The 121896-nt window shown below is 38.1% G+C and overlaps 2 protein-coding genes across 9 annotated transcripts; one reads left to right on the top strand and one right to left on the bottom strand.

The window, feature by feature from the left end:
* The first annotated feature begins 7101 nt into the window (after positions 1 to 7101).
* Positions 7102 to 71312, top strand: DNM1L (dynamin 1 like). 8 transcript variants are annotated; one of them, XM_079936394.1, is made up of 21 exons: positions 7114 to 7286; positions 37038 to 37185; positions 40959 to 40997; positions 42467 to 42513; positions 42922 to 42993; positions 44237 to 44323; positions 50081 to 50243; positions 52655 to 52775; positions 54165 to 54296; positions 55224 to 55430; positions 58940 to 59060; positions 59291 to 59446; positions 59694 to 59783; positions 61167 to 61259; positions 63949 to 64005; positions 64678 to 64755; positions 65052 to 65084; positions 67221 to 67397; positions 67556 to 67665; positions 67794 to 67953; positions 68247 to 68383. In XM_079936394.1, the coding sequence occupies exons 1-21, from the start codon at positions 7185 to 7187 to the stop codon at positions 68301 to 68303; spliced, it is 2250 nt and encodes a 749-aa protein (XP_079792520.1). In that variant the 5' UTR covers positions 7114 to 7184; the 3' UTR covers positions 68304 to 68383. The 8 variants fall into 8 exon arrangements, with proteins under 8 accessions (XP_079792519.1, XP_079792520.1, XP_079792524.1 ...); XM_079936398.1 differs by lacking the exon at positions 64678 to 64755 and having other exon boundaries at positions 68247 to 71312; XM_079936396.1 differs by lacking the exon at positions 40959 to 40997 and having other exon boundaries at positions 68247 to 71311.
* Positions 71313 to 71328: 16 nt separating this feature from the next.
* Positions 71329 to 80670, bottom strand: YARS2 (tyrosyl-tRNA synthetase 2). Its single transcript, XM_079936401.1, has 5 exons — positions 79076 to 80670; positions 78060 to 78227; positions 72580 to 72735; positions 72099 to 72269; positions 71329 to 71494 (listed from the first exon to the last, which is right to left on the bottom strand). The coding sequence occupies exons 1-5, from the start codon at positions 79855 to 79857 to the stop codon at positions 71335 to 71337; spliced, it is 1437 nt and encodes a 478-aa protein (XP_079792527.1). The 5' UTR covers positions 79858 to 80670; the 3' UTR covers positions 71329 to 71334.
* Positions 80671 to 121896: the final 41226 nt, after the last annotated feature.

Here is a 121896-nt window from a genome sequence, read left to right as displayed (position 1 = left end):
TACTCATCGTTTAATCTAGGAAGCCCAGGCTAGGTTCATCTCCTATGTGCTGACTTCCATATTAATTCTGGTTACTTGATGATTTTCTTCTTGAGAGGAAAGAATGAGAAGGGAATAGATTTGAGGAGTTTTGAGGAATGCCAATGAATGTGTTTTGATCACCTTTCTATCTTTAGTATTTAATATAGTAATTAATTCTTTTGTTTTCATTTTTGTTCTGTTTGCTTTTGTTTTTGCCAGTGGTGTGAACAGAGGCACACATTTAAGACTGCTGTAGGGATTTGGATGTATATAATTTTCTACCTTTGCATTAGTTTACTAGTACTGCTAATGCTGCTTAAAAACTTACTTTTGTTTTGGTAGTAGGTCACATCTTTAGTAGTTATGTTACTATTCCTATTTCATAGATTGAAGTTGGGAGTAAGGTCACAGCTTCTTAAAGAGGATAATTAATTCAGAACTTCTTCCCTCATGTTATACTAAGTCTAAAACAACACTTCGTAGTTCCTGACTAGCCCAGATGAAGTATATTTAATATGCAAAACATTTATTCATTCATTCATTCATACATACATTTATCCATTTAGTCAAACATTCAGTAACTGAAGAGGAATGAGAATAAATAAAAGCCATCAGAAAGAAACAAAAAGTCAACTGTTGGATAAACCTTTATACATATTATATATAATATACTTAGTACTTTATGATATGCTGCCTTATTCACTAATTTTACTGTGTCATTGATGTGTAAGTCTTATCATCCATCACAACTGTATAGCATTTCTAGAAAACTGGTTCTTTTTTGTTGTTGTTGTTGTTTTTTGCGGTACGCGGGCCTCTCACTGTTGTGGCCTCTCCCGTTGCGGAGCACAGGCTCCAGACGCGCAGGCTCAGCGGTCACGGCTCATGGGCCTAGCCACTCCGCGGCATGTGGGATCTTCCCAGACCAGGGCACGAACCCGTGTTCCCTGCATCAGCAGGCGGACTGTCAACAACTGCGCCACCAGGGAAGCCCCAAAACTGGTTCTTAAAACTCAAAATGACTCATGCTGCCCACTACTGGTTAGATGGACTGGTTGGGAATTAGAAAGGAGAGATGTTCAAAGTCTCTCCTAGGCCTGGCTGCTGAAGGAAGAAATCCTGAATAGGTGTCCCTTCTGTTTATACCACAGTGTACCAGTGAGCCTTTGGATATGCAAAGGCAGCTAACCAAGGGCTGAAAAGCTATATTTCTCTTCGTCATAAAGTGTGGGCTCTGAGCTGGTATAGGGGAGATGAAAAGGAATCCTGAAAAACAGAGGAGAAAGGAGGTTTGAAGAGTTTCTAAGAATGCCAAACAACATTTTGGGAACCTGAAGTGCACATGTAAAAGAGGCTAATGAGAAATTCCCAGAGACAGGGTAGGTGAAGTATTTAAGAACAGGGATGACTAACATGTACTATTTTGTTGTTGGCATTATTGTGATGTAAAATCACTCTATTATCTCAAACAGTTAGTAAAATATGCCACATGTTTTGGGGGTGGGAGGATTAAAGGAAGGGCTAAGTTCCACTGGTGTGTGGGTGTGGAGTAAAGGGAAGAAAACAGTATAGGAAGAAGAAACAAGACTTTACTATTAATTGTGTTGTCACACTGCCCTCTAACGGGCTGTCAGTATCTTGCCAGATTCAACTGCTGGCTTCTGAACCACCTGACTCCGCCATCTGCCGACAGTTTCCCCGCACTTGTTGACAAAGTTTGTCTTAAGCTTGAGGCCTGGGGAATAGCGCAAATTGATTAAAGCTGCTTACCTTATTGTCTTTGCAAAATATGGACAGTTTCCAAAATATGACAAAGAGGCTTCCCCATCAGAGTTGTGTATTTTATATTAACATTAGATCTGCACATTCCACTATGATTTGAAGGCACTAATGATGGCAGCTTTGCTACGATTGATGATCAAAATGTTGGCATAAAATGATATTGGATGCTTATGCTATTAAGAATAGTTTGGGGGTTCCCTGGTGGCGCAGTGGTTGAGAGTCCGCCTGCCGATGCAGGGGACGCGGGTTCTTGCCCCGGTCCGGGAGGATCCCACATGCCGCGGAGCGGCTGGGCCCGTGAGCCATGGCCACTGAGCCTGCGCGTCCGGAGCCTGTGCTCCGCGACGGGAGAGGCCACAGCAGTGAGAGGCCCACGTACCGCAAAAAAAAAAAAAAAAAAAAAATAGTTTGAATGATATTTTGCAAGAACTATTAAAATAATTTCCAGTTATTAATTTAATTCAAAATAAACTCTCTCATTAGGGATTTTATAAGTTAGAGCAAAGCCAGCTTGCTCCCTAGCAAAGTAACTTGGCAGCTATCATGATGAGGAGTCCTATGCCAGGCCAGCTTCATTATGCTTTTGTTGGGTTTGACTGCAAATCCTAATTGCAATTGTACCTATTCAGAGCTGGTTAAATCCTTGCTATTCCAGCTTTTCCAAGTGAAAGAAAAGGAAACTCCAAGTCCACTAGAGTGGTACTATGTAACAAGCATCAGACTAGGTTGTAGAGATAACTAGCTACATAAGACACCACTACTACCTTCAGTGAGCTCAGTGTTGGCTAAGGGGGAAAGGCATGTTACTGTCATGTCCACAGTACCCCCTCCCTTTAGCAAATAGAGTGTCTGGCTAAGATCCATAGGCCTAATGGTACTTGATGAATATGTGTTGAATAAATGAGGGAATGAATGAACAAACATATGTGTATAGGTTAAGAGTTTGCCAAATAGCCTGTTTTGATCCCAGCTCTGCCACATACTAGCTATGTAAACGTACTACTTTACTTAAACCCCTTGAGCCTTAGTTTCTACATCATAAAATGCTTAGCACAGTGCCTCACATACAGCAAGTACTCAATAAATAATAGTTTAATAATATCGTGTGAAAAGGGCAACAAGGAAAAGAGGGAGTGATTAACTATGGAGATTAGAATCTAAGATTATGTACTATATATGTACATTTAGAAGTACGGAACAATTGTTGGATTTGGGGAATTTTTTTATGCTGAATGAGGATTCTACTTTATTCTCTAAAACCAAGTGGTAGGAAAAATGATCTCTGGAGTCAGTGACTCACATACTTACAGTTCCATAACCAGAGAGAGAGAAAATTACCTGGCTAACTCAAGTTAAAAAATTCTCAGAGAAGGCCCTCTCTGGGTCAGGTCAAAGGCCCTATTTGGGTCAGGTCCATCCCTAGACCAATCATCTTAACGTGGTGTGGCAGGCAGAATAATGGCCCCTCAGACATGTCCATGCCCTAATCCCTGGAACCTGTGAATTTTACATGGCAAAAGATAGGATTTGTAGATAGGACTAAAGGTACAGACCTTGCTATGGGGAGATTGTCCTGGGTTATCCAGGTGGGACAATCTAATCATGAGTCCTTAAAAAGCAGAGAACCTATCTTTGCTGTGGTTAGAGAGACATTTGATGACCAGAAGAAGGGTCAGGGTCAAAGAGATGTGACATTGTTAGCTTTGAAGATGTCGGTAGGGGGTCAAGAGCTAGGAAGGTGAGAGGTCTGAAATCTGGAAAGGGCAAGGGTATTGACTCTTCCATAGAGGCTCCAGAGAGGAATGCAACCCTGATGATACTATGATTTTAGCCCAGTGAGATCCATGTTGGACTTCTGACCTACAGAGATGTAAGATAATACATTTTTGTTGTTTTAAGCCACGAAGTTTGTGGTAATTTGTTAAAACAACAATAGGAAACTCCTATGCCAGGGAAATAGGGTGGAAACTTAGTGTCAGTTCCTCCCCAGATTCCCTCAACCTCATCTGCCCTGAGGAAGCTTGCTCAGTGAGATCTCCCAACAGCCTCACCCACTGCCCACCCTCCTCATTCACAAGAATACAGGGGTTTGAGATAATGAGGTAGATGATGCAGAGAGAAGCAGAGATAAAAGGTAGAGAGTTCTGATGCTAACTGAGCCCCTAGTTCCAGTTATTTTTTGAGGCCAAGGCCACGTCAGCACTATGGTTATACAAGTTAGTTAATTCCTCTTTTTGAGTTAAATTAGTTAGTTTGAGTTAAATTTCTGTGACTTGAAACTAAACTGTCTTTCCTAAATCATAAACCTAAAGTGAGGGAGGGATGGCTGAAGGAGAAGAATTTTTTAAAAAGCCTTTGGAGGGATTTCCCTGGTGGCACAGTGGATAAGACTCTGTGCTCCCAATGGAGGGGACTCAGGTTCAATCCCTGGTCACGGAACTAGACCCCACATGCATGCCGCAACTAAGAGTTCACATACCACAACTAAGGAGCCCGCGTGCCACAACTAAGACCCAGTGCAACCAAACAAATAAAAAGACTTTGGAGACAGAATCTGATAACAGCTTAACGTGATTTCATAGCAACCCACTCAAAAACACATTATTCTACTTTAGATGAGGAAAGACCTACTAATTGGCTAAGTGGCTTTCCCACAAGCAAGAGTGTTCTGAAATTAAAATGTGAAAATCCAAATAGGTTTGCTTTGTTTGCTTCCAATGAAACACATTGCACTTAGTGTGTCCTGCCTTATGTTAAAAAAAGTCATCAAATTAGAGACACTCTTCTTCAAGGCATCGCCGCTTCCTGTTTCTGCAGCCTCAAACACTTTTCTTTCCTCTGTGAGTGATGAACTCAATGCTCTAGAGTCTAGACAAGTACTGGACAATCCTGCTTTAACCTAAGTGATGGTGGGGGTGACAGGAGGACTTTTGAGCACTGGCCATTTGATCATTCTTCCTTCTCCTAAAAAAAGAGAATTAAAAAGCAGTCTCTATTGTTCCTAAGGCATGTTAATACAAGGCTTTTTATGTTCCATCCCAACAGATATTTTATAATTTAAATGGAAATATATAATGCCATCCAAAATTCATGACATTTCGCTTTTTGAAATATATGTATGCTTGCTCTTTAAACGTTGCCATTAGCAAATTAAAAAAAGACTATGTCCTTTGGTGCCACAAATAAAGGAAAAGCAGTTGCATTGTTGTTGCCCCAGGGCACCTTGCCCCTATGAAGCAGTTACTGGTTATGCCCATGGAGCTTCACTGTGAACCCACCCTCTCCTTTTGTCTGCCTTTTCTTCTTGGAAGGAATATAGACTGCTCAGAGAAAAAGAAGAGAACAAAAGTTCCAGCAATGGAGGGCTGAGAAACAAAGTGGGTAACACCTGACTGTTATATAATATTATCTTTGGTAGAAAATAAAAGGACTTGGAATAAATCTCTTTGGTCTGCTTTCTGTTTTTGGAGTTCTGAAGTTCTTGTCTCATTTTTGTCTCTGAAATTAAAACAAACAAACAAAAGAATTAGAGAGAATGAAATGTTCATAAAACTTGATGCCAAAACACCACTAGTGGACCTTCAGGTCTTAGCTTAGATGACATTTAAATCATTTGTTCAAAAGTATTTATTGAGGGACTCCCCTGGTGGCTCAGTGGTTAGGAATCCACCTGCCAATGCAGGGGACACAGATTCAATCCCTGGTCCGGGAAGATCTCACATGCCACAGAGAAGCTAAGCCCATGTGCCACAACTACTGAGCCCACGTGCCACAACTACTGAAGTCCGCACACCTAGAACCCGTGCTCCGCAACAAGAGAAGCCACCGCAATGAGAAGCCCGCACACTGCAATGAAGAGTAGCCCCCACTCACCACAACTAGAGAAAGCCCGTGCACAGCAACAAAGACCCAACACAGTCAAAAATAAATAAATAAAATAAATAAATTAAAAAAAAAGTATTTATTGAGTGTCTATCATGTGTTCTGTTGAACAAATCAAGCATATTCCCCAGGGCCACTGTGTATGGCTGTGCAGGTTAATGGTACCCAGTGAAGTTGTGCAGGGCACAACTTCCACTACTGGAGGTAGTCCTCACTCTCAAGGAGATTATATCTAGTGACTTCTAGGAAGTCTTGCTTGAACTTTCACTCCCCTCTCAGACTAGAAAAAGCACTCCATAATAAACCCAGTCATAGCACTTTATCCATTTGTCTATAATGGTGTCATCCTCTGTTAGATTGTAAGCTCAGAGGGTACTGAGGTTGGGACTATCTTGTTTGTCCCTTTCCAGGGGCTAGGGATGCATCAGTGAATTAAACAGTCAAAAAATCCCTGGCATCTAGGAGCTGATAATCTAGAAGAGAGAGAGAGTAAACAAGTTCAGTATATAGCATGTTAGATGGAGATACACACTATGGAAAAAAATCAAGTAGGGAAGGGGTCTTTCTCCTCTCTTACTCTGGATCTTTGCTCAGATGTCACCTTTTTTTATTTTGAGAGAGGAAACCTTTGGAGGTTCACAGTAGAGGAGAGATACTATCTGTCTAAAAAGAAAAACATTTAGGAATAGAACAGTAAGCACACTTAGCAAACAACTAGTAAGGCAGTTATCAGCTCTCCACTTTGCCAGGAATCAGGTCACAGTGAATAAAGACTTATATAGAATATAGAGAATGAGGGCCCAGCCTTTCCCCTCTAAAACTCTGACACTTTCAGATTCTTTCTAAACACATTTTTAACAAATATCCTGGAGAACCCTCGTGTTCTAACCTGAGCTGGTTTTGCATTGTTGCAAAACAGCACCTCACATCTTTTAGTATCAGCCTACAGACCTTTCGTACGTGGCTAGGGTGTCTGAGGCTATGGAGCTCTTCTTTAAGCCTTTCTAACCCACCCACCCTACTTGAAAAAGTGTCCTTATCAGGAAATGACGTCCTGGATACCAAGAGACTCCGTTATACTTAACACATATCCGGAATTTTCACACTGGTTTTGCCTCGAGGATAGGCATAAATGTACCTCTTCCTTCCGACTCTCTGGGCTTCGCTCCCTAATCTTTAAACAGGAGCCAAGGAAGCATCCTCGCCCCAAGAACCCCTCTCTCCTCATAGGCCACTCGCCCGCGCCGCGCAGCCTTCTGGAAGCTGTAGGTCCCAGAGGTCCTCCGCGTCAGAACTACAACTCCCGGCAGCTTTTGTTTCCCCACACCTCCCTCTTGGCGCATGGCCTGTCGGGAGGGGGCAGGTAGCGGGGGGGCGGAGTCCAATGGGTGCTGGCTCCCGAGGAGAGGGCGGAGGAGAGGAGGAAGGAGGCGGGCTCTGGGCCGCGGCCCCATTCATTGCCGCGGCCGGCCGGGCGGGGGTTCGGTATTTTCCGAGTTATGGAGGCGCTAATTCCTGTAATCAACAAGCTCCAGGACGTATTCAACACGGTGGGCGCCGACATCATCCAGTTGCCTCAGATCGTGGTGGTGGGAACGCAGGTGAGAGACGAGGGTGGCTTCCGCCCAGGCCAGAGCCCGGGGCGCGGGCCTGGACGGGACTGCGGCAGCGCTTGCTCCCGGACTGGCCGTCGCGGCCTGTGGAAGGAGGGCGCTGTTGCGCCTGGGCGCCCGGGGCTGCGTTCCACTGGGGCTTGGAGTCCAGGGCCCGGCCCGGAGGCGAGGGGCGGAGCCGGCGCGGCGGTCCGGCGGGTCCCGGGGGCGGGACGGACGGGCGGGCGGGCCTAACTGGAGTCCGTCGGGACCGGGCGCGGCTTCGCTCGCGGGCCGCTGCTTCCAAGGGCGCCTGGGGGACGCGCGGGGCACTTGGGGCCGCACTGCGGGGCGGGTAGCCCCTTCTTGATTGGTTTCAGGGCAGCGGGGTGTTTTGTTTCCCTCGTTGCCTTGCTCAGGGGCTGCGGAGTCAGTTTTGGAACTGCGGAGTCGGGGCCGAGAAGGCCGCTACTGTGTGCACCTGAGTGTTTTCCTGCAGTGTAATCCAGGTTTCGAGAACGCCGGAGCAGTTAAAAACAAAAAAAAAAAAAACCAAACCAACTTGTACTTGGAGTTTGTGAGTGTTAGGAGGGGTATCCAATTTTTCTGCGTAGGCTGTGGTTTTTGTCGTCCATCTAAATTGGGCATCAAGGGTCTCTGATCCTTTCATGTTGGCATTTCTTATATATAACACATTTTTATATGCGGAAATATTGAAGAAATAAATGTTATTTCTAGAAGTGACAGAGAAGTGTAAGTTTCATTTTTTCTGCCTGCTGCTTTTCTTGGTTGAAGAGTAATCAACCATAGGCCTTTTTTTTACTAGAGTTCAGAGAAACGCATTTTAGAGATTACTTAGTATATTGATTTTAGGTGCTTTCCTTTTTTAATGATGTTTTTTGTTGGAAAGGGGACGGTTTCCTCACTTTCCACGAGGTTCATCGCTACATCTTGCTACAAAATTGATGTGTAGGGTGTAACTATTTGGAGAGGGAACTTAATGTTAAAAGTATAATAGAGTATGTCCAGACACTGGAAACCTTGGAAACCATAGATATCCTAAGGTGGGCGGGAGGGACTTTTCAATAGTTAAAGCAATAGAAATTATTTCAGAAACACATTTCCTTTGTTGGCCATGGGATTGGTATAGATTCTGCCCAATCCTCCCTTAATATTTGTAATGACTAGAGACTCTGGATCATCAACATAATAAATTATGAGAAATATACTTTTTTGGTATATTTTGTTTACTGTTGTGTTCCTATTCCTAGCTCTTGGAACAGTCTGGGGTATGTAGGAGATGCTCCATAAATACTTTGAATGAGTTACTAGATAGTATTTTTAAAACACTGGGGCTTTTATCATCAAAACCGATCTGTTTTTGTAAGTAAAATTAGAGATGATATAAATTAAATCTTCTTGGGTAGTAATTTGGAAGTGTTTCCTAGCTGTAGACCAGAAACTTTCCATATACTTTTAAGAGAGTCTCAATGCTTTTTAAGCATGAAGCAGTAAAAGAATCAGAGCTATAGTGTGTCAGTATAAATAGTTTAAAATCAAGAAGGTTTTTTCTTACATGAAATAGAATTTATTTCAGTGAGTACACCTGTTCGCAAAATTGGGGAGGGGACAGGGTAGAAAAGTAAAGATTTCACCATTGTGAAAACCATTAACATATGCCAGCAAAAACCATCCTAGTAATGATAATTATATGCCACTTTTGCATGTTGATGTTTGGAATTACTCTGAAGGGAAATATTCAGTTTTTAGACTTGATTTAATGAGGGTTATCTCCATTCGTGTCCTTATTAGCTGAAATTCAGTCCTTTATTATTCAGGTACAGAAGAAATAAGAATAGAAGCAATGTCTTTTCTCCCATAGTTTCCTCAATATGTTGGAAAAAAACCTCTTCTTGATTTGAATACAAGTACACCACTACTTTGTCATCTAGGCTAGTTAATGTTGTGTAACATGTATATATACAGCACCTCACATTCATATTTAATGGAGTAGTGTACAGTGAGTGAGTTCCAGATGTAGTAAATGTTCTGTACGTAGTTCAACTGGTAAATTTCTCAGTGGCAGTGATCATGTCTCTGTCTTACGCTTTACCTGTACTTTAAATAGCTACAGGTCGCATTTTTGGGAACTTTTTATAACAGTGATTCTCAAACTTGGGTGTATATAAGAATGACTTTGAAAATAAGTTTCCTGGACCCCATCCGCAAAGATTTTGATTTTATAAGTCTGGGGTGCTCCAGGCACCATAGCCAATTCTGATGCAGATGGTTCATAGATGTATATAGTATATTAGTGAGTCTTTGATTTTATAGCGCATGAAACTGGAAAAAGCAGGGAAGCCTAGTCTAAGGGCATACTGCTGTTAAGTAGTAGGTTGGTTTTGGTGGCATTCTTGCTCCAAAGTATCAACTTCCAGGCAACCTTTGCTGACCCCTAAATATTTTAAACTTTGATTTCTTAAATTGCCCAAGTAATACTGTTTTGGGGCCCAGAGAGTTGGAGTAGTTGAGGAGAGAGATGTTTACAGCTGTCGATCATTCACAGTTTTTATGATTTAGCTGAATAAATTGCTTTCCTTTTTCTCTAGCCAAGATCCTCTGTGTGGAAAGAACAGAAAATGGGGAGAGAGAAGGTTGATACTTTTAGACCTTGGTGTACTTTGCAGGTGGAGAAGGAGATAAGATTTCAATGACATTTGTGACTCAACTTGGGAAATTTAATCACTGTTTCTTAAGTTGAGAATTGGAAGGGGGAGCCCTCCAGGTATGTAATCCAAACCACAACCTAATATAGGAATCTCAATACAGATGACATTAACCTGAGACTCTGGCTCAGTGCTGCTAGTATTGTGCTTTTTTTTTTTTAATTTGTTTATTTATTTTATTTTTGGCTGCACTGGGTCTTTGTTGCTGTGCGCGGGCTTTTCTCTATTTGAGGTAAGTGGGGACTACTCTTCGTTGTGGTGCTTGGGCTTCTCATTGCGGTGGCTTCTCTTGTTGCAGAGCACAGGCTCTAGGCGTGCGGGCTCAGTAGTTGTGGCTTGCGGGCTCTAGAGCTCAGCCTCAGTAGTTGTGGCACACGGGCTTAGTTGCTCCATGGCATGTGGGATCTTCCCAGACTAGGGCTCGAACCTGTGTCCCCTGCATTGGCAGGCGGATTCTTAACCACTGGGCCACCAGGGAAGCCCTGTGCTTTTCACTTTGCCTTTTATTTTGGTAATTTCAGCACTCTACTTTCAGTAATTCAGACAAATACGGAAGGAAAAGGAATCTTGGATTTTAAATGACCAATCTGCAAACCAACTGTTCAAATTTAACATTTAAAAAATTAAAATATAATTCATATAACATAAACCCTAACATTATAAAGTGTTCAATTCAGTGGTTTTTAGTATATTCACAAGGTTATGCAACCATTGCCACTATCTTATTCCAGAGCGTTTTCATTACCCTAGAAAGAAACTCTGTATCCATTAGAAGTCACTCCCCATTTTATGCCCCCCCCGCCACCGCTCCTCTCGCCTGGCAACCACTGATTTCTGTCTCTATGGATTTGCCTATTCTGGACATTTCATATAAATGGAATCATACAATATGTGGCCTTTTGTGTCTGGCTACTTTTGCTCTGTTTTTTAGGATCATCCATGTTGTGGCATGTATTAATACTTTATTACTTTTTATGGATGAATAATATTCCCTTGTATAGATATGCCACAGTTTGTTTATCCATTCATTAGTTGATGGACATTTGGGTTATTTCCACTTTTTAGCTATATTGAATGATGCTGTCATGAACATTCATTAACAAGTTTTTGTGTGAACATATGTTTTCAATTCTCTTGGATATGTATAGTTGACACTTGAGCAACATAGGTTTGAACTGCGCAGGTCCACTTACATGCAGATTTTTTTTTACATGCAGATACTACAGTACTACCAACTTATGAAGATTGTTTTCAATGAATACTGCACTACTACATGATCTGTGGTTGGTTGAATCTGTGGATGTGGAACTGTGGCTCCAGAGGGCCAACTGTATAATTATATGCAGATTTTTGACCACCCTGGAGTCAGTGCCTCTAACCACCTGTGCTGTTCAGGGGTCATCTGTACCTAGGAGTAGAATTGCTGGTTCATTTGGTAACTCTTATTTAACTTTTTAAAGAACTGCACACTTTTCCACAGTGGCTGCACCATTTTACAAACCTTTATCTGGTATATGAGGGTTTCAGTTTCTATACACCCTCACCAACTCTTGTTATTGTCTTTTTTAGAAAGTGCTAAATTATTCTGGAATTCTTTATTTAAAAAAAAGCCCCCCCATCCCCTCCTCCTGCATTCTGCAGCACTGTTATCTACATTTTATTAGCTCCTTCTGAAATCTTGCTCTGTCCTGCCTGATATGCCTACATTTGTCTTGTGTTTGTAGAGGTGATGGCTTCATTAAGTTTAGCAATTTGGTGCCAAATATTGATCTTAGTTTCATTCCTTCAGTGTTTTCTTGTGAGTACTCTTAAATAAACTTATGTTTTTCCCTTTCCTTTTCTTTTTTACTAGTTTTCTCTGTGTAGATCATGTGCTTCTTACTTAAAAAAAAATTTTTTTAAAGCATTGAAGTGAAACTGATATAACATAAAAATTAGTCATTTTAAAGGGTACAATTCCGTGGCATTTAGTACATTCATAATGTTGTGCAACCACCACCTCTTTCTAGGTCCAAAACATTTTCATCACCCCAAAAGAAAACTCTGTATCCATTAAGCAGTCATTTTGTAATTCTCCTTTCCCCCCCAGTCCCTGGCAACCACCAATCTTCTTTCCTTCTTTATAGATTTACCTATTCTGAATATTTTACAGAAACAGAATCATACAGTATGTGGCCATTTATGTTTGACTTCTTTCACTTAGTATAACATGGTTCATTCATATTGTAGCATGTATCAGTACTTCCTTTTAATTGCTGATTAATATTCTATTGTATATACATACCATGTTTTATCATTCATCTATTGATGGATATTTGGATTGTTTCTATATTTTGGTTGTTGTGAGTAGTGCTGCTGTGAATATTTGTGTACAAGTATTTGAATACCTCTTTTCAGTTCTTTCGGGTATATACCTACAAGTAAAATGCTGGGTCATATGGTAATTCTATGCTTAACTTTTTGAGGAACCACCAAACTTTTTCACAGTGGCTGTACCATTTTACATTCCCCCAGCAACATACTAGGGCTCCAGTTCTTTATATCCTTGTCAAAACTTGTCATTGTGTCTTTTATTATAGCTATCCTGATGAGAGTGTGAAGTGGTATCTTATTATGATTTTGATTTGTATTTCCCTAATGACTAATGATGTGAATACCTTTTTAGGTGCTTGTTGGGGTTATTTGTCTTCTAATTGTTGAGTTGTAAGAGTTTTTTATATATTTTGGATACCAGACCATTATCAGTATATGATTTGCACATATTTTCTCCCATTCTGTAGGTTGTCTTTTTACTTTCATGATCATGTCCTTTGATGCACAAAAGTTTTAAATTTTGATAAAGTCCAATTTATCTATTTTTTTCTTTTGTTGCTTGTGATTTTAGTATCATATCTAACACATTATCAAATCCAAGGTCATGAAAATTTATTATTATTTTGTGTTTTCTTCTAGTTTCAGCTCTTACATTTAGGGTTTTGATCCATTTTGAGTAAATTTTTGTCTTTGGTGTGAAGTAGGGGTTCACCTTCATTCTTTTCCAACTGCCTGTGCAGTTGATCCAGGACTATTTGTTGGAGACTATTCTTTCCCCCATTGAATGGTCTTGGCTCTATTGTTGAAAATCAGTTGACTATAGATGTATAGGTTTATTTCTGGACTCTCAGTTATTTTCCATTGGTCTATAGGTCTGTTATTATGCCAGTACCACGCATAGTTTTGATTATTGTAGCTTTGTAGTATATTTTGAAACCAGAAAGTATGAGTCTCCCAACTTTGTTCTTTTTTTTCAAGATTGTTTTTGCAGTTAGGAGTCCCCTGCCGTTCATTCCATAGCAGTTTTAGAATTGGTATTTCCATTTCTGCAAATGAGGTTGTTGGGATTTTGGTAGGGATTGTATTGAATCTGTACATTGCTTTGGGGAGTATTGCCATCTAAATATTAAATCAGATCTAGAATTCTAGGTTGATAGGTTTTTTTCTTTCCGATCTTTAAGTCATGCTATTGCCTCTGGCTTCCAAGATTTCTGGTGAGAAATCTATTGTGTTATTATTGGTCTTATTGAGGATCTCTTGTATTTGAATTGATTCTCTGCTTCTCCCTTGCTGCTTTCAGTGTTTGTGTTTGTCTTTTAACAGTTTGATTATTATTTGTCTCCATGTGGATCTCTTTGTGTTTATCCTGCATGGTGGAGTTGAGTTCTTTAATATGTAGATTCATGTCACTTTCCCCATGTTTTCCTGCTTTTATGGAAAAAGTGGGAATTTTTATGGATATTACTTTTGCTTTTCAGTTATCCAGATCTCACTCTTCTAATTTATTTTCCAGATAGAACTGAGCCTGTATTTTATAACCAAGAAAAAAATTCCTCCCTAAGGACTGTTAGGTCTCTAGCATTTTAGCAAGTTTCGATCCTGGATAATTGAAGTGGTTTAAATTTTAGATTTATATTTTGCCAATAGGTGGAGTGTTTGAGCTCTGCAGTAAAAACTTGTTAGTTTATTTATTTAAAATACCATTAAGTTAATATTTCTAAGGATACTCAGAAATATTTTATTTAAAATAAATAAGACAGGGACTTCCTGGTGGCACAGTGGTTAAGAATCCGCCTGCCAATACACACAAATTTTTAGCCCCTTAATATACAGGGGACATGGGTACGATCTCTGGTCTGGGAAGATCCCACATGCCACGGAGCAGCTAAGCCTGTGCACCACAACTACTGAGCCTGCGCTCTAGAGCCCGCGTGCCACAACTACTGAGCCCATGTGCCTAGAGCCTGTGCTCCACAATAAGAGAAGCCACCACAGTGAGAAGCCCACGCACCACACGAAGAGTAGCCCCTGCTCGCCGCAACTAGAGAAAACCCATGTGCAGCAGCAAAGACCCAAAGCAGCCAAAAATAAATAAATTAAATAAATTAAAAAAAAGACAAATATTAAAGAAACCGTAAATCTAAAACTACTTCAAAATAAAAAGTTAAAAAATTAAGAAATGTACATATTTATCTGTTATATTAATATCAAATAAATAATTGAGAGGTCTGCTTTATACAATGAAAAGTAAAAATTTAGAAGTGAAAAACTGAATCAGCCTTGGTTAATGTGGCATCCATGAATATTTACAATGATCCCATTTTCAATTGCATCAAAAGAATACAACTCCCTGCTCCCAGTTGATGTTAGGTATCACAAAGAACTAAAAATATGACAAAACATTAAGGCTCCATCTCAAAATATAAATTCAAAACACTATAAATCTCAGTACAGTGCAATATGGAAGAAACTAAAAGATGACACTGAAAGCATACACACAAACTTTTAGCCCCTAAATATACAGGATATTGAATTGATTTGGGGAGTATGTAGAGATGAAAAAAGCAGAAGACGTTGCAGTGCCAAGAGAGTCCTATTTTCAGAGCATGCTGGCTGTGACTTTTGCCACTTTGGAACTGCTGTAGCCACTCACCTTCCTGGAAAGAGTGCAGACATGGAGTGTTTAAATCACCAGGGAGAAACAAGCACTGATCTAAACAATTGTTGAAGAAACCTATGGCCATTTAGAATACTGAGGTGAAAATTGGGAGTGCACAGACATGTTTTGTTTGGTCGATGTGTGTTGACACATAAAATTTTTAAAGACTTGTGATATAATTGACATTATGTTAGTTTCAGTTGTATAACATAACGATTGACAAGTCTAAACATTGGGAAACAATCACCACAATAAGTCTAGAATGCCAATAAGTCTAGAGTACCAATAAGTCTAGTAGTCCATCACCACACATAGTTACAATTCTTTTATTTTAATATTTTTTTGGTTGCAGTGCGTGGGCTTCTCTCTAGTTGTGGCGTGCGGGTTTTCTCTCTCTAGTTGTGGTGCACAGGCTTTAGGGCACAAGGGCTGTATAGTTGTGGTGCGTGGGTTCCATAGTGTGTGAGCTCTGTAGTTTGTGGCACACAGGCTCTCTAGCTGAGATGTGTGAGCTCGGTAGTTGTGGCGTGTGGGCTTAGTTGACCTGTGGAATGTGGGATCTTAGTTCCCTGACCAGGGATCAAACCCGCATCCCCTGCGTTGGAAGGTGGATTCTTTACCCCTGGACCACCAGGGAAGTCCCAAAGTTCTTTTTCTTATGATGAGAACTATTAAGATTTACTCTCTTAGTAACTTTAAAATATACACCACAGTATTATTATCTCCAGTCACTATGCTATACATTACATCCCCAGGACTTACTTTATAATTGGAAGATTGTACCTTTTGGCCACTTTTACCCATTTCACCCACCCCCCATCTCTGGCAACCACCAGTCTGTTCTCTGTATTTATAAGTTTGTTTTTTTTGCTGTTTGTTTTGTTTTTGTTTTAGATTCCACATATAAATGAGATCATGTGGTATTTGCTTTTCTCTGACTTATTTTACTTAGCAAGGTCCATTTATGTTGTTGTAAATAGCAGGATTTCCTTCTTTTTTTATGGCTGAATGATATTCCTGTGTGTGTGTGTGTGTGTGTGTGTGTGATGTACACACCACATTTACTTTATTCATCCACTGGTGAACTTTTAGGTTATTTCCATTTCTTGGCTTTTTGAAATAATGCTGGAACGAACATAGGGATGCATATATCTTTTCAATTTAGTGTTTTTGTATCCTTCAAATAAATACCCAGAGGTGGAATTGCTGGATTATATGGTAGCTCTATTTTTAATTTTTAGAGGAACCTCCATACTGTTTTTTATAGTGGCTGCACCAATATACATTCCCACCAAAAGTGTATGAGGGTTTCCTTTCCTCCACATCCTCAGCAACACTTATTTCTTGTCTTTTTAGTAATAGCCATTATAACAGGTGTGAGGTGATATCTCATTGTGGCCTTGATTTGCATTTCCCGGGTGATTAGTGATGTTGAGCATCTTTTCATGCACCTGTTGGCCATTTGTATGTCTTCTTTGGAAAAATGGCTACTTGGGTCCTAAGTTCATTTTTATTTTAATTTTTATTTATTTATTTATTTTGGCTGTGTAGCTTGTGGGATCTTAAGTTCCCCGACCAGGGATCAAACCTGGGCCCTCGGCAGTGAAAGCCGGGAATTCTAACCACTGGACTACCAGGGAATTCCCTTAATTTCATTTTTAAATCCGGTTATTTGTATGTGTGTTGTTTTTTGTTTTTTGCTCTTTAGTTGTGTGAGTTCTTTGTATATTTTGTATGTTAGCCCCATATTGGATAAGTGGTTTGAAAATATTTTTTCCCACTCCATGGGTTGCTTTTTCACTTTGTTGATGGTTTTCTTTGCAGTGCAGAAGCTTTTTAGTTTGATGTACTCCCCCTTGTTTATTTTTACTTTAGTTGGCTTTGATTTGGTGTCAAATTCAAAAAATCATCACCCAAACCAATGTCAAGGAGCTTACAACGTATGTTTTTTTCTTCTAGGAGTTTTATATTTTCGGGGCTTATATTCAAGTTTTTAACGCATTTTCAGCTGACTTTTTTTTTTTTTTTTTTTTTGGTATAGTATAAGATAGTGGTCTAGGTCATGCTTTTGCATGTGGGCTGTCCAGTTTCCCAACACCATTTATTGAAGAGACTGTCCTTTCCCCATTTTATATTCTTGACCCCTTTGTTGTAAATTAATTGTCCGTATATGTGTAGGTTTATTTCTGAGCTCTCTGTTCCATTGGTTTATGTGTCTGTTTTTATGCCATTGCCATACTATTAGCTTTTTTTTTCTTGGCCGCGCCACGTGGCTTGTGGGATCTCAATTCCCTGACCAGGGATTGAACCTGGGCCATGGCAGTGAAAGCCCAGAATCCGAACCACTAGGCCACCAGGGAACTCCCAGATTATTATAGCTTTTTAACAGTTTGAAATCAGGAAGCATGATGCCTCTAGCTTTGTTCTTCATTCTCACGATTGCTTTGGCTATTTATTTATATATTTATGTGGTTCCATACAAATTTTAGGATTATTTGCTCTGTTTCTTTGAAAAATGCCATTGGAATTTTGATAGGAATTGTACTGAATTTGTAGATTGCTTTGGTTAATATGGACATTTTAACAATCTTTTTTTTTTTTTTGTGGTACGCGGGCCTCTCACTGTTGTGGCCTCTCCCATTGTGGAGCATAGGCTCCGGACACGCAGGCTCAGCGGCCATGGCTCACGGGCCCAGCTGCTCCACGACATGTGGGATCCTCCCAGACTGGGGCACGAACCCGTGTCCACTGCATCGGCAGGCGGACTCTCAACCACTGCGCCACCAGGGAAGCCCTAACAATCTTGATTCTTTCAATCCTTGAGCACAGAATATCTTTCCATTTATTTGTGTCTTCAATTTCTTTCATTAGTATTCTATAGTTGTCAGTGTACAGGTCTTGGTTAACCTTCTTGGTTAAATTTATTCTTAGGTATTTTATTCTTTTGATGCAATCTAAATGGGATCATTTTCTTAATTTCTCTTTCTGATAGTTTGTTATTACAGTATAGAAACACAACCTACTTTTGCATATTGATTTTCTATCCTACAACTTTACTAAATTCGTTGATTAGTTCTAACATTTTGTGGAGTCTTTAGGGTTTTCTACATATAATATCATGTCATCGACAAAAGTAGCAGTTTTACTTTTCCTTTCTGACTTAGATGCCTTTTCTTTTTCTTACCTAATGCTCTGGCTAGAACTTCCAATATTATGTTGAATAGAAGTGGCAGGAGTGGGTGCCCTTGTTTTTTTCTAATCTTAGAGGAAAAGCTTTCAGCTTTTCACCATTGAGTAGTTGTGGGCTTGTCATATGTGGCCTTTATCATGTTGAGGTATGTTCCCTCTTTTACTCACTTTGTTGAGAGTTTTTTTTTAAATCATGAATGGATGTTGAATTTTGTCAAATGAATTTCCTGCATCTATTAAGATAATCATCTGATTTTTTTTTTTTTTTTTTTTTTGCGGTACGCGGGCCTCTCACTGTTGCGGCCTCTCCCGTTGCGGAGCACAGGCTCCGGATGTGCAGGCTCAGTGGCCATGACTCACGGGCCCAGCTGCTCTACAGCATGTGGGATCTTCCTGCACCGGGGCACAAACCTGTGTCCCCTGAATTGGCAGGTGGACTCTCAACCACTGCGCCACCAGGGAAGCCCAATCATCTGATTTTTATCCTTCATTTTGCTTGTTTGTTTTTTTTGGCTGTGTTGGGTCTTCACTGCTGCATGTGGGCTTTCTCTAGTTGAGGCGAGTGGGGGCTACTCTTTATTGAGGTACATGGGCTTCTCATTGCAGTGGCTTTTCTTGTTGACGAGCACAGTCTCTAGGCACACGGGCTTCAGTTGTTGTGGCATGTGGGCTCAGTAGTTGTGGCTCACGGGCTCTAGAGCACAGGCTCAGTAGTTGTGGTGCACAGGCTTAGTTGCTCCATGGCATGTGGTATCTTCCCGGACAAGGGATCGAACCTGTGTCCCCTGCATTGGCAGGTGGATTCTTCACTGCACCACCAGGGAAGTCCCCTTCATTTTGTTAATGTGGTATATGACATTCATTTGCAGATGTTGAGTTATCCTTGCATCCCTGGAATAAATCCCACTCGATCATGGTGTGTGATCCTTTTAATGTATTGTTGAATTCAGTTTGCTATAATTTTGTTGAGAATTTTTGCATCTATGTTCGTGAGGGATATCGGCCTGTAATTTTCTTTTCTTGTAGTGTCCTTGTCTGGTTTTGATATCAGGGTAATGCTGGCCTTGTAAAATGAGTTTGGAATTGTTCCCTCCTTTTCTTTTTTGGAAGAGTTTGGGAAGGAGTGGTGTTAATTCTTCTTTGAGTGTTTGGATTCACTGGTGAAGTTGTCTGCTCCTAGACTTTTGTTTGTTGGGTGGTTTTAATTACTGATTCAGTCTCCTTGCCAGTAATTGGTATGTTTAGATTTTCTTTTTCTTCATGAATCAGCCTTGGTAGGTTGTATGATAGGAATTTGTCTATTTTGTCCAACTTTTTGGTGTATAATTTTTCATGCTAGTTTCTCATGATCTTTTCTATTTTTGTGGTATCCATTGTGATCTCTCTTTCATTTCTCATTTTACTTATTTGAGTCCTCTGTTTTCCTTGGTGAGTCTAGCTAAATGTATGTCCATGTTATCATTTTAAAGAACCAGCTCTTGGGCTTCCCTGGTGGTGCAGTGGTTGAGAGTCCGCCTGCCGATGCAGGGGACACGAGTTTGTGCCCCGGTCTGGGAGGATCCCACGTGCCGCAGAGGGACTGGGCCAGTGAGCCATGGCCGCTGAGCCTGCGCGTCTGGAGCAATGGGAGAGGCCACAACAGTGAGAGGCCCACATACCGGGAAAAAAAAAAGAACCAGCTCTTAGTTTCAGTGATCTTTTCTAATTGTTTTTTTTTTTTTAAGTCTCTATCTCATTATTATCTGATCTGATCTTTGATATATCCTTCCTTTACTACTAACTTTGGGCTTGCTTTGTTTGTTTTTTAATAGTTCCTGGAGGTGTAAAGTTAGTTTCTTTTTCTTTTCTTTTTTTTTTTTTTGCGGTACGCAGGCCTCTCACTGCTGTGGCCTCTCCTGCTGCAGAGCACAGGCTTTGGACGCGCAGGCTCAGCGGCCATGACTCATGGGCCCAGCCGCTCTGCAGCACACGGGATCCTCCTGGACTGGGGCACGAACCTGTGTCCCCTGCATTGGCAGGCAGATTCCCAACCACTGTGCCACCAGGGAAGACCTAAAGTTAGTTTCTTTATTTGAGATCTTTCTTGTTTCTACATGTAGACATTTATTGCTGTGAACTTCCCTCTAAAAACTACTTTTGCTGCATTCCATAAGTTCTGGTATGTAGTTTTTCTATTTTTATTTGTCTCAAGATATTTTTTGATTTCTGTTTTGACTTCTTTCATCCATTGGTTGTTCAGTAGCATATTGTTTAGTCCCGTGAATTTTCCAGTTTTCTTCTTATGATTGATTTCTAATTTCATACCATGATGGTTGGAAAAGGTGCTTTATACGATTTCAGTCTTCTTAAATTTATTAAGCCTTGTCCTGTGGCCTAACGTGTGATGTATCCTGAAGAATGTTCCATTTGTGCTTGAGAAGAATGAGTACTCTGTTGCTTTTGGGTGGAATGTTCTGTATATGTAAAGTCCATCTGGTCTAACATGTCATTTAAGGCCAATGTTGATTGATTTTCTATCTGTATGATCTATGAAGATCCCCTACTCTTATTGTATTGCTGTGTACTTTTCCTTACATGCCTATTAATATTTGCTTTATATATTTTGTGCTCCTATATTGCGTGCACAAATATTTGCAAATGTTATATCCTCTTGTTAGATTGACCCCTTTTTCATTACATAATTCCTTTTTTTCTCTTAATGGAGTCTTTGTTTTAAAGTCTATTTTGTCTGATGTAAGTATGGCCACCCCAGGTTTCTTTGGTTTCCATTTGAATGGGAATATCTTTTTCCATCCTTTCACTTTCAGTGTGTGTGTTTCCTTACATCTGAAGTGAGTCTCTTGTAGGCTGTGTAGAGATGGCTCTTGTATTTTTTTTTTTTAATCCTTTCAGGGTACTCTGTATCTTTTATTTAGAGAATTTAGCCCATTTACAGTTGCAGTAATTTTTGATAGGTATGTAAATGCTTATTGCCACTTCGTTAATTTTTTTCTGGCTGTTTTGTAATTCCTTTGTTTTTTTCTTCTCATTCTTTTTCTTTGTGATTTGATGATTTTCTGTAGTGATATTTTTAGATTCCTTTTCTTTATCTTTTACATTTCTACTATAGGTTTTTGGTTTGTGGTTACCATGAGGCTTACTTAAACCAGCCTTTATTTATAACAGTCTATTTTAAGTTGATAACATCAGTACAGTGCATTCTAAAGCTCTACATTTTACTCCCCTACCTTGCACATTTTGTTTTTGATGTTATAACTTACATCTTTCTAATCTTTTTTTTTACATCTTTCTAATCTTATGCATCTATTAATAAGTACTGCAGTTATAATTATTTTGACTACTTTTGTCTTTTACTCTTCATACTAGATTTATAAGTGATTAACCTACCATCTTTATGTTATATTATCCTGAATTTTACTAAATATTTATCTTATTTATGTATTTATTTATTTATTTACTTTTGGCTTTATTGGGTCTTTGTTTTTATGCGAGGGCTTTCTCTAGTTGTGGCAAGTGGGGGCCACTCTTCATCGCGGTGCGCGGGCCTCTCACTATCGCGGCCTCTCTTGTTGAGGAGCACAGGCTCCAGACGTGCAGGCTCAGTAATTGTGGCTCACGGGCCCAGTTTCTCCACGGCATGTGGGATCTTCCCAGACCAGGGCTCAAACCTGTGTCCCCTGCGTTGGCAGGCAGATTCTTAACCACTGCGCCACCAGAGAAGCCCTACATATTTATCTTTACTAGTGAAATTTATAGTTTAATGTTTCCCTGTTACTAATTAGCTCTCTTTCGTTTCAGCTTAAAGGAATCCCTTTAACATTTCCTGTAAGGCCAGTCTAGTGGTGATGAACTCCTTCAGCTTTTGCTTGTCTGGAAAACTCTTATGTCTCCTTCCATAGTGAAGGAAAACTTTTCTGGGTAGAGATTTCTTGGTTGGCAGTTTTTTTTCTTTCAGCACTTTGAATATGTCATGCCACTCATTCCCTTCTGGACTGCAAGGTTTCTATCCAAAAATCTGCTGATTGCTGATGATTTTAGGGGGGATTTTCCTTATACATAACAAGTTGTTTTTCTGCTGTTGCTTTTAAAGTTCTCTCCTTGTCTTTAACTTTTGACATTTTAATTATAAATGGTGTGGGTCTCTTTGGGTTCATCTTTTTTGGAACTCTCTGAACTTCCTGGATCTGAATGTTATTTTCCCTGGGTTAGGGACATTTTTAGCTGTTATTTCTTCAAATAAGTTTTCTACCCCTTTCTCTTTTTCTTCTTCTGAAACTCCTGTAATGTGAATGTTGGTCCACTTGATGTTGTCCTATAAGTCCCTTGAACTGTCTTTTTACTGCTGATTAGATGAGTTCCAGTGCCCTCTCTTCAAGTTCACTGATCCTTTGCTTCATGTAGTCTGCTGTTGAACCTCTGTTTGGTACTTTCTTGTATTTTCTTTCTGTTGAAAGTCTCTCTTTGGTCACTCATTTTTTTGAGCTTGTTTAGCATTTTTATGACTGTTAATTTGAACTTTATCAGATATATTATCTCCATTTCATTAAGGTTTTTTCCTGAAGTTTTACCTTGTTCTTTTGTTTGGAATGGATTCCTCTGTTTCTTTATTTTCCTTGACTCTCTGTGTTGGTTTGTATGCATTAGAATAAACAACCACCTCTCCAAGTCTTGTAGGTGTTGTGAGTTCCCTCGTAATTGTGGGTCACTACATTTGGGGTGAGGTTTATGGTGAGATTGTGTCTCCAGCCTGTTTCGATATGGGTTTTTGTCATTTGCCTGATATGTAGGAGTTGCTCAGCTAATTTTTTAGTTTCTTTCAGAGGGAATTGTTCCATTTCTAGCTGTAAATTCTGTGTGTCCATGGTAGGAGGTGAGTTCAGGATCCTCCTATGTTGCCATCTTGAACTGGAACTGATACACACAATATGTTTTAAAAAAAAAAGAGTTGCCAGTGTATAAAAATTGGTGGATTTAATGGAAAGGGCCAGGTTTCTGGTTTTTCCTTTAAAAAAATCAGAAAATCTGATAACACTACACCCACATTTACAATGGATTTGAAAAATGCCTGCTTTAGATGGGTCAGGCTGTATTTAGTTAGCCTTCCTTCCTTATCATAATATATGTGTTGCTCTTTTTTATAGTTTGAAGACAGCAATGAAATGTTAACATGTTTTCATGTTTCTATAAAAAGGGGAAAGTTAAAGACTACCTGGGAAATGTTCTTATATTTTTACTATTCCTGAGAGACAGTCTTTTATTTTGTGAGATGTGAGATCTTATATTTTTAATACGCAAACAGAATGTCAGAAGAATACAATCTGATGTCATTTTGACTGAAGTCTGAGTTGATTTACCCATTCAGGTTATCTGCTTTGTTTGTGGGGGCAGTTGAGTTTGTAACCCATGTTTGTTAGTTTACTAGGGCTGCCATAACAAAATACCACACAAGACTGGGTGGCACATAAACAACATGTGCACAGAAGCAACAGAAATTTATTTCCTTACAGTTCTGGAGACTAGAAGTCCAATATCAAGATGTAGGAAGGTTTGATTTCTTTTGAGGCCTCTCTCCTTGGCTTGCAGATGGCTGCCTTCTCTCTGTGTCCTTACATGCTCTTTCATCTGTGTGTCACATCCCTAATGTCTCTCTGTTGTCCCCAAATTTTCTTTTTTAGTAAGGACACCAGTCAGATTGGATTAGGGCCCACCCTAATCACCTTGTTTTAACTTAATCACCTATTTGAAGGTTGTATCCAAATATGGTCACATATTGGGGTATGAGGTACACCTTTTAAGGGGGTTAGAGCTTCAACATATGAGTTTTGGAGAGACGCAGTTCAGTACACAATAACACGTCTTCAAAAAAAACCTATATGTAGATACATAAAAACGTACAACTAACTGAAAATTAGTAGCCATAAAGGAGACTAAGGTAGATAATCACAGTAACAAAATGAGGTTAATACAGGATTTAGGAGAGAAATTTAAAAAGTATTTTTTGTTTATACCTATACTTTGTATTGTCATATTTAAGAAGAAAGAACAAAACGGCATAGCGGATGGGGGTGATGGGGAACAACAGTCACACTAACATTGTTGAAAACCTAATTTATGAAATAGAAAAACAACTTGAGGAATTCTATTAAAAGACAAATCAAAACCGTATGTTATGAAATTTATTAGAGATGAGAGACTTGATGGTGAGAGCTAAGAGAGCCAAAATCCTTTCATAGTTGATTGAGAAAGAACACTTGGATGGACAAAGAATAATCAAACAGTGAGCCAAAGTCCCCCACATCTTCAGATTTCAATTGCTGGGCACAAATATTGAAAGGATTGACATACCCTGGGTAAATTTCTGAAATCCAAACTTTTACAAAACCCCGGAATTCTCCAAGTGTCAAAATAGAAGGAAGGAGGAATAAAAGATTTCCTAAAAGGGAAAGAGAATCAGACTGGCATCAGACTTTCAATCTGCAACAGCAAATGTTAGATGCCATGGAGAAATATTTAAAATTTAGAGTTCTCAGAGGGATTCATTGTGATTATAAAATTCTGTATTCATCTATACTATAACCATTATTTAAATGCAGTGAAACATACTGAACAAGAGAGAACAGAAAAAAATTTTTTAAAAAATTCCTTCATTTCCCATCCAAGATATTGTGAAATAAAATTGAAATATTACCTGAATTGCTTCCAGATCTCTGTTGTAGCTTGAATATAGTACTTGGAACTTTCTAGCAGAGTTGGACACCTAAGCTAGTATAAATCACTTGTACAGAAGGCCAGGGTGGACAAAGGGACTGGTCCGTAACCTATATCCAAGCTGTGTGTGGCTATACCAGGTGTCTGCTTAGGGTATGGGAGGGTGGTGGAAATGGAGCTTCTTTAATTACCTCATCAATATGAAATCCCGTACCACATTTGAGGCATTAAAAATTATTTTGAAATATTGAAAACATCGAAAAGGTACAAAGGATAATATTAGGACACCATTGTATCTACTTCCCAGTTTAAGAAAAAAAATATTAACTATCTAGATGAATTTTCCTTCTTCCCACAGAGACATAACCAATTTCCTGAATTTAGTGTTTATCACGCCTATGCATTTCATTTTACATATAGTACATATGTAGATAACATAAGTAGTATATATTGTTTTACATGTTTTACACTTACCTGAAGTAAGTGACGTCAAATAGTACATATTCCTCTTCAGTGTTATTTTTACACAATCATACATGTGAGATTTATCCATACATACACATATATATTCCTAGTTTGCTCACTTATACTGCTGTAATCTAGTATATGAATATATCAAAATTTCTCCTCTCCTTGAATATTTGAGTGTTTGCCCTTGTTTGCTATAGCAGTTTTAGTAAACAACAGTGCTGGAAACATTCCTATGAATGCTTCATTGTACACGTTTGAGAATTTCTCTAAAGTATCAAGTAGTGGAATTACTAGACTGTAGGGTATATGTATTTTCATTTTTACTTGATATTCTTACTTGCTCCTCAGAATGTTTGTAACCATTTACATTCCCATGTACAGAGTGGAGTTTGTTTATTTGTTTATACCTATACTTTGTATTGTCACATTTTAAATTTATGGTATTTCATTGTCCTTTTTATTGCAGTTCCCCGATTACTAATAAGTTGGAGCAACTTATTTCTTGGCTCTTTGTGGTTCTGTTGTGAGTTTCTGTTCATATCTCTGCACATGATTTTCTATTATAGTATTCATCTTTTTCTTAATGGTTTGTAAGAGTCACTTTTACATTTTGGTTGCTAATTCTTTGTCAGTTACATGAGTCAGAAATATTTTCCCCCAATTATTGGGGCTTCCCTGGTGGTGCAGTGGTTGGGAATCCACCTGCCAATGCAGGCGACACGGGTTCGAACCCTGGTCTGGGAAGATCCCACATGCTGCAGAGCAACTAAGCCCGTGCACCACAACTACTGAGCCTGCGCTCTAGAGCCCACGAGCCACAACTACTGAGCCCACGTGCCACATCTACTGAAGCCTGCACACTCTAGAGCCCGTGCTCTAGAGAAGCCACTGCAATGAGAAGCCCGTGCACCACAACAGAGTAGCCCCTGCTCACTGCAACTAGAGAGAAAGCCCATGCACAGCAAGGAAGACCCAACGCAGCCAAAAAATAAATAAATAAATATTTTTAAAAAAGAAATATTTTCCCCCAATTATTTTGTATGAGTAAAATAAATTTTAATTTTGCAGTAGTTGAATTAACAATCTTTTCTTCTCTAGTTTGTACTTTCTATCTCAAAGTCATGAAAATATTCTTATGTTCTCTAATGTATAAAGTCATGATTTTTAACAGTTGTTTATAATTGTTCTGGAATTTGTGAAATGTATAGTTAACTGGTTTTTACCATGTCCATAGAGTTGTGCAACCATCACCATGATCTAATTATATATTGTATCATCCCCAAAGGAAAGCTTGTATCCATTAGCAGTCACTCCCTACTCTCCTCTGCCCCCAATGTTAGGCAGCCACTTAATCTACTTTCTTGCTTCTTCTGGACATTTCATGTAAACAGAATCAAATAATATGTGGTATTTTGTGACTGACTTCTTTCACATAGTATAATGTTCCATATTATAGCATGTATCAGTACTTTATTCCTTTTTATGACTGAATAATATTAAAAAACTTACATAAAGCTAAACATTAGTCTGAGTGGGTTAAATTTCTTTGTTGGGGATTCTGGGAAGATGACAGCAGTGGTAGAATAGTTTCCTAATCCTTGTATGACTTTCCCATAAAAACAGAACAAATAAAATAGGAAAACTCAAAATCCATGAAGAACATTTAGAAGAAAATTAGTTGAGCATGTTTCTCTCTACAAACACTCAAACACCAGTAGTTTGGGGATAGACCACTAACAGCTCCAAGACCTGTGTATTATTGTGTATGAAAGAAGACTAAGGAAGCAATGGAACTTCAAATGAATGTGAGAATTGAAAAATAGCCAAAAGGCAATCACTGGAAAGCCTGGAGGGCCAGTTTACGAATACCAGCTGAAACTAGGAGGAGTTTTGCACACACTGATAATGGGTGAGTGAAAGAGGTCTTTTGTAAACCCTTAAGGGACTGGAGGACCTTGAAACTTCTAAAACCAACCAAAGCTACCTTCCAGGACCAATCTGCACATGAGAAGGAATTGACATTACAATTAAACATCCCCTGAAGAATACAAAGAAAAGAGAAGGTCCAGATAAAAGTGGTAGAGAGGAACAGAATCAAGATATCTCAGAAAACAAAGAACTTTATTTCCAAACACTGTACAAAAACAAGAGGGAGTTTTAGAGTGAAGTTAGAATAGCTATTCTAGGCCAAAACTCCTTCTGAAACTTCAGGAAAATGAACTTCATTTAAATATCAGCAATATGAAATGATTGTTGTCAAAAGTTTACAAAGTATCTGAAGAAAAATGGGACTCTAAATAGCATTCCTATAGACAATGAAAGCACACCAGAAAGACGTCCACAAAACAGATGAAAACCATTAGATATTAAGACAAAAGGCAAGGCAAAAGACATTATAATCAGAATAAGGCATTTCAAAAAACAAAGTTTGCATAAGAAAAAATTTTTTTAAATGCTAGGTGGTAGAACTTTGTGAAATATTAGAATTGAAAGAAAATTTATTTTAGAAATGACAAATTAGAAGAAAAACACCAGGGCATATAAACATAACAGATAATACCTTTGAAAGAGAAAGATGTTGAAAAGGAGGAAGACATTTTTAAAGATGGGATAAAAAGGAGCTGTAAAAAGAATTTGATAGAAATTGACATATTGAAAACAGGCAAGGAAGATCCAACATATGTATAATAGGAATCCCCAAAGAAGAAAAAAATGATGGCAAGGGAGCAGAACAGATACGAAAACTTACAATTTAACTGAATTAAAAACAGACTTGGAACTCCATTTTGAAAGAGCTCAGCACATGCCTGAGAACATTGACACAGCAAGACCAACACTAAGACACAGTCTAGTAAAATTATTGAACTTTAAAGGAAAAATAAAAATTCTTCAGGCTTCTAAGCAAAATCAGGGAAGGAAAATCAGATTATTATATTTTTCAACAGTAAAAATTTATGAGAGAAGATCTGTTCTTATTATGAGAGAATTTATGAGAAAAGACACAATTTATTATGGAATTCCATATTTAAGATACTCAAGAAAGCACGAGCCCAATATTTTACATATAACCAAACTGTTTTTCAAGTACAAAAGTCACAAACTGTTATCAGTGTGCTAGAACTGAAGAATATTGTTCCCATTGGCTCTTCCTGAGGAATCTTCAGGAAGAGAATCAAAATGACTAGAGAGACATTAATATAAGGACTGACAGTACTATACATATACTTGTAGAACCAAGACTTAGTGGGGTTAAAAAAAGGAGGAAGTACAGTCTGTAAACAGATGAGAAGGAGAATAGAGGAATCATGTGCAAAATATTTAAAAAACTATTTTCAGTAATCATATTGGTGGTAGTAGTATTGGTATTATGATTTGGAGACTGTGTGTAATGTGAAATAAAAAGCAAATGAGTGTTTTCTTTTAATTTGGCCACAAACTTTGTCCTTGAGAACCAAGATTCTCAGTATAGAAGAAAGAAGATAGAGATGACTCATACTGAGAGATGTATGTGTGTGTGTAGGATGGATGGGCCAAATAACCCTCTTCCCCAGAAAACAAATCCAGCAAGAAGAAATTAACAGTATTAAAAATAAATAATTACAAAATGAAATCAATAAAATACAGATTTGACCAATAAAATCAATATAATAGTCAATTGGGAAATCTGGTCAGAAAAAAGAACATAAAGATAAAATATTAGAGGACCTAGAGACTGTCATATAGATTGAAGTAAGCCAGAAAGAGAAAAACAAATATCATATATTAATGCATATATGTGGAATCTATAAAAATGGTGAAGATGGGGCTTCCCTGGTGGCGCAGTGGTTGAGAGTCTGCCTGCTGATGCAGGGGACACGGGTTCGTGCCCCGGTCCGGGAAGATCCCACACGCCGCGGAGCGGCTGGGCCCGTGAGCCATGGCTGCTGAGCCTGCGCTTCCGGAGCCTGTGCTCCACAACAGGAGAGGCCACAACAGTGAGAGGCCTGCGTACAGGAAAAACAAAAACAAAAACAAACAAACAAAAAAATGGTGAAGATGAACCTATTTGCAAAGCCAAAATAGAGACATAGATGTAGAGAACAAACGTGTGGACACCAGGGGGAAAAGGGGTGGGTGGGTGGGATGACTTGGGAGATTGGAATTGACATATATATACGCCTAGGTATAAAATAACTAATAAGGACCTGCTGTATAGCATGGGGAACTCTACTCAGTGCTCTGTGGTGACCTAAATGGGAAGGAAATCCAAAAAGGAGGGGACATGTGTATACATATGGCTGGTTCACTTTGCTGTGCAGCAGGAGCTTGCACAACATTGTAAAGCAACTATACCCCAATTAAAAAAAATTTTTTTTAAATGGGGGAAAAAAGATAAATACTAGAAATAAAAGTGAACAATTTCTAAGAATATTATAAGTATTTATGCTTATAAATTTGAAAATCCATGAGAATTACTTGACTTTTCTGGATAGATTTTTAATCAAACACATAAAGAACAGGAAATTTCCGTGTTTTTTTTTAACATCTTTATTGGAGTATAATTGCTTTACAATGGTATGTTAGTTTCTGCTGTATAACAGTGAATCAGCTATATGTATACATATATCCCCATATCTCCGCCCTCTTGCGTCTCCCTCCCACTCTCCCTATCCCACCCCTCTAGGTGGTCACAAAGCACCTAGCTTACCCCTCCCCATCCCTGTGTCCTCAAGTCCATTCTCTACGTCTGCATCTTTATTCCTGTCTTGCCCCAGGTTCATCAGAACCCTTTTTTTTTTAGATTCCATATATGTGTTTTAGCATACAGTATTTTTCTCTTTCTGACTTACTTCACTCTGTATGACAGACTCTAGGTCCATCCACCTCACTACAAATAACTCAATTTCATTTCTTTTTATGGTTGAGTAATATTCCATTGTATATATGTGCCACATCTTCTTTATCCCTTCATCTGTCAATGGACACTTAAGTTGCTTCCATGTCCTGGCTATTGTAAATAGTGTTGTAATGAACATTGTGGTACAGGTCTCTTTTTTATTTTTATTTTTTAACACCTTTATTGGAGTATAATTGCTTTACAATGGTGTGTTAGTTTCTGCTTTATAACTAAGTGAATCAGCTATACATATACATATACCCCATATCTCCTCCCTCTTGTGTCTCCCTCCCACCCTCCCTATCCCACCCCTCTAGGAGGTCACAAAGCACGGAGCTGATCTCCCTGTGCTATGCAGCTGCTTCCCACTAGCTACGTCAGTGCCACTCTCTCACTTCGATCCAGCATACCCTTCCCCCTCCCTGTGCCCTCAAGTCCATTCTCTATGTCTGTGTCTTTATTCCTGCCCTGACCCTAGGTTCTTCAGAACCATTTTTTTTTTCTAGACTCCATATATATATGTGTTAGCATATGGTACTTGTTTTTCTCCTTCTGACTTACTTCACTCTTAGTCCATCTACCTCACTACAAATAACTCAATCTTGGATTCCTTTTATTTCTTTTTCTTCTCTGATTGCTGTGGCTAAAACTTCCAAAAGTATGTTGAATAATAGTGGTGAGAGTGGGCAACTGTGTCTTGTTCCTGATCTTATAGGAAATAGTTTCAGTTTTTCACCATTGAGGATGATGTTGGCTGTGGGTTTGTCATATATGGCCTTTATTATATTGAGGTAGGTTCCCTCTATGACTACTTTCTGGAGAGTATCATAAATGGGTGTTGAATTTTTTTGAAAGCTTTTTCTGCATCTATTGAGATGATCATATGGTTTTTATCCTTCAATTTGTTAATATGGTGTATTGCATTGATTGATTTGCATATATTGAAGAATCCTTGCATTCCTGGGGTAAACCCCATTTGATCATGGTGTGTGATTCTTTAAATGTGCTGTTGGATTCTGTTTGCTGGTGTTTTGTTGAGGATGTTTGCCTACATGTTCATCAGTGATATTGGCCTGTACTGTTCTTTTATTGTGACATCTTTGTCTGGTTTTGGTATCAGGGTGATGGTGGCCTCGTAGAAAGAGTTTGGGAGTGTTCCTTCCTCTGCAATTTTTTGGAAGAGTTTGAGAAGGATAGATGTTAGTTCTTCTCGAAATGTTTGATAGAATTCACCTGTGAAGCCATCAGGTCCTGGGCTTTTGTTTGTTGGAAGATTTTGAATCACAGTTTCAATTTCAGTGCTTGTGATTGGTCTGTTTATATTTTCTATTTCTTCCTGGTTCAGTCTCGGAAGGTTGTGCTTTGCTTTTTTTTTTTTTGAAGGTTGTGCTTTTCTAAGAATTTATCCATTTCTTCCAGGTTGTCCATTTTATTGGCATATAGTTGCTTGTAGTAATCTCTCATGATCCTTTGTATTTCTGTAGTGTCTGTTGTTGCTTCTCCATTTTCATTTCTAATTCTGTTGATTTGAGTCTTCTCCCTTTTCTTCTTGATGAGTCTGGCTAATGGTTGATCAATTTAGTTTATCTTCTCAAAGAACCAGCTTTTAGTTTTATTGATCTTTGCTATTATTTCCTTCATCTCTTTTTGATTTATTTCTGATCTAATCTTTATGATTTCTTTCCTTTTGCTAACTTTGGGGTTTTTTTTTGTTCTTTCTCTAATTGCTTTAGGTGTAAGATTAGGTGGTTTATTTGAGATTTTTCTTGTTTCTTGAGGTAGGATTGTATTGCTATAAACTTCCCTCTTAGAACTGCTTTTGCTGCATCCCATAGGTTTTGGGTCATGATGTTTTCATTGTCATTTGTTTCTAGGTATTTTTTGATTTCCTCTTTATTTCTTCAGTGCTCTCTTGGTTATTAAGTAGTGTATTGTTTAGCCTCCGTGTGTTTGTTTTTTTTTTTAAGTTTTTTTCCTGTAATTGATATCTAGTCTCAAAGCGTTGTTGTTGGAAAAGACACTTGATACGATTTCATTTTTCTTAAATTTACCAAGGCTTGATTTGTGACCCAACATATGATCTAGTCTGGAGAATGTTCCATGAGCACTTGAGAAGAAAGTGTATTCTGTTATTTTTGGATGGAATGTCCTATAAATATCAATTAAGTCCATCTTGTTTAATGTGTAATTTAAAGCTTGTGTTTCCTTATTTGTTTTCATTTTGGTTGATCTGTCCATTGGTGAAAGTGAAGTGTTAAAGTCCCCTACTATGATTGTGTTACTGTCTATTTCCCGTTTTGTGGCTGTTAGCATTTGCCTTATGTATCGAGGTGCTCCTATGTTGGGTGCATAAATATTTACAATTGTTATATCTTCTTCTTGGATTGATCCCTTGATCATTATGTAGTGTCCTTCTTTGTGTCTTGTAATAGTCTTTATTTTAAAGTGCATTTTGTCTGATATGAGAATTGCAACTCCAGCTTTCTTCTGATTTCCATTTGCATGAAATATCTTTTTCCATTCCCTCACTTTCAGTCTGTATATGTCTCTAGGTCTGAAGTGGGTCTCTTGTAGACAGCATATATACAGGTCTTGTTTTTGTATCTATTCAGCCAGTCTATGTCTTTGGGTTGGAACATTTAATCCGTTTACATTAAAGGTAATTATCGATATGTATGTTCCTATTACCATTTTCTTAATTGTTTTGGGTTTGTAATTGTAGGTCTTTTCCTTTTCTTGTGTTTCCTGCCTAGAGAAGTTCCTTTAGCATTTGTTGTAAAGCTGGTTTGGTGGTGCTGAATTCTCTTAAATTTTGCTTGTCTGTAAGGTTTTTAATTTCTCCGTGGAATCTGAATGAGATCCTTGCTGTGTAGAGTAATCTTGGTTGTAGGTTTTTCCCTTTCATCGCTTTAAATATGTCCTGCCACTCCCTTCTGGCTTGCAGAGTATCTGCTGAAAGATCAGCTGTTAACCTTATGGGGATTCCCTTGTATGTTATTTTTTGCTTTGCCCTTGCTGGTTTTAATATTTTTTCTTTGTACCTAATTTTTGATAGTTTGATTAATATGTGTCTTGGTGTGTTTCTCCTGGGATTTATCCTGTATGGAACTCTCTGTGCCTCCTAAACTTGATTGACTATTTCCTTTCCCATGTTAGGGAAGTTTTCAATTAAAATCCTTCAGATATTTTCTCAGACCCTTTCTTTTTCTCTTCTTCTTCTGGGACCCCTATAATTTGAATGTTGGTGCATTTAATGTTGTCCCAGAGGTCGCTGAGACTGTCCTTGATTCTTTTCATTCTTTTTTCTTTATTCTGCTCTGCGGTAGTTATTTCCACTATTTTATTTTCCTGGTCACTTATCTGTTCTTCTGCCTCAGTTATTCTGCTATTGATTCCTTCTAGAGAATTTTCAATTCCATTTATTGTGTTGTTCATCATTGTTTGTTTGCTCTTTAGTTCTTCTAGGTCCTTGTTAAAAGTTTCTTCTATTTTTTCCATTCTATTTCCAAGATTTTGGATATCTTTACCATTATTCTCTGAATTCTTTTTTAGGTATAGTGCCTATTTCCTCTTCCTTTGTTTGGTCTGCTGGGTTTTTACCTTGCTCCTTAATCTGCTCTGTGTTTCTTTGTCTTCTCATTTTGCTTAGCTTACTGTGCTTGTGGTCTCCTTATCGCAGGCTGCAGGTTCATAGTTCCTGTTGTTTTTGGTGTCTGCCTTCTTTGGGTGAGGTTGGTTTAGTGGCTTGTTTAGGCTTTCTGGTGGAGGGGACTGGTGCCTGTGTTCTGGTGGGTGGGGCTGGATCTTGTCTTTCTGCTGGGCAGGGCCGTGTCTGGTGATGTGTTTTGGGGTGTCTGTGAACTTAGTATGATATTAGGCAGCCTCTGTGCTAATGGGTGGGGTTGTGTTCTTGTCTTGGTAGTTGTTCGTCATGGGGCGTCCAGCATTGGAGCTTGCTGGCCTTTGGGTGGAGCTGGGTCTTTGTGTTGAGACAGAGATCTCTGGGAGAGCTCTCACAGATTGATATTGCACGGGGCTGGGTGGTCTCTGTTGGTCCAATGTCCTGAACTCGGTCTCCCACTTCGGAGGCTCAGGCCTGACACTAGGCTGGAGCACCAAGACCCTGTCAGCCACATGGCCAGGTACGTGGAGATTTTCTTGCCTTTTGGGAAGTCTGAGGTCCTCTGCCAGTGTTCAGTAGGTGTTCTGTAGGAGTTGTTCCACATGTAGATGTATTTTTTTTTTTTTTTTGTGGTATGCGGGCCTCTCACTGTTGTGGCCTCTCCCGTTGCGGAGCACAGGCTCCGGATGTGCAGGCTCAGTGGCCATGGCTCACGGGCCCAGCTGCTCCGCGGCATATGGGATCTTCCCGGACCAGGGAAGGAACCCGTGTCCCCTGAATCGGCAGGTGGACTCTCAACCACTGCACCACCAGGGAAGCCCTGTAGATGTATTATTATTATTTTTTTTATGCGATACGCGGGCCTGTCACTGCTGTGGCCTCTCCCGTTGAGGAGCACAGGCTCTGGACGCACAGGCCCAGCGGCCACAGCTCATGGGCCTAGCCGCTCCACGGCATGTGGGATCCTCCCAGACTGGGGCACGAACCCGTGTCCCCTGCATCGGCAGGCAGACTCTCAGCCACTGTGCCACCAGGGAAGTCCCTGTAGATGTATTTTTGATGTATCTGTGGGGCAGAAGCTGATCTCCATGTCTTACTCCTCTGCCATCTTGAAGGTCCCCATTGCGTGTTGTTTAAATTATTTTAGAATACAGAAAAGAAATGGGGGAAGCACCCATTTTACTTATGAGAGCGGCAAACCTGGACTCCAAAACGTAGCAAAACCGGATGTGCCACATAATCTTAAATTTGACACTCCTTATCCACTCAACATTAGTTTTCTCCATCATAGGGGACCTTTCTGGACAATAGGAATGTCCTCTGCCTATTGGGTTTGGAAATGGGGAGCCTTGGCAGGACTTAGAGAAAGGAGGAGACTAAAGTCTGGGTATTTATTCCCCTGGCTTACTTCCTATGTGTAGGTGCCTTTGGCTGGCTCTCTAAAAGTTCTCATCCATCTTTTGGAGCTTGTGAGTGATAAGAGCTGCTCTGTCATTACCAGCCCACGTTATTGCACTATCCCTTGTGATCCCCCTCTTCCAAAACTTTGTAAATAGTCCACTTGTAAATAAACTTTCCTTAAATTATTCTAACTTGAATGGGCCATCTGTTTCTTGTAGATCCTTTCTGATACAGTAGATGAGTTTAGGGTGTTTGCTTTTGTAGAAGTATGAAATTAGAAGATGTACTAGTTTTGACTAAGAAAAAATACAGTAAGGAAAACATTCTGTTACAGAAAAATATGAATTACAAAGTTGAAAAAATAGAAAATTTGTAAACATTTATGTATAATATAAAAATGCATAATAGAGACAAGTTTATATATTATTTGATTATGTACTGTTTATTAGTATTGTGTCTATGTTAAATTTCCTCACTGTGATCATTGTAGTGTGGTTATATAGTAGAATGCCCTTATTCTTAGAGATATGCCACTATATTTAGGGATGAAATGTCATGACATATTAACCTGCTCTCAAAAGGGACAGCAAAAGAAAAGATGTGTGTGTGTAAGAAGAGACATAAAGCAAATGTGTCAAAATACTAATAATTAGTTAAGGTATATGGTACTTTTGTTGCAGTATATGGGTATTCACTGTTAATATTCTTGCAACTCTTGTGGCTTTGAAATTTTCAAAATAAAAAGTTGGGGGAAAATATTCAAAACAACAAAAAATAAATACTTATATGGATAAAGATCTTTATAAACTAATAAGACACATAATACACCAGCATTTGAACAAGCAAATCACTGAAGGAGAAATACAAAAGGCCCTTAAACAAAGTGATACTAGGCTGAATAATAAAGAAATGCAAATTTAAATGAACTGTCAGTGTTTATCTATCAAAAAAAAGTAGCAAAGACTCAAAAAAGTGGTAATGCCCAATGCTGATGGGGATGCAGCAGATTGAACATAAAGCATAGCTTGGTGCCCCCCATCTTGTAGTGTGCAGTCTGGTAGTATCTGAATGCATAAAATCTGTATGCTCTTTAATCACAGCAATTTCATTTAATGAACTAAGTAAATCTAATGAGGTAATAGGATAAGTGAGTAAGGTTATATGTACAAAGTATGTTTATTGCAGCATTGTTAATAGTGGTAAAGACCATTTAAATGTCCATCAGTTGGGGTTTGGTTTTACATACAGAATACTATTTAACTATTAAGCACAGAAGTAAATATATTGATATGGAATGATATCCCTGATTGTTATATTAAAAATAAAAGTGGGTTAGAGAAAAATACACATAGTACTACTATCCCATTTAAAGTAAAATATCTACATATTCTGGGCATAATTTTATGTATACCAATATTATATAGGTTTTGAAAATACCTAATATTATATGGTTGAGAGTATCAGAAAAGGTAGGAAAATTATGGGGAATTGGGGCTTTCATATTGTCACTCTCTTTTGTTTTGAGTTATAAACTTTTATATATCCCATGAAATAATCATAGATATTGTTACCACATAACTAATTGATTTTGCACTAGGGTATATATTTTCTCTTTTTGTACTTTTTTATTTTAAAGAAATAAAGATCATATAATAGATAATAAACTTCATTTTAAACTTTCATTTTAAAAGACTTGGCAATAATTTTTTTTAAAGTAATTATATAGCATAGTCTTACTGAGTTACAAAAAAACCTGTTAAGAAACTCATTTTGCTCTTGTGTATTCCGTTTTCAGAGCAGTGGAAAGAGCTCAGTGCTAGAAAGCCTAGTGGGGAGGGACCTGCTTCCCAGAGGCACTGGTATTGTCACCCGGAGACCTCTCATTCTGCAGCTAGTCCATGTTTCACCCGAAGATAAACGAAAAACAACAGGAGAAGAAAATGGTAAATTTTAGAATTGGAATATAAATTATTTAAAAATTCTTCATTTTTGGTCCAATCTTCAAAAGATATGAGCTAATTAGAAATTAGTGGCTGTAGCAAAATCAGGAGTCTTGTGAAGAAAAGTGGTATGCGTCTTTTCTCATGTTAAAAAAGAGTAATTTTTGTTGTTTTTGAGGACCGTGAGTCAACTTGTTTGAAAAAGAACCTTTTTGGTAATTCAGTTTAGTAAACTGTTGTTAATGCTATTTAGTGGGGGATCTAGTGAGCTACTTGGTAAATGAGAATCAGTTATTTTTAAAAGTTTTTGTGTCTTTTGGAGTGTTTTAAACTTTTTTTCCTTGTGTTTAAAACAATGTTTTTGCTTTTTCACTTTGTTTTAGAATTTAAATATTTTCTTTTTTTTTGCCACGCCACGCGGCACACGGGATCTTAGTTCCCCGACCAGGGATCGAACCTGTGCCCCCTGTAGTGGAAGCACAGAGTCTTAACCACTGGACCACCAGGGAAGTCCCTAGAATTTAAATATTTTAGATTCTAGTTTAAATATTTACTTTTAAATAAAATTAAAATGATTTAGCTTTTCAGCATGACAATGTTATCTTACCTTCCCTTTTCTGGTCTTGCCATGTGTCTGCTAATTTTGAATCTTTGGCCCTTCAATCTAAGATGAATATTATTATTTATTTATTTATTTATTTATTTTGCAGTATGCGGGCCTCTCACTGTTGTGGCCTATCCTGTTGCGGAGCACAGGCTCTGGACGCGCAGGCTCAGCGGCCATGGCTCACGGGCCCGGCCGCTCCACGGTATGTGGGATCTTCCCGGACCGGGGCACAAACCCGTGTCCCCTGCATTGGCAAGTGGACTCTAAACCACTGCGCCACCAGGGAAGCCCTAAGATGAATATTATTTTTAGAAAGAGTTTTTTTTTAAAAAATTATTATTATTTTTGCCACTCCACGTAGCATGAGGTATCTTAGTTCCCCGACCGGGGATTGAACCTACGCTCCCTGCAGTGGAAGCATGGTGTCTTAACCACCAGACTGCCAGGGAAGTCCCTAATTATTATTATTTTTTTACTATCCTTCTCTTGCTAAGGCTTACCTATATAGCACATACTTTTTAGAGTCCTCCCTCACCCAAATAGTAAACGTGGAGTATCATGATAAGAAAATATGCACCATCCTTTATAGCAGTTCTTCTTTGGTTAAACTGAAAATATTTTAAGACACACTATCTTTTTTTTTGCGGTATGTGAGCCTCTCACTGTTGTGGCCTCTCCCGTTGCGGAGCACAGGCTCCGGACGCGCAGGCTCAATGGCCATGGCTCACGGGCCCAGCCGCTCCGCGGCATGTGGGATCTTCCTGGACCGGGGCACGAACCCGCGTCCCCTTCATCGGCAGGCGGACTCTCAACCACTGCACCACCAGGGAAGCCCTAAGACACACTATCTTTATTAGCATGTTTTAAATTGCCTATTAAATATGTATCCTCTATTAATCATACTTTTACATTAGTGAGGTTTGGAATATTTGATGAGAGTAATATGTTTAATCTTCAGTGTTTGGTTCACATTTTGTCTTATTTATAAAAGTCTATAAAATGTTCTAAGTATTAAATTGCATTTGCAGCAGAGTACCATGTTTGTTTCTCATTCTGCAGAGATCTGTTTTCAGTGAAGTTTCATTCTGTTTCTTATATTCTAATCTAAGATGGGATGATAATTTGATGCAATTGGAGTTACTTTAATTTCTGTATCTGATCTTTTCCTTTACTTATTATAGGAGCATTGTTGTGATAGTTTGATTTTTTTTTTTAAAGGGGAAAAAAAAAAGACCTGTCATGAGCATCTACAATGACTACAGAAAGTTAATCGCTAAAGCAAGTTAATGAAGTTGTAGATGTTAACATATAATGATATAATGATAAATATTTTTGGATAGACTGCCAGAGGATATGTAGGAGTCTTTTAATTATATTAGGTAGCTTCTTGGTATATTATTCATCGCTTTGCTTTTCTGTAATATTTCTTTATTATTGAAATTCTGAACCTTGAATTTAATCATTTTGGACTAATTTATGGTCCAGCTTCAAATGTATAGAATAACTCTTTAAAAATTTCATTCTCACTAACATCATCAATTTTACCAAATACCTTAAACTAAGACTTCAAGAAACTGTATGGTGTTAAGTCTGTTGCTTTTAACTCTTCATTTTCTTCAGTCACCTTGAAAAGGGCAGATGATATCCTGTCTCTCAGAAACTATTTGCAGATGTGGGCAGTGTTTCTGGAAGGGGTGTACATTTCAGCTATAGAAGTGTCAGTTCCTTGGTATCTCTTTGTTTGTATGTCCACTCTGTTTTGTTGATGTCTCTTCTTGGTGGTTGGTCAGTAAATCTGCATATCTTTACCTATATATATATATATATATTTTTTTTTTCCCCAAGCTTAGTGCTTATTTTTTATATTAAAAAACATAAAACCTCACTTCAAATGACAACTCAGCCACCCAGAACACAAAATAGATTTTGTAAATTTTGAGTACTAAATGTCATATATATTATTAATAACTAGAATAGTTCTTTAACTTCTCATCAGAGCCCATTTATCCTTAGGATAAACAGTTCTACCTTACCACAAATCATTCTACCCTAGAGGAAATTAGGAACAGTGAAGCAGGAGACAGCCAGAAGAGTATGAACTACCTGACAGCCTGGCAACCATACAGGAGAAAGGGGAGGAAAACATAAAGACAGGAGAACTTCAAAAAAAGAAAAAATCAGTGTCTAACCATTTTGTATAGGGATTTGTAGCCTCAAAGGGCTCTATTATGTAACAAAGGCATAAGTTACCATTAATAGGTAAGTTTAAGAGCAGTGAATTCTAACATGACATGGAGCAGTATAATCCATTTTAAATATAGGTCCATCAAAACTGGCTAAACTATTTAAGTATTACTATGTATAATTCAATTATCAGGAAAATTTATATAACATGAGATCCCTCATTCTGCCAACTACATAGGATAATTGAGGTGTCAATATATAGATTTATAGTATTTCTCATCTTGCCCCCCACTTCTGCCAATGTAAAAGAATTTTCTGATAAAATCTTATTAAAAACAAAAACTGTTTTCAAGTGAGATGGTGATTTAGTTTGAACTCTATGATTACCTTTTATATATTTATAAGAAATAAATTAAGTTTTCCTCAGATCTCCTTGTAGACTAAATCCAAAAGTAGCATGCTGACTAAATACCAAAATTGTTTCTGTGGTGTTCTGTTAAATTCAATATATATTTCAAAGAAAATAATCCCTTAGAAAGCTCAATTGGTAAATACGTTCATATTTACTTTAAAGGTTTTGAAAGATGTGTTTGATATGTTTTGTAGATTTTTTTCCACTAGGTAATTTATCTTTACCCATAGTTATCAGATGTCTAAGACAAATTTTTGAATAGTAAATTAATTTTAATCCACTTTGTTAGAATTAGAAACCAGAGGTGATATAATTAGGTGTAATGGAAAATAAAAAATAAATTATGGCACACTATATACTTCATTTGTGTCATTTAAAATATTATATAATCCCTCTAATTATAACTAATTGTAATGGAAGTTTTCTAGTTGTAAATTTGGAATAATTGAATGCATTTGAAATGGCATTTGAAATGTGTTCAGGTTTTTTGCACACTTGATTTTTTAGAAAGGTTTCAAATATTAGGGATAAGCACTAAACTTATCATTCTGTGCTGTTTCTCTTTAACTACAGACCCTGCTACATGGAAAAACTCAAGACACCTTTCTAAAGGTTTCCTTTATCCATTTGTTTTTGGCCCTTCTTTTCCTATTGTGCCTGCATGTGTGCTTTTGTACTCTTACAGGCTGTGTGCATTTTTTTTCTTCCATTTTTATTTGCCTATCCACATTGATTGATTGCAGGTCTTAGTGGTTCTTGTTACCTTTTGGCATTGCATCAGAATGCAGGCTTTTTTTGGTGGTGAATGTAATTTATTTTATTTTTATTTTTAAAAACATGCTTGTGAAGCCAGGCCTCTTCTGTATGATAAGGTAAATTAAGAACACCCCTTTGGTATATAGTACCTGCCTCTGAGTTCTATTCATCTAGATTACTCCAGTTCTCCAATGAGACTTCTTGGAAGAAGGTACTAAGCTTCAAGTAGGTGAGCATTTTACTTGCAAAAAGGATCCAGTTTCTTTACCTTTATCCCACCAAAGAAATTGATCCACCTTTTCCTCAGTAAATATTTATTTGAATATCTTACAGTCATTTTAATTTGATCTCAGGTGGCTGGTATGTGTTATTCATAAACTTAATCATTAAGACGTTTGAAACTCTGAATTTGGCAAAAACAGAATAGCTGTGCTTCGGGGAGGCAAAGTTAGTTTACCTTTCTACAATTAAGCATTTCTAGCTTTTCTGGGAAAATCAGAACAAAATTTGCTCTCCAAGTCTCAGATCACTCAAAACAGTACCTGCAGTGAATAATTTTTCCTTTTTTCAGCAAGTGCAAGAGGAGCAGACCTATTATTGGAAACTACTGGCGAGTAGCAACTCCATACAGGGCATATGCCAGGTTCCCCACACCCCATGCCATTTCATTTCTTACCTACCTTCAATTCCAAGGGAGAACATAATCTTGTTCCTGGGGGGGAAAAATCACGTTGAAAATGCATATAAATTATGGAATAGCTTCACACTACTGAGAGAGCTCTTTAAAGTAATGACAAATTGTGACTTTATGGGTTACCAACAAGAAACCAAATTAAAATAAAAACGACAAAACAGAATGAAAAGTTAGCTGTTTCATTCACATATTGCAAATTTTTATGAGTTACACGTAAATCTATTATATATGCTTTTTGCATTATTATTCAGTATGACTCATAAGTTTTCTTCTTTTAGCCATTAGCTTGAGTATTTTCATCAGATAAACTGCTTTTTATGTGTAAGATATTTAAAAACAAAGTATACATATTTTACTATAATATGAGGAGAGGTAAACAATTTTATTTGTTGAAATCTAGATTTCAAATAGTGGGAAGACCTGTGAGCAACTCTGAAATTAGTCGTTTCTGAAATACCTGGTACAATTCTTAAAATGTGAGAGTATAATTTAGCAGATCTTAAAATATACGTTAACTTGTAGTTAATGGCAAAATAGGAAAAAATAATATTGTACTGCCTTTTTGAATTCCTAAATAAAGATAAAAAGTAATTTCCATAGTTTCCAATAAATGGAGTTTTTCTTTTTCCAGGGGTTGAAGCAGAAGAATGGGGTAAATTTCTTCACACCAAAAATAAGGTAATTGTAGAAGAATATGGTGAAGAAGTAACATGTTGAAAACATTTTTTGGGGGTACAAGTAGTTGATAATTTAGTTTCTTATGATTGGCAATGTAGCATTGTTATCTTGAAGCAGCTGTTCCTTATAAAATAAATCTTAACATTTCTAACCATAGTAGTTTATTTGGAAAACATTTAAGTTGAGCCCTGTTCTCTCTGAGACTCTTAACTGTTGTGGGCTCAGGCAGCTTTGAAAAACTGATATAAACTATGACTCTTTGGCTCAGAAAAAATATATGTGTATATTAGAGTTTGTTTACTAATTCTCTGAAGCAGATCCATAGACATCCTTGAAATTTATCAAACCCTGCTTAAGAACTTTTAATCTTATTTTGAATACCGTGTTTTTTGTTTCAATAATTTTTAGCTTTACACAGATTTTGATGAAATTCGACAAGAAATTGAAAATGAAACAGAAAGGATTTCAGGAAATAATAAGGTAGGCATCTCTTTAGAGCTGGAAATTATATCCATTGATAAATATATCATCAAGAGTATTCTGGTCTTTGAAACTAATGGAGTATTTTCCCAAATATATAAAAACTTTATTTAATACCTTTTGTTTCTTAGAGTTTTTATATGCTATCAGATATTTCATTTAGGTGTTTATTCTTGATCTTGAGATTTATATATCACTTTATTATGTAACTTTTTAATTTAATAACTTCCTACAGTGTTATCTTTTTCTGCTGGATTGACTGTATTCTAATTTAAGAAGCAATATATAACTTACAAGATCCATGTATTTTGAAGAGCTCTTTTTCTTACCTGAGTAAGGCTAGATTTACTTATGAAAGCAAACGGGAAATTAAGGGGTTTTTTTTCAATGAAAATGAAAAGTAATGTTAACAGCTGAATTGTCTTCTCAGATTCTGAGAATTTAAATTAAATTAGGTGTCTAAGATACGATTAATTTTGACACGAGGCACTATCACTGACTCCCTTAAATGCTTCTGTTTTCTCTCTCTTCTTTCTTTATTCTTATTACTTTTCTATTCCCTTCTCTTTTGTTGTTACCTACATTCTTGTATGGGTACGTTTAATCCCACAAGTGGGCCTTAGCTAAGTATTAATATTAAAAAATACTTATTGAGTCCTTTTATCTGCCGGATGCTGTGCTGGAGAGGTTTTTCCTGACAAAAAGGCATTTTTGGAGCCATGTTAATTTCTTTATGCCTATTCAGGATATTTGTCTCTGTTTTAGTGATTGACTAAGCTTTGTTTATTATTGGTCTCTGGGCAGGTTACCTTTTAGTTACTGCTGCTGCCGCCATACTTCCCTGATTTGGATAACTTGTTACCTATGTCTCACTCCCTGAACTCAAGAACTTCATAAATTTGGATAGTGATACATTATTCTTTTGTTCAGCACTAAGTCTATTAAACATATTTAAGAAACGTTATCTGCTGAGAATCCAGAGAAAAGAATGTGAAATAATATAGGGGAAATAAATTATGTATATTAATAGTATAAGGTTGGATGGGATTATAACCTATGGCTAGCTGCCTTATTTCCTATATGTTTCATCGGGTTTTGATTGTTGAAATGTTTTAGAAATCATGGTTTATTTAATATTTAAAAGCATCTAATGTATAATACTTAAAATGAGGTTTACTTTAGCATTTTTATTCATTGAAGTTTTAATGTGATTTTAATATGATATTTTAAAACTTATTTTTAGGGAGTAAGCCCTGAACCAATTCATCTTAAGATTTTTTCACCCAATGTTGTCAATCTGACACTTGTGGATTTGCCAGGAATGACTAAGGTAAAGAATAGTTGTTACTCATTGTGGGTATGGTCATGTTTGTTTTCACTTGAACAAATGTAGTTTTTCCTTAACCTCATATAGATTAATCAGCTTTTTTTTTGCAACTACCTTGATCTATTAGCAGCATTTGACATAGTTGAGCCCTTCTTTCTCCTTGAAACACTTTCTTTACTCTGCTTCCAGGATACCACACTCTAGAGGATTATTTCTGATCTTACTGGTCACTCCTTCTCAGTCTCTTTTGCTGGTTTCTTGTCTTCCCAGTGTCTAAACAGTGAGTGCCCCAAAGCTAAGTTTTTGGACCTCTTGTCAAAGGGGTACACCTAACCTCTTGATGATTTTATCCAGTCTTATGACTTTAAATGAGTGTCTGTATGCTGACAACACTCAAATGTCTCCAGACTTGTATATTCATCTTGTATATCCACTGTCTACTTGACATACACACTTCAGATGTCTAATAGGCATTTCAAACTTGATGTGTCTAATACCAAATGCCTGATCTGTCCCTCAACCTGACTTGATCTTTCTACAGTCTCCTCCATCTTAGTAAATGGCAACTCTGTTCTGCCAGTTGCTTAGCCAAAAAGTTTGTAGTCATCCTTGATACTTCTTATCCTACACCCTACTTTCTCTGTCAGCAAATCCTCTAGCTCTCCTTACCTTTAAAATACAGGCATACCTTGGAGATATTGCAGGTTTGGTTCCAGACCACGACAATAAAGTGAATATTGCAATGAAGTGAATATCGCAATAAAGCAAATCACACAAATTTTTTGTTTATCCAGTGCATATAAAAGTTATGTTTACACTATACAGTCAACCCTTGAACAAGGGTTTGAACTGCATGGGTCCACTTATATGTGGATTTTTTTCAATAAATATATTGGAAAATTCTTCTGGAGATTTGTGACAATTTGAAAAAACTTGCAGACAACTGCATAGCCTAGAAATACTGAAAAAATTAATAAAAATTAACTTACAAATCTATTATAAAAAGTTAAAATTTATCAAAACCTATGCACACACAGACTGTACATGGTGCCGTTTGAAGCAGAAAGAAATGTAAACAAATGTAAAGATGCAGTATTTAATCATAACTGCGTAAGATGAACTGTAGTACATACTGTACTACTGTAATAATTTCATAGCCACCTTCTGTTGCTGTTGTGCTGAGCTCAAGTATTGTGAATAGCCTGTTAAAATGCCGTGTGATGCTAATCATCTCTGCTTGAGCAGTTCATCTCTCCAGTAAATCATGGTAAAAGGTGATCTCTGTGGTTCTTGCATATTTTTCATCATGTTTAGTGTAATACCGTAAACCTTGAATTAACACCATGAGACCCATATGAAGTGCCACTAGTGATGCTGGAAGTGCTCCCAAGAAGCAGTGAAAAGTCATGATGTTACAAGAAAAAGTTGAATTGCTTGATATGCACTGTAGATTGAGGTCTGCAGTTGCCCACCATTTCAAGATAAATGAATCCAACTTAAGAACCATTGTAAAAAAAAAGAAAAGGAAATTCATGAAGGCAGTGCTGCAGCTATGCCAGAAGGCATGAAAACCTTGCACTTTATGTGCAATGCCTTTATATCTTGTATTGAAATTTCAACTTTTATGTGTGTGCTGGATTGCTGTAGGAAAGGCATACCTATAGACTATAACGTTATTTGAGAAAAAGCAAAGTCAACATATGACAACTTAAAGCAAAAGGAAGGTGAAGGATCTAAAGCTGTATAATTTATTGCCAACAAAGGATAGTTTGATAATTTCAGAAAGAGGTTTGGCTTAAAAAATATCAAGGTAACAGGAGGCAGCAGACAAGTTCTCAGATGCTATTAAGAAAATCATTAAGGAGAAAGGATATCTGCCTGAACAGGTTTTTAATGCAGATGAAAGTGCCCTATTCTGGAAAAAAATGCCACAAAGGACATTTATTAGTAAGGAAGAGAAGCAGGCACAAGGATGTAAGGAAGGAAGGGATAGGCCAGCTCTACCGTTTTGTGCAAATGCAGTTGGGTTCATGATCAGGACTTCCCTTATCTATTAAGCTGCTAACCCCCAAGCCTTGAAGGCAAAAGAGTCAGCTGTCAGTCTTTTGGTTGCCCCAAAAGAAGGCCTGGACAAAGAGAACCCTTTTCCTGGACTGGTTCCATCAATGCTTTGTCCCTGAAGCAGGAAGTACCTTTCCAGTAAGGGACTGCCTTTTAAAGTTCTTTTGGTATTAGACAGTGCCCCTGGCCACAGGTGTTGAAGTGGTCTACTTGTCTCCAAACCCAATGTCCCTTATTCACCCTCTAAATCAGGGGGTCATATGGACCTTTAAGGCTTATTACACATGGAACTCTATGGAAATGATTGTCAATACTACGGAGGAGAACCCTGTTAGAGAGAACATCATGAAAGTCTGGGAGGATTACACTATTGAAGATGCTGTTATTGAAAAAGCCATGAAAGGCATTAAGTCTGAAATAATAAATTCCTGCTGGAGAAAGCTGTGTCCAGATGTTGTGTAAGACTTCAGGATTTATGACAGAGCCAATCAAGGAAATCATGAAAGAGACTGTGGACATGTCCAAAAAAAAGTGGGTGGGTGGGTGAAGGGTTTCAAGATATGAATCTTGTAGAAATTCAAGAGCTAAAGTAGACAGTGCATGGGAGGAATTAACAGAAGATGACTTGATGGAAATGAGTACTTCTGAAACAGTGCCAGATGATGAGGAAGAAGATGTAAAAGAAGCAGTGCCCGAAAACAAATTGACATTACACGATCTGTCAAAGAGTTCCAATTATTCAAGACTGATTTTGACTTGGTGGAAGAAGGATTGGCACCATATAGAAACATTTTTAGAGTGAAAAAACAAGAGTCAGACAGAAATCATGATGTATTTCTGTCAAGCTACACTGAGTGTGCCTGCCTCTCCTGCCTTCCCTTCTGCCTCCTCCACTTTTTCTGCCTCTATCACTCCTGACACAGCAAGACCAGATCCGCCTCTTCTTCCATCTACTTCACATGAACAACGATGAGGATGATCCACTTCCACTTATTGAATAGCAAATAATCATCATGCCATAGAGTTCTGTTGTATATGTGTGTGTCTTCTTGTGAAATCTAGTAACTGTATGGCAAGAACTGTATGAGAGGGCTTCCCTGGTGGCGCAGTAGTTAAGAATCCACCTGCCAATGCAGGGGACATGGGTTCGAGCCCTGGTCCGGGAAAATCCCACATGCCGTGGAGCAACTAAGCCCATGCGCCACAACTACTGAGACTGCACTCTAGAGCCTGCGAGCCACAACTACTGAGCCTGCGTGCCACAACTACTGAAGCCTGTGTGCCTAGAGCCCATGCTCCGCAACAAGAGAAGCGACCGCAATGAGAAGCCTGTGCACGGCAACGCAGAGTAGTCCCTGCTCGCCACAACAAAGACCCAATGCAGCCCAAAATAAATAAATTAAAAAAAAAAATTAGTTCCTTTAAAAAAAATTAAAAAAGAACTGTGTGAGATGTTTTCGTGTCTTTTGTCATCATTGCCTAAGTACTCATTATGTAGAACACCATGTACAAGACTTGTATTGAAATGGATAGCCTGTCTTTAGGTATAAGGTGAATGATATTTAATGTAAAATTAATAATGTGTTTTCTTACTGTTTTATAACTTTGCTTTCAAAGAATTATATTACCATGCAGTATGCCTTTCTTTTGTAATTGGAGAAACTGTGTATCAGCCTGTCATCACAGATAAGTGGTTTCCATACTGTATTATGAATATGACTTTAACACTGTATGCTATAAAAATTTTATAACGATTCACTCGTTAGTGTATAGGCTAGGCTACTGTGAAGCAATCATATCGATTACACTAGGCTACCATAAAGCAATCGTATTGCTGCTTCTTTGTTATCAATGTGTGAATTGTTATATATGTAAATAAATATGAATTTCTTTTTTACGTTATCTTTTCATTTTTGATATCTAGTGTCAGTAATAACATCTACAGTGTTTTGTTATCATATAAGACTATTGATGTTGGTACTGACAGAAGATTTATCTTGTAAACGGGTGACATAAAATATCGATAAATACAGTATTGTAAATGTATTTTCTCTTCCTTACGATTTTCTTATTAACATTTTCTTTAGCTTACTTATTGTAAGAATACAGTATATAGTACATATAACATATAAAATATGTGTTAATTGCCTGTTGTTGGTAAGGCTTCCACTCAACAGGAGGCTATTTGTAGTTAAATTTTGGGGAAGTCAAAAGCATATTTTCGACTACCTGAGGGGGTCAGTGCCCCAACACTGTTTTTCAAGGGTCAACTGTACTTTGGTCTGTTAGACGTGTAATAGCACTATGTAAAAAAGCGATGTACATACCTTAATTAAAAATACTTTATTGCTGAAAAATGCTAACCATTATCTGAATGTTCAGTGAGTCGTATGTCATCTTTCTGCTGGTGGAGGGTTTGAAATATTTCAAGAATTATTAAAATGTGATATAGAGACACAGAGCGAGCAAATGCTCTTGGAAAAATTAGTGCCAATAGACTTCCTTCTCACAGGGTTGGCACGAACCTTCAATTTGTAAAAAATGCAATATCTGCAAAGTGCAATAAAACAAGGTGTGCCTGTATATCTGGAACTCTGTCACGTCTTACAAACGCATAGCTACCATCCTGAGCTAGCCACTATCATCTCAGCTGGATTACCACCATAGTCTCCTAAGAGGTCTTCCTCATAATTTATTAACTAAGCAGCCAGAGTGATATTATTAAAGTGAAAATTAGATTGTGTCATTCCTTGGCTCAGAATCTTTGTAGTGGCTTCCCACTTCACTCAGAGTAAAAGCTTAAGTTCTTAAAGAGATCTAAAGTATCTACTTGATCTGTCTCTATTACTCTTCTAGCTCCTTCTGCTCCAGCCTTCTGCTATTTTGTTCACTTTACTGGAATGTTCTTCCCCCAGGTATCTTCTTGTACCTCTCCCTTATCTCTTTCAGTTTGTGGTCATTCTCTCAAATGTCATTATCTGGGTGAGGTCTCCCCTAATTACTCAATTTAAAAGCATAATCCCGTTTAAAATAATGATTTAAAAGTATAAGCTTTTTTTTCTTTAATATTTATTTATTTGGCTGCATCGGGTCTTAGTTGTGGCATGCAGGATCTGCTAGTTGCGGCCTGTGGGATCTAGTTCCCTGACCAGGGATCAAATCTGGGTCTCCTGCATTGGAAGCGCAGAGTCTTAGCCACTGGACCACCAGGGAAGTCCCTAAAAGTATAAGCTATAACTAAGTATTCCTTAGCCTCCTGTTCGCCTTTATTTTTTCCATAGCCCTACCACCACCTAGATACTATGTATATATGAGTTTATTATCTGCTTCTCATCACTAAAGCTCAGTGAAGGCAGGAATTTTGGTCTTTCTCTTATTCACTACTGTGATATAATCTGGTATGCAGAACAGTGCCTGAAATAAAGGTTGCCAATAAATACTTGCTAATTGAGTGAATGAATGAATTTGTCTCTAGGCAATTAATATTGACCAATCCTTAACATGGTAGACTTTTGATATTTGCAAGATTACATTTTGAGACTTTTACATATTACCAAATTCATATATACTGTAGTATATAATTTCATTTTAATTATCTGTAAATGGAGTAATACCTATATTCTTTGGATTAAATGGAGGAAAAAAAAAAGCAGAGTTGATTTTTATTACTAGTTCCTTGATCATCTCTTTTTGGTCCAGGTGCCTGTAGGTGATCAACCTAAGGATATTGAACTTCAAATCAGAGAGCTCATTCTTCGGTTCATCAGTAATCCAAATTCCATTATCCTCGCTGTCACTGCTGCTAATACGGATATGGCAACATCAGAGGCACTTAAAATTTCAAGGGAGGTAGATCCAGATGGTAAGGACAGATGTTAATTTTTAATGAGATACTTGGTTAACATGGTAAATCTACCCTCGAGAGGAGTTTTTATTTTTAAAAAGACTATCTCTAGCTATTTTAAAAATAATGCTTTTCTATTTTACTTATATTATCAACTAGAAATTTTGGTGGAAATGGATAAATTGCTGTACAGGCTAGGCAAAAATACTTCGCATGATGTCCATATTTGTAATGATTACCTAATGATTTTAAAATAAGAAGATGGCTTCGCAAAAAGTTTGTTTTGTATAAATAAAATGATTTAGGTTTTTGAATGGCTGATTTCTAAGAATAACTGTCATGGTAGATAATCATTGTAGACTATTATAGTATAGTAGGTAATTATGGTATCTACATTCTGCAGAGGTTCAAGGCAGAGGGGATTCTTCGAAATATAGTTCATGCTGTGAGTCAGTATATGATACCTGACTAATGCTGCAGTGTGCATCTTATATAAGATGCCAGACTGTAAGTTATTATTGCTGCTAATAAATGTATGCTTTGCTGTATACAGGAGCCATTTTTTTTTCATCTGAGTATTGAGGGTCTGTGGGCAGTGTCATGTTTCTTATTTCCTACTTTGAATAAAAATTTAAAATAAAAATTTGGTAGGAAATGTTAATGCTAAGACTGCTAATTAAAATTCCTATAAACGGCGTCATTTCTTAAAATTTTTTATTTCAAGTTTTTAAGAAACTTTTATTATATGAGTAATTAATGTTCATTTTAGATTAAAAGATAAACTATATCAAAATGTTTATCTAAATTTTACTTTTATTATATAAAGTAAACTGTTAGGCATTTTATATACATTAATTCTATTTTAAACTGACCCTTGAGCCATAAATATAATCGTACTTTTGATCTAGTGATCTTAATCTAGTAATATAGTATAAGGCAATAATCCAATCCAGTATTATTTATAAAAAATAAGAATCAATATATGGCCCACAGTAGGAATGATAAGATAATAATAGAATATGGAATCATTAAAAAGGATGATTTTATAGATTTGGACCAAAATACAAAAATGCTTCTAATTGAAAAATGCCATATGTAAAATTGGAAATTATGCAGAGCAGCTGGAACTCTCATACATTGCTGGTGGGAATGGTATAGCCACTTTGGGAAAAAGTTTCTCAGTTTCTTAAACAGTTAAATCTGTAATTCCACTCCTAGGTTATTTACCGATGTTAAATGAAAACCTATGTTCATATAAAGAACCTGTATGCAAATATCTATAGTAGCTTTATTCTTAATCTCCTAAAACTGAGAACAACACAGATGTTTCTCAAATGGGGAATGAATAACTAGACTATAGTGTGTCCATACTGTGGAATACTACTCAGCAATAAAAAGGAATGAACTATTGATACGTTCAACAAAATAGATGACTCTCACAAGCATTATGCCAAGTGAAAGAAGCCAGACTCAAAAGGCTATATATATGATTCCATTTATATAGCATTCTGGAAGAGACAAAACTAGGAATGGGATAGTACAAGGAAATTTTGGTGGGGGTTGGAGGGCAATGGAACTGTTTTGTTTTGAGGTAGTGGTGACATTGCATTTGTCAAAACTCATAGAACTGAAAAAAAGCCATTAACCAAGAGATGTTTAAACTCTCATCCCTGGATCCTGTCCACGCTGCCATGGTGAATAAATGCTGGCATTTTAGTGGCAATGAGAGGAGCCAGCGATTCATTGAGCACTGTATCCGGGCCTTCCCCACCTTCTGCCTGCTGGGGCCAGAGGGTTCCCCTGTGTCCTGGTCCCTGATGGACTAGACAGGAGAAGTGCAGTTGGGGGTCACCCTGCCTGAGTACCGGGGCCAGGGTCTCGTCTCCCATATGTTGTTTGTCCACACCCAGGCTCTGGACAAACTCGGCTTCCCTGTATATAACCATACAGAGCCAACAAAGTCATACAGAAAATTAGTCACAGTCTGCATCATATCCCATGCCCTGTGATTGGAACCAGTGGAACTGTGTACCTCTGTGAAGCAGCCCTGAACCCAAGACAGTGTTGGGTGGGCTGGTTATGTGGCAAGAGATGCCGAGGGGTGGGCAGAAAGAAAGAATAAATTGTAATGAAGAAAAAAAAAAAAAATTCACTCACTAGGCATGAGTGAATTTTAAACAAATTTTTTAAATGCTAATAAAAAAGTTAGCCCGAAGAGCTAATAAAAAATTATATGTGAAAAATTTTTTAAATTAAACATGATGATTAAAAGTAGTTTTTAAAAAGTATTTGTAAGCAAAGGTTAGAAAAACATTACCAAAATGATGTCAACGGTAATGTTAGGTGGGATTATAGATTAGGATTTTCCTTTATTAATACTTAATAGCTTAATTTAATGGGTCATTTCTTTTCTTTTTTGCATTTACCAGGTCGCAGAACCCTAGCTGTAATCACTAAACTTGATCTCATGGATGCGGGTACTGATGCCATGGATGTATTGATGGGAAGGGTTATACCAGTCAAACTGGGAATAATTGGAATAGTTAACAGGTTAGCAATCAAGAATGGGATAAGAATTGCAGCATTCTCATTTCAAAGCAAATCTGAATTTTTTGAATCAGTCTGAAATGTGATAGTGTCCCTACTTTTTCCCCTTTTACTATAATCTTGGTATTGTTAAAGAATTCATTGCTGTAAAGGAATAGATTCACTAAAGCCTCCTGTAGATATTTTTAAATAGAAAGTGTTTCTAAAGTAAGCAGTGCCACAAAATGGAAGAAAATTTAATGGCTAGGCTTAAAAAGTCCCTGTCTATTACATTATGTATGAGGAGGGCACTGGATAAAAAAACGTATTATTTAGTTTACACCAGTCAAGTGTTCTTAGGGTGGTAGTATTTTAATAGATCGATTTAACCCCTAGCATTAGTGATTCTACATAACTGCCAGGAAGTGACTTGGAGAAATTTTATTAAACGTATCCTAATTATAAGTAGGTGAAATAAAAAATTGTGGAAAGGAAACTAACTACAGTTGAGTGTCTACTTAAGTTTTAGATGCTCTACTGTGAAAAATGTTTAAGGGTATCTCTTTGAACCCTTACAACGTCCCTGTGAGATATGTATATTGGTCTGTTTTATAATCAGAAAACTTGTTATACATTTACCAAAGTCACATGGCTGGTGAAAGCAGAGCCAGATTCAAATGGAGATCTTAGTCCAAAGCCTTTATAAAATAGGAAGCACTGAAATTGTCATGAGATCTGGGTTCTACTCCTAGTTCATCTACAAACTAGATATAATGTGGGTTTAAATGGCTCCTAACATCTTTGGTCTCAGACCTTTTAAAATGAAAATGTTACTAAGTGATGTCTTTACAGTTGTCTGCTTCTAATCACATGTCCTTCTCCCTCACCCCTACTCTTTTTTTTAAAAATTCCTATTATCTCTTTTCATGCAAGCAGGTGGTATAAAACTATTTGTTGTATTTGTAGATGGCTACTCAATTTAGTTGCCTGTCCATGGATAAAATATACAGTTGATTAAGACACACATATATTTTCACCTGTTTATCCCTGTTACTTAAGAGTACTGCTTTTGACTGTAGTTAATGGTAATGGTAATAATGTAATGGTAATAATGAGGCCTAAATTATTCAGGCATTGCTTACTTAAAAGTCACACAGTTTGAATCTTGGCTGAACTACTTAATATGTGACTTTGGGTAAGTTATTTAATCTCCCTGGGCCTTAGTTACTTTGCTATAAAATGGGATAATACCTATTGCATAGACTGATTGTGAGAATTAACAATTCATGTCAGGCATTATAGACAGTGCCTCGTGCCATCATCATTATCATCATTATCATCATCCTCATTATCCAGAGTACTTAGTACCACAGTTGACTTTAGTTGAACAGTTTTGTTATTTTTCAACCTTAGGAGCCAGCTAGATATTAATAATAAGAAGAGTGTAACTGATTCAATCCGTGATGAATATGCTTTCCTTCAAAAGAAATACCCATCTCTGGCCAATAGAAATGGAACAAAGTATCTTGCCAGGACTTTAAACAGGTAACATTTTTTACCTTTTGGAAAATGAGATGTTTCTGGGTTGCCAATAGGTGTCTGAGACCTTTGATTATCAGTTCCTTACATTTTTATAGTGTCCTTGTCTGTAAAATTTCACTTTTTGTTTCTTGTATAGTAGGTTCTTATAATGTAGATATTTATTTTTATTGAGGTGGTTGGCATTAAATCATCGTGTAGTCTAGGAATGCTCAAGTGAATTTTAAAATACCTTAATCATGAAATTCTTGACAGTCATTTTACTTTTGATGATAGAACTAGATGGCAGATGACTTCATTTCCATTTTGTATTTCAGGAACTGAATTAAGATTTATAATTTTCACATAACCTATTCTTAATTTAGGATGTCTTCTGTTCCTATTCATAAAAAGAATGTAAACTATACACCTTGAATTCTGAGTATGCACTGATGGTAGAGGGATTAGAAGGCCTTTCTAAATAATTTATAAATGACTGAAGTAAAAGCTATTTTCTTTTACTTTTGGCTTATTCCCTAAATAAATTAAAGGCTGATGGATATGTATCTTAACAAGATTGATTTTCACTATGCTGAGTATCCATTGTAAAAGATAAGTCGGAAACCAAAATAATGTAGGTGGAATTGGATTGAGTAGCTTACATTCTTTGAGGTAACTGCAATAATATAAAAATTTTTTTAAAATTTATATTTGATTCTCTAGCAGTTGCTACAATTTGATGGGTTGAAGGCACATTTAAAAAGCATTTACTAAGATGGTTTCCTTCATGTCATTTTTTTCAGGCTACATATTTACCTTCTAGTCTAAGATTGCATTATTTCCTACCAGGGCAAATTGACAGGTTTCCCTATTATTTGCATTTTAAAATTTGACCTGCCTGGGTCTTCAAAATACACAATTACTTTAAAATTCTTCCTTTCTCACCTTTGTTAGGCTACTGATGCATCACATCAGAGATTGCTTGCCAGAGTTGAAAACAAGAATAAATGTTCTAGCTGCTCAATATCAGTCTCTTCTAAATAGCTATGGTGAACCTGTGGATGATAAAAGTGCTACTTTACTCCAGCTTATTACCAAATTTGCCACAGAATATTGTAATACTATTGAAGGAACTGCGAAATATATTGAAACTTCAGAGCTGTAAGTAAGAAATTTCTCTATGGATTTGGTTACCTGGATTGATAGGTTAGATAAAGATAAAAGATAAAGATCTTTAGTTACAGTGACTTAACTCTGAGATTATCTGATTGTAATTTATTATCTGTAAAACAGGAATATCATTTTGTAGAAATGATAATGTCTCATATGTATGTAAAATGCTTTATAAATTATGTAAAGCACGGTAAAATTTTCAGGGCTTTCTTTAAAACAAGACTTTAATTGATAAGCATTTATAAAATTTTCATAATTAAAATATGTTTGTTGTTTCTTTAATACACACAATATAATTGTTCATGAAAAAATACAAAAATGCATATAAGTAAGAAGAGTAAAACATAAGGACAAAATTGCTTTTAATTACATCATTAAGAAATAATCCCTGTTACTTTGGCATTAATCTAGACATTTTTCTATGCTTCTATAAAACATATAACTGCCTGTAATACACATCTTTAGAAATCAGATGCTATGGAATCATTTCTTTAAATCAACATGTCACAAACAACTAGTAGTAATTGTATATTTGTACTCTCAGTCTTAAGATTTACATAGTATTTTACTTTTTAGACATACACTCTTATTTGTTCAACCAGTCCCCTACTATTGATAGTTTGCTTTCAGTTATACACAAATATAAACAATGTTGTGATGGACTATCTTTGGGCCATGTATCCAAGTAAACCCTTAGGTTAAATTTCTAGAAGTGGAATTACTAGATGAAAGGGTATATGACATCCTCAAAGTCTCTTATTATTGCTATACTATTAGTAGATTGTATTTTTTAAAATAAATTTATTGATTTTATTTGTTTATTTTTGGCTATGTTGGGTCTTCATTGCTGCGTGCAGGCTTTCTCTAGTTATGGCGAGCGGGGGCTTCTCTTCATTGCAGTGTGTGGGCTTCTCATTGCCGTGGCTTCTCTTGTTGCAGAGTACGGGCTCTAGGTGCGTGGGCTTCAGTAGTTGTGGCTCACGAGCTCTAAAGTGCAGGCTCAGTAGTTGTGGTGCATGGGCTTAGTTGCTCCGCAGCATGTGGGATCTTCCCGGACCGGGGCTTGAACCCGTGTCCCCTGCATTGGCAGGCGGATTCTTAACGACTGCACTACGCGGGGAAGCCCGATTGTATTTTTTTTTGTTGTTTTGTTTTGTTTTTGTGTTTTTTTGCGGTACGCGGGCCTCTCTCTGTTGTGGCCTCTCCCGTTGCGGAGCACAGGCTTCGGACGCGCAGGCCCAGCGGCCATGGCTCATGGGCCTAGCCGCTCCGCGGCATGTGGGATCTTCCCAGACCGGAGCACGAACCCGTGTCCCCTGCATCGGCAGGCGGACTCTCAACCACTGCACCACCAGGGAAGCCCCGATTGTATTGTTTTACTACTAGCAATATAAAAGAATATCCATTTCTCTAAACTCTCACCTTTAAAAAAATCTTTTAATTTTGAAAAATAATTATAGACTTATAGGAAGTTGCAACTAAATGTACAGGGAGGTCCCATTCACCTTTCACCCCATCTCCCCCAGCGTTGACATCTTGCATATCTGTAGTACAGTAAAAAGCAAGAAAATGGACATTGGTGCAATCCACACAGCTTATTCAGATTTCTCCAATTATACACATACTTCATGTCTGTGTGTTTGTATGTATGTATATAAAGTTCTATGTACTTTCGTGTGACCCAGGTAGCCTTCTATGTGAGTTAATACTGTAGAATATTTAACAAACTAATTACTGAATGGTTTTAAATGTATGCATATTAAGGGAAGTAAAGATTACTAAGATAAACCTTTAAAGAGTTCAGTGGGTAAGGTAGGTCAGGGTAACACAAGGGTTGATTAGGTGGCAAAAGGAGTATAATTTTTAATTAAATACTTCTTATTAAATATAATACATAACCAGAAAAGTGCATATAACATATGGACAGTTTTATAAGTAGTTAATTAAGCAATATCTTTGTAATTACCTAATCAAACCTTATTAGAACATTGAAGAGAGACCACTTTCATTTCTTTCAAGGATTGGGAGAGCTCCATAATTAGGAATGCATTTGGGTTGGGTTCTGAATAGAATATGGGAAGGCAGTAAGTAGAAGGGTATTTTAGGCTTTGGAACAAAAAAGATTAACGCAGGGCGAATTTGGAGAATGGCATATACAATGATGGGATGTAACAGGAGGTAAGGCAGGAAAGGTGTCTAAGAACAAGACTGTGGAAAGTCTAGTATCTTCAGAATTTGAAGAACTTCCTACTATAAAAAAACAAAACACTTTTGGTCACAGGAGTAACCCATTTTAGAAAGATATTCTGGTCATTATGGAAACTATTTGGAGAAGGGAAAAGTTGGAGGCAGAGAGACCAGTTATTGGTAATTTTAACTATTTTAAAGTATAATACGTAGCACTAAGTATATTCACAGTATTGTACAACCATCAAATAGTATCTATTTACAAAATTTTTTATTACCCCAACAGAAACTTTGTATCCAAATAAGCAATATCTCTGTGTTCCCCTCTTCCCCCAGCCCATGGTAACCTCTGACTTACTTTCTGTCTATGAATTTCCTTGTTCTAGATATTTCATATAAGGAGAATCATACAATATTTGTCCGTTTGTGTCTGGCTTATTTCACTTAGCATAATGTTAGGCTGGTATCTTCTGCCTAGATCACTGTAAGAAAGTAGTGAATAGTGATGGTGAAAACAGAGAAGATGGGATGATTTGGGGAGATATAAATGTATTTGTAAATTTTCAACTAGACTTGAATGAAAAAAATAAAAGATAATAACCAGGGTTTCTAGTCATTAAGATAGGAAACACAAGGTGTCCAGTATGTAGGCCCAGAGATTTAATTTGTTTAAAGCAGGGATAGGCAAACTATATATAGCCCATTGACTAAGAATGACTTTTGCACTTTTAAGTGGTTGAAAAAAATTCAAAGAAGAATATTTTGTAATGCAAAAATTATATAAAATTCAAATTTTAGTGGGCATAAGTTTTATTGGAACATAGCTGTGCTTATTTGTTTACATACTGTCTGTAGTTGCTTTTGTGCTCAATGGCAGAATTGGCGAGTTGTGACAGAGTTGTGAAAAGTCTAAAGTATTTATTATCTGGCCTTTTACAGAAAAAGTTTGCTGATCTCCAGATTGTGAATAAATAGAAATAAGACATTGTTTCTTATCTTTAAGGAGCTCATAGTCTAGTTGAAGAAAACTAGGGCAGAGAAAAATGTTTAGTAGTTCTTAGATAACTGATGTTTTCTGAAAGAACAGTTACCCAGTGTGCATGTGCATATGTGAATGCCTTTTGTGAAATGACTCCTTTCCCCATTAAAAAAATTAGAGAAACTGGTTCATAATGGATTTGAGAACACATGGAAATGGTCTAAGTGTGATTGTTCATCTGAGACAGTCTTAAAGCTTACAGTGAGACTTCTAACTTGTAGCTTCCTCCCTTTTAGTAATACTAGAAGTCATATACTTCATTGCCTTTCAGATGCGGTGGTGCTAGAATATGTTATATTTTCCATGAGACTTTTGGGCGAACCTTAGAATCTGTTGACCCACTAGGTGGCCTTAACACTATTGACATTTTGACTGCCATTAGAAATGCAACTGTGAGTATGCTTAACTTTTAGAATTTTTTGAAATGAGGTTAAAGATTATTTTTTAATCCATATAACTCTTATTTTTTTAATGAATTGTACACTTTGTTATTTTGCTCTCATTCTTGAAATTACGAAGTGCTTTTTTATGAAAAATACCAAAAACGTGATTTATTTTAAACTTAAGGAAGAACCAAAATTATATGTGGCTATAATAAGAGCTCATAGTTTTATTTTTTTAGGGTCCTCGTCCTGCTTTGTTTGTGCCTGAAGTTTCATTTGAGTTGCTGGTCAAACGGCAAATCAAACGTCTGGAAGAGCCCAGCCTCCGTTGTGTGGAACTGGTTCATGAAGAAATGCAAAGGATCATTCAGCACTGTAGCAATTACAGTACACAGGTAATTGAGAAATGTAACAGGTTTCAGATTAAGTAGTAAAAGACATGAGGTGGTGGTTTCAAGGGGAAGGAGGAAATATAGAAGATGGGCTAAAAGTTAAAATGTAGTTCCCTTATCTAAAAGTGATTTGAAATAGTATAGTTAAATGTAGCTTCCAAATCTGATTCAGTCCAAATCTGATTCAGTACTTCAGAGATTATTTAATTTTCCTTTAAACAAAACAGACTGTTTCTTCCACCACATGTAGGAGTTGTTGCGGTTCCCTAAACTTCATGATGCCATAGTTGAAGTAGTGACTTGTCTTCTTCGTAAACGGTTGCCTGTTACAAATGAAATGGTGAGCTATTATTTCATAAATCATTGTAATCACTGTTAATAAGTTATTTTGTACAGCTTTATGAATTTAGGCATAATGATTCCCAGTGTATTGAAAAGAAAAAGAAGCAAGTTTGTCTTATTTCAAAGGAAACTTCAGTAATTCTGGTATAAAATGCATTTTTCTCCATATTTTAATCATTGTTAGCCTGCAGCCACAGATTTTCCTGAAAATGGAGTTATTGTTGAGGATTGTGAGTAGTTTTGCTTTATTATATAGCAGCACTGATTTAATGGAAAGTTAGTTTTATCTTTAGCCTCAGTAAACTGAGCCTTCATATAGCAAGCTCTTTTTTTTTTAACTCTGATGTACATCAGGGTAATTTGGCCATTTGTACAGTTTCCTTGTTTGATGACCTAATACCATAATATCATGGTTGCTATCCTTAAAAATAAAAATCCTGAAATTGGCAGAAATATGGAATAAGCATTTGAAATTGTCCGTATGCCTCTAATTGTTGGCTGGTTTCTTTTTTTCCTTTCTGGTCTCTAAAAGTGCATTTGGGTCTTTGGCTCCGGATGGTGAGCCCCAATGGACATTTACTTAAAGAGTACAAAACCATCCTTGGAAGTATAGAATGTAAGTGCTGCTGCTTAGTTGTTTCCCTAGCAAGCATAACCACCAGATTGAAATGAGTAAGAACATGGTTAGCCTGATCTCAGACTCTACCTACTGATATCAGAATCATTGGAATTTCATTTAAATAAATAATTTTCACTGGTTCTTGATCTTTTAGTGCTGTTCTGTTACCTAAGATTTGTAAGGACAGTGCAAATGAAGGAGTTTAATCTCTCTACAACGCTAGAGAAATTAATTTCAACTTTCCTTTTTGATTATTGTCCCAGTTGTCCCAATTGAACCACATATATTTAAACTAGGTGCTTCATAATTAAGGCTAATCAATCATTATCTCAGGTCGTTAAATGTATCCTTTACCCAAATAAAGTTAAAATCTTTAACTTACATCTGATTATGAAATGTTTTCTTATTGTTGAACCTGAACTTTTGACATGGAATAGTGGATGATCTAAGGTTTTAATAGCCAAGTTGCTTGGAAGTTAGATATGCATCAGGTAGATAACTTTTTTTTCCCTAACAAATACTTCTAACTACTTCAGTGTCAGAAATGCAATCTTAGATGCTAAAATATAGATAATTCAAAAGATAGAGCAAATTGTTATTTGGTATAAACTCTGTCAGTTGGAGTATAATTATCAAGTATTTATTTAGGCATCAGTTTCCTGTACTGTCTTTTAGAATTATCTGTTTAATAAGTTTATATGTTTCCTTAAGTAAAATTAGGTTGGCATATTTTGTATATAGCCTAATTTTATTTTTTTCTAGGTCCATAACTTAGTGGCAATTGAATTGGCTTATATCAACACAAAACATCCAGACTTTGCTGATGCTTGTGGGTTAATGAACAATAATATAGAGGTAAATACAATTCGAATTTGTCTTTTTTTTGAGAGAAAATCTGTTTTAGCTCAGTTATATCAAATTTACTGGGCAAGGAATAACTAACTATAAAACATATATGCACCATATTATTGTCTGTTATATGCTAAGAAGTATGCTGAGGGCATTACATTGTTTTCTTAAATTTAATTCTCAAAACCACCTGGAGGCATTGTTCTCATTTTCTGCTTGTGAAACTGTAACTCGGAAATGATCTGGGACTCATTGTTTTAGTGTTGAAGGACTGCCTGGCTCCATTTCAGTAACTATTGTTGCAGTTTATTAGACTGAAGTATGTAAAACAAAGTGGATTTTTTTTTGTTGTTGCTGTTGTTTTTCTGCGGTACGTGGGCCTCTCACCGCTGTGGCTACTCCCGTTGCGGAGCACAGGCTCCGGACGCGCAGGCTCAGCGGCCATGGCTCACGGGCCCAGCCGCTCCGCGGCATGTGGGATCTTCCCGGACCGGGGCATGAACCCGTGTCCCCTGCATCGGCAGGCGGACTCTCAACCACTGCGCCACCAGGGAAGCCCAAAGTGGATGTTTAAAATTGTTTTCATTTGACTCTGAAAGCTGTGAAGGAAACATTCCAAGAATTACCTAAATTATAGTAAATTTGGAAAGACAGTACTGTTTCACCATTACTGTGGTTCCTGCATTTCATGGATCCTTTTTTTTTTTTTCCATTTGAGGCTAACGTTGTAGGTTGCATAATAGCTCAGCTGGAGCGAAGGCTGGTGGATAGAGTGATTTATCTGGATGCAGTTTTTTCTCTGCCACTTTTATCCAAAACAGTAAAATTTTCTGCAATTCCATAGTCCAGTAAGACCTGAGTCCCTTCTGTATCAAATTTCCTCTTATGCATATGGGTGGGGAGAATATTGTAAACGTGGAATTTGGGAACTGGAAGGGACCCTGGGTTTAAACTGGAAGGGACCCTTTGGTTAAACAGATGAGGAACCTGAGATCCACAGATGATAACAGCTGTTACTTTAGTGCTTATTTTGCTGGGCATCTGCTCTGTAACAGGTACAGGGAACTGTTTTTTAGCTACATAGTTGAGGTGACTCCTACTGTCAGAAAAAATTCCAGGGAATTGCCATGGCCCAGGTTCAGTCTCTGGCTGGGGAACTAAGATCTTGCAAGCTGTGTGCCACGGCCAGAAAAAAGAAGAAAGAAAAAATTCCAAAATGCATATAAGTAAGGCACTTTAAAACACTCAGAAAGTGGACTAGATAATAGTTATTATGTTAAAAATTAGCATGCAGACACTATCTTAAGATAGGAGTTAGTTCTTGTAACATTGAAGCCTTCATGGAAAATTTGTGTCTGGAACAGTTTTTCTAATACTGACAAGGTCATTTATGATATGATTTCAGATCAGTAGTTTTCGTACAAATGAATGTCTCTGGTTTTAAGACTATGTGTCAAAGAACTTTATGCGGATATTCTCATTTAATCTTTATAGCAACCCTATGAGGGTAATGTTAATAGACTAGGAAACCGGGGGTTAAGAGTTGGTAACCCATACAGTTAACAAAGCAAGTAAGCCAGGTCTTCAGGGCCAGCTAAGGTCATAAATGGTTGGTAACAGACTAGGGTGAGAATTTCTAGTCTCTAGATTCCTTTGTGTCCTTCTTCAAAATGTATATTTAAATGCTAACTTTTTATTCTGAAGATTGTTAAAATCCATATATTTTTATTATCTATATTTTTTTATCACTGGATAAATGAAAAGTGGGTAAAATTTCTGTTAAAAAATTTTCTTACCCAGAAACATCATTGTGAAGCTTTGTTAATTTTACACCGTTTTGCAAGTTTGAGTGTTCATGAAATGCTTTCTGCTCAGGAGCATTTTGACTTCATTTAATGTAAATACTTTCCTACTGTATTTGATGCTGCCTGAAGAGCCACTATTGGCTCTTGAGAGAGCCACTATTAATACCTACATCTTTCTATATTTTCATAGTCTTGCACCTATCATGGTGCTTGACATACAGTAGGTGTTCAGTACCTATTAATTTGAATTTACAGTTGCTTTAGCTCAGTATCAGAATTACATTGCTAATATTAGCAGATTAGAAGAGTGGGCAGGTGATCAGTCTGTAAAATTAGCCAGGTTACAGAAAGGACTGTCAGTTTTCAACATTACATTTATTTCCTGGAGATAGTTAAGGATAAAACAGAACACTCTTATAGATATTTCTTATGGTTTTGTGTGTGAATTTAACACAAATGTGTGCAGGTTAGAATGATTTTTAAAGGTTTTGCTTACTTAATTTTTCTGTGATCTGTGTACTTCAAATTCTATATGGTATGCTGAAGGCTTATGTACACTTTGATATGGGAACAGTTTAAATCAGTGATTCTTAACTTGGTGGGAAAGGCAGAGATGATGTTGGTCCGCTTGAGAACCCCTGGTACAGGAAGCCAATGTTACTGACGTTGTATTATATCCCTCAGGTGTGTTGGGGCAGAAAAAAAGATTGAGAAGCATTGGGTTAAATGATTTGTTTGTTTTAAAATATAATTATGGCATGAGTCCGAACAGTGAGAGGATATACTGTAAGTTATTCACACTTTTCAATTAAGCTGAACATTTTTTTAAAGTAGGCTTACATCTCTGTGTTCTGATAATCATGAATCTTCTGCTTGGTTGTGATTTATAGGAACAAAGGAGAAACAGGCTTGCAAGAGAATTACCTTCAGCTGTATCACGAGACAAGGTAAAAAATGTTTTTAAAGCATATTCCCAATATGCAAAGATGGACTGGTAAGCCTCAGAATATTATTCAGTTCTAGGAGTAATTTTTTCTTCTTACTTTAATATTCCATTGGCACTATTTCATTGTTTGAGTAAAGGTACGCAAGTTTAAAAATAGGCTTTGAGTAATTTAAAGATAAAATATTTTGAATACATAGGAATAAATGCTTAAAGGTGGATTTTAAGTATCAAGGATTTAACAGAAATTCAATGACTTTATCAACTTTGTAAAATTAGTTGAAATGACTAATGACTTTATTATAACAAGGTTTTTTTGGAGAGGGAAGATGACATTATGTACATACCAGGTTTTAGTTACCTGTAATAGTTGCAGATATTAAAATTTTTGTGTAAAAATCTGTTACCTTGAATTCTTTACCAGAAAAGATTTTATCAACTTCCAAAAATCAAAATGAAGTTTTTGGATTTGGATTTTTCTTAGGAATTCATCTGAAGAAAGCCTTAAACAAAGGTGACAATAGTACAGGAAATAAGGCAAAATAAACATTAATTTTATGTCCCATTACTTTTGTTTTTCATGTTATGATACAGAGGGGAAAATTCATATTTACAGAATGTTTCTGAATGCATTTTTGGCATCCTTGATTTTTTTCCCTGCATTTTTTGCCTTTAGTCTTCTAAAGTTCCAAGTGCTTTGGCACCTGCCTCCCAGGAGCCCTCCCCTGCTGCTTCTGCTGAGGCTGATGGCAAGGTCTGTTCTGATTCTTAATCTAAGCCTGCATGCCTAGTTTGGTGCAACATAATCATCTGGAAACAAGACACGGAACAGCAGAATATTAATATGGGATATTGTGCTAAGGTCAAATTTTAGTCTAACAGAAATTTAAAATCATTTAACAATGTATACTTCATAAATTATGGTTGACATGCTTTTGCTTGCAATATAGACAATGCACACAGAAAAAAGAATTTAAAGAGGAAATTTTCAAGCCATTGGTATTTAAATTTTGCTTGTTAAACTGCATGTTTTAACGTATCTTTTAACAGTTAATTCAGGACAGCAGAAGAGAAACTAAAAATGTGAGTCTTGCTTCAGAATGAAAACGTTGGTACCTTTGGTTCTCACCAAAACACTGTCTTCAAAACCACTAAAGAACTTGTTTGTAACAGTGGCATCTATCTCTTGTTGTCTGTGTTATGTTTTTAATGTTTCTCTTATCTAACTAACTTCTAAGATGGTATTAATTCTAGTTTCAACATTGTTTTAAATAGTAACAACAGCCTTTCCCACTGTTTTCTATTACCTTCAAGAATAGTGTTGAATTTAATATTTTGGTAGGGAATTAAAATTCTGGAGATGGAAACTGTACTTTTGGACTTTTCCTCTTTAAAGGTTCTGAGATCTGTCCAGTGCTAATGGAGAATCCTCTAAGGCTTCTTTCTTATGCTTTCATTCAGTTTGCTCTTTTCACCCTAAATGTATTTAGTAGTTTAACATGTGCCTCAACAGCTTAAGCAAATTCAGAACAAACAGGGGGACTGTGAGAGTTTGAGACTGTTGCCAATTCTTGATAACCTTTAAAAAAATTAATCTGTAAGTTATTCAGATCCATTCTTATTTTTAGCTTTTTTTTTTTGCCATTTAGCTCCTTTCCTTACTTATTGTCCAGGTTTAAGATTCTGAACCTCAAATAAAACCTTATAAATGTCTTATCTTCTCTCAGTCCACTGTGCTAAGGTCTTAAGAGAACCATCTAAATCACTGCTTTTTATTTAACTCCTGGTATCACTCTGAATTTGCTCACTTTCCTTAAGATTTCATATGATCTATCATTCATGTATAGTTAACACGCATTTAAAAATACACTCATTTTAAAAGTAATGTATAAATATACTACTTGTATATTGATATACATTATCTTAACTACATTTTAGAGACAAATTTTGTCCAGTGTTTTGATTCAGAATGATACCCCAAACATTTTTTAACAATTGCTGTAACACTCCTCTGTTAAATTTATATAAGCCATTTTTATTTCTATCTATAATTCTGGATGCCATTTTATCTCCATTTTAGATTGTAAAACCTTAAAGAACATCTAAAAACATCTCTTAAATGTTGATGAATTACTGTTTTCCCCATTATCCTAAACATTTATTTTTCTTTTAGAAATCAAGACTAACAGATATCCTAAAAAAGAAGGTGCAAGAGCACTTGTGATTAATGGTAGCACTAGATTTTTTTCAGTAGATCCTTTCTCAAGTAAAGGATTTCTACTTTTATCCTATGGTATTGACTATTAGGAACATAAACTGATTTGAGAAATATATAAAGTCTTAAGTTTTGGAGAATGAGTTCATTGACCTTTCAGAGAGATCATAGTTCAACAGTGTTTAAAGTTACTTCGAAGAAATAATGTGAATAGCAGTTCTGGTTTTTCTTGTGCTTTTAATGAGCAGTCCTATTTTAAAGGGCAGCTTCTACATTTTCCACAATCTCTAATGTTAGAGGAGTTGGAGAAGAGGAAAAATTTTGAGAAGTTAGCAAATAATAAAAAAGGAATTTAAAATATACTGGCTGAGGCCTTGCAAACAGTTTACAACAGAACCTCTTATTTATTTATTTATAAACCACAGTGTTACTTCTGCCATTCTTTATTTTCTTTACAAATACACTTTTTTGGGGCTGTGTTGTGTCTTCGTTGCTGCGTGTGGGCTTTCTCTAGTTGCAGCGAGTGGGGGCTACTCTTCGTTGCAGTGCATGGCCTTCTCACTGCGGTGGCTTCTCTTTGTTGTGGAGCACAGGCTCTAGGCATCATGGGCTTCAGTAGTTGTGGCACGAGGTCTCAGTAGTTGTGGCTTGCGGGCTCTAGAGCTCAGGCTCAGTAGTTGTGGCGCACAGGCTTAGTTGCTTCGCAGCATGTGGGATCTTCCTGGACCAGGGCTCAAACCCGTGTCCCCTGCATTGGCAGGTGGATTCTTAACCATTGCACCACCAGGGAAGTCCGAACCTCTTATTTAGACAGCTCAGGGTTCCAGTTATACGTGCCACCCATCATGTCTTTCTGACCCTGCCATCTCTCTGAATAGATTAAACTCCAGGTGGTTACTGGATGTGTATTCTCCTTGACTGCTGTCAAAGGAAATTAAATTAACTTTGTTTAGTTAGTATCAGTTTGATATGGTTGGTATAGGTTTTGGAATATGTTTTTTCAGGTTGCATCTGGAGGTGGTGGGGTTGGAGATGGTGTTCAAGAACCAACAACAGGCAACTGGAGAGGAATGCTGAAAACTTCAAAAGCTGAGGAGTTACTAGCTGAGGAAAAATCAAAACCAATTCCAATTATGCCAGCCAGTCCACAAAAAGGCCATGCTGTGAATTTGCTGGATGTGGTAAGCTGCAGAATTTGCTTGAGGACAAATAACCAAATTACCAGGAAAACACTTTAAAAGACAAAAGGAACTGAAGTCTCAAAAACTTATTGAATGTTAAATGTTGTCATTTCAAAATGGCACAAAAGTAACTTTTTTCTCCCCCTCACCCCATTTAGCCAGTACCTGTTGCACGAAAACTATCTGCCCGTGAACAGCGAGACTGTGAAGTTATTGAAAGACTCATCAAATCTTATTTTCTTATTGTCAGAAAGAATATTCAAGACAGGTTAGTACTGTTATATAAATCAGACTAGAATACTGCGAGATGATTTCATAATCTGTTTTGAAAATACAAATATTTTAAAAAATTTACGTTTTTATTCTAAATAAAATGGATTATCTGATGTTTTGCAGTGTGCCAAAGGCAGTAATGCATTTTTTGGTTAATCATGTAAAAGATACTCTTCAGAGTGAGTTAGTAGGACAGCTGTATAAATCATCCTTATTGGATGATCTTCTGACTGAATCCGAGGACATGGCACAGCGCAGGAAAGAAGCAGCTGATATGCTGAAGGTAATTACTGTGAATTTTTTTGAATTTTCTTACTTTGGTTGTAGGTATAAACATTTATTGTTTAAAATGCATTCTGATCCTTGGAGATACATATATATAGTCTTTGTATGATGGCTAATCTTTTTTTCTTTTGGCACTTGATTAGATTCAAATTTCAGAGAAGACACTGGTTAGTATAAATCAACCACATATAAAGTGGAGAGGTTATCCCACATTAATTCAGATTCTTTCTTTGATATTCCTTGTTATTATAACTTAAGCATTTATAATTTTTATAATTTTCTTTAATGCAGGCATTACAAGGAGCCAGTCAAATTATTGCTGAAATCCGAGAGACTCATCTTTGGTGAAGAGAACTATGTAATACTGAGACTCACTGACTTGCTAGTTACTGCCTACTTGAGTAGAATTTTATTTATGAACTCCTGTGTATTGCAATGGTATGAATCTGCTCATGTGAAGACTGGCTATAAACTGAAAATTACACTCTGTATTGCAGAACGAATCACACATTTAATCCAAATAATAAATGGCTGTTTCTAAAATTTCCTAGTATATATAAAATACATCGTCTATCTTGTGACAGTTTCATCTGAACTTAAAAAGAACTGTTAATAATTCTAGTTGTACAAGCAGTTTGTCTGTGGATAAGATGACCTGTGTAATCTGCTAGTAGTCTTAAAGCTGCTGCCATAGCCCTTCAAGAAGAATGCACCAAGACACCATGTCATACGACTATAATGCATGCACTATTATTTAAACCGAACTGGCTTTGAAAGAGGTGGGTTGACAAGTTACTCAGTAGTCAGTCACTATTCCACCTGTTCTTTGATTTAGTTTTATTGAGCTTCTCTGAAACCTTTGATGTGTTTGTAAGAAAGCTGAACACACGAGAGGATCTGTAACATTGACAATGATGTGATGTGCATAATGTGTAGCTACAGTCCTTCCACTTCTGGATCCACATTCCCCTGGTGCGTTAAAAATTACAATATCATCTTTGATCTTACTTAAACCTGGAAGCATGAGTTATGTTTTCCTGCATTAAGAACATCTAGCCTTGATTATCTAGTAAGACTTGGTAATGACCATCTTTCCTTTTAGTTTTCAGAAGTCCTAATAAATTCCCCTTGGTTTTCAAATATAATAGTAATAATTCAGATACATTTTTAAATTGGAGCCCTCAGACCATGCTTCAAGATTCACTTGGAGGTGGGACTTAAAACCAAATACTGTGGTGATTTTAAGTGTATCTTCTTCCTATTAGTTGTTAATAGTTACTTTTGCTTCACACCAACAAAGTACATTAGAATAGAAAGTAATGGTGGGGCTTTATTATTTAAGGAAAAACATCCTGACACACACACATACTCTTAAAGGCTTTCAGGGGTTGGGAGTAAGGTTTAGAACATATATACATTTTACCAAAATTCCCCAGGTGATTCTTGATATGAATTACATTATAAGTTTTAAAATGATAAATTACATATTACAGATATTAAAGTCTATTTTTAAGTTACGACATTTATGAAGGACTATTGGCAGGAACATATGAATATGTCTGTTACTCTTGGCTAATGGCACCCATTTACTGTACTAAGACACAAGAGACTCAGCAACTGATCTCAAACATAAGAAAACAGATTCAGTCTGATAATGATATGGTACTACTTATACTTAGCAGTACCATCTTCATAGAATACATGCTTCCAGAATGTTTATTAGCATACTTTAAAATCACTCTGCCATTATTAAACCTCAGTTTTGAAATTATAGCCATCCATGATTTACTTATTTCAGATAGATCAGATGACTTCCATTCTAGTCTAGCTTTTTTAATTTGTAAGAGGGGAAGAAAACTTACAATGCACCTTTCTCTAGCAAATTTCAAATTGAAAACATTACCTGCTATGATAATGCACTTGCTAGTACTATACACCGTGTACAAAGAAAAACAGAGACAAGAGGTATGCAAAGAGAAAACCTCCTTTTGTTGACACTTAAACTGAGTAAAGTTCTGAAATGCAGAGATGATCTCTGACATTTATAATGGATACCTGTATGTTCTTACTATGTAAATAAACTTGCTGGTATGAAGTGACATTAAAGTTTGTCAATAAATGAATTCTTCCTAACTTTACTCCCAGAAGAAGGTTTAGATAAACTATAGCTTTTTTAACATATAAATCTACTTTGGAACATAGCAATACAGCTTACACTGTATGAAAGTTTTATGACTTTCTTCTTTTTAGATTTTCATAATTGACTGAGGTATTATTACATCTCCATGTTTTGCATATGAAGATAATGACTTGCTCCAAGTAATCCAGGTAGTAAATAGCTAGAATTTGAACTCTAAAGCCATGCTTTGCTGCCTGTAAGATTTTTCTAGAACACATCTGATTGCAAGCCATTTTGTGTTTATGTTTGTGCTTCACTTGATGCTCAGGGCAAATAGGGGTGCTATTACCTTCAATATTTCAGATGTTGGAAATAGTTCTGGAGAATCAACTTGCCTAAAGAATGTAGAGCTTAATTTAACTAAGTCTTGATTCCAAATCCTTTAAATTTGACCTGAAAACTTCCCTTACTGGAATGTCTTTTGATATTCTCAAATGATTAGATATTTAGTGTATATATTTTGCCTCTATTTTATCTTGTTGGTTACTTAACTTTTCAGTTCATCTCAAGCTGCAATCTGCTTGGGGACATAAGTTGAAACTTAAAACTAATTTAAAAGTTGATAAATTTATAAGACATTGCTACCTTTTTTTTACTGAATTTTAGAAAACAAGGCTATGAGTAAATTTAATTTTATGGAAACACAGTCAAGGGACTGGAAAACTGAATTAGAAACTTTCTGAAAAGTCAAGTACTGACTTTTCTTTTCCTTGAAAAGAAACTATTTCTACTGTAATTTCTAATGCCAGCTACAGCTTCCTCTAACTTTTCTCCCTTTTTACGGAGAGCTGTATTTGCTTCCTAAACAACAAAAAACCTCTAATGAGATACACACCTGATATAAAAGTATCCACGATTACTTATACTACCTCCTTTTCATTGTTCCTCCTTATCTCCAAAACAGCAAGGACAGGATAGGAAAGACAGCATTTAGTTTTTCATAAAGCGTAATTATTAAAATAGAGATTAACCCTAGAAATCATGCTTTTCTGTGGTAGTCCTTAATGTTTAAGGATCAGGAAATAAAATATCCCACTATTACACAAACTTATCCAACCTATATAAATAATGAAATTACTCACACTGTGAGGCCTAGAGTACACTCCATTCTTTGTCTTTGAGTTGCATAAGTTAAGGTATAAATTCGTACATCTTGAGAATGAATGATGGATAAGTTTGAACCACTGGAAGGAGTTTTCATCATAGCTGAAGCCATTTTATAATGTAGAAGTTCCTTTTTCCTATTTTAAGTAACGAAAGCCCATTCTTAAGAATATGTTGTCCAACAACTAAAACACTCTCAGGATTTGTTACTTGTCTGTGATTTATACTGACTCCACCTTCTGTTATCATCCGATACCTGAAAAATAAAAATGTTATTAGATAAATCTAATCACTGTTGACCGCTCCCAATAATACAGATACATCATTATTTCATTTAATTTCAAAGGCTCTCCTATTGAAACCATTTAGCACTAAATTGTTATCTTCATGTTTATTAGATTCTGCCTCCCCTTTAACGTTCTAAAGGAGAAATTCAACTAATATTTTAAATAGGTTGGGCAACCCCACTACTCCCCAGAATAAAGAGGATACAGACTGAATGTGAGAGGGGTGTGTGAATCTGTTTACTTAGGGCCTCTGTTCCTGTGATCTTCTCAAATTGTGACAATCCCTAAGCTGACTGATCCCAGTGTATTTATACAATAGTGGTCACTTAAACGTAAGCCTTTTCCAATGCTGGAGAAAAAACTGACCAGGTTAGACTAATTAGAGAGAGTATAGTAATACTAGATTTTAAAGAAAATTTAAGGTATTTTCAGCAGTAAGTACTCAGTTTTCACTTGATTCTCAGACTAACTTAACTTCTACAAGGAATGAGATGCCATTATCAGGAAAAACACCACCTCTAGAAACACAGGTTGTGAATTATAACTGTGAACCTAAAAGTTAAACAATCTTACCCTCGGGGACCACCTGGAATGGCATTTGCTTTGCGGCACGTATCTAGGACACTTGTTCCAGGGTCAAGAACTAATTCAGAAAATGAAGCTTCTTTAAACAATTCTTTTAACTCTTGATCAGACATGACCTCCAGTGCCTCTATGCTGCTATGATAAAGGGCTTGTGTACACCTGAAAAACACATTTTGAGAGCCACATCATGTTGAGTGCTTACTTAGACATGTGTTCTAACACCCAAAAACCAGTTATGAAGTACCCATTATGTTCCAGATGGAAAGTTCTTCAAACAGCAACATTGATCTTGTATAATTTATAAGCTTAGTTCAGGATAATCTTTCTTTCTAGTAAATGTAGGCTAGTACTTTAAAGCAGTTAACGCTGACAGTCCTTGTTAGTGGTAAAAGATGACTAAAACATTGGCTCCAAATGTCCTCCAGTCTCTTAACTAATTAATCAAGTGTTCATTATTCTAAGAGGCCACCTTTTAGCAGAGTCCAGCCCTTCTTGTCCATGAACAAGCTTTGTTACTTCTGTAGCAAGTCGTTTCTGAGGACCCCGCTTTTCTGGCTCTTTGACATGCAGCTGCATTATGTGGTCAATCTCTGGAAGGGGCAGAAAAGTGAAGAGCTTCAGGTACCTTTGGGACAAAAAAAAAAAAAATCCCGTTAGATTTATATAACATACCTAATTTTTATCTCCAGCTCCCTTACCCTTTAAAGAACATCCTGCTTACTTTAGAACTTATTTTTAATTATGAAATATAACATACAGAAATGTACTGAAAATGACAATAATACACACACCACCCTGACTGAAGATGTTACTATTTTGCCATCTTTGTTTCAAATCCTTCCTTTTTAAAAAAGTCATAAAATAGTATAGATATAGATGAGGGCCCCATCCACCTCAGATATATTCTCTTTCTTGCCCCAGAGACAACCACTAATCTAAATTTGTAGGCATCCTTCCCAAGCATGTTTTTATATTTTTGTTTTCTGTGTATGTACTCATAAATAAAAACTGTAATTTAAAAACTGACAAATATTTTATATGTATCAACTTTTAAAATCTTATCTTTGGTGAAAAGCACAGAGAAATACACAAACAACAGACATAGTTTAATGAATCATAAAGCAAATAGCTGTGTAACTATCACCTGTCTAGGTATACAACACTGCTCCTACCCAAATCCCCTCACCCCTCCAAGGTAACCGCTCTTTGGACTTTTCATGGTAATTACTTCCTTGTTTTTATATTTTTACCATCTCAATATGCCTCCCTAAACAGCATCACTTAGTTTTGCCTCTTTTTAGACTTTATATAAACAGAATCATACAGAATATATATCTTTTGGTTACTCTGGCACACCATTATGTTGGTGATTCACCCATGTTGCTGTGTGTACAGCTGCTGAGTACACATTCCATGTTATGAATGCTTCGTAATGTATTTATTCTAGTGTGGATATTTGTGTTGTTCCTACTCTTGGACAGTGGTTGATGGTGTGCACATGTGCACTCATCCGTTAGGGATGTGCCCAGGGGGAGGGACTGCTGATCACAAGTCATGAGTATGTGACCTGAGTAGGCAGAGCCACATATTTTTCCAAGTGGTTCTATACCTGTAATGTAAGTGCTTGACATTAAGCTTTTGATTGCTTAATGCCAAGGTATCCATTTCAAAGACATCGATCTCGAATAAGCATACTGCCAAATGTATGACACAGCTAGTACCAAACCAACCAGATAAGGAACCAGGCTGCCGCCACTCATGAAAGTCCCCTTTCAGAAAGCCCTGGGTAGCCGAGATAACTGACTGCTTGAGTGACCCCTCTTCACCTTTCCCACTCCCTAATTCTCACTCTATGTTTTAAATTAGCCAGTGAAGAGTGAACCTGCGAAATCCTAGGCACCCCAATAAGGACAGAGCTCCGGGCCCATGCTCCCTCCTTCCCCATCCCTGACTCACTGTGTGGCCCCTGTAGTGCCATGTGCCCTCCAGAAACTGTAAGTAACAAATCTTTTTTTAAAGTTCCCTGATGATTATTGCTGAGCTGTCTCTTACAATCATAAGGACCACAGCACTGGTCCAGCCACAAGGTTGGCTCTGGCCCAGGAAATGTCTGTGAGGGCTCCTACACAGTATGGACCGAGGTGAGCACCCCCAGGCATTTCTAGCTCATGGTATCACTACCAACAGGCTGAGGCCCACACAACAACTGGCAATGGCATAGTCGGCAGGCCTGCATGATTGCCCTTTAGCTTTGACTAGTTTACTAACTGGCTAACCCAGGTGGGCAACACCATTTGGGAGGACAGCAATGCATGCTGGAGGTCTATCATTCTATGCCTTTTGCATATTGCCTCTGCTGTGCTGCCAGCGGTATCCATCCCCAAACGTCACTGCTGCCATAATTCAATGATCTCCGCAGAGCAGTGTGATCAGTGATCAAGGCCATATGGTCTAATGAGATGATCAGACCACAAATTATACAGACATTGATTGAGTACTAATGTACATGAAGGTCCTCCACATCTCAAGGCCAAGGAAAGCTAATGAGGGTGGAATGGACCCCAAGGCTATTATCACTGCCCAAGCTGAGGCTCTGAGCTAAAGGCAAGAGGAAAGAATAATTCCCACAGGTAAGAAGGAGGGAGGCCTCCCCCTGGGACTGGTGGGTCATAATGGGATTACACTTCCTAACCTGGATGAATGGAACAGCCTTGTATCAGGAAACTATTGGCAGAGCAAAAGGGGAAATACAGTCGAGGCTTGCTGTCACTCTCTGTCCCCCAAACTCGATGGGATATCGTGGGTCCAGTACCTGGTATGATGTTGCTAAACAATGGACAAATATAAATGTCCTGAACATCTTGTGCCAATGCCTCGTAAGACCCCTGAGGAGGTACACCAGCTCCTTGATAATACAGAACCCCTATGGATGCTTAGAGTCGCTGAGTACCAACATTCCAAGGCTCACAGTGAATGGAAAACATGAGATTAGGCCTGTCTCCTGCCGTGCAAAAGTGGCACGGTCCAGTGGGTTTATCACTTCTATGACCAGACTCACTCAAGTGACCCCCTCTTCATTCTAACCCTGAAGAAGTCCCATTTGACCCTGAGTCCAGAGAATTCTTTTTACAAAGTGCTCCCTCTAATCACGGGGTAGTGCTCCTACATCTTACTGGGACTGTCAAAACCATTCAAAAGGCACTGGAGAGCACTGACAGTGTTCCTATACATGGAGGAAATTACTCATTAAACCACCACTGTACTCAGATATAACAGGTACCAGGCCTTTTCATGTTCTGGAGGCAACGCCCTCACCGCTCACTAATTCTTTGCCACAATCACAATCACATGCAAGTCTGCCACCTTCCACTGGGGCGAGGCACAACAATGTGTTTTGGAAGCTGCCCAGCAGGCAGTCCAAGGAGCCCTACCTTTAGTCCCACCTGGCTCCACATTCCAAGTCAGTGACCATATCTGACTATGCCCCCTTGCAGTCTCTGGACCAAACATAAGTCTACCTGATTTCCTATGGGCTTTAGGATTAAGTGCCTAACCCCAAAGGATTCTACAGGGTTCTTTTAGAAACTGAGGCCCTAACTGGCCCCCAATCAATACTACTCCCTAACGCCCTGGGTTAGAGATGCCTCTGGCAGAAGCTTAACACCACAACTGATGCCTCCTTGGTAAAATGAAAATGGTACCTTCAGGAGACGGCTAACCTTGATGTCAAAGCCTTTAAATATTACAGGAGGGGGCTTCCCTGGTGGCACAGTGGTTAAGAATCCACCTGCCAATGCAGGGCACACGGGTTTGAGCCCTGGTCCGGGAAGATCCCACATGCCAGGGAGCAGCTAAGCCTGTGCACCACAACTACTGAGACTGCGCTCTAGAGCCCGGGAGCCACAACTACTGAGCCCACGTGCCACAACTACTGAAGCCCATGCGCCTAGAGCCCGTGCTCCACAACAAGAGAAGCCACCACAATGAGAAGCCCATGCACTGCAACGAAGAGTATCCCCCGCTCGCCACAACTACAGAAAGCCCATGCACAGCAACAAAGACCCAACACAGCCAAAAATAAATAAATAAATAAAAGTAGGGAAAACTATATTATGATTCAGAGTTATAATTATATATCTGAAAAATCAAAAAAAAATTATAGGAGGGTGTAGCTTCCCTCATGATCAGCTCCTTCCTCTTCCTCTGGCTGCTTGGGGAGCCCATTGGAACCAACTGTCTGAGACGGACAGGGAATCCATATTCTTCACCAATGGCAGCACCACCATGTATGCACTGCAGCTTGCTGGAGAGCTGTAGCATTCCCCCGGTCTCAGGCACCTCTCTAATTGAAGAAGGCAGTCCCGGCTCAGCCCCATTGGCAGAACTTGTTGCTGTTCACTTAGCCCTTAGGGAGCCATAAAGAGGCCTCTGGCAGATCCACATTTTCACAGACTCCTGGGTTATTGCTAATGGCCTCGCGGTTTCGTCTGGCCAATGGCTAAGGGACAATTTTCTCATATAAGACAAGCCCATTTGGCCCAGACATGGAAGGAGTCCCCAATTCCTATCATTGTTAAGTCTTATGTTTCCGCTCAGACTACCTGCTCTATGCTGGAAGCCATTTTCAACAGTACTGCAGATTCCCTCACTAAGCCACCACACTGCCCAGCACAGACCCTTCCTACCAGCTTGAAAAATGGGCCCACACAACCTTGGGTCACCAAGGAATTAATGCCTTAACAGTTTGGGCTTAATTGAGGGGACTTCCCATCTCCTCAGCAGCAGCCAAAGTTGTGATGGACGACTATTCTCTGCTCCCAAACCAAACAATGGAGGATATCCAGATGGGGACATATTCCCTGGGGAGACCAACCATGCTCCCACTGGCAGGCTGATTTCACTGGCCACTGCCCCCTTCTCCTGGGGCCTCCAGATACGCCTTCACAGTCATTAATACTTACACGGGACTCCTTTGGGCAACTCCCAAATCTCTTTCCTCACTAAATTTATTCTCGTTCCCTTTGGATCGCCAGACATTACTGACTCTGACCCACTTTACCTCTCCAGAGATTAAACAAAGGGCTCTCCAACATAATATTCTTTGGAATTTCCATCTAGGCTATAGCCCCAGGCAGCTGGCCTCACTGAGCATCACTGGCCTCCTTAAAGAGACACTCCTGAAATTAGTTTCAGGCAAGTGGTCCCCCAAATGGACTGAACTCTCGCTCCAGGCCCTCATCTTGTTTAATTCTTGCCTCCTGGGCCTTCCTACTCTATATACCAACTGTTATGCACACATCCAAATCCCACTTTTGGTCACCTCTGGCAATCCTCAAGCGTTTACCCTCCAAGAGAACTCTCCATTCATGTAGCGTTCTTTATTTTTGCTCAATAGTGGTTTTCAATGTTCTGCAGGCAAGTATTATACATTTAAAAATTTTTAAGAATTACTCCTAAGTTATTTTGATGATAGTTATGTCAAATGATATTTTTTTGAAAAATTCACTCCTTTGTTGCAGGTGTATTTCTCATTAATTTATATTCTTCTAAGAGTTTAAGATATTGTGAATTAATAAGAAAATCACTTTAAAAAAGGACCTTCAAAAGGATCTTCTTTTATGTTAAAGAAAAGGAACTTTAGAGACAAAGGTGAAATAAAAGTCAAGATGAAAGGAGTAAAAAACTAGAATATGCAAGCAATAATGTCCTAAGAACCTGCTAGATGTAGATCACAAACTTGGCTCTAAGTTTTCTAGCACCCACAGTGGTTTTCTGCTTTAACCAACAAAAAGTGTTTAACTACAATGTTCTGTGATGTACTAGCCTTAAATAGAATCTACGTTAAAACAAAACAAAAAAACTATGAAGGGTACAGAGAGATTCAATGGCTAAAATTTATCATGAGTTTTAATGAACTTAATTTTTCTCAGCACACAATTAAGAACTCACCTTTCTACCAAATCATCTTGCTGCCTGACAAAAAATTGATACAATTCAAAAGGAGATGTCTTATCTCTATTTAGCCACACAGCATTGCCAGCAGACTTTCCCAGTTTTGCTCCAGTTGTACTTGTAATTAGAGGAACAGAGATTCCAAATACATCTTCTCCAGTCAACCTATGCATAAAGAAGAACTTTATTATGTGCTTTAAGCTCAAGTGGTGGTAGGTTCTGCTAATCATTCTCAGATTTCAGTCTGGTTTCTTGCTCTAAGAAAACCTCCTTGACCTCCTAAACCTGGATTCCTGTCCATCTTACTGCTTTCACAGCACTCTATTGTGACATTTGTCATTCTGAGCTGCAATTGAACCAGTGACTCTGGGCAAGCCAAGGGGAAGTGCTGCATAACTGGGGCCTAGACATTTTTAAAGGTTGGGTAGGAAGGGGAGAGAAAACTGGGTAAAGAGGAGTCAGGTAGAGACACTAAAAGAGGTGTCTTAAAGGGATTTTAAAAATCAGTAGCACATGAGCTAGTCCTGTAGTTCATCTCCCTCAAGAAAGTGCCACTGAAATCTACATTATTCGCCAAATATTTGGTGCTGAAAAAAATTTTTTTGAGATGCCAACCAATGACTAACACTTAGCTTCACGGAAGGTGCAGAGCAAAGCAGAGACTACTCAAAGAGGCCCAGTCACGTTCAGGTTATAAATGAAGACAATCTTTCAAATCAGAAACACAGAAAAAGCTTCTTAAAAGCAGCAAACACATACAATCCGAATCCTGACTAGGAGGGTCTATTTCCTGCAGAGCTCTATAATATGTCCCATACCTAATACCATTACTTCAGCCCTTTAGTTCTCATTAGCCAGTGATATTAAATTAATCCCATTACGGACCCTTAATGGAAATAGAACCAACAAGGGCAGGAACGAAGGGCGTCATTCCACAATGCTAACAATGCAACACAGGCTATTCGTGTGTAAATTATTTAGTCTAGGATTTCTCCAGGTCTAAAGGCGCTTACTTATGGATGAACTCGTATCCGGACATGATATTGCCCAGCTGATCAGATCCACCCAGCTGGACCCGGCATCTATAATGCTGGAACAGGTAGTAGAAATCATAGGCCTGGAGCACCTGGTATAGAAACTCGGCCAAACTCATGCCTTCGGAGCTCTTGAGCCGAGTCTGCACGCTCAGCCGGCTTAGCAGCGTGCCCATGCGGAAATGGCCGCCCACTGCCGCTAGGAAGTCCACCAGGTCCTGCTTCTGGTACCACGCCGAGTTGTCCAGCACGGTGAAGCTGCCCCAGGTCCGCCCATTAGCGAAGAGCTGCTGGTGATTAGCCGCCAAGGCTTTGAGCCCTTGGCGCAGGGCGCGCGCGTTGCTTTGCACGCGCTCTGCTTCCAGCGCCTCGCGCTCCTTGGTACGGCCACTTGGGTCTCCCAGGCGCGCCGTGGCGCCGCCCACCAGGGCGATCACGTTGTGGCCCGCTCGCTGGAAGTGAAACAGGCCCAACAGCGCCAGCAGATGCCCCACATGAAGCGAGTCGGCCGTGGGGTCGAAGCCACAGTAGATAGTCTGGGGAAAACTGCCCGCCGTGCCACGGTCGAAGAGCTCTGGGAGCTCTGTCTTCGTACCCCTCTCAGGGAAGAACTCCTTGAACAGACCCCGAGCCTTCTGCATCGCCAGCAACCCCTGAGCGCCCGAGTGGGCCTCACGCAGCCCCAGGGGTAAGACTCCTGAGAGGCCTGGGGTACCAAGCCCCTGGCCACGGGAAATGCACCGTAAGATGGGCGCCGCCATGTTAGCGGCGGCACGAAGGGAATGCTGGGATCTTAGAGGCCCACCACACCCCTCAGTGCCCGCCTCCTACAATTCCTACGGAATTTACTTGTGCTTTTTTTCTGCGCATGCCCACGTAGGGCGGGGCGGTTAGTTACGGAGCTCCGCAGCCTTGGAGTTCTGACTACCTGGGTGTAGTTACCGCTTAAAGTCTGGTCACCGTAAGTACACTAAAACTTAATTTCCTCATCCGTAACTTGGCTATGTTTATGATAATAGTTCCTATCTCAGATGAATGTTGTGAGAATTAAGAAGGCACCTGGCACATATTGAGCATTCTAAAATATTACCTTTTGTTTAAACTTTCACGTAAAAATAAGTTGTGTTGCGCAAGTTGTTTGAAATCTCAGTCCTATGCAAAAAATTGTTCACAGAAGTTGTGAGGGGTCAGGAATTGGTTTAACCTCATGGAGAGATACGCGGTTGGCGTCGAGACGCAATTTCGTAATACTGATTTCCAAATGGATGAGAACACCTCAGCCCCCAGTATTCATTAGCCTCTCCAGGAGGTGGCAGTCTTGTCCAAGCTATAACGAGATAAAATTCAATAAATGCAGAAAGCCCAGTTTTATTAATTTATTTCAATTACAGGTAACCAAGTGGGACACAGCTTTGGCATAAGTGGATTCAAATTAGTTATCACATTGGTACAGCAATAGCCAGGTGCTAACAGTTCTCCAAGCACTAGGGATGGGGGTCTGTCTGGCAGCTGGCTGGCAGGGATCCAACTCCAAAACTCCATTTTAAAGTCTCATTTCTGGAATCACTTGCAATGCCAACTGTCTTAGATAGAGTTTCCTGGGAAGGAGACTCGAGTGGGAGATTTGTGTGCAGAATTATTGGGGTGTGCCCTTGGAAACGACATCTGTACAGAAGTGATGGAAGCAGGGTTGGGCAGAGGGAGGGGTTGCTCTATGAACACTTTTGCAATAGAGGCTTCAGGCAACTCCATAGGGGGCTCTGGAGCTGGGATTTCCTTTCAGAGTCATCCTGATTAGAGGCAAGGGGGCATGCCTTTGTACCCTGTTATTGACCTGTCCTTAAATGTGGAATGCCCCGCTGTGAGTCATCGGCAACCAGTACTCTCAGCGGCTGGGAGATTAAGTGCATTGGTCCTGAAGCCGGCATCTGGGCCATGCTCCAAACTGTTCCCTAAAGGATCTTTTCCATTTCTTAACATTATAAAGTGACTTAACAGAATGAAATATTATTTTAAAAAATTAGTTTCTTTGTATATGTGATTATCAGTGAGTTTCTCATTGCCAAACAGTAACTTCAGTAGGAATTTTAGATACTTATTCATCAGGCTATGTATTTGTATCCCAAATCCCGTAATTTTTTTTCCCCAAAGCACATAAACTGAATGATTTAATTTAATATCAGCAAGAGCCAAACTGAATCTTGATAATGAAAATGAAGACACAGCAATATTTTCCTCCAGAAAATGAACATTTGAAGGAAGAAACATTTCTTTAAAAAAAAGTTTATTTGTAAAAGACAGCCTCTTGCAACAAGGTTTTGTATTTATATTTTCATTCTGTCAATTAAAGTGATATTTTAAACTGCATTGAATGTAATTCATTGAATGTCTATCATTATCTTCTTGCCTCAGTTTAAAAGATGCTAGATTAAAAAATATTTACAGTTCCTTCTGGTCCTGAAGGAACTAAGCAGGGCATGTTCTAACTCTCATGTTGCTATTCAAAATATCTTAAAATTTGCCATCATAACCAGTTTAGCTGCAGTCTTGTTTCACACCACTTTGATCAGGGACATATTTCAGTATGTGTAGCAGGAAATTCTCCTGAGCACACAGCAGATGGTGCTTCCTATTTAGTACCTAACACACAGGAAGATTTGAACATTTTCAAAGGAGTATCTTTCATTCTTGAGGTTTCTGGTTAATATGACAAGTAACTATCTGTGACTTTTACAGGTATGTTAGTAATTTTATACCAGAATCTATGACTTCATATTGTGGTTTAGTTACTTAGTCACTTCAGGAGATCATACTTCTTATAGAACTCTACCTGTTTCACCATACCTTGATTGCCTGTGCTTAATGGAGAAGAACTTCTGTGTACAATGAAAAATAGAAAAATTTTATCTGACATTAGAATTTATTATAAGGTCTTTATAGATTTGAGTTCTACTTGGTGTCTTCTTAAATTTAGTTGTATTTCATGAACCGGTAGTGAACTCTGGTACAGAAGGTAATATCAGAACAGGTGCTATGTGAGACTTGACAGTGGCTCAATAACAGCAAGTTATTTCCTTTTAATAATTTGTCTTGGTGTAATAGGAAGAGTGCAGCTTTGTCTAAAAAATGGAAGCAACTGAAGAAGGTGGGACTTTAAAATCTTTGGAATTATATACATGGCTGAAATTTTATGACGCTGGAACTTGATTTGAGCCTGGGGTAAGTAAAGGGGCACAAGTTGATTCTTGCTGGGTTTTTTGGCTTCAAAAGTGAATGAACAATGTTAAAATGTATTTTAGAAAATATGGTTTATCTCAACTCTGATAACTTGAGGTTAGCTAACCTTGAATTAGGGGGACATGTATTTCATAATTACTCTTTCCTGAAACAAAACACCATATAAATATTCATTTTGAAGGAATCTATATTTTATATGGTTTGATTTTCAAAATGTAAACAATTATAAATATAATAGCATTTAAAAAGCATAAAAAGAGTAAAGATTAATAGTGTTTTAACTGGCCTCTCACAAGTTATGCCCTACAGTTTAAAGTTAGGCACTCCTACTTAATTCTGAAGTGTTTATCTGTAACATGGTACATATTCAGACTATAGCAGAGATCTGCCTGGGGCTGAAATATGAGCTTATCTAAAGGTCACAGCAAAATGACAGCAGAAAGGAGGATGAGGAATTCTGATCATTATAATTACTATAAAATATTGTTCTTACTTGTGTTTCCTTTTTTCTCCTGGAGACTGCAAGTATACGTTTGTTCTGGAACATAAGTGGTACCATAGGATGCAGAAAGAAGTGGCTAGGAATAAGGAATAGAAATTGTATTTAGTGATGGCCTTCCTTCCAGATAAAGTATTTCCATGATATTTCTATTTCCTACTACCTGAGAAAAGAAAAAAATAATTTCTAAAGGCTGGTTTTGAGCCTTTGTATAATAATTAATGTCAGTCTGCCTCATAATTTCATCTTCTCTCATGGCTTCACTGTTGCAAATATTCTTGAAACACCATAAATCCTAAAGAATCCTCCCACCCTGTCCACCCTTACCTGTAAGCCAACCCTTCCCATTTCATTCCAAACAAATTCCTTCTAGGAAGTTTCCTTTGCATTAGGTGGGATGTTTTCACTATCCAAGTTTTCATGTCCCTAAAATATATTAAAATGTGAAATTAATATTGCTCACCCTTCTCACAAGAAAGTCCATTAAATTTGGTTAAAAGTATAAATTTATGCAGATCAAGTGCCTTGAAACCTAGTCTACATCCTTTTATTGAAGTGGCTCTGATGCTTTTTGAGTTGGTGGTCATCTTAACATCCAAACATTTTTCAGAAGAGATTAGTTCTTTGAAGCTGTTGGTTGCAGGAGCATATTAGACCAAAAAACAAACCCCCCAAAAACCTGTTACTAAATGTGAATTTTCTTTCTGTACTGGAGTTTAAAGGACACAAACAGGTGTTCATTCTTTGTTATGCTACTTTTGTAGTCAGTGGAATAACCTATAGGGTTCACAGTTGCTTTAAGTATATGCACCTGATCCCATACCGATGTGGCTGGATAATATTTTGAGACATTTATGTTTTTTTTTTTTTTAATCCTTCATTTTCCCCTTTCTATTCTATCCATTTAAGCTGACAGAAAGTTCCATGTGTCAGTGCCTGGGGGAAGTCAGGGAGGAATGCAGAATAAGTCTGGAATTTTTGTGGCTTTTATTTCCAAAAGTCAAAAACCTAGGGACAGGCTAAAGTTTGAGGAAATAAGCTTGGAGAAAGTGACAGGATTCTCCTTGTTAAGGAGGGCCCTAATCCTGGGCAGGAGAGCCTGGGTTGTTGGCCCTGTTTGCAAGAGGAGCTATGCAATGCTGCCTGGCCTCAAGGAGATGGTCCTGATGTACCTCAGGCCTGGGGTTCCTGGCCTCACCAAAGATGCCCCTGCTCCATTTGAGACAGGGTAGTGCCTCAGCACTAACTGGAGGCGTCAGAGAACTGCCGTGGGCTTGACCAACAAAGATGGCTAGAGTGATCAGAATAGGTTGGAGATTATTATTTCCTAGGACTCATGAAGGATGATCAAATTTTGATGAAAACCTGGAAGGGGAGAGAAAGAAGCCCAATGATGATGGAGAAGCGATTTTCCACCATTCTAGTTGTTAAGGACTCAGAAGTTTGTTCATTCACTTAACAAATTTTTATTAAAAGTATTCAATGAATCAGGCACTGTTCTAATGTCTCAGACACATTCAACCAAAGAAAGATCCCAGCCCTAGTGGAGATGAAATCGCTTATGAAGTTATGTTTCGCTGAGTGGTCCTATTCTTCACCAACTTCCTTTTTCTGACCCAGGGTCCTTTTCCACCCCTAGGCCTTGGAGCAGAGAGAGGGAATGACTCCAAGGTTATTGTTCCAGGAACATGCAAGTTAGGATGGGGCTATGGGAGAGAAGCATTGTGGAGAATATGACAAGAGAAGGACACCCCTTGTGGAAGAGTGATGTAGAGTTAAAGGGATCCTGGGCCAAAGAATTCAAACTGTTCTTCCCCTTTCGCTCTGCAGTTATGTCTTCCTTCAATATTGCAGCATTGAATTTTTTTTCCTAAAGTAACTCTTTCCCCAACACCTTCTTTTCTGCTCTGAGTTTGGTGATAGCTGGTGCAGTCCACACCAACATTTTGTTTCATAGGATCATGCTTCAGGGGTTATTGTCAAGCCACGGGAGCTACTTATTTGTTTGACAATGTGATGGAATCTTGGAGACACCAGTTTTGATTGTATTTTGAAAAGATTAGTGCAAAAAAATAATGTCTTCAGGCAAGATAATTTTTGAATTTTCCTATTTCTCAATTTACCTTAGTAATTTTCTGTCTCTTTGACATAGTGTACAAATGAGACAATCAACTCATCATTGTCTTTCCATCATGGCCAACTGAATTTATGTCTCCATGAGAGAAGAAGTAATACAATAAGCAATCAGTCTATGTTTTGTAGAGCATTTCCATTTTGATTCAATCTATTTTTGTATTTTTCTTTTTAGTGTCTTCCGTATAGGCTTTATGTGCTTCTGTGTAAGCACTATGGCCAATTATCGAATAAGAAGCAAGTCAAGAAACATCTTCTAACTATTCTATAATGAGAACAAATACCTTACATTTACTTGTCTCAAACAGAAAAGTCAAACATCACTTCCTTTATCCTCAGAACAACAGGAAAACGTGGTTCTGATTTGTGGTACAAAGGACTAGGAGCCATAGAACTGGGCAGTTGTCTCAGCTCAGCCTCCACTAGTTGTACTCCTTAGATAAGCCACTTAACACTATAGGCCTTAGTGTCCTCATTTTACAGATAAAAGGGCTAGAGTAGGTTATCTCTAAAATCCCATCCAGCTCTAAAATTATGAGATGCCTGTTTGCTATTAGATTAGTCAAAGTTCTAGTTTATTGTTTCTTAACTTTATCTTCATTATTTAAGCTGCCACACAAGAGAGGACGTCAAAAGTGTGTTCACCTATCTCCTCCCCTATTGATTTACTGAAGGAGTAGAAGCAAGTTTAAGTCAATGTCTACACGGCTGTAATTAGAGTCAAATTGTTTTATGATAACATTTGAAAAATGAAGATTTAGAAAGTGACAATTAACCAATGAAACATGGATCATATTTGCAGAAATGTTTAGTTTTAGTCCACAGTGATCTCATTCAGAGCTGTCCATGGATGAGAAATCAAACTGGAAGGGTCTCACTAACAGAGAAGGCAAATGAGAATGACTCCTCTATATGCTCAGAGCTATTTTTTCTGAAACCAGAGGAAATCTTGAGTACCCATGCCCCTCTTCATTATGCATTTTATGAAACTTTTCTCCAAGCATGGAGTTTAAGGAAGATTTAAGGTAGCGGGAATCAGGGACACTTTTGTTGGTGTCAGATTGTGACCAAATACATACACTAATTGAGACACCTTCCCTATGAACTCCTAATTATTACTTTATACTACACACTTGAGAATGCATCCTGTAAGTAGGTGACCATAAGCCCTGGTTTAGAGGCCTCTTGTCTCAGCCTAATTCTTTCTCTTTCTCTCTCTTTCTTATTGAAGTACAATTGACCTACAACACTGTGTTAGTTCCTGGTGCACAACATAGTGATTTGATATGTCTATACATTTCAAAATTATCACCACAATAAGTCTAGTTACCATTTGTTACCATACAAAGTTATTACAACATTATTGACTATATTCCTCACACTGTACGTTTCATCCCTGTGACTCATTTATTTTGTAAATGGAATTTTGCACCTCTTAATTTCCCTCACCTGTTTCATTCATCCCCCACTCCCCTCTCCTCTGCCAACTACTTGTTTGTTTTCTATGTGAGTCTGTTTCTGTTTGTTATATTTGTTCCCTTGTTTTTTTAGATTCCACATAAAAGTGAAATCATATGGTATTTGTCTTTGTCTGATTTATTTCACTTAGCATAATACCTTCTAGGTCCATCCATGTTGTTGCAAATGGCAAGATTTTATTCTTTTTTAAGATTCCATCACACACACACACACACACACATACACACACACACACACACACACACATTCCACAGTTTCTTTATCCATTCATCTATCAATGTGTACTTAGGTTGCTTCCAAATGTTGGCTATTGTAAATAGTGCTGCAATGAACATAGGGGTGGGTATATCTTTTTGAATTACTGTTTTCCTTTTATTCGGAAAAATACCCAGGAGTGGAATTCTTGGATCATATGATAGTACAATTTTAAATTTTTTTAGAAACTTCCATGCTGTTTTCCATAGTGGTTGCACCAACTTACATTCCCACCAACAGTGTACAAGTGTTCCTTTTTCTCCACATCCTCACCAACACTTGTTATTTCTTGTCTTTTGGATAATAGCCATTCTGACAGATGTGAGGTGATATCTCACTGTGGTTTTGTTTTGCATTTCCCTGATGATTAGTGATGTTGAGCATCTTTTCATGTGTTTACTGGCCATCTGTATGTTTTCTTTGAAAAAATGTCTATTCATGTCCTTTTCCCATTTTTTAATCAAGTTTTTTTTTAATGTTGAGTTGTATAATTTTGGATATTAACCTCTTATCAGATATATGGTTTGCAAATATCTTCTCCCATTTAGTAGGCAGCCTTTTAATTTAGTTTCCTTTACTGTGCAAAAGCTTTTTAGTTTGATTTAGTCCCATTTGTTTATTTGTGCTTTTGTTTCCCTTGCCTGAGGAGACATTTCCAAAAAATCATCACCAAGATCAATGTCAGGGAGCTTACAGCCTATGTTTTCTTCCAGGAGTTTTATGGTTTCAGGTTTTACATTAAGTCTTTAATCCACTTTAAGTGTGTTTTTCTGCATGGTGGGAGAGAGTAGTCAATTTGATTCTTTTGCATGTAGATGTCCAGTTTTCACAACCCCATTTATTGAAGAAGCTGTCTTTTCTGCATTGTATTTTCTTGCCTCCTTTGATGTAGGTTAATTGCCAGTCTAAGTGTGGGTTCATTTCTGGGCTCTCTATTCTTTTCCATTGATCTATGTGTCTGTTTTTGTGCCAGGATCATACTGTTTTGATTACTGTAGCTTTGTAGAATAGTTTGAAGTCAAGGAGCATGATACCTCCAGCTTTGTTCTTCTTTCTCTATATTGTTTTGACTACTGGGGGTCTTTTGTGTTTCCATACAAATTTCAGGATTATTTGTTCTAGTTCTGTGAAAAATGCCATTGGTATTTTGATAGGGATGTCATTGAATCTGTAGATTGCCTTGAGTAGTAGGGTCATTTTAACTCTATTAATTATTCCAAATCCATGAGCACAGTTTATCTTTCCATTTCTTTGTGTCATCTTCAACTTCTTTTCTCAATGTCTTATATGATTTATTCCTAAGTATTTTATTCTTTTCAATGCAATTATAACTGGAATTGTTTTGTAAATGAGTCTTTCTGTACTTCCTAGACCTGGATGTCTGTTTCCTTTCCCAGGTTAAGTAAGTTTTCAGCTAATATTTCTTAAAGTAAGTTATCTGCCCCTTTTTCTCTTCTCCTTCTGACCCTTACAATGTGAATATTAGTATGCTTGATGTTGTCCCAGAGGTCTCTTAAACTGTCCTTATTTTTTTTTATTTTTTATTTTTTTGCGTTATGCGGGCCTCTCACTGCTGTGGCCTCTCCCGTTGCGGAGCACAGGCTCCAGACGCGCAGGCTCAGTGGCCATGGCTCACGGGCCCAGCCGCTCCACGGCATGTGGGATCTTCCCGGACCGGGGCACGAACCCGTGTCCCCTGCATCGGCAGGTGGACCCCCAACCACCGCGCCACCAGGGAAGCCCCATGTTCTTATTTTTTAAAAAATCTTTTTTAGTTTTTCTCATCAGCTTGGATGAGTTCCACAACTCTGTCTTCCAGTTTGCTGATCTGTTCCTCTGTATCATCTAATCAACTATCATCTAATCCTTTTTCAAATTATTCCCTCTGTGCTGGGTCTTGAGTGTGTGAGAATTTCATGTGAGGTTTTGTGTGTGCCTTTAAGAGTGGAGTCTCTGATAGCACAGGGAACTCTACTCAATACTCTGTAATGGCCTATGTGGGAAAAGAATCTAAAAAAAAGGAAAAAGAGAGAGAGTGGATATATGTGTATGTGCAACTGGTTCACTTTGCTGTACACCTGAAACTAACACAACATTGTAAATCAACTATACTCCAATAAAAATTGAAAAAAAATGGAGTCTCTGTTTTCTATAGCCCTCCAGCTCTCCTGTATCTAGCGCCCCCCACCCCACCTTCCAGCCTTCAAAGCCAGCTTTCCCAGGGGGCTCATCCTCCTGGTGCAAAACCCCCAGGTTGGGGAGCCTGATATGGAGTCTGAACCCCTTGCACCTTAGGGAGAACGTAGGCACTTGTGATTATCCTCTCGTTTGTAAGTCACTTACTCTGAGGGTGTGGGTCTTAACTATACCATGTCTCTGCCCTTCCTACCTGTCTTGTTGTGGTTCCTTCTTTATGTGTTTAGGTGTGGAAATTTTGTTCCTGCTAGTCTTTAGGTTGTTCTCATTGATACTTGCTCTGTAAATAGTTGTAATTTTGGGGTGCCCATAGGAGGAGGTCTTCCTACTCTGCCATCTTGGCCACCTCAGACTAATTCTTAATATGTCCCTTTTACTCTCAAAAGTGTGCTGTTTTGACAATAAATTATATGGTATTTCTATCTAAAGTTTCTACCCTGGAAAACAGTTAATCCAAATTTATTTTATTAGTTAGGAGTTTTTAATATATTTTTTGGAGGATTCTTGGATATGAATTTATTCTCCATATTAATATGAGTTTTTAATAGTCAAAATAGTAGGGTGGGGCTTCCCTGGTGGCGCAGTGGTTGAGAGTCCGCCTGCCGATGCAGGGGACACGGGTTCGTGCCCCGGTCCAGGAAGATCCCACATGCCGCAGAGCGGCTGGGCCCGTGAGCCATGGCCGCTGAACCTGCGTGTCCAGAGCCTGTGCTCCACAACGGGAGAGGCCACAACAGTGAGAGGCCCACATACCACAAAAAAAAAAAAAAAATGGTAGGGTGAATGGGCATACAGAACTGGTTAGTAGGTTAGTCCTACAGTACTGAAATGGCAACATGTATAAAGAATAATGAGGGACTTCCCTGGCAGTCCAGTGACTAAGACTCTGTGCTCCCAACAGGGGACCAGGGTTCAATCCCTGGTCAGGGAACTAGATCCCACAGACTGCAACTAAGAGTTTGCATGCCACAACTAAAAAAAGGTCCCACATGCTGCAAAGAAGATCCCACATATGGCCATGAAGATCCCACGTGCCACAACTAAGATCTGGCAAGGCCAAATAAATAAATTAAATAAATAAATAAATAAATATTAAAGAATAATGGAATGTTTATGTATTTTGGTCTTGATCATATGGAATACAGGAGGATGGGCACAAGGATTGAATCAGGTTATTATTTTAATAGTGAACTGTTGGGAGAAAATGAAATATCTAAAGATAGAGGACTGATTAATTATATTAATTATATTACAGCATAAACCCTACTGGTATGTTTTGTAGCCACTAAAATTATGGTTATAAAATATTAAGTAAAATCAGAAACAAAAGTATACCTATTTTGGGACTTCCCTGGAGGTCCAGTGGTTAAGACTCTGCGCTTCCTCTGCAGGGGGCATGGGTTTGATCCTTTGTCGGGGAACTAAGATCCTGCACGCCATGCGTACTGCAAACAAAAAAAAAGTATACATATTTCATATTAAGGTGGGAAAGAATTCTCTAAGATTAAAAATAATGGTGGGAACATACATGAAGAGATTAAGAATTTATGTTTGTAAAAAAATACAATGATAAAAATAAAAATATAATGCATACAAGAAACATCTAACTTATTAAACATATCTCAGATATGTAAAGAGTGCTTAGTAATTAATGAGAAGAAGGCTAATACTCTAATAGGTAAATGAATAAGGAAATCACAGCACACATACACAGAAAGCCCAGTGGCCAATAAAATAATTTTAGAAAATGCTCAGGCTCACCAGTTATTAAAGAACTGTAGTTTAAAGCCATATTTTCCTCATATAAAATGTTTTGGTGTTTGAAGTGACTGACTGACTTATAAGGCAGCAGGAGTTGATCTTATAAAACTAAAGATATAGAAGATTTAAAGCATATCTCTATATAAATAAGCCTACAGTACTACTCAGATGAGCGATTGGGCAGCCTTGCGAGCACAGAGTAAAAGATCCACAAGGAGAGCCTTGGTAATGCTCACTCAGCCACTGTCCAGGGAAGACAGGGAGGTATAGCCTTCTGACTTGGAATACATCCATGATGATGACTGGCAAGTTGATCCATAATGTAGAGTTAGGTAAAAGGGGCAGGAATAATAATAATGATATACCAATAATAACAACAAACATTGAATGATATGTACTAGGCCTTGTGGTAAGTGCTTTACATGCATTTTTTAATTCTCACCAAAAACTCTTGAGAGAAATTTCATTATTTGTATTTAGTTCACAGATGAAGAGACATCAGTACTTGAATCCAGATCTTTCTGACAACAAAGAACATATAAGATTTTTAAGTAGTTTTTCACTCAAGAGATATGTATTAGACCTGTATTAGGTTCATGAGAACTTAACAGAGGGGAAGACAGATGACTCTTGTCCTTATAGAGCTTTAATTCATAAAAAAGTCTTTAATCCATTTTAAGTTGATTTTTGTGTATGGTGTAAGATAGTGGTCCAGTTTAGTTCCTGTGCATGTGGCTGTCCAGTTTTCCAATACCATTTATTAAAGAGATTATCCTTTCCCCATTGTCTATTCTTTGAAGCCATCTTTCTGATGCTGTTTCTGCTGGCAAACAAGCCATGGAAATGTGTCAAGAGGTGAAAAGCGTGACTGTAGGGGCCAGACTCAGTGTTCTGGTGTCTAGTGCTGAGAGGCAGTTATGGAAGTAGTAGAAGCAGCTATGGTTTGCTAGTTCCAGCTTTCTGATCCCCCTATTACTGAACCACAGAAGCTCCAGTGGCAGCCCCTTTACTCCTACCTCTTTGTTCCTTCCAACAGTCATGATTCCTTATTAAATCCCTTGTCTTAAATACCTGGAGTTGTTTGTTTCCTGCACTGAATATTGACTGACATCTCAATTCTCATTTGACTCACTTCACTCTCCTGGTTCTAGTTTCATGCTCCCTAAGCAGCCATCCTATCATGATTTGATAGGCAGTCTGTGTAATGGCTAAGTCTAACCTCTGGAATCAGATTTGGGATCAGATCTTCTACAATGATCATAGGCAAGTCACTTAACCTTTAGAAGTCTCAGTTTCCTTACTGTAAAATATTAATAGTGATGCTAATGTACCTCACAGGGTTGTCACGGAGATTAAATGCCACCTTGTATAAGTGCTTTGTACATAATAAAAGTTGATAAATGACAGTTGTGTTATTCCTATAGTTATTGTTATTGATATTACTAATATGTGTCTGACTTTCACACACTTTCTTTGGACTCTCAAAGCAGAGGACAGGCCCTCATGACCTAATCAAAGCCCTGTTCTTAGACATCACTGTTACTATATATCTGTAAGATGATATATTTTGTAGTCGTTAAAATAATTTTTAGAACAATTTTCCACAACATACATAATGGGTGACATTCACATGCATGAAAACCACATGACCTTTGCTTTTACCTCTCATTCCAGAAAGCATGTTAGAATTCACCATGAGCAAAAATGACATTGTTATTGCAATACATCTATGTATGTATTTGTAATTTCTGCTATAATTTGTTAAATAAAAGCAAAATGATTCACAAACTTTTATACATTTCCATTTTCTCACTGCTCAACTGGTGATGATATTTTCTCAACTTTCCTGAATAATTTTCTCTCTTTACCTGGTGACAACTGCTGTTCTCTGGTTGGACCCCCCTCACTATGCTGTGGACTGGAAAATGTATACAGGCAGAAAGCAGAGGTGATTGTAGGGCTTGCTTCATTTTATTCTCTTCTCTCAGTGATCAAAGTCCTGGAGTGTCTGTTGTCTCAGGTCTAAAGCCAGTTGTTTCACATTTTTGTTTAGTTTTCTAGTTGTTTACAGTGGAAAGACAAGTCTGCTACCAGTTGCTTCATCTTGGTGGAAGTAGAAGTGCCTCTATAAATATTTTTGATTGAATCATAAAATGTGAGAGGAATTATTAGAACATAATCTCTGTTCTACCAAATTTCTTTTGTGGCTCCTCAGGCACTGAAGATGGCTCTTCCTTTGAGTCTAAAATGTCAAGATTATAATTCTTTTCCCTTTGATCTTTTCCCTGCAGGTCTTGGATCCCAAATCACCACCAGGATGACACTAAGTTTCTTAGGATAAAAAACAATTTTAAATTTACCACACATAGTAGTTTTTAATGGCATTTTAGTTTCTTAAGGCATACATGTAATCCTTCTTACTTCAAGCCTTAATTAACTTAATCCTTGATTTTTCTCATTCTTTTTTGACTTCTTTTGCTCACTCTTCTTATTAGCAGTCTACTTTTTTCTTTATTGGAGTATAATTGCTTTACAGTGGTGTGTTAGTTTCTGCTTTATAACAAAGTGAGTCAGCTATACATATATATATGTTCCCATATCTCCTCCCTCTTGCATTTCCCTCCCACCCTTCCTATCCCACCCCTCTAGGTGGTCACAAAGCACTGAGCTGATCTCCCTGTGCTATGTGGCTGCTTCCCACTAGCTATCTATTTTACATTTGGTAGTATATATAAGTCCATGCCACTCTTTCACTTCGTCCCAGCTTACCCTTCCCCCTCCCCATGTCCTCAAGTCCATTCTTTATGCCTGCATCTTTATTCCTGTCCTGCTCCTAGGTTCTTCATAACCTTTTTATTTATACATATTTTTAGATTCCATATATATGTATTAGCATACGTTATTTGTTTTCCTCTTTCTGACTTACTTCACTCTGTATGACTGACTCTAGGTCTATCCACCTCACTACAAATAACTCAATTTCATTTCCTTTTATGGCTGAGTAATATTCCATTGTATATATGTGCCACATCTTTATCCATTCCTCTGTCGATGGACACTTAGGTTGCTTCCATGTCCTGGCTATTGTGAATAGAGCTGCAGTGAACATTGTGGTACATGACTCTTTTTGAATTATGGTTTTTTCGGGGTATATGCCCAGTAGTGGGATTGCTGGGTCGTATGGTAGTTCTATTTTTAGTTTTTTAAGGAACTTCCACACTGTTCTCCATAGTGGCCGTATCAATTTACATTCCCACCAACAGTGCAAGAGCGTTCGCTTTTCTCCACACCCTCTCCAGCATTTATTGTTTGTAGATATTTTGATGATGGCCATTCTGACTGGTGTGAAGTGATACCTCATTGTAGTTTTGATTTTCATTTCTCTAATGATTAGTGACGTTGAGCATCCTTTCATGTGTTTGTTGGCCATCTGTATGTCTTATTTGCAGTCTTATTTTCTCTCAGGCAGTCTGTTTTCCATCACATTTTAACATTTAAAGACATGTATTTACATTGAATTTTGTTTTGACCACGCCCCATCGCTTGCAGAATCTTAGTTCCCTGACCAGGGATTGAACCCGGGCCCTTGGCAGTGAAAGCATGGAGTCCTAACCACTGGACAGCCAAGGAATTCCTGCACTTACATTGGTTTTACAAAATATTGTTCCCAGAAAAATGGACAGGATGCACATGCAAGCAAGAAGGGAATGATTTCTTTTAGACACCACTGGGATTCAGCACAAGATGGAAAGGACCTGGAAGCCATTCAAAGACTGGTTAAATTGCCAATTGGCTGGAACATTGGAAAGTAAATTGGGATTTCCCACATGTAAAAAATATTAAAGAGGCATGAATAGAAATAAGACATCAATTACTTTTCACTAGAAACATAACTATTATTTTTAATTTTTTCACTAGGAGAGAATTTTTTTTAAAAGAGTCATTTTAAACTTTATCCTCCTTCCCAAGCAGTGCAGACACTTGTGGATGGTTAACAAATGTCATTACCCCCAAATTTGGGATTTTGCCAATCAATTTTGACCTCTTCTGAAAAAATGGTTGGTGGAGTGTGTTACATTACTGTTCTACTTTCAAAATCTCCTCACTAGCTTGTTCGTTAAGTCTGTCTGTTTCATTTTGTACTTCATCAATACGTTCAATTGCTTCTTGCAGTTCTTTTTCTTCCTTCAGCAAGTTCAGAGAAGCAGACGTTTCCTCTGGCCTGGAGGCAGGAGTCAGTCTCGGTTTCTTTGCTTGGGGTGGAAGTGAAGACTGGTGTTTGGGGACCATGCTGAGAGAAAAGCCAAGAATCCACCCAAGGGAAGAGGCATGTACCAGGAACTCTGAGAATGAGAAAGGTAAATCCTTAATACATAATGAGACCTATGACCTCAGCCATTTGGCCATCATATCCCAGGATCAACATCAAAAGCCTATGGATCAGGGCTTCCCTGGTGGCACAGTGGTTGGGAGTCCGCCTGCCGATGCAGGGGACACGGGTTCGTGCCCCGGTCTGGGAGGATCCCACATGCCACGGAGCGGCTGGGCCCGTGAGCCATGGCTGCTGGGCCTGCGTGTCCGGAGCCTGTGCTCCGCAACGGGAGAGGCCACAACAGCAAGAGGCCCGCGTACTGCAAAAAAAAAAAAAAAAAAAAAGCCTATGGATCAAATTTGAGGCATTTAGATAGGTCCAGTTTTCTTCCAGAAGACAACCATTGCTTTAAGTTTCTTTTGTATCTTTTCAAATACATCATATATAACACTAATAATGACATGCCATACAGACTGTTCTGCATCTTTCTTTCTTATTTAACATTATATCTTGGCAAAGTTACTAGTCAGTACGGGAAGAGCACCCTCATTCTTTTTTATAATCTCATGAAAAGCTGTAACTTTATTTATTTATTTTCTGTTTTAGTTGAAATATAATTGACATATAACTTTATATTAGTTTCAGGTATACACATAATGTTTTGATATTTGTATATTGTGAAATTATTACCACAATAAGTTTAGTTAGCATCCGTCACCATAGTTACAAAGTTTTTTTCTTGTGATGAGAACTCAAGATCTACTTACTTAGCAAATTTCAAATATGCAATACAGTATTTTTTTTAATTAAAAAAATTGTTTGTGATAGTTTTTCTTTTTTAAATGTTATTTATTTATTTTCTTTTTTTTTTGGCTGCACCAGGTCTTAGTTGAGGCATGTGGGATCCTTGTTGAGGCACGTGGGATCTTTTTTGTTTCAGTGCGTGGGCTTCTCTCTAGCTGTGGTGCATGGGCTTCAGGGCACGTGGGCTCTGCAGTTAGTGGCACATGAGCTTTCTTGTTGAGGTGCGCGAGCTCAGCAGTTGTGGTGCTCAGGCTTAGTTGCCCCACGGCATGTGGGATCTAGTTCCCTGACCAGGGATTGAACCTGCATCCCCTGCATTGGAAGGTGGATTCTTTACCACTGGACCACCAGGGAAGTCCCCACAATACAGTATTATTAACTATAGTCATTTGCTGAACATTACATTCCCATGACTTATTTATTTTATTTTATTACTATTATTATTTTTTTATTTGGCCGCACTGTGTGGCATGTGGGATCTTAGTTACCTGACCAGGGATCGAACCTGTGCTCCCTGCAGTGGAAGCATGGAGTCTTAACCACTGGACCACCAGGGAAGTCCCTCATTCTTTTTCTTATGGCTGAATAATATCCTATTATGTATATATACCACATTTTCTTTATCCATTCATCTATTGATAGACACTTAGGTTGCTTCCATGTCTTGTCTTTTGTTTAATTTGTTTAACCAATACTTACTGATGATCAATAGCACTAATCTTTAGCTAGTACAAATCCTGCTGCATGAATCAAATCCTGCTGCATGAATCATCTTACACATGCTATTTGATATATGTACTAATGCATCTGTAGTATGAATTCCTAGGAATTCAATTGCTGATCAAAAGATATGTAATTTTAAGTTTTATAGGTATTGGCAATTTTTACCAGGAATATGAGAGTGAATAATGTGTCCTTAATAATACTGGGTATTGTGCTTTATAGTTAGGAGGAACTCACGTATTCATTTGTTGATTCAATTAACCTCCAATTAACCTTTGTAAAATCACATAAAGCAGTATATGTGGTGGAAATGTGAAATATATAATTTTTAAGACTAAAGCATTATGATTATTCTCAATAATAAATTCAAAATCAGCTCCTATTAGACAAATGAATTTATGGGTTTATTGCTTCCTTGTCCTGGCCTGGGCACAGTGAGATGACAGAAGTGAGCCTTCCATCTAAACTTCACCCTAAGCCTATAAACTTGCATCATACTAACTGCAATGGCTTTGGCTTCAAAATATATTCACTTTAAGATAGAAGAGTAATGTTAGGTTTTATAAACCAAAAAGCAAGAATAAGTCATTTTCATAGGACTTGTTTGTTCAGATGAAGAACAAAGCTTCCAGGTGTGCTTCTTTGGATAAAAAGATATTCCTGTTAATGCCTCAAATGAAGTCACCCTACTGAGCAAAGATATAGTTCAGTGTTCTCTCCAGTTGAAAACATTTAGGGTGTAAATGAAGTCCTATTGGCAGGGAAGATGGCAACAGTATGTCCAGAGCTCTGAACTGAAAATATACAAAGGCTAAAGAGTGGACGGTGGTTGCAACTATTGGGCAGGAGGGTCCCTCAGGCAGCCACCCCTGTGGGCACAGGGCCAGGAGTTGCTCCTGCCCTGCATTCCCTCCCTCTGCCTTTCACTTCCCAGCTGCCAAGATTATGGAAGCTTTGAAGCTCAGCAAAGAAGGTAAATCCACTGAGAACAGCCTGTAAATGTCCTAGAAAAGCATCCAACAGTTTGTTCTCAACAAATACTGACTGAATGAATGAAGGAGTGATATCAAGCAATATCCAGATATTACCTGCACTCTGCCTGTCCCCTGCCTGAACCTGGGATTCTTGCACTGAGTGAGTGGTCCTGGGTCCCACATTGGCATTGCTCATTTGGTGGATGAAGACAGTTGACAGAGTTGTTGTTGCTGTGTGGCTGACAGGGTCTTGGTGCTCCGGCCTGGTGTCAAGCCTGAGCCTCTGAGGTAGGACAGCCAAGTTCAGGACATTGGACCACCAAAGACTTCCCAGCCCCACATAATATCAAACGATGAGAGTTCTCCCAGATATCTCTGCCTCAATGCTAACACCCAACTCCAACCCGTGGTCAGCAAGCTCCAGTGCTGGACACCCTATGCCAAACAACTAGCAAGACAGGAACACAACCCCCCTCATTAGCAGAGAGGCTGCATAAAATCATACTAAGTTCACAGATACTCCAAAACACACCACCGGACACGGCCCTGCCCACCAGAAAGACAAGATCCAGCCCCACCCACCAGAACACAGGCACAGTCCCCTCCACCAGGAAACATACACAAGCCACTGAACCAACCTCACCCACTGGGGACAGACACCAAAAACAATAGGAACTACGAACCTACAGCCTGCGAAAAGGAGACCCCAAACACAGTAAGTTAAACAAAAAGAGAAGACAGAGAAATACGCAGTAGTTGAAGGAACAAGGTAAAAACGCACCAGACCAAACAAATGAAGAGGAAATAGGCAGTCTACCTGAGAAAGAATTCAGAGTAATGATAATAAAGATGATCCAAAATCTTGGAAATAGAATGGAAAAAATACAAGAAATGTTTAACAAGGACCTAGGAGAACTAAACAGCAAACAATGATGAACAACACAATAAATGAAACTGAAAATTCTCTAGAAGGAATCAATAGCAGAATAACTGATGCAGAAGAATGGATAAGTGACCTGGAAGATAAAAGAGTGGAAATAACTACTGCAGAGCAGAATAAAGAAAAAAGAATAAAAAGAATCGAGGACAGTCTCAGAGACCTCTGGGAAAACATTAAACACACCAACATTCAAATTATAGTGGTCCCAGAAGAAGAAGAGAAAAAGAAAGGGACTGAGAAAATATTTGAAGAGATTATAGTTGAAAACATCCCTAACATAGGAAAGGAAATAGTCAATCAAGTCCAGGAAGCACAGAGTCCCATACAGGATAAAGCCAAGGAGAAACACACCTGGACACGTATTAATCAAACTATCAAAAATTAAAAATGAAGAAAAAATATTAAAAGCAGCAAGGGAAAAGCAGCAAATAACATACAAGGGAATCCCCATTAGGTTAACAGCAGATCTTTCAGCAGAAACTCTGCAACCCTGAAGGGAGTGGCAGGACATATTTAAAGTGATGAAAGGGAAAAACCTACAACCAAGATTACTCTACCCAGCAAGGATCTCATTCAGATTTGAAGGAGAAATTAAAAGTTTTACGGACAAGCAAAAGTTAAGAGAATTCAGCACCACCAAACCAGCTTTAAAACAAATGCTAAAGGAACTTCTCTAGGCAGGAAACAAAGAGAAGGAAAAGATATACAATAACAAACCCAAAACAATTAAGAAAATGGTAATAGGAGCATACATATCGATAATTACCTTAAATATAAATGGATTAAATGCTCCAACCAAAAGACATAGACTGGCTGAATACATACGAAAACAAGACCCATATATATGCTATTTTCAAGAGACCCACTTCACACCTAAGGACACATACAGACTGAAAGTGAGGTGATGGAAAAAGATATTCCATGCAAATGGAAATCAAAAGAAAGCTGGAGTAGCAATTCTTATATCAGACAAAATAGACTTTAAAATAAAGACTATTACAAGAGACACAGAAGGACACTACATAATGATCAATCCAAGAAAAAGATATGACAATTGTAAATATTTATGCACCCAACATAAGAGCACCTCAATACATAAGGCAAATGATAACAGCCATAAAAGGGGAAATCAACAGTAACACAATAACACTAGGGAACTTCAACACACCCCTTTCACCAATGCACAAATCATCCAAAATGAAAATAAATAAGGAAACACAAGCTTTAAATGACACATTAGACAAGATGAACTTAATTGATATTTATAGAATATTCCATCGAAAAACAACAGAATACACTTTCTTATCACGTGCTCATGGAACATTCTCCAAGATAGATCATATCTTGGGTCACAAATCAAGTGTTGGTTAATTTAAGAAAATTGAAACCATTATCAAATATCTTTTCTGACCACAATTCTATGAGACTAGCTATCAGTTACAGGAAAAAACTGTAAAAAATAGAAACAAATGTAGGTTAAGCAATACACTACTAAATAACCAAGAGATCACTGAAGAATTCAAAGAGGAAATCAAAAAATACCTAGAGACAAATGACAATGAAAACACAATGATCCAAAACCTGTGGGATGCAGTAAAAGGAGTTCTAAGAGGGAACTTTATAGGAATACAAGCCTACCTCAAGAAACAAGAAGAATCTCAAATAAACAATCTAACCTTACACCTAAAGCAATTAGAGAAAAAAGAACAAAAAACACCCCAAAGTTAGCAGAAGGAAAGAAATCATAAAGATCAGATCAGAAATAAATGAAAAAGAAATGAAGGAAACAATAGCAAAGATCAATAAAACTGAAAGCTGGTTCTTTGAGAAGATAAACAAAATTGATAAACCATTAGCCAGACTCATCAAGAAAAAAATGGGAAAAGACTCAAAGCAACAAAATTAGAAATGAAAAAGGAGAAGTAACAACTGACAATGAAGAAATACAAAGGATCATGAGAGATTACTACAAGCAACTATATGCCAATAAAATGGACAACCTGGAAGAAATGGATAAATTCTTAGAAAAGCACAACCTTCTGAGACTGAACCAGGAAGAAATAGAAAATATAAACAGACCAATCACAAGCAATGAAATTGAAACTGTGATTAAAAATCACATTCCAACAAACAATAGTCCAGGACCAGATGGCTTCACAGACGAATTGTATCAAACATTTAGAGAAGAGCTAACACCTATCCTTCTCAAGCTCTTCCAAAATATAGCAGAGGGAGGAACACTCTCAAACTCATTCTACGAGGCCACCATCACCCTGATACCAAAACCAGACAAAGGTGTCACAAGAAAAGAAAACTACAGGCCAATATCACTGAAGAACATAGATGCAAAAATCCTCAACAAAATACTACCAAACAGAATCCAATAGCACATTAAAAGTATCATACACCATGATCAAGTTGGGTTTATTACAGGGATGCAAAGATTCTTCAGTATATGCAAATTAATCAATGTGATACATCATATTAACAACTTGAAGGAAAAAAACCATATGATAATCTCAATAGATGAGAAAAAGCTTTTGACAAAATTCAACACCCATTTATGATAAAAACTCTCTAGAAAGTAGGCATAGAAGGAACATACATCAACATATTAAAAGTCATATATGACAGACCCACAGCCAACGTCGTTCTCAATGGTGAAAAACTTAAACCATTTCCTCTAAGATCAGGAACAAGACAGGGTTGCCCACTCTCACCACTATTATTCAACATAGTTTTGGGATTTTTAGCCACAGCAATCAGGCAAGTAAAATAAATAAAAGGAAAACAAATCAGAAAAGAAGAAGTAAAACTGTCATTGTTTGCAGATGACTTGATACCATACATAGAGAATCCTAAAGATGCTACCAGAAAACTACTAGAGCTAATCAATGAATTTGGTAAAGTAGCAGGATACAAAATTAATGCACAGAAATTTCTTGCATTCCTATACACTAATGATGAAAATTCTGAAAGAGAAATTAAGGAAACACTCCCATTTACCACTGAAACTAAAAGAATAAAATACTTAGGAATAATCCTACATAAGGAGACAAAAGACCTGTATGCAGAAAACTGTAACACACTGATGAAAGAAATTAAAGATGACACAAATATATGGAGTGATATACCATGTTCTTGGATTGGAAAAATCAACATTGTGAAAATGACTATACTACCAAAAGCAAATTCAATGCTATCCCTATCAAACTAGTAATGGCATTTTTCACAGAACTAGAACGAAAATTTCACAGTTTCTATGGAAACACAAAAGACCCCGAATAGCCAAAGCTGTCTTGAGAACGAAAAATGGAGCTGGAGGAATCAGGCTCCCAGACTTCAGACTATACTACAAAGCTACAGTAATCAAGACAGTATAGTACTGGCACAAAAACAGAAATATAGATCAGTGGAACAGGATAGAAAGCCCAGAGATGAACCCACACACATATGGTCACCTTATCTTTGTCAAAGGGGGCAAGAGTATACAATTGAGAAAAGACAGCCTCTTCAAGTGGTGCTGTGAGAACTGGACAGCTACATGTGAAAGAATGAAATTAGAACACTCCCTAACACTGTGTACAAAAATAAACCCAAAATGGGTTAAAGATCTAAATGTGGGCATCCCTGGTGGCGCAGTGGTTGACAGTCCGCCTGCCGATGCGGGGGACTCGGGTTCGTGCCCCAGTCTGGGGAGATCCCACATGCCACGAAGTGGCTGGGCCCGTGAGCCGTGGCTGCTGAGCCTGCGTGTCCGGAGCCTGTGCTCCGCAGTGGGAGAGGCCACAGCAGTGAGAGGCCCGCGTACCACAAAAAAAAAAAATCTAAGTGTAAGCCCAAACACTATAAAACTCTTAGAGGAAAACATAGGCAGAAAACTCTATGACATAAATCACAGCAAGATCCCTTTTGAGCCACCTCCTAGAGAAATGGAATTAAAAACAAAAATAAACAAATGGGACCTAATGAAACTTAAAAGCTTTTGCACAGCAAAGGAAACCATAAACAAGACAAAAAGACAACTCTCAGAATGGGAGAAAATATTTGCAAACAAAGCAACTGACAAAGGATTAATCTCCAAAATATACAAGCAGCTCATGCAGCCAATATCAAAAAAACACACACCCCAGTCCAAAAATGGGCAGAGGACCTAAATAGACATTTCTCTAAGAAGATATACAGATTGCCAACAAACACGTGAAAGGACGCTCAACCTCACTAATCATTAGAGAAATGAAAATCAAAAGTACAATGAGGTGTCACCTCACACCGGTCAGAATGGCCACCATCAAAAATTCTACAACAGTAGATGCTGGAGAGGGTGTGGCAAAAAGGGAACTCCCTTGCACTGTTGGTGGGAATGTAAATTGATACAGCCACTATGGAGAACAGTATGGAAGTTCCTTAAAAAACTAAAAATAGAACTACCATATGACCCAGCAATTCCACTACTGGGCATATACCCTGATAAAACCATAATGTAAATTCAAATGTAATTCAATGTAATTCAAAAAGAGACATGTACCACAATATTCATTGCAGCACTATTTACAATAGCCAGGACATGGAAGCAACCTAAGTGTCCATCGACAGATGAATGGAGAAAGAAGATGTGGCACATATATAAAATGGAATATTACTCAGCCATAAAAAGGAACGAAACTGAGTTATTTGTAGTGAGGTGGATGGACCTAGAGATTGTCATACAGAGTGAAGTAAGTCCGAAAGAGAAAAACAAATACCGTATGCTAACACATATATATGGAATCTAAAAAAAGGAAAAAGAAAACACAGTGGTCAGAAGAACCTAGGGGCAAGATGGGAATAAAGATGCAGACCTACTAGAGAATGGACTTGAGGATACGGGGAGGGGGAAGAGTAAGCTGGCACAAAGTGAGACAGTGGCATGGACATATATACACTACCAAATGTAAAATAGATAGCTAGTGGGAAGCCGCCGCATAACACAGGGAGATCAGCTCGGTGCTTTGTGACACCAGAGGGGTGGGATAGGGAGTGTGGGAGGGAGGGAGATGCAAGAAGGAAGAGATATGGGGACATATGTATATGTATAATTGATTCACTTTGTTATACAACAGAAACTAACACACCATTGTAAAGCAATTATACTCCAATAAAGATGTTAAAAATAAAAAAGAAACGAAATTGAGTTATTTGTAGTGAGGTGGATGGACCTAGAGTCTGTCATACAGAGTGAAGTAAGTCATAAAGAGAAAAACAAGTACTGTATGCTAACACATATATATGGAATCCAGAAAAAAAAAAAAGTTCTGACGAGCCTAAGGGCATGATGGGAATAAAGATGCAGACGTAGGGAATGGACTTAAGGACACAGGGAAGGGGAAGTGTAAGCTGGGACGAAGTGAGAGAGTAGCATTGAAATATATACACTACCAAATGTAAAAAAGATAGCTCTTGGGAAGAAGCTGCATAGCACAGGGAGATCAGCTCGGGCTTTGTGACCACCTAAAGGGGTGGGATAGGGAGGATGGGAGGGAGACGCAAGAGGGAGGGGATAAGGGGATATACGTATATGTATAGCTGATTCACTTTGTTCTACAGCAGAAACTAACACGAGATTGTAAACAAATAAAGATGTTAAAAAAAAAACTGTTGGGTAAGAAAACTGGTGCTCTTGCATTTGGGTTTGCATATGTATATGTTAATTTGCAATATTTGTACCTTTACTCCAAATGGTGCAGATTATTATAAATGTCATCTCTTTTATGTTTACATCAGCTCCATTAGAACTAAGAAGGCTCTGCAGAAGACCACATCTTCTTCTCTTAAGGGAATACACAGAACCTTGCCAAGAAAGGCCCTGTCCTTGGGGTAGTGAGTCAGTCCTGACCAATGTTACTCTTCTGTGGATACCCTCTATTTTTAAAGAGTCTGTGATGCTGATCCAAACAGGTCTAAACTCAATTCTATTCCTGTTTTTTCAGAATTGGCTTAAGCCTTATGTCAGCCTGGACATTTCACTCCACAATACTTAACTTAGGCTGCTGCATGCTGATTTCTTATCCATGATCCTAGTCCTAGGGGCTTTAGTTCTTCACTCTGGCCTGCTTACACAGGATTTGAATTTTGCAGGGGCCTCAGGCCAGGGGAAGCTCAATACTTACTTTTTAATCTCTGCTTTGCTGTTGGAAGTCAAGGTAACCTTGTGCTTCCTTTCCATGAGAGCTGGTGCATGCTGACCCTGTAGCCTGTGTCCTGCTCTAGCAGCTTTCCTGGCAGAGTGTTCTGATTAGAGTCCCTGTGAATCAGGGGAGCCATATAGTGTGGTTAAGAAGACAATCATGTTCTTAAATCTCAGCTTAAATTCTTTCTGGCTGTGACTTTAAGTTACTTAGCCATTTTGAGTTTCAGCTTTCTCACCCGTAATAAAGTGGGAGTAGGTTCTACTTCCTGAGGTTTTATTGACAGGACTGGAAGCAATAATGTGCATTACACTTTTGGTGAAAGACTGACACATTTTATGGACTCTATTATTTTATGCACTTTATTATCTTATGCAGCCACATTTGACCAGAGACTGCTTTTCCCCTCCAATCTATGAGGGCTGTGGGCAGTCTTGACATGTATGCCTGTAAAGAGACATACAAGTCATCAACGGAAGCATTCCTTTTTCTTCTCTTCTAATATGGCAGCCATGTGGACTCTTTCTCTTCGTGATCCTGAGTAAAAAGACAAAAGTTTTCTCAAGCCCCCTGTTGGGGTGTGGCCCAGTCAGTCCTCTCATAAGTCAAGAGAGAAGGTCTTCTATGGGAGGTCTCAGCCTGAGTTTTCTTTTTAGTGCTAGAAATAGCCTTTAACAAGGTTCTTCGTGGCTGTCAAAATGCAGGCTTTCAGCATGGAGCTCACACACCAACATTCCTTATCATTATCTTTTGTATTCCATAATACAGTAGTATAAGGGGGAAGCAGATTAGAAATCACTTTTTCTTCATGAATATCCTTACATTGAGAAGGCCAATAAGCATCAGTTAATATACAGACCAAGAAAACTACAGATAAGAACATCAGACTATTTTGTGTAAAGGGTCATAAGGAAAAGTAGCAGGTGTATTTGCTAACACTGAGCATTCAAAAACATTTCTTGTTCTGTACCCAAGAGAGATTCAAAATTGTTACTGTTTTGGCAAAAACATTTCAAGTCTGAAGACCATTATTAAGGCTACATTCTGCCATTTCTTACAAAGCTAAATGATTGTAATTTTTTCCAGTTTTATTGAGAAATAATTGACATACATCACTGTATAAGTTTTAGGCATAGAGCATGATAGTTTGATTTACATATATTGTAATATGATTACTACAATAGGTTTAGTGAATATCCATCTTCTCATAAAGATACAATAAAAGAAAAGAAAAAAAAAAGAGAAAGGGGAATATTTTCTTTTTGTAATGAGAACTCATAGGATATACTCTTAACAACTTTCCTATACATCACACAGCAGTGTTAACTATAGGCATCATGTTGTACATTACATCCTAGTACCTATTTATCTTATAACTGGAAGTTTATACCTTTCTACCACCTTCCTACAGTTTCTCTCCCTTGAACCTCTGCCTATGGTAACCACAAGTCTGATTCCTTTTTTCTATGAGTTTGTTCTTTTTTATATATAAAATATATATATAATGAATATATAAAATATAAAAAGATTCCACATACAAGTGAGATCATACACTATTTGTCTTTCTCTGTCTGACTTATTTCGCTCAGTATAGTGCCTTCACCATCTGTCCATGTTGTTGCAAATGGTAGGACTTCCTCATTTTCATGGCTGAATAATATTTCATACTATATATATATATATAGTATCTATCTATCTATCTATCTATAGTATATATCTATATATCATGACTTCTTTATCCATTGATCCATTGGTAGACATTAGATTGTTTACCTGTCTTGGCTATTGTACATAATGCTGCTATGAACATGGGGTGCAGATATATTTTTGAGCTAATGTTTTCATTTTCTTTGGATATATTCCCAGAAGTAGAATTGCTGGATCATACAGTAGTTTTGTTTTTAATTTTTTGAGGAGCCTCCATACTGTTTTCCATATGAGCTATACCAATTTACATTCCCACCAACAGTGCACAAATGTTCCCTTTTCTCCACATTCACACAAGAAATTCTTATCCCTTGTCTTTTGATGATGGTCATTCTAACAGCCATGAGGTGACATCTCATACTGATTTCTTTTTCTTTTCTTTTTTTTTTTTTTTTAAACCAGCTCCCCTCAAGACAGTTCTTTTTTTTTTTTTTTGGCTGCCTTGGGTCTTCGTTGCTGTGCATGGGCTTTCTCTAGCTGCGGCGAGTGGGGGCTTCTTTTCGTTGTGGAGCACAGGTTTCTCATTGCAGTGGCTTCTTTTGTGGAGCATGGCCTCTAGGTGCATGGACTTTAGTAGTTGCACCACGTGGGCTAAGTAGTTGTGGCACGTTGGCCTTAGAGTGCATGGACATTACAGTGGTAGCGGCACATGGGCTCAGTAGTTGAGGTGTGCAGGCTCTAGGGTGCAAGGGTTTCAGTAGTTATAGCATGCAGGCTCAGTAGTTGTGGCTCTTGGGCTTTAGAGTGCAGGTTCAGTAGTTGTGGCACACGAGGTTAGTTACTCTGCGGCATGTGGGATCTTCCTGGACCAGGGCTCGAACCTGTGTTCCCTACACTGGCAGGAAGATTCTTAACAACTGTGCCACCAGAGAAGTCCCCTGATTTCTTTTTCTTCCAGTTTTATTGAAGTATAATTGACATACAGCACTGTATAAGTTTAAGGTATACAGAATAATAATTTGATTTACATATATCACGAAGTGATTATCATAATAAGTTTAATGAACATCCATCATCTCATATAGGTAGAAAATTAAAGAAATAGAAATAAAAATTTTTTATTCTTGTGATGAGAACTGAGGATTTACTCTCTAAACAACTTTCTTATTTTACATACAGAAATGTTAATTACATTTATCATGTTATAAATGATATCCCTAGCACTTATTTACCTTGTATCTGGAAGTTTGTACCTTTTGACCACCTTCCTCCAATTCCCCCTCCTCCCAGCCCCCCGCCTCTGGTAACTACAAATCTGATCTCTTTTTCTATGTTTGTTTTGAAGCATAATTGACCTACAACATTATGTTAGTTCCTGATACACAACATAGTGATTCGGTATTTCTATACATTTCAAAGTGATCACCAGAATAAGTCTGGTTACAATGTCACCAAAGATATTATATAGTTATTGCCAATATTCCCCACACTGTACGTTTCATACCCATGACTCATTTCCTGTGCAGCTGGAAGTTTGTACCTCTTGATCTCACTCACTTATTTCTTTCATTCTCCCTACCCGCATTCCCTCTGGCAAACACCCGTTTGTTCTCTGTTATCTATGACTCTATTTCTGTTTTGTTATGTTTGTTCATTGTCTTATTTTTTATTGAGGTATAGTTGACTTATGATATAAATTCCAAGGGTACAACGTAGTGATTCACAATTTTGAAAGATTATACTCTGTTTATAGTTATCATAAAATATTGGCTATAAACTCTGTGCTGTACAATATATCCTTGTAGTTTATTTATTTTATACATAGTAGTTTGTACCTCTTAATCCCCTACCCCCATTTTGCCCTTCCCCCCCACCCTTCCCCACTGGTAACCACAAAATTGTTCTCTATATCTGTGCATCTGTTTCTTTGTTGTTATATTCACTAGTTAGTTTTATTTTTTAGATTCCAAATATAAATGATAACATACAGTATTTGTCTTTCTCTGTCTGACTTATTTCAGTGAAATAATACCCTCCAAGTTCAACCATGTTGCTGCAAATTTCATTCTTTTTAGTGGCTGAGTAGTATTCAATTCTATGTATTTATCACATCTTCTTTATCCATTCATCTGTTGATGAACACTTAGTTTGCTTCCATATCTTGGGAACTGTAAATAATGCTGCTATGAACACTGGGGTGCAAGTACCCTTTGGAATTAATGTTTTCTTTTTTTTTCAGACATATACTCAGTATATATGGTAGTTCTAGTTTTAGTTTATTTAGGAATTGCCATACTGTTTTCCACAGTGGCTGAACCAAGTTACATTCCCACCAACAGTGTACGCTGTTCCCTTTTCTCCACATCCTTGACAACATTTGTTATTTGTGTTCTTTTTGATGATAGCCATTCTAACAGGTGTGAATAATATCTCGTTGTGGTTTTAATTTGCATTGCTCTGATGATTACCAATGTTAAGCATCTTTTCATGTGTTTATTGGCCATCTGTATGTTTTCTTTGGACAAATGTCTATTCATGTCCTTTTCCCATTTTTACTCAGGTTGTTTGTTTTTTTGATGTTGAGTACTAATTATCCTGATTCTAATAACTAACACAAGTTTCTACAAAAGTGATAAATACCCATCATATGTAAAAAATACTGTTTCATGTGCTTTTATTACAAGCCTAATCCCAATGACAATATTCCTTCACACAGACCAAGAAATAATCATTTCAAACTGACATTGGATCACCATCCAAACCCTTAAATTAATGCTCAGCTTCAAAATAGATTACTTCTCAATAATATATGTACTAGTAGCATTGTTTATTACATGATCTATCATAGAATTCTCAATATGATACATACATTTAGATCCTTACATTAATCAATTCTTCAAATACCTACTCCTCTTCCTCATTACCATACTAATCTTTGTTACTGCCAACAATCTCTTCCAGCTTTTCACTGGGTGAGAGGGAGTCGGAATCATATCTTTCCTACTCATCGGGTGATAATATGGACGAGCAGACGCAAACACAGCTGCCCTCCAAGGAATCTTATATAACTGCATCAGGGTTATCGGATTCACTATATCAATAGCATGATTTCTATCTAACTCAAACGCATGAGACCTACAACAAAGTTTTATACTCGACCTACTCTTTAAACCTCCCCCTTACAGGACTTGTATTAGCCGCAGCCGGAAAGTCAGCTCAATTTGGACTTCACCCCTGACTCCCCTCACCAATAGAAGGTCCCATGACCGTATCAGCCCTACTTCACTGAAGCACAATAGTCATAGCAGGGGTCTTCCTACTTATCCGATTTTACCCCCTAACAGAAAACAATAAACTTATTCAAACAATAACGTTATGCTTAGGAGCCCTTACCACTCTATTCACAGCTATATGCACTCTCACCCAAAATGATATTAAAAAAATTATTGCTTTCTCTGCCTCAAGCCAATTAGGCCTAATGATGGTAACAATCAGCATCAACCAGCCCTATCTAACCTTCTTGCATATTTGCACACATGCTTTCTTCAAAGCCACACTATTCATGTGCTCTGGATCTATTATCCACAGCTTAAACAACAAACAAGATATTCGAAAAATAGGAGGCCTATTCAAGACCTTACCTTTTACCGCAACAGCCCTTATCTTTGGATGCCTAGCACTGACAGGAATGCTTTTCCTCACCGGTTTTTATTCTAAAGACCTGATCATTAAAACCGCCAACACGTCTTATAACAAGGCCTGAGCCCTCTTAATAACTCTAACTGCCACCTCCCTCACAGCCATCTTATAGCACTCACATTATCTTCTTCGCATTACTGGGACAACCCCACTTTTCCCCCTCAGCTCCTATCAATGAAAACAACCCCCTCCTAATTAACTCTATCAGATGCCTACTAATCGGAGGTATCTTTGCTGGATTCATCATCTCCAACAACATTCCCCCAACAGCCATCCCCCTAATAACCATACCTCTGCACTTAAAACTAACTGCCTTTATAGTAACAACTCTGGGCTTCGTGCTAGCACTCGAAATTAACCTCAACACACAAAACTTAAAATATACCTACCCCTCAAACTCCTTTAAATTCTCGACTCTCCTAGGATATTCCCCCACCATTATACACTACCTACCCCCTTATCTAAACTTATTAATGAGCCAAAAATTAGCATCCTCTCTCTATATTTAATCCGATTAGAAACAATCTTACTAAAAACCACATCCCTCATTCAACTAAAATCCTCCACGCTAATCTCAAACCACAAAGACCTTATTAAACTATACTTCCCATCATTTCTCATCACCCTCACCCTTAGCATACCCTTATTTAATTACCCCAAGTAATCTCCATAATAACCACAACACCAATAAACAATGACCAACCATAGTAACAATCACTAAGTACCATAACTATATAAGGCTGCAATCCCTATAGCCTTCTCACTTAGAAAACCAGAATCACCAGTATCATAAATAACTTAGTCCCCCAACCCATTGAACTTAAACACAATTCCCACCTTCTCGTCCTTCAAAATATAAAATACCATTAAAAACTCTACTATTGGCCTTCCCTGGTGGCACAGTGGTTAAGAATCCGCCTGCCAATGCAGGGGACATGGGTTCGAGCCCCGGTCTGGGAAGATGCCACGTGCCACGGAGCAACTAAGCCTGCGTGCCACAACTACTGAGCCTGCACTCTAGAGCCCACAAGCTACAACTGCTGAAGCCCAAGTACCTAGAGCTCGTGCTCCACAAGAGAAGCCACTGCAATGAGAAGTCCACGCACTGCAACGAAGAGTAGCCCCCACTCGCCGCAACCAGAGAAAGCCTGCATGCAGCAACGAAGACACAATGTAGACAAAAAAAAAAAACAAACTCTACTATTAACCCTAAAAGAAATGCCCCCAAGACAACCTTATTAGAAACTCAAACCTCAGGATACTGCTCAGTGGCTACAGCTGTTGTATAACCAAACACGACTAACATTCCCCCTATATAAATCAAAAACACTATCAGACCTAAAAGTGAGCCACCAAAATTCAACACAATCCCACACCCAACACCACCACTCACAATCAACCCTAAACCCCCATAAATAGGCAAAGGTTTTGAAGAAACCCCCACAGAACTAATTACAAAAATAATACTTAAAATAAATACAATGTATGTCATTATTATTCTCACATGGACTCCAACCATGACCAATGACATGAAAAATAATCATGGTCATTCAACTATAAGAGCACCAATGACCAACATTCGAAAAAACTACCCGCTGATGAAGATCGTTAACAGCACATTCATTGACCTCCCAACCCTGTCAAACATCTCGTCATGATGAAACTTTGGCTCTTTACTAGGCATCTGCCTGATCCTACAAATCCTAACAGGCCTATTCCTAGCAATACACTACACACCAGACACAACAACTGCCTTCTCATCAGTAACACACATCTGCGGAGACGTCAACTATGGATGAAATATTCGATATATACATGCAAACTGAGCTTCCATATTCTCTACCTGCCTCTACACTCACGTAGGATGTGGCCTATACTATGGGTCCTACACCTTTCAAGAAACATGAAACATTAGAATCATCCTACTACTTAGAGTCATATCTACCGCATTCATAAATTATGTACTACCTTGAGGACAAATATTCTGAGATGCAACAGTCATCACAAACCTACTCTCAGCAATCCCATATATTGGCACCACCCTTGTCAAATGAATTTGAGGTGGCTTTTCTGTAGATAAAGCAACACTCACACGGTTCTTTGCCTTCCACTTCATTCTCCCTTTCATCATCACAGTGCTAGCAGCCGTCCACCTACTATTTCTTCATGAAACAGGATCCAACAACCCCACAGTAATCCCATTCAACACAGACAAAATCCCATTCCACCCCTATTACACAAGCAGATATCCTAGGCTCCCTACTACTAATTCTAGCCTCACTAATACTAGCCCTATTCTCACCTGACTTGTTAGGAGACCCCGACAACTACACCCCAGGAAACCCACTCAATACACCACCTCATATCAAGCCAGAATGGTATTTTCTATTCACGTATACAATCCTACGATCAATCCTTAACAAACTAGTTGGAGTCTTAGCCCTATTACTCTCAGTCTTACTAACCCTGGCATTTATTCCAATACTCCACACATACAAACAGTGAAGCATGATATTCCGACCTTTCAGCCAACTCTTATTTTGAATGTTAGTAGCAGACTTACTAACACTAACATGAATCGGAGGACAACCGGTAGAACATCCATACATTATCGGACAACTTGCATCTATTTTATACTTTTTTTTAATCCTAGTGTTAATACCAGTAACTACTATCATTGAAAACAAATTTCTAAAATGAAGAGTTGTAGTATAACACAATACCCTGGTCTTGTAAACCAGAAAAGGAGAATGACACACCTCCCTAAGACTCAAGGAAGAAGCCCTAAACTTCACCACCAGCACCCAAAGCTGAAATTCTATATAAACTATTCCCTGAAATATAAGACATTCATAAAACTACAGTACAATGTCAGTACTAAAACAACCCATTTTATCACATACATGTCATATATTTTGTGCATGTCTGCACTGTCACATCAATAAATACATGCGTTCCATACATACATATATAAATTGTATGTATAACCGTGCATTACATTATTCACCACATGCCTAATAAGCATGTACATTAAATCATTGATATTGCATCGTACATATAATTTATTGGTCATACATAATACATTAGGTTAAATCAGTCTCGACCAATGTACCTATAATCCTGTCCATTGGACCACGAGCTTGATCACCAGGCTGCATGAAACCATCAACCCTGCCGAGTGGGTTGATGTCCCTCTTCTTGCTCCGGATCCATAACTTGTGGGGGTTTCTACTGGTGAACTTTATCAAACATCTGGTTCTTACTTCAGGGCCATCTCACCTAAAATCTCCCACTCTTTCCCCTTAAATAAGACATCTCAATGGACTAATGACTAATCAGCCCATGCTCACACATAACTATGGCTTCATGCATTTGGTATTTTTTAATTTGGGAGGGGGGGATGCTTGGGCTCAGCTATGGCCTTAAAAGTTCTTAACACAGTCAAGCAAACGGTAGCTGGACTTAATTAAAATTATTTACTAGCATGAACAACCTTCACTGTGCAATTCAATGGTCTCAGGATATAGCACTCCATTCTCCCCCTGATTTAAAATATTTACCTATCAGAATAAATTAACCTTTAACCCCCCCTCTATCATACCAATGAGCTACTTAGATATTCACCACCCATATAGACAGATAAATAGATTCGCCAGCCATTTTATCAAAAATTTAATACTAAATCTGACATAAACCACACAACACAACCATACAAATGCCACCTATATATAACAAGTTAATGTAGCTTAAACACTTCTTAAAGCAAGACACTGAAAATGTCTAGATGGGCTCACTGTCCCCATGAAAATAAAGGTTTCGTCCCAGCCTATTAGTTTTTTTTTTTTTTTTTTTTTTTTTTTTTTTTTGCAGTATGCGGGCCTCTCACTGCTGTGGCCTCTCCCGTTGCGGAGCACAGGCTCCGGACGCGCAGGCTCAGTGGCCATGGCTCACGGACCCAGCCGCTCCGCGGCATGTGGGATCTTCCCGGACCGGGGCACGAACCCGCGTCCCCTGCATCGGCAGGTGGACTCTCAACCACTGTGCCACCAGGGAAGCCCTCTATTAGTTTTTAATAGAATTACACATGCAAGTATACGCACTCCTGTAAGAATGCCCTCTAAATCACTGAGGTTCAAAGGAGCAGGTAACAAGCATGCCGCACCAGCAGCTCACAGCATCTTGCTCAATCACACCCCCATGGGAGACAACAGTGACAAGAATTAAGCCATAAATGAAAGTTTGACTAAGTCATATTAATCAGGGTTGGTAAATTTCATGCCAGCCACCGCGGCCATACGATTGACCCGAATTAATAGAATTATGGCATAAAGCATGTTAAAGAATTATACAAGATAAAGTTAAACCTTAATTAAGCTGTAAAAAGCCATTATTAAAGTAAAAATAAACTACGAAAGTGACTTTAACATATCCTGATCACACGATAGCTAAGACCCAAACTGGGATTAGATACCCCACTATGCTTAGCCCTAAACCCAAATAATCATAAGAACTAGACTATTCGCCAGAGTACTACTAGCAGCAGCTTAAAACTCAAAGGACTTGGCGGTGCTTCACACCCCTCTAGAGGAGCCTGTTCTATAATCGATAAACCCCGATAAACCTCACCAACCCTTGCTAATCCAGTCTATATACCGCCATCTTCAGCAAATCCTAAAAAGAAGCAAAAGTAAGCACAATTATAATGCATAAAAATGTTAGGTCAATGTGTAACCTATGCAGTGGGAAGAAATGGGCTACATTTTCTACACCAAGAATACCCTTTATACGAAAGTTTTTATGAAACCTAAAAACTAAAGGAGGATTTAGTAGTAAATTAAGAATAGAAAAAAAAAAAGAATAGAGCGCTTAATTGAATAAGGCCATGAGCATGCACACAATTCCTGTCACCCTCCTCAAGTGCTATGACAAAGCCACAGTTCATTAACATAAGCTAAACAATTATATGAGAGGAGATAAGTCGTAACAAGGAAAGTGTGCTTGGATAAACCAAGGCATAGCTTAAATAAAGCACCTGGTTTACACCCAGAAGATTTCATAACCTATGTATGTCTTGAACTAAGCCTAGCCCACACTCTTCCCATCATACTAACACAAGCTAGTCAAATAAAACATTCATCAGACCTCTAAAGTATAGAAGATAGAAATTTAGACATTGATGGTGCTATAGAGAAAGTACCATAAGGGAATGATGAAAGAAACATTAAAAGTATTAAAAGGCAAAGCTTATCCCTTGTACCTTTTGCATAATGACTTAACTAGCAACAACTTAACAAAGAGAACTTAAGCTAAACTACCCAAAACCAGATGAGCTACTTATGAACAGTTACTAGAACAAACTCATCTATGTGGCAAAATAGTGAGAAGATTTATAAGTAGAGGTGACAAGCCTAACGACCCTGGTGATAGTTCGTTGACCAGGAAAAGAATTCAGTTCAACGTTAAATAATACTAAAACCCATAATAAGCTTCAACTTATATTTAAATGTTAGTCTAAAAAGGTGCAGCTTTTTAGAAATGGATACAACCTTAACTAGAGAGTAAAAACAACACCATAGTTGGCCTAAAAGCAGCCACCAATTAAGAAAGTGTTCCAGCCCAACAACAAAACACATCTCAATTCCAATATTAAGTAAATCAACTCCTAGTTATACTACTGGACTAATCTATAAAATTATAGAAGCAATACTGCTAATATGAGTAACAAGAAATATTTCTCCTTGCACAAGTTTACATCAGCAACTAATAATATACTGATAATTAACAGTAAATAAATACAATCCAACACTAAACTATTAATTAAATACACTGTTAATCCAACACAGGTGTGCACCCAAGGAAAGATTAAAAAAAGTAAAAGGAACTCGGCAAATATAAACCCCGCCTGTTTACCAAAAACACCACCTCTAGCATCACCAGTATTAAAGGCACCGCCTGCCCACTGACAACCGTTAAACGGCCGTGGTATACTGACCTTGCAAAGGTAGCATAATCATTTGTTCTCTAAATAAGGACTTGTATGAATGGCTACACGTGGGTTTTACTGTCTCTTACTTTTTTTTTTTTTTTTGCCGTACGTGGGCATCTCACTGTTGTGGCCTCTCCCGTTGCGGAGCACAGGCTCCGGACGCGCAGGCCCAGTGGCCATGGCTCACGGCTCATGGCTCATGGCTCATCTTCCCAGACCGGGGCACGAACCCGTGTCCCCTGCACCAGCAGGCGGACTCTCAACCACTGCGCCACTAGGGAAGCCCTGTCTCTTACTTTTAATCAGTGAAGTTGACCTCCCCATGAAGATGTGGGGATGACAAAATTAGACGAGACGACCCTATGGAGCTTCAATTAATCAACCCCCCAAAATCATAATCTTAAACCACCAAGGAATAACAAAATTTCACATGAGTTGACAATTTCAGTTGGGGTGACCTCAGAGCACAAAAAAACCCTCCGAGTGATTAAAGCCTAGACCCACTAGCCAAAGCATAATATCACTTATTGATCCAAAAAATTGATCAACTGAACAGTTACCCTAGGGATAACAGCACAACCCTACTCTAGAGTCCATATCGACAATAGGGTTTACGACCTCTATGTTGGATCAGGACATCCCAATCGTGTAACTGCTATTAAGAGTTCGTTTGTTCAATGATTAAAGTCCTACGTGATCTGAGCTCAGACCTGAGTAATCCAGGTTGGTTTCTATCTATTATGCATTTCTCCCAGTACGAAAGAACAAGAGAAATAAGGCCCACTTTAAACAAGCACCTTCAAAACAATTAATGATCTAACCTCAACTTAATAAACAAGCACAAAACAATCACCCGAGACCAGGGTTTAGTTAGGGTGACAGAGCTTGGAATTGTGTAAAATTTGAACCTTTATGCCCAGAAGTTCAAATCCTCTTTCTAACAAATGTTTATAATTAACATTCTAATGCTCATCATTCCTATTCTCCTAGCTGTGGCATTCCTAACATTAATAGAATGAAAAATCCTAGTCTACATACAACTCCAAAAAGGACCAAACATTGTAGGACCACACGGCCTACTCCAACCTATTGCCGACGCAATCAAACTATTCACTAAAGAACCCCTACAACCAGCCACGTCCTCCACCTCCATATTTATCATTACACCCATCTTAGCCCTAACCCTAGCCCTAACAATATGAATCCCCCTACCCATGACATACCCCCTCATCAACCTAAACCTAGGAGTGTTATTAATGCTAGCAATAACAAGTCTAGCCGTATACTCTATCCTATGATCTAGATGGGCCTCCAACTCAAAGTACGCACTAATTGGGGCCCTATGAGCAGTAGCACAAACAATCTCATACGAAGTAACACTAGCAATCATCCTCTTATCAGAGCTCTTAATAAATGGGTCCTTCACCCTATCAACACTAACCACAACACAAGAACAACTATGACTGATCTTCCCATCGTGACCACTAGCCATAATATGATTTATTTCCACCCTAGCAGAAAACAACCGAGCCCCTTTTGATTTAACAGAAGGAGAATCTGAACTCATGTCTGGCTTCAATGTAGAATACACAGCAGGCCCCTTCACCATGTTCTTCCTAGCAGAATACATCAACATCATTATAATAAATATGTTCACAACAATCTTATTTCTAGGAGAATTCCACAACCCCTATACACCAGAACTATACACAATCAACTTCACCATTAAAACATTAGTACTAACAATATCTTTCCTATGGATTCAAGCATCCTACCCTCGATTCTGATATGAGCAATTAATACACCTACTCTGAAAAAGCTTCCTACCTCTAACACTAGCCCTATGCATATGACACATATCACTACCCATCATAATGGCAAGCATCCCCCCACAAACATAAGAAATATGTCTGATAAAATAATTATTTTGATAGAGTAAATAATAGAGTTTCAAGCCCTCTTGTTTCTAGAATTATAGGAATTGAAGGTACCCTTAAGAATTCAATATTCTCCATGCTACCATAGTACACTACATTCTGCAGTAGGGTCAGCTAAACAAGCTATTGGGTCCATAGCCCAAAAATGTTGGTTTACATCCTTCCTGTACTAATAAACCCCATCATCTCCGTCATTATCCTAACAACTGTCATTTTAGGAACTATAATCGTAATAACCAGCTCTCACTGACTACTAGCCTGAATTGGATTTGAAATAAATATAATAGCCATCATCCCTATTATAATAAAAAACTTTAACCCATGAGCCATAAAAGCCTCCACTAAATATTTTCTAACACAAGCTACTACAATAATACTACTTATAATAGCAGTCATCATTACCTATTACACTCTGGCCAGTGGACTATCACAAAACTATTCAACCCAACAGCACCAACCATAATAATGATAGCCCTAGCCATAAAACTAGGACTATCCCCTTTTCACTTTTGAGTGCCCGAAGTAACACAAGGCACCATTAACAGCAGGTCTGTTTTTGGATCAAGATGGCAGAGTAGAAGGACGTGCTCTCACTCCCTCGTGTGAGACCACTAGAATCACAACTAAGTGCTGAACAATCATCAACAGGAAGACATGAACTCACCAAAAAAGATACGCCCCATCCAAAGACAAAGGAGAAGCCACAATGAGACAGTAGGAGGAGCACAATCACAGTAAAATCAAATCCCATAACTGCTGGGTGGGTGACTCACAAATTAGAGAACACTTATACAAGAGAAGTCCACCCACTGGAGTGAAGGTTCTGAGCCCCATGTCAGGCTCCCAATCTGGGGGTCTGGCAACGGGAAGAGGAATTCCTAGAGAGTCAGACTTTGAAGCCTAGCGGGATTTGATTGCAGGACTTCGACAGGACAGGGGAAACAGAGACTCCACTCTTGGAGGGCACACAGAGAGTAGTGTGTGCATCAGGACACAGGGGAAAGAACAGTGACCCCATTGGAGACTGAACCAGACCTACCTGCTAGTGTTGTAGGGTCTCCTGCAGAGATGGGCGTGGTGGTGGCTGTGTCTCACCATGAGGACAAGGACACTGGCAGCAGAAGTTCTGGGAAGTACTCCTTGGTGTGAGCCCTCCCAGAGTCTGCTATTAGCCCCACCAAAGAGCCCAGGTCGGCTCCAGTGTTGGGTTCCCTCAGGCCAAACAAGCAACAGGGAGGGAGCCCATCCCCACCCATCAGCAGACAAGTGGATCAAAGTTTTACTGAGCTCTTCCCACCAAAGCAACAGCCAGCTCTACCCACCACCAGTCAAGCCTCTTAGGTAGCCTCATCCACCAGAGGGCAGACAGCAGAAGCAAGAACTACAATCCTGAAGCCTGTGGAACAAAAAACATATTCACAGAAAGATAGACAAGATGAAAAGGCAAACGGCTATGTACCAGATGAAGGAACAAGATAAAACCCCAGAAAAACAATGAAATGAAGTGGAGATAGGCAACCTTCCAGAAGAAGAATTCAGAATAATGATAGTGAAGATGATCCAGGACCTTGGAAAAAGAATGGAGGCAAAGATCAAGAAGATGCAAGAAATGTTTAACAAAGACCTAGAAAAATTAAACAACAAACAAACAAAGATTAACAGTACAATAACTGAAATGAAAACTACACTAGACGGAATCAATAGTAGAATAACTGAGATAGAAGAACAGATAAGTGACCTGGAAGACAGAATGGTGGAATTCAATGTTGCAGAACAGAATAAAGAAAAAGGAATGAAAAGAAATGAAGACAACCTAAGAGACCTCTGGGACAACCTTAAACGCAACAACATTCACATTATAAGGATCCCAGAAGGAGAAGAGAGAGAGAAAGGACCTGAAAAAACATTTGAAGAGATTATAGTCAAAAACTTCCCTAACATGGGAAAAGAAATAGCCACCCAAGTCCAGGAAGCACAGAGAGTCCCATACAGGATAAACCCAAGGAGAAACATGCCAAGACACACAGTAATCATATTGGAAAAATTAAAGACAAACAAAAATTATTGAAAGCAACAAGGGAAAAATGACAAATAACATATGAGGGAACTCCCATAAGGTTAACAGCTGATTTCTCAGCAGAAGCTCCACAGCCACAAGGGAGTGGCATAACATATTTAAAGTGATGAAAGGGAAGAACCTACAACCAGAATTACTCTACCTGACAGGGATCTCATTCAGATTTGATGGAGAAATCAAAAGATTACAGACAAGCAAAAGCTAAGAGAATTCAGTGCCACCAAACCAGCTCTACAACAAATGCTAAAGGAACTTCCTTAAGTGGGAAACACAAGAGAAGAAAAGGACCTACAAAAACAAACCAAAACAATTAAGAAAATGGTAACAGGAACATACATATAGATAACACCTTAAACGTGAATGGATGAAATGCTCCAAGCAAAAGACACAGGCTTGCTGAATGGATACAAAAACAAGACCCATATATATGCTCTCTACAAGAGACCCACTTCAGACCTAGGGACACATACAGACTGAAAGTAAGGGGATAGAAAAAGATATTCCATACAAATGGAAATCAAAAGAAAGCTGGAGTAGCAAAACTCATATCAGATAAAATAGACTTTAAAATACATAATGTTACAAGAGACAAGGAAGGACACTACATAATAATAATACTCAAGGGATCAATCGAAGAAGAAGATATAACAATTATAAATATATGTGCACCAAACATAGGAGCACCTCAATACATAAGGCAACTGCTAACAGTTATAAAGAGGAAATCGACAGCAACATAAAAATAGTGGGGGATTTTAACACCTCACTTACACCAATGGACAGATCATCCAAACAGAAAGTTAATAAGGAAACACAAGCTTTAAATGACACAATAGAGCAGATAGTTTTAATTGATATTTGTAGGACATTCCATGCAAAAACAGCAGATTACACTTTCTTCTCAAGTGCGCACAGAACTTTCTCCAGGATAGATCACATCTTGGGTCACAAATCAAGCCTCAGTAAATTTAAGAAAATTGAAATCATATCAAGCATCTTTTCTGACCAAAACACTATGAGATTAGGAATGAATTATGGGGAAAAAAACGTAAAAAACACAAACACATGGAGGCTAAACAATATGTTACTAAATAACCAAGAGATCACTGAAGAAATCGAAGAGGAAATCAAAAAATACCTAGAGACAAATGACAACAAAACACGATGATCCATAACCTATGCGATGCAGCAAAAGCAGTTCTAAGAGGGAAGTTTATAGCTATACAACCCTACCTCAAGAAACAAGAAAAATCTCAAATAAACAATCTAACCTTACACCTAAAGGAACTAGAGAAAGAAGAACAAACAAAACCCAAAGTTAACAGAAGGGAAGAAATCATAAAGATCAGAGCAGAAATAAATGAAATAGAAACAAAGAAAACAATAGTAAAGATCAATAAAACTAAAAGCTGGTTCTTTGAGAAGATAAATAAAATTGATAAAAAATTAGCCAGACTCACCAAGAAAAAGAGGGAGAGGACTTAAATCAATAAAATTAGAAATGAAAAAGGAGAGTTACAACAGACACCACAGAAATACAAAGCACCCTAAGAGACTACTACAAGCAACTCTATGCCAATGAAATGGACAACCTGGAAGAAATGGACAAATACTTAGAAAGGTATAACCTTCCAAGACTGAACCAGGAAGAAATAGAAAATACGAACAGACCAATCATAAGTAATGAAATTGAAACTGTGATTTAAAATCTTCAAACACAGGCTTCCCTGTTGGTGCAGTGGTTGAGAGTCTGCCTGCCGATGCAGAGGACACAGGTTTGTGCTCCGGTCCAGGAATATCCCATATGCCACGGAGCAGCTGGGACCGTGAGCCATGGCCACTGAGCCTGTGTGTCCAGAGCCTGTGCTCCACAACAGGAGGGGCCACAATGGTGAGAGGCCCACATACCACAAAAAAAAAAAATCTTCAAACAAACAAAAGTCCAGGACCAGATGGCATCACAGGTGAATTCTA

This window comes from Stenella coeruleoalba, assembly GCF_951394435.1.
Source record: "Stenella coeruleoalba genome assembly, chromosome: 11".
Lineage (NCBI taxonomy): Eukaryota > Metazoa > Chordata > Mammalia > Artiodactyla > Delphinidae > Stenella > Stenella coeruleoalba.
The sequence above is the reverse complement of the archived record's forward strand: the minus strand, read 5'-3'. Positions and strand labels throughout refer to the sequence as shown.

Bases quoted from the DNA above. Each gene is read 5' to 3' on its own strand.
- DNM1L (XM_079936394.1), top strand. From the start codon at position 7,185: ATGGAGGCGCTAATTCCTGTAATCAACAAGCTCCAGGACGTATTCAAC. The intron at 40,998-42,466 runs GTTTCCTTTATC...TTCTTTTTCCAG, and splicing joins CTCAAGACACCTTTCTAAAG to GGGTTGAAGCAGAAGAATGG. The intron at 67,954-68,246 runs GTAATTACTGTG...TCTTTAATGCAG, and splicing joins AAGCAGCTGATATGCTGAAG to GCATTACAAGGAGCCAGTCA.
- YARS2 (XM_079936401.1), bottom strand. From the start codon at position 79,857: ATGGCGGCGCCCATCTTACGGTGCATTTCCCGTGGCCAGGGGCTTGGT. The intron at 78,228-79,075 runs GTAAGCGCCTTT...CTTTATGCATAG, and splicing joins GGATACGAGTTCATCCATAA to GTTGACTGGAGAAGATGTAT. The intron at 71,495-72,098 runs GTAAGATTGTTT...TTTATTTTTCAG, and splicing joins ATTCCAGGTGGTCCCCGAGG to GTATCGGATGATAACAGAAG.